General features: G+C 41.7%; 4 protein-coding genes, 1 long non-coding RNA gene and 1 other non-coding gene across 17 annotated transcripts; 2 read left to right on the top strand and 4 right to left on the bottom strand.

The window, feature by feature from the left end:
* Nucleotides 1–13,514: 13,514 nt before the first annotated feature.
* On the bottom strand, nucleotides 13,515–29,123 carry entpd4 (ectonucleoside triphosphate diphosphohydrolase 4). 3 transcript variants are annotated; one of them, XM_088624127.1, is made up of 14 exons: nucleotides 27,881–28,018; nucleotides 27,395–27,540; nucleotides 26,645–26,776; nucleotides 25,950–26,147; nucleotides 24,469–24,674; nucleotides 23,730–23,880; nucleotides 23,047–23,150; nucleotides 22,543–22,602; nucleotides 21,917–22,071; nucleotides 20,487–20,653; nucleotides 19,809–20,133; nucleotides 19,182–19,267; nucleotides 18,547–18,708; nucleotides 13,515–17,783 (listed from the first exon to the last, which is right to left on the bottom strand). In XM_088624127.1, the coding sequence occupies exons 3-14, from the start codon at nucleotides 26,650–26,652 to the stop codon at nucleotides 17,537–17,539; spliced, it is 1,869 nt and encodes a 622-aa protein (XP_088480253.1). In that variant the 5' UTR covers nucleotides 26,653–26,776; nucleotides 27,395–27,540; nucleotides 27,881–28,018; the 3' UTR covers nucleotides 13,515–17,536. The 3 variants fall into 3 exon arrangements, with proteins under 3 accessions (XP_088480253.1, XP_088480252.1, XP_088480254.1); XM_088624126.1 differs by having other exon boundaries at nucleotides 27,395–29,123; XM_088624128.1 differs by having other exon boundaries at nucleotides 21,941–22,071; nucleotides 27,395–29,123.
* A 138-nt stretch (nucleotides 29,124–29,261) lies between these two features.
* Nucleotides 29,262–36,437, bottom strand: chmp7 (charged multivesicular body protein 7). 5 transcript variants are annotated; one of them, XM_088624130.1, is made up of 11 exons: nucleotides 36,223–36,437; nucleotides 35,436–35,727; nucleotides 34,652–34,823; nucleotides 33,572–33,757; nucleotides 33,006–33,139; nucleotides 32,533–32,581; nucleotides 31,918–32,037; nucleotides 31,734–31,832; nucleotides 30,817–30,877; nucleotides 30,402–30,638; nucleotides 29,262–29,869 (listed from the first exon to the last, which is right to left on the bottom strand). In XM_088624130.1, the coding sequence occupies exons 2-11, from the start codon at nucleotides 35,717–35,719 to the stop codon at nucleotides 29,814–29,816; spliced, it is 1,398 nt and encodes a 465-aa protein (XP_088480256.1). In that variant the 5' UTR covers nucleotides 35,720–35,727; nucleotides 36,223–36,437; the 3' UTR covers nucleotides 29,262–29,813. The 5 variants fall into 5 exon arrangements, with proteins under 5 accessions (XP_088480256.1, XP_088480258.1, XP_088480260.1 ...); XM_088624132.1 differs by having other exon boundaries at nucleotides 30,426–30,638; XM_088624134.1 differs by having other exon boundaries at nucleotides 30,528–30,638; nucleotides 36,223–36,436.
* LOC148674201 (uncharacterized) lies at nucleotides 34,820–37,022 on the top strand. Its single transcript, XR_015935272.1, has 2 exons — nucleotides 34,820–34,967; nucleotides 35,370–37,022. It is a non-coding gene; the product is annotated as an uncharacterized LOC148674201 (long non-coding RNA).
* Nucleotides 37,023–37,392: 370 nt separating this feature from the next.
* lgi3 (leucine-rich repeat LGI family, member 3) lies at nucleotides 37,393–53,523 on the bottom strand. The gene is made up of 10 exons (XM_088624129.1): nucleotides 53,396–53,523; nucleotides 52,833–53,187; nucleotides 51,303–51,374; nucleotides 46,740–46,811; nucleotides 45,627–45,698; nucleotides 45,034–45,105; nucleotides 44,330–44,499; nucleotides 43,687–43,851; nucleotides 41,988–42,078; nucleotides 37,393–41,161 (listed from the first exon to the last, which is right to left on the bottom strand). The coding sequence occupies exons 2-10, from the start codon at nucleotides 53,024–53,026 to the stop codon at nucleotides 40,432–40,434; spliced, it is 1,638 nt and encodes a 545-aa protein (XP_088480255.1). The 5' UTR covers nucleotides 53,027–53,187; nucleotides 53,396–53,523; the 3' UTR covers nucleotides 37,393–40,431.
* A 6,731-nt stretch (nucleotides 53,524–60,254) lies between these two features.
* Nucleotides 60,255–60,326, top strand: trnae-cuc (transfer RNA glutamic acid (anticodon CUC)). Its single transcript has one exon. It is a non-coding gene; the product is annotated as a tRNA-Glu (tRNA).
* Nucleotides 60,327–72,084: 11,758 nt separating this feature from the next.
* fgfr1a (fibroblast growth factor receptor 1a) lies at nucleotides 72,085–130,629 on the bottom strand. Of its 6 annotated transcripts, XM_088624122.1 has the most exons (19): nucleotides 130,020–130,629; nucleotides 129,848–129,911; nucleotides 110,256–110,437; nucleotides 97,451–97,708; nucleotides 95,330–95,416; nucleotides 93,636–93,808; nucleotides 89,549–89,672; nucleotides 87,370–87,560; nucleotides 85,329–85,479; nucleotides 80,789–80,985; nucleotides 79,009–79,154; nucleotides 78,502–78,623; nucleotides 77,631–77,741; nucleotides 75,673–75,863; nucleotides 74,991–75,113; nucleotides 74,314–74,384; nucleotides 73,916–74,053; nucleotides 73,627–73,732; nucleotides 72,085–73,102 (listed from the first exon to the last, which is right to left on the bottom strand). In XM_088624122.1, the coding sequence occupies exons 3-19, from the start codon at nucleotides 110,338–110,340 to the stop codon at nucleotides 72,926–72,928; spliced, it is 2,451 nt and encodes an 816-aa protein (XP_088480248.1). In that variant the 5' UTR covers nucleotides 110,341–110,437; nucleotides 129,848–129,911; nucleotides 130,020–130,629; the 3' UTR covers nucleotides 72,085–72,925. The 6 variants fall into 6 exon arrangements, with proteins under 6 accessions (XP_088480248.1, XP_088480246.1, XP_088480245.1 ...); XM_088624120.1 differs by lacking the exon at nucleotides 130,020–130,629 and having other exon boundaries at nucleotides 80,795–80,985; XM_088624119.1 differs by lacking the exons at nucleotides 85,329–85,479; nucleotides 130,020–130,629 and adding an exon at nucleotides 83,623–83,767.
* Between the last annotated feature and the right edge of the window lie 2,519 nt (nucleotides 130,630–133,148).

The raw sequence follows: 133,148 nt of genomic DNA, 5'->3' as shown, positions 1-133,148 counted from the left end.
CTTCGAACGCAATCTGAAAAAGACATTTCCAAAAGTTTGAGTTTTTTGTTTTTTTAAACTGGAATAAGTAATGCTCTTAAGGTTCTAAAATCAGCTGTCGCAGCTAACTTCAGGCATCTACCGCCCTCGGACAGATGGGCGTGACTCTGAGCAATAAAACACTCTTATGTTCTAATAAAACATTGTTGAGTGTAATTCGTGGGCTTACAGTCACTTAAAAAAAACTTCTAAGATATATCCTCATCGGTAATATAAAAATTAATGTGGAAAAATACCCGTTTTTTAATGACCCCTTTTTGTTAAATGTCCTCTTTGTAAAATGGTTTGAAGGATATAAGGTTGGATTTTAATTTTGTTTTAAATTGAAGTTCTACATTTATCTGAGAATGACATTCCATCTATAATGTCTGAAAAGGATGTTTTGGATTGTCTCCGTGACAGGGCTTGTGATTTCAAGTTGCATTCCTGATGAACGCCTACAGCATTTTTGGCATTTGATTACCAACCACAGAATTCTCATTTTAGCTTAAAACACCTTTGCTCTAGGTTTTGATTTGACTATTTGGATTATCTAAGGTATTTGCAGTTTAACATATATGTAAAAATTACGTTTATCTAGAATGGACACAATATCAAAACAAGAATGCTCTCAAGAATCAACAAGATTAGATCAGTTGTACATTTAAAAGTGTAATGTTAATACTGCCATGTGCTAAATGGTTGTTTACTGTAGAAACGCCTCACCTAGGCCATTATTGCTTTTTAATTTTATTGATTTTCCTTCAACAAAATTCATTTTATCTTGAAAAGAAAAGTGACAATTCATTAAACCAATTAAGGTCAAAGAGCAAAATCTGAAGACCCAGGTGCAGATTTTCTGTGAGAAATTACAATACTATAATATGAAAATCAGAGCCTTAAGGGGGGAAAAGCCTGAATCTGTTCCCCTGTGTGTAATTTATTTTGTTCTGATTAGTATGGTCCAATTTTGTGGAGATAGGTTGCTGTCAACCATCGCTCTTGTTCAGTGATGACTTCAGTCTTGTTCTTTCACAGAAGCAGAAACAGATCTAGCTGGCTGGCCTTACTGTGCCTAAAATTCTGCTGGTGCTTTCTTTAGTAACCTCTGCATTCCCTGTGGCTTGGCCTTTTGTGGTATTAACTATAAAGAGCTTTCTGTCTTGTCGATTCATGGTGTTGCAGAGAGACGTCCGGAGACTGTTGCTGTCTTAGGTTTTGGGTCTCAGATTTGATTCTGGCCTGGGATGCATTGTGTGTGGAGTTTGCATGTGCTCCTTGTGGTTGCATGGGTTTTTTGCTATGTGTTCCAGTGTCCTCCAGTCATCCAAAGACATGCTGTCTGCTGTTAGCGAGACGTGTGCCCTAAAAGGTTTCTACAGACATGATGTGACTGGGAAACAGAAAAATACAACATTTAACATCCACAATGATTTGATCCTGTTGTCGTACAGGAATTGTTTCGGACTCCTACATCTCTCAAGTGGCATACAAAACGAATTTATCCTAATAAGGTTTTGGGCATGACAGCAGAACACCCAGCTGGTAGAACATTCAGTTTTGTATGCCTAAAGGCACTTTACAAGTCACATAACAATCTAAAACACGATTTTGTATTATACAGCACACTTCAATTCCTTTATCAGCTCACCAACATTTAAACAATTCCATGGAGGTTGAACATACTGAGGCTGTTGCTTTGCTCCATTGAGTAAGGCCCTAACCAGGTGGGTGGGGTGCTGGACCAGCACTTTGGGTGGATCTCGAAGATTAGCAGGGCTGTGGCCCTTCCTATCATGGGACATCTGCTGAAGAAGGGATGGGAAAGAGCGCTGAGAAAGAGGCAAGAGTACACAGATAATGGACAGACAATCTGCAGACTCATCCCCCGTCTCCCCAGTAACACCCCTTCAACCCCTGGAGCACCCCAGGGCTCAAGGCAGCAAGACCGAAACCAGCTGGGGGACTGACTAATCCAAATGTGCTGTTCAGACACGACCGGCTCTGCCAAAACCAGACCCCTCTAAGGTTCATTCTCGAGATTGTTTTTTTTTTATTTGCTTGCTGGTTTTCAAAATCTCTCAGATGAATACCGGTAAACATTCAGACAGATCAGGTTCCAATATCTGGAATAGCTATAAAGATAAAAAAAACACGAAAGTGTGTGGCTCCCCTATCTCGCAAACAAATCTGGTGCCAGGCTCTGTTCTCGCTGTCTGACACCCTGTGGTGAGGAACAGTTGTAAAACATTGTATAGATGTCTGAAAAGAACTAAAATTAGGAGAAGTTGTTTAAACAAGTTGGAAGCCTGAGCTGAAAGCATCCTAAGCACGTTTCAGCTACTGAAGAGTGATCTCATTGCTGATGCGGTTTGTACCCAAGCTCATTGTGCCCTGTTGGAAGGCTGTGAAGGTGCCCAGGTAGCTGATTTCCTGTTCTCAGTGGATATCTTCCTCACCATGCTGAATGCCAGGCAGCATTCTTGCTGGGCAGGTTTGGAGCACACGCATGCTCCCTGAGCCACTGAAATTCGAGACAACTGCCACATACATTGCAGGAAGTGCTAGCTAACTGTGTGGCAGGTGCACAGCAGCCAATTTATGCATTCACAGCATGTCTACTTGGAAGAAGAGGGGGCTCTAAACGTACAGTGGCATAGTATTCTAAACACCTTGCAATGATTTTAGCAAACTGGATATCCAAGTATTAAATGTGATCACTAAAATAAGGGTGAGGAACAAAATAAAGGAATTATCCCTTAGTGCATTTTGAACAATACAAAATTGGCTTTTTGCTCTGAATGCTCAAAGACAAAACCCATGAAACACCCTGATCAAACTTTTTCGTCAAGACAGACTCTCCCTGTTGCTGTACAAAAGTCTTATTTCCTTAAAATCCCTAAAATCAGAAAAATCCCTTCGGTCTCACATGCCTCCTGATGCAACAGTGGGACTCAGAGGAAACAGATTGTGAAGTACATTCCGGGAGCTGGATTACTTTAACTTAAAAGCCAGGATCATAGTCTTCCACACTGGACACAATCGTTCAACACAAGTCATGTGAAACACAGTCATATGGAGAGGCCTGAGGGGGATATGGGCTCTTAGCAGTATACAGAGGGTCTTTCAGTAACTACACTGGGAACAGCAAAGCCTCTTAACTGTGCTACTCTGTACAGCTGTGGACATGGGAATGACATGGATAAAGCTCTAAAGGATGAAGACTTTTTATGACTATTTTTTAATTTCATGACAGTTTACCTTCTTTTAAAGTGATAATCAACCGGCATTAGCCATTCCTAACAGAATGTTGTCTGTCAAGGCATCTGAGCTGTTCCTAAAGATGCAGCTTTAGCAGGATCTGTTTTTGTCATTGCGTAGAACACGTTTTCATAAAATAAAAACACACTGCACAGAAACTCCCCCATGTCTTACTATAATAAAAATAAATAATACATTAAAATGTCTTTGTCTAAAACATGAACAGATGCCTTATTAAGACCTAAATTCGACATTTTCACAGGTTTACCACAGGTTTTTCCCAGGACGCTCAATTAGAAAATACTGAAGTAATGTCCTTCTCTTACATTTTAATCAAGAAATAGTGTAAAACCTATGTACGTCCGACTAAAAGTCAGATAACAATAAAAACTACAACCACAAAGTTTGAAGGATACAATTTCATCAAAAGAAATGCTCCTGGAAACACCAAAGTGAGCTGAACATTTAAACAGGACACACGAACAAGTGCTCTGGTTTCCTCCTACACTTACAGTGTTTGTGTGCTCTGCAGTGGACTAGATAGATAGATACTTTATTGATCCCGTGAGGGAAATTGCAGTGCAACAGCAGCTTAACACAGAATTATATAATAATAGTACAATACCATACAAGAGTTACTCACAGTTTGGACACACAAAGAACAAACTAGAACAGAACAGTACACAGAAAAATCGTATCACACATATGAATATAAATATAGATGTAAATATAGATATAGATATAAATATAAATGTATACTAGCATCCCATTCAGACTCTACCCTGCCTTATGCCCATTGCTTGCAGGGATAGGCTCCTGCTGCCCCAGATCTGAATTTGAGGAACGGATAGGAAATGGATAATAATTCCTTACACTTATATAGCGCTTTTCTGGACACTCCACTCAAAGCGCTTTACAGGTAAAGGGGACTCCCCTCCACCACCACCAGTGTGTAGCCCCCACCTAGACAGCAGCCAAAGTGCACCACAACACTCTGCCATACACCAGCTATCAGTGGGGAGGAGAACAGAGTGATGAAGCCAGTTCATAGATGGGGATTATTAGGAGGGATTTTTAATGACCACAGAGAGTCAATACCTCAGTTTAATGTCTCATCCTAAAAATGGCACCTCATTTACAGTATAGATTCCCCATTAGGACCCCCACACAGACCACAGGGTGAGTGTCCCCTGCTGGCCCCACTAACACCTCTTCCAGCAGCAACCTTAACTTTCCCAGGAGGTCTCCCATCCAAGTACTAACCAGGCTCACACCTGCTGAGCTTCAGTGGGTTGCCAGTTGTGAGTTGCTGGGTGATCTAGCTGCTGGATACAGACATGTGTTAAGTTACAAATGAAATGGAACATATCTGTCCTTACTGTAGCTCAAGTGGTTTCTGGTTGCTGATTGACAGCAGGACTTCATCTGGCCAGAACAGCGACTTCAACAACATGGCTTGGTTCCAAGGTTCCACGATTCCAAGCTCATGCGACTGTTTGTGTAAAGAAGCACCTCCTGTTTTCAGCTGCATTTCCCTGTAGTTTCCACTTGTGACCTCTGCTGATTCTCATACAGGTCCTCCAGGTTGACTCTCAGTCCCCTTGAGGATTGTGAATCCTTGACTCAGATATCCTCCAATGTCTTTGCCGTTCAAAAATAAAAACTAAAATGAAATGACTGAGGCCAGAGTCAAAACATGAAAATGGATCTGATGGGCATTTTTTACATTCATTGTACATACCCTCTGAATAATTCACCCACTGACCCACTTGTGGCTGTCATGGGCTCTCATTGGAGCCCAGAAGGTTGAATTATATCGCCACCCCCAGTGCCAGCATTTTCCCCTCACTTCAGAATACTTTAGCACCAGCACTGACTGGATGCTGTCAAAATGTAAGGACAGTCCAGACACAAAACACCAGACACCACACTATTAATGTTCAGAAAAACAGTGCCCAAACGAGAGGGATTCACAGATTCTAGAACCTCACTACTGCTTTACACCTGTTTTTTCCAAGACCCTGGGACAAATCATCAGTACCCACAGCATATGATTGGTCAGTCATTCGTCCCACACTGTGATTTTTGTAAAAGTGCTTCTCCCCACCAGTCTCCTGCATCTTACTCATGAAACTCCTGATGACTGACTAAGACTTATGCAGGACTTGGCAATAAAATGAATATGGTTTCTTTCAGTAATATGGAGTTTCAGCACAATGCTTTTTTAAAAACATATATAAGAATTTTATTTATATCACCACAACCAGGGCAAGGGGACACAAGGGGGATGGATATTTCTATTATTTCTGACAAGACTCAGCTGTTCTTAATTGGGCTTCGTTCAAGCCCATGAATGGAAAAAATATTACAGACTTCCCTGCAGTGTGGCAGAGCTGCTGCTGAGAGCGATTAGAAGATATTGGTACAAGTACAAGTACATTTGTTCGACTGTCTAAATCTCTCCAAAAACTCCCCATGTTGCACAGCGTTTGCCTGTGTCATTAATTTATTCAGGTTTTATCTGCCCCTATGGGTGCTCCTCACTTTATATGCATTTGAGCAATTCTGCCTTTCCAGATTCCTTCAGTTAGGGAATGACTTAGTTCCAGCAGGCCACATGTCTTGGTATACATTCCCACACACCCTCACTTCCACATGTCCTATCACACTGCGTGTGCTCTGCTGAAACTCAAGCCCACTATCACAGCTGGCTGCACTTTTTCAGAGAGCTACAACAAAGGTGTTCCTTGACTACAGCCCAGAGTTCACAACATACCAACATGGATTCCCTCCTGCTGTTTTTTATGCAGCGGGCAGCGCAACTATCTTTCTGTTGACCACAAGCATTATCAAGGGCCAACCAGGATGAGATACTCAGATGCCTACAAGGACACAGTTCAACGCAGCCTCCAGCAGTTGAGTTACTGTAACAGACAGTAGAAGCACCCTAAAAATAAACAAAACTACTGGGACAGCTGGCTGGAATTGGGGGCATGCCTGTTATTAAAATACTAATTGTAATAAACTACCTAAAGCTCTGTTACCCAGACCTGGTTCTGGTGTAACACAGTTGTCTGTTTTGTGTTGTAACAGAGATCTTAATTAAGCTAATTTAACCAACTGTTCCTGAGCTCCTTTCTTCACTTAGGATCTTGGTTTCACACATAATCTACCTTATGTGCATTATTTCCAAGAAATGTTGTGGCTAAACCCAGTTCCACTTTGATCTAAAATTGATTGCTGGTCTGCTATAACTTTCAAACAGTCAATATAAATTAATAATCTTCATACACAGGTGGCTCTGTGTCAAATGCAAATTATAAGCATTCTTGGTGAGCTATAGGCCAATTGTTTACACTTTAAGCAAACAACCTAAATGTCAGGAATTCTGAAACCCAGCCTCAGGGTTTCAGTTTCAGGCTAAATGTTATTTCTGACCTTCTTTAACCATTCAAGAGGTGAAACTGATTTTAAAAAAGCAAATAGTTCAATTAACTGTTGCATAAGCTTAATTAATCAAGAGCTCAGCTAGAAGGAAAAAAAAACACAGAAGGCACAGTGATACTCCAGGACAGGAAAACAGGCCCACAGGGGCACCTAAATCACTACCCTGAAAGGGTTATGTGGCACTTCGTCTATTTATGACTTTAGGCACACAAGCAGTTCATTAAAAACCCAGTAATAGAAAAGAAAATGTTGTCACAAACAGCACAGTGCATGGAATTGCTCAAATGACATTTTGTTTGGGGCATTTTTCTAAACAGATGGAGTTATAACTTACTAACAGCATATTACCCTTATACATTGGAAGAAGCGCTACGACAATATTATAGATCATATTTCAGACCTAAATTAAATTAGCATTGCTATTCGTTTGCTGAGCAGATGCTTATATCGAGGGCGACGTAGTTATAGAAAAAGAAAACAATCATTTCTCAACGAACACATTAAAAATTAATGACAATAAGGCTATCACGAGCTGGAATTGCAACGCACATTTTTTAACTTAGCAAAACAAAAATAAGAATTAAAACACTATGCCTGTAGCATGAGTACAAAACAGGAATGTAAAAGTCTCTCCGACATACTGTACTTCTGTGCTCTTCCAAGAAAGGTTGAACTGTTTTACAAAGTTCGAGTAGGTGTTTTACACGTGTGCTCAAAACCCAATGAGTGACTTGTTCTTACTGTACATTGAAACGTCAGCCTGCAGTAGGTGGCGGGCTACCTCGTCTCCCCCTCACGCTGACAGTGAGCTACTGGCTACTGGATGTAGCCAGCAGCTGTGCTAACACGGCTATTACACGCTCTTCGCAAGCTAATGGAACCAGAGAGCCCCCCGGAGAGACGCGCCGACAGTCGGCAAAAGACCTAGGGCACAGGCGCACACGCTTGTATCCCCGCATCGCCGACGACTTATTGTCTCCCTTTCTGTTTGCATGTACTTGCCCTTATTCCATAGAAAGAAAACTCCATGTGGCGCAAAATAGACCGTAAACATACTGTATTAAGCATGTATGTATTTGGAATAGCATGCCATTTTATTTAAGGAAACAAAAATGTTCGTAACATTTGCCTGGAATTCCGTGAGGACAAACTCTTGTATTTTATCCCTCACACTGAGAATAATAATTGATGGGCCTTTATATACATTCCCACAAAAACGCTTGTATGACAGACTGCACTCCCAGGAATTTGACTAAGCATGCTAGTATGAATTTTGGGATATCAGGTTAATCACTAATTATCAGAAAGAAAATAATATTCGGTTTCTTGTCTTCATCCGTTGACGTCACTTTGTATAAAGAATGATAAAAACGCTTAAGAATGAATAAACGTTTGAACAATTTCAGGTCAGAAAATGTTGGACACGGAGGTGTCAGTATTTTCCTGGTAGCCTAGAGTTATACCATAGCGCTCTCTAAAGGGGAAAATGGGAAATGCCGCCAGCTAGCGCTTCAGTTGTCAATACTGGCTGAACAATGCGATTGTCAAACAACGAGGTTAGCAGTATTTATCAAGAGTTTTTGAAATACCCTCAGTATATTTTAATTGTTGACAACGTTTTTCTCTGTAACAGCATACATTCATCTTAAAATGTGCCTTAACGTGACGCGACAATGAAAAGATTAGAAATCGGTTTGGAACACATTGTCCCTAATGAAATACAGTAACTAGAGATCTCGTCATGTAAACGGACCTTATTGTGCGGGGCTCTCCCTGGCACAGAGACGTCATTGCTGGGGTTACACAGTCACTAGTGCCTGCTTTCTGGGACACTCTTGACCAGTCCAGAGAATTTTAGTGGTAGCTGGTACCTGCAATAAATATTCCGGGATCCAGATCAGATCTTTGAAGGGAATTGTTTAATTGTGCCATTTCAGTCTACAAAAGAAAGAAAAAAATAAAAACAATTAATGGATACAAGGAAAAGCAGACTGCTAGTACTGTTATCCCTGCGTAAGTAGGAGCCTTATGATGAACTGAAGGACTGTGACTGAACACTGGCTGATCTCAGGCCAGGTGTGTTCAGGGAGGTCAGGGGCTGGCAGGCCCGCCTCTGACAGCCCCTCGTCTCCAGTCCCTCAACGTGCTCGATTAATGACCTCCACTGAGGCCCTGGCTCTGCCTGTCTGCTTGGCAGTCGGCCTGTTGAACTAATTGCTGTTGTTTATTTTAAACATGATTAGCACTGGGAAGCGTGACAAAGCCCCAGCCTTCAATCTGTCTACTTCATCCGACCTACAGACTGAGTTCGAAGGCTTTCTTGGCCTAGAAACTTTGCTCCACCATTTTCTAGGACCAATTGTATAGTTTAAGACTACGTATCTTGAAAGAAACGACATAGATATCCGTCCTTTTTCTAACCTGCTTACCCAGGACACACCTGGATGGGATGCCTGGCTATCGCAGGGCACACAAACACATACAGACACAAAAACTCACGCCAGAGCCATTTTTCCCAGAAGCCAATTAACTACAAGCTTGTCTTTGGTCTGTGGGAGGAAACCGGAGCACCAGTAGGAAACCCACATAAGCACAGGGAGAACCATACAGACTCCTCACAGACAGCACCCCAGGTCTGGAAGTGAACCCAGGACCCCAGCGCTATGAGGCAGCAATGCTCACCACTGTACCACTGTGCTACCCCAACACAGATATGTACAATTAAATGAAATTCATATCTACTTTTTAATGATCTGTAAAGATAAAGATAAAAAAATAAGCTGTATTTTACAGTATACAGTATATACATAGAAAAGGCAGAGGAAGGTTAACAACAAAGCAATCATATCTGGTAAGTTCCTTGATGTTTGCCACAGCCTCTCTCTTCGTGTTGGTTAATACAACAACTTATAAAATCAAAATAAAATGGGGAAAAAAAATCCTTCAGATCAACATAACAGAAACATACACAAATCCACCAGGTTAAGGTGTGTGTAAATTCTAAACAATGGTAAAGCAAAGCACTATACCCAAGAAGAAAAAAAAAAGAACAAGAAAGCTCACTCCGGATGAAAAACACAATTTCACCAAGTGACCTGAGAAACGCTTGTGAAGACTAGAGCACATAGCTGTGGAGAAAGTGGCCTGTCATTGTGTTCCCCACACCCATTGCAATCAGGGCCCTGATCGTTGCCTTGGCGACGGGGTCTGGGAGGGGCTGGGCTCATTCCTGTTGAGACCATCACTCATCAGGCTCATCACCGCTGTGGTGGAATTTGAGACAAGGGGTCGGGCAGCAAGACTGCAAACAAAACACCCAGAGATGATGGGGAACGAGGCCACCCATCAACTGAGACAGGCCCGGCTACCAAAACAAAGCCTTTTTTACTACTGTGGAGAACCCTTTTAATGGCGTGACTGATGAAGACAAACGGCCAGCTACTTGTGCTGAGGGTGAGGTGGGCATTGTGTCCGTCTGCGATGAAGTATTCCCGATTGCTTCCTTCCACAGCGCTCTGACTGGGACTCATTAACTGCCAGGCCGGAAGGGCTTGTACTATTAGTGCACAGCTAAAAATATGTCTGTTGATTTAAAATAAATATGTCTGTTGATTTAAAACTTCAATGGACCCAGAAGAACACAGCCCTGTGAAATGGATTGTCTATGTGAATTCAGGAAGTGGTGAAAGTGAAAAATGTGTTTTTTTGTTTCTTCCTTGACGTCTGACTGAAGTTGCCAAGTATCTTCTGACCTAACCGCAAGAGCTGAGAGCAGGCAAACTTGCAGCTTCCATTCTATTCTATTGTAGGACTTTAGTCCGACCACGGATTCATACATTCAACCACTGAATGTCACCCTTTAACAGTGGAGTAGCTGGGAAAAGTAAAACATCTGTAACAGAATGGAAACAGCAGTAAAGCTGTGCTGAAATCCTGAACTGGCCAATGAGAACAGTGTGAAAGAGTCAGGGGGACAGATGGTTTTTGTGTTACCTCAGTACAGGGGGGGATATAAATGAGCAAACTGGATTCAAGCAACCTTTAACCTTTTGCAACTAAGTCAGAGACCCTTGGTCCTACAACGGGCACCGTGGGATATGCAAATTCCATATTTAACGCTGCAAACCTTGCAACTCTTGGTGTGAGTTTTTGGTATCTAATTTCAATGTGTCAGTGTCACAGCTGAAAGCCAACAAATATTTCTGTAAGATTTCTCTCCCAACCACTGACCTGCCAATGGTACATTCAGCCTGGTGAACACGAGCATCTTAATTTGCACCAAAAACTAATTTGTGCCATCTCAAAACATTGAGATAAAAAAATGCCTAGAAACATCTTTCACCTAACATTATTCTCATTATCGTCTCTCAGGTGAACATTGAATATTGAGCTCCCAGTATAGTAATAAAGTACAGTTGTGAAACTCACAACTGGCAATGCACTGAAGCTCAGCAGGTGTGAGCCTGGCCAGTACCTGAATGGGTGACCTCCTGGCAAAGCTAAGGTTGCTACTGGAAAAGGTGTTATGGGACCAGTAGTGGCCACTTACCCTGTTGTCTGTGTGGGTCCTAGTGCCCCAGTATAGTGGTGGGGAAACTATACTGTAAAAAGGCACCGTCCTTCAGATGAGACATAAAAACAAGGTCCTGACTCTACATGGTCATTAAAAATCACAGGGCATTTCTCGAAAACAGTAGGGCTGTTCCTCTAGTGTCTTTGCCAAATTTCCCCCTGGCATTTACCCATCATGGCCTCCTAATAATCCCTGTCTATGAAATGGCTTCATCACTCTGTTCTCCTCCCCACTGATAGCTGGTGGGCGGTGAGCGTACTGTGTGCACTATGGCTGCCGTCGCATCACCCAGGTGGGGGCTACACATTGGTGGTGGAGGAGAGTTAATTACAGTGATTCTGCTATGATGGGTTTCCATAACCTGAATTGGCTACAATGTGATTAATTTATAAGTGAGCACTTTTCCACAACGCATGACGGCTATTCAAACGCTGTTTCTTCTGCCTTTCAGCCTGGAATTGATCTCTACTTGTTCCTTTGTAGCCAAAGCACACTGAAATCATTTTCCACTCAAAGTCTGCTGCTCCACTTTTAGGTGAGTTCACATCCATTGGTAATTACACTCTTTTTTATAATCATAAGGCGACAGTAAAAAGGCATTGTCTGTGGGTCCATCATGCACACAGCTCTGAAGCTGCAATACAGCCTTGGCTTGTTTGAGCAGTTTCTTGCCAAACGGATTCAAGAAACCTACTTGTTAACAGCTACAACACAAAGTGAAAACATGCTGCTGAGTGACAGAGGAAAGTGGCTGTAACCCACTGTTCACTGCACAGCTACAGAGAGGTCAAAGCCCCCAACTGCTGTCGTTACCCCACCCCTGTCTGCACGTCCTGTGGGTTTAGTGTCGACCTGAGTAAGAGGCCCTACCGGAAACATGCAAAACCACCACAAACAGACAAGTCGGGGCTTTGAAAGAAAGCCCACAGGTGAAAGCTTGGGAATTTGGGAGCGCTTTAACTCAACAACAAAAAAATAGTCATCAACTGCCATCTATTGAAGCAGGTAATGTATACTTTTGGGCCCAAACCAGCTGAGGGCTCCTGTGAAAGAGATTGCTTTTTAAGCCCACCTTCAGCTTCCAGCTTCTCTCTCTCTGCCTGCAGAAAGGCGGCGAGATAGCAGGTTTCCCTTCCACTGCAAATATATATATTTTTTAAATAGGCTAAATATGAATCCTTTGATTTTAACTCCTACGATCTGCAAACTTATAAATACAGTACATAAAAGCCCCAGGCATTTGCTTGTTAACACTACTTCATAAAACAGGATTTTCCAGTCTGAAAACTGGCCAAACCTTAATGATTTCTTGTTCTCGATCACAGCCTGACTCGCTTAACCAAAAATCAACCCTACCAGGCTGGTAATGAAATAAAGATGGGCAAAGCCATTTTTTTCTACATTCCTGTCTTGAGTATCTTTGCAAGAAACCTAAAACAGGCAAAAACAAAAAGACAAACCATTCTTAAAGATGTTGCATCCTATTTTAAACACATCTAACTGGCCTCTTTCACCACTTACTGTACAATTCTGCATAAGATCGAGAAGTTCACTGTAGTTTTATTTTTGCCTTTTGTATCTTCCCAGTTTGGAAATATGAAAAGGCTCCTACATTGGTTACAGCAGCGATTCCTGCACTGCACAGGGAGGAGAAGGAAGGGCTGACAGGCCCCCTACCAACCATCTCAGCACGCCACAAGCGCCATGCTGCTTGACTGCTGGGGTTGCCTCTACCTGCGAATCGACTCACACCCATCCCCGAACGCTTGCAGGTGCCTTGCAGTGAAGAACAGAGGAGTCACTGAGAGAAGAGCCTGCCCTCAGCTGAAGAGCTTTCACCCTACAATAGTGGCGCACTGAATGTGGTGTGTTTCTGCTGCCCTGCTGGATTGTGGAATATCTGAGAATTCAATCTGCTCTTCTGGGCTGCAAAGCTCCATCCACACTAGAAGTAAACACTTTTAGATGTTGAGCCTCTCAGTTTTGCCAACCACCTTACAGCTGGTTGGTAGCCGTAGAAAATCATATGTATACCTAATTTTTTGTCCACGTCATATGAAATATTAGAGCCTAGGGCAATTAAGAATTTGGACTATTTACCAGCTTTGTTGCTGAACCAGTTATAGATTCCACTGTTTTATGGAATGCAATAAATGTGGTTGTTCCACTCTGCTACATGAGGGAGATTTCCAGATGTGAAAAGAAACACATGGTACACAGACAGATTCACTTTATTTTTTTACAGCAACACAAATGCTCAGTCTGAACAATGGCATCACTGTTCTTTGTGAAAACTATTTTAAATTAAGATGTACAATTTCTTATAAATATGGCATCTATTTAAAAAAAGAAATATGTGCATCATAAAAAGTACACCGGAGCTTCAGAAAACGAAGCCAAGTCCAGTTTAAAAAAAAAAGAAAAAAAGACCAGACTTATCTTACATCTGCATTAGAATACACAGAAGGCATTAAACCAAATCAGGGGTTGATAATGAGTTCAGGCTTAGGTGATGAATTAGCAACTTGATTTGCTATTTCATCAGAGAGAACCAGCTTACAAAAAACAAACAGTTACAGCTTCACTAGAAATAAGCACTAGAAAAGGGCAGGTCATTGGCAGTACATTCCCAGATAAACAAAGACTGCTATCACTGCACTACACCACTACACCTCAGGCCTGACCTCAAAGAAAGCAGCATATGTCAAAAGATACTGAATTATGGGGTGCTTATACCACATATGGAGAAAAAGACTGCTTGTGTGATACATCTCAGATAACCAGAAGTGCACAAAAACCCATGAAGAGCCATTGTTTTATCTTCTAAACGAAAGGTTAAATCCCGAAGCCTTTGAGGAACATAAGCCTGCAGGTATGCTGGTATTTTTAGATTGCCAATGGCTACAGATCAACTTAGCAAACTGGTTAAGTGACAGAGCCCTGATGAAACGAGTCCAGAAAGTCTCTGAAGACCTGCAGGATCACAGCTGACTCCCCGTGACCCACTCACATTCACCTCTGCTCCTTCTCTCTCCCCTTATTGCCCTGCTGCAAGGATAAGGCATCATGGCTGTCAGACTATTTTGACCCATAAGGAGACAGTGTTCGTTGTTTTTTATCATTTGATAAAAATGACCAACTCAAATCAGAACAGCTCTACCACATGAGAATACACTACTCTTACCGCTCTATAAGAATTTATATAAAGTTTTACAACATCTCAGATTACTGCAGCAGGACTTAATTGTCATCTCAGCTACATTTGCTGCTAACCAGTTCTAATGGACCTCAGATCCGAGTGACTGTGACACACCAGCTGCTTTCAACCATTCTTGTTGGTACAAAATGAAGACAGAGCAATCCTGGCACTTCTGATTTTCATGAAAAAAGACAGTGAAAAGTTGAAAGTTATATTATTTCACCAGTATTTATCAAAGTGGAAAAATACATCAATGACAAATTAATAGTAGAAAAACTGGATTTGAGTTGACAGCATGCCAACTTAAAATTAAGAATGACATGCGACACAGAGTTAGTCAAAGTGATCTGAAGTCAGACTACAGATGATCATTTTCTCACATGGCTTCACAGGTAGAGACCAATTACCTAGACAGACCAAACGGTCTCCTCTCATTTTCTTTGTGTTTCCAGTTAAATGGCTAACAAGAGCCTAGTTCCACAAAACACAAAAGCAACACTTTTCACAAGGGCACCAGTTAGCATGCTTGCATTATGGAAAAAAAAACAAACTAATCTGAACAAACTGCAGGCCATCCCGAAATTCCCCTCAATTTTTTTAAACCTAGTATCATATCGCACCATTTTAAAAACCACTGTCATACTGTGATGGAGCAAACTCCTGTATTTTGCAGCAGAGAAGCGGTCATGTAACACCTCTCTCCCATGGAGATCCTTATCACCTTTATTTACAGTAAGGTTTCAAGTCTTTGGCTACATCATTACCCCAGGGCGATTTGTAGTTCTTCAACTCTGCCCCAATTGCAACGCCTGTATGCTTTGTAAGCTACATTCTACGCTTCTGAAACCGTGACAAGCATCTTGAATTTTTATCGGTTGAAAGGCCACTGCAAAATCTTGAACTAAGGAATAAAAGAATCCGCATTTCAAAACCATAAGGTGACAGATGGAACATTTTCAAGAAAGCTTATGTTTCAAGAAAGTCTCAACTGAAGTACAGATCACAAGTTGTCGGCTCCAGGCAAATACATGAAAACCATGTGCCGCTAGTCATTTTAAAAATGAGGAATCTATTTCACTTTTCAACATACCTTTGTATTCAATTAAGCACTTAGCTAAAACTAGTGAACGGAAGAGGATTTTTGTGAGGAGATAAGCCTGATGGCAATTAAGGTTCAATCCTCTTATTTACAGATTTTAACAGTTAAACATCTCTTTAAAATCTTTTTTTTTCAAATTACACACTGAAACCCAAAATCAAGAAAAAGTATGATTAAAATAAATCATGAATGCCTCCAAACTTTAAATAATCATCATTGCGGTCTTTTAAAAATGTTCTCAGGAAGGCTAAACCAATCTGGTGTACCTTATTCTTAAAATAAAGTTGAAGTAAACGTTGTCAGAAATATTTGACCTTAAAAATAACGTAAAAGTCAAGTTTCAAATGTGACAGTGTATTATATTGTTCAGTGTTTTAAAATCAAGGTCAAATACATCCAATCCTGAAATGTGTAATTACATGCATGAAGCAGCATGTAATTACATAGATGCAGCATAAAGAGAAAATACTCAACATTTACATCAGGTATTGCCTGATGTAGCTATTTCAGCGGTCTAAATTCCTACTTTTTAAATACAGGTGTATGTCTCATATTTATATCTAAAAATATAATTATAAGCAGTGCATTTTTAAATGATGATGGGTGCATTAACTGCCTTCCTGTAACACAAACATATTTGCAATGAGAGAAACTGAAAATTTAAGAAGGTAGGTAAAAAATGTCCTGAACTGGCTGTGACAGTATATACATAAGTAGCATACATCTGCTTTCACCTGATTAACACTGATGACCTGCACAATGTTTGCTGTCTTTTATTAGTCTCTCTTATTTTCAAGTATCAAGAAAGTGAGTTGGTTTTCCTTGTATCCACCTAAAAAAAGAAATTATTGCACAATACAAACTGTCAACTCAAATCTGTCCCAGGCCATCAGAAATCCTATACTGTGTGTGATTTTTTTAAAGATTAATTTCAATTTACCCTTAAAGGATGAAATCTTCTCATTTTTAGTTTCATTTTTTGAGTTGTGGGTTTCAATCTCTTTTTAAAGGCTGATCTTCCAGAATTTAACCCCATGTGCTCTGATGTTCCCTCCATTAGCCAACTCTGAATGCTACAGGTGGATCACATTATCCCACACAAAAACGCTATTTAAAATGGGCTATGAACGTCAAATATTAAGGTGCAAATGACCAAATAAAAATGATAGTCTTGCAGCAATCTTGCTGCACAGATCTGGACTTTTTATTTCTGGCAGTCATAATGGGAACAAGGATAAAGTGCAGCAGTCCACTCTTACTGGTAATTGGTTAGCCATTCGCAAAAGCTTGGCTTAGCAGCAAAGATTTTAACATCAGGTTTAATACTCGCACAGCGCTTTTTGTTAGCATTCAAAACCTGTATTTAGTTAAGGACGGACACTACTGCTTTGCAACTATCTCGTGAAAATTACACAACTGAAGCCAACTCAAGGCTTATTCTGCTCGTTTACCAATCCTCCCAAGTCACTGCACTGCGTGCTCTCACATGGGCACACAGCCTGTCAGCACCCTCTTTATCTTTTGGATGGGGGGTGGGGAGTGCGTGCAGGGTGGCAGACAGTCGACTGCTGGAGTGTTGTTTGCTTTGCTTATGTATTGATGGAAAAGAAACAAAAGACTGACTTAATCTTCACAATATATAAATACATTTAAAAAAATTCACATTGCTTACTTTATCGAAAGAATGAAACACAACACTTAGTAGTAGTCCTGTTCCATCCCAGCAGTGTAGAGCTTGTTATTTATGCAGTCTTCAGCATTCCATGAGCCCAGGGCAGTGTTATCACATTAACTGGTGGTCTGCTCCAGGGAAACGGACCCTCGTGAGATCTCCGGTGTTGGGGGTCAATACTTTGAAAAGCAGCTGTTCTTTTCTTCTTGCGAAGGCTTGGATCTCTCAAGGCCACGCTGGCTGAACCCCTGTACCTGAGCGGGGGTCTTAGAGAGTGACGGGGATCGCGGAAGCACCCCGCCCTTCTTCTAGCCACAGCGTGGAAGATGAGGAAGAGGAGGAGAGCCCGTTGCGCAGCATGCGACGATGGATTCGCCGCAGGCGGAGCAGGTAGAGGAGGATGGACAGCAGCACTACTAGGAAACATGCCAGGAAGAGATAGTGATTGATGACGAAGGTGAAGCTTCCTCTCCAGTGAGAGTGCGCCCCCTTCAGGATCTCCTGCTGGATGTCCCTGCGAAAGACCATAATACAGACACACTATGGCAAATGCAACACAGCAAATGTGGCCTTTGGTGTCTGAGCGACTCTACAGTTCTTAAACCCAATAAGGGAAAAAGTAATGAGTCCACTTGTGAATTCTAGATACAGTCAGACAAGAAGGAAGCAGAAGTGGAAGCTTGTTAAACATAAACATTAATGCACAAGTTTAATTGCCAACCTGCTGTGCTTAATGCAGCGCTGTATAATCCTGGTAAAGGAGGACTTGTAGCTTTTCAAGGGGTATTTAGAACAGCACCAACTGAAGAGGTGGGAGAAGCTTTTAAATTGCAGTTAAGCCAGTAAATAGCTGGTTCAGTTCATTAAGAGGTATTTAGGGAATAAATGTAGGTTTAATATAGGTGTTTAGGGAATATCTGTATCACACCTGCCTTCCAGGAGCAGGACTGGACACTGTGTGCTTAATTCATAGCTTTCTTTTTTCCTTAACATTTAGGGAAAGAACATTCTATCATGCCGGAGATTTGGAAGGGGTCTATAAGTGGGACCTCCATATTCAGTCCACAAAGGACAATGTGTTGGAATGGCATGTTCCAACAGATGGCAGTAGAGCACTGCACATCAGTAAATCATTCAAGATGGTGCTTCAAAACACAGCCTCAGGGCATACTGAAGAAACCCACTTGCAAGAAAAAATATTAGCTTTTTGTTCTAAAATGTGGGCAAGAGAGAGATTGCATTTAGCCATAAAACCTTAACTGAGCAGTGCCCTTTACCTCAAGGGAAGGAACCGTGTTCTGTAGAGGATGGCACCCAGGGTCCACTGCACCTCCTTGTCATAGACCAGCAGGGCTGTCTTCATGTTTCTGTATTCCGTTGGGAAGGAAAACCCCAAGTGAAACACTGCGTACATCCAAGCTGACTTAAAACACTGGTACCTGAAGAAGGAAAGGGATGTCTTAAACAATCATTTTGAAAGGACTACCTTCCTGAAGGACGCGTGGTGCTGCATAACCTAAGAAATGCTTCTAAGAGCTATGTCAGTGGGGATCTTTAAAATCCTAAAGGATTTTTACAGGTAATGCAATTAAAACGACGAAACAAAACTCAAATCTCAGAATGAATGAATTTAATTTCGTTATTACCTTTCCTAAAGAAAGTGCCTAAACGAGTTTATTGTGAAACTGTTGTGCTAAAGGGTGGCTTTTAATCATAGCCTTATTATCTTTTTAAAAAATGCTCATTAAGAACAGGGGTCCCTACTGAAAAGAATTAATTAACCATAGAAAGTCGAACAACACCTGTGTTATAGAGTATTGTCTTCGTTTCAAAACCTTCACTTTGGGGGGGGCAACTGGTTTTACTTGAACATGATGTTTGTAAAAAGATTAACAGCCACTGGAAGACCTACTTAAGTCTGTGCAGGTCTGCATGAGAGGCGTACAGACCCCGATCAAACCTCTCCCTCAGGGTTTTCCACTTGGTGGTACAGTAACTCTACGGGGGAAAAAAAGAGAATGTCAAGTAAAACATTGCAGGCTGAAAAATATCAACAGCTTGACTCCACTTATTGGGATTAAATTAAACGTAACTCAATGTACTCTGAAGTCTTAATCAGAATGTGCTCATGTACAAACAGTACTTTTAGCTTTTGTCTCTTATTACATTCGTTTAATACTACACTGCCTTGCTACTTTCTTTGTGTGATGGCCAGATCTACATTTGAGTTTACATTTTTACACTCTTTTTCCAATTCATTCCTGAACAGACAAGCTATTCAAGCTGAATAACTATACCCTTTCAGTGATGCTGGGAGGATATGTTCTTCTGAATTCCTTGTAAATTCAAACTAGCAACAAAAAAAGCACTAAGCACTTAATACTCATATCAATGTGAAATAACTGAATTAATACATCTTCTGGGTCTCTACTCCTTGATCCTGTGACTCACTGCAGTGCAGGACTAGGGTTGCTGTCCACAGCTTTAGGACTGAACCCTTTCTCAGAAGTCACTATGGGACTATGACCAGGAGCTGTACCTTGGCAGCACGAGAGTACTTGGTGGCGTTATAATCGCCGCCCATGCGCAGCACATCCTCAGTGCAGTAGTAAAACTCAGAGAACCCGTAGAACTGGCTATTTTGGTAGTCAATGGGTGGCTGGTAGACACCGTTGAGAGAGGTCTGGGTCTCATTGGTCTTGTTCATGAAGGGCTGCAGGACCAGCTGGCAGCGGTCGAAGTCGCCGGTGCCCCGCAGGAACAGGCTCTGCCCTCCCTGCTCGATCTTGTCCTCCAGATCCAGCGGCAGGCACGGGTCCAAGAAAGGAGTCTCCGACGACTCGCCCACGTGCCTCCCCAGCAGCCTGACGGAGGAGGAGAAGGAGGACACCCAGAACACGATGTTAAAGACTGGACACTCCTAAAACTCCAGGAGGTGACATCTCTGTTCAAGGAAGCTGGGCACTGTTCACAGGAGGTCAAAGAACTTCACCATCTCAAGAATTAGGTTAAACATTCAGCTAGGAAACTGAAATAACTGCAGCAAGTAAAGTAAGACGTTATTTACCAGCATAATGCACTTCAAACTTGGCAAGTTTTTGTAGCAAATTCAGAGAATAAAATACTCTTGGGATTGAACTCCTTCAGGACAGGAAATGGAGCAGTTAGTGCCAAGTCTGCCAGCCCCTGGTAGAAAGCACTAATGATCTGTGCTTACCTGTTCTCCATTAAGGTCTTGCTCACGATGCTCTCCTCATATCTCTGCCTGGCTGCGTTACCCCCAAACCCCAGGAAGGTGGAGACGTACACACGGTACACATGCTCTGTGCGGTGGGCGTCGCAGCCCAGGTTAAACTCTGCCAGCAGGTTCTTGGCCACTTCCTCCTGCAAGAGGTTCAATATCAGCGCATGAATCCCCTCCCCCTTGCCCAACCTCCCATTAACGTGGGTGCCTTCAATCAAACCCAAAAACGACTATTAACCACGTATTAGTAGGTAAGCATCCTCTTCAATTATCCATTATTTACAAGATACATATAGAGAAAACTATTTTCAAGAAGTCAAAAAGATCTCATGGTACACAGGATCAAGATGCTGGCTTGTGCCTGGATAGAGGAGTCAGCATTAATTAATACAGATTTTAAGCCAGTTAGTTGTGTTCTAGTGTATAACTATGCATCTTTTTTCCGAATTTGTTGGGCTATGATGAGTTCACTATTAGACTGTTCCAATAGGACAATACTTCTGTAGCAACATGTCAATACAAAGTTGATTTAACCAGGTGGCTTTTCTCATGCTGCTGGGTTTAAAATAAAAGTTAGCCTACTGTTAAGTTGACAGAGAAATTTTTGATTCAAATCAACTTAAAAAAATAAATCATAACGGGTGAAACACTCCTCACTGCAAGCAATCTAAAAAGAGTGTAGATTCCATCACATCCCTCTATTGGGTTAATGCAATCTCAGGAAACACAGGCCAATATGCAAGTGGGGACTTCCGATGATACTTTCCGGTATTCTGCTTGAGATGGTGGCAACCTTAGCTAATGCTGCAAATTCAGAGAACAAATTCTCTTGACATCATCAATCTTAACCTGAGAAGTATAAGGTGTAATATGATGCCATTTTACAAAATCCATGCCACCATTTGCGTTAATAATTTACCTATGATGAAAAGAGAACACTAATATCATCACAAATTCTTTAGGATGCAGAGCCTCAGCTGTGCATTTTCTTCTTTTGTTTTGTGAAACTGCAGTGTCATTTTAGAATGACAGAAAGGTTCTGTATAGGCAAGGTCTTTAGTCATAAGGTAATCATGCTTCTATGTTAAAGTAAATCCACTTTGAGCATGGTTTCATACAACACCTCATTTTCAAACAGAATCAGATTAACCGTGACAGCCTTTTGTGTTCATCAGTGGCCAAACTGCAAGCCCAGTCATGCACTCTGCTTAGCGGACACTGCAGGCTGCGGTTAGCCCTTCCCTTGTCACCACTGTCAGGGGAAGATGGTGCTACACTCCAGAGCGAGGGAGGGAGGGGGGGAGAGATTCAGGAACGGGCTGGGACAAGGGTGGGGTAGGATAAAATGGAGTAAGCCAAACATAAAAAAACACAAAAGAAGGAAAAGTGGTGTGGATAATAACCTGCTGTGAAGAGGCAAAGCTTACAGTTTGGGGCACTTCGTACGCGATCTGCGTGGAGACACCTCCCATGTCCAGCACACCTGCTGTCCTCTTGCGGACTAGGGCCTCCTGGTGGTCACTGCCAGGGACCTGCACCTCCACTAGAGCCTCCTCTTCTGCAGTAGAGACAGAAAGAGGGAAGGGGGTCAAAAGGGGGTGGAACGTTAAAGATTTGTTAGCATGTAGAATGTTTTTAGTAAAAAAAAAAGCATTTGTGTCAATAGAGTTTAAATAAAATAGAACCATCTGTACCAAGAATGGCCAACTCTTGACTACAGCTCAGTGGTACGCAGTCACAGTCCTGTGGAACCCCAGTGTCTACTGGTTCTTTGGTTCAACTAGCTGAACTAGTAATTACTCATGCTGACTGATGCCTTGAATTCATCTGCCTGCTTTCTCAGACTTTTGCTTACCTTTTTCTGCATCTGAAACTAGAATTGAAAATACTCAACTTTAAGGATCAGAACATTAATAAGTCAATATTTAGCTCCACAGTTTATGTAGTCTCTCCTCAGCTTATTTCTGTATAAACAGCTCTAAAAAAAAATTAAATAAAAAATGTAAATAAAAATATTCCTGATACTTACCATCTTCTATGTGATCAAATCTTCCAAGAACAAAGTTGATGCCAATCCACGCATAGACACCTTTTAAAGACAGATGGATTAACGACATTTTAGGACTTACTCTTTTTTTTGGAAGGTAAAGTATTTCTTTTCCCTGATGCTTCATTCCATATTAAATATTAAACATGCTAAAATAATATTTGATATACGTGTTCCATTTCTAGCTTTTGTCTGAAAACATTTTGAATTCCATATTTTATTCTTCTCAGGATGGATTGAAATATGCATGCATTATTAAAAAAAATACACTTGTGGTGGGCTGCTCATTATGTGATCCTTCCAGTCCACCACCATTATCTTGTACAGGGGTCCTGATTATATTCTTTACATTGATATTGTTAAGAGAAAAAGCACAGCTATAGAGTGCACTCTCTTATTCTGTACCAGTGTACTAATAACCATTTACTCAGTTCCTACCACAATATTCTAGGCAATACCTGCAACACTACCAGACATCACACTCACCCTCTTGTTTCCCCGATATCACTTCCACATGGGAATCCGAGAACAGGAAGTTGAAATGCACGGGAATATCAGTCCGCAGATCTTCGAGCAGGGCTTCCTGTTGACTGCAAATCATGACACAGTATCAGTGTCCAGATCTCCATTCTTGGCAACTTATGAATAGAACCACGGAGCAAAATGCTTCTTAGGAAAAATAACATTTAGTGAATTTCCTACATGAGAAGTCTTCTTAGTACTATGTCTGTTAATCAAATACATTAAAAATGATCATTTAACCACTAGACCAAAGAAACAGTTGGATTTAAATGATGTGGAGACAGCTTTATACTTTACAGTGAATCTGGCTGAACACTTATCCTGATAATCATGTGACTGGTTATCAGGCGACACAAGAATCACTCACTCAGTAAGCTTTGCAAACTGGCAGAGACACCAGCCTGATGCTGAAAACATCATTTCTACTCTTGGATTCAAGGCAATACAGGACAGCAGCACCATTCCAGAGAGAAAAAATGACAGATAAGTCATTTTGAGACTTAAAATATACAGTAGTTCTCAAAAGAGGCTCATTAAGAGACAGAAAGGTGCAAGTATGACAATGTGAAATCAAGCAGCTAAAGCAGAAGATTAACAAAGGTGTTTGACATCTGACAGCTACAACACCAGTTAGTTTTTTGCAGTACCTCTCAGGCAGGACTCTCATTCCTGCAGTACAGAGGATATAAAGAGGGGTTTCCTGGTGCTTGCTCTTGGGAATGTGCTGTGCAGCAAAGCTCAGCAAGGGGTAAATATAATCACTGGCTTTTTCTGGAGCTGTGGCTAATTCAGAGATGCCTGCAAACAAACACAAAAAGAGACCACATTATTGAAATACCACTAAGACCAAAAGTAGTTAAGAAGGTACAATGCTAACCAAAGGCTCAGGTTGTAGAGGAGAAAGTCAAAAGAGCCCAAAGAAGGACATATCACATTACTGCTTTTTTCCTGTTTTTTTGTTGTTGTTTTTTTAATTGGTCACTTGCATGATGAAACTTGTTTCTAAAGCACTTCATTCCAGGTCTGGTAATCATATAACCTTCACAGACCTGGAGAAAAACTTAACTTATTTTTGTTTCAGTTGATCCACTGCGGTTGGGAGTGTCCCTGATTAATTACTATAATCCCTATTCAACTGGCCATTAAACAGTGAAGAGGCTCAAAATCAGCTTGACCTGGAAGTCTCTTAAAGATGTGCGCTTTTCTTTAAGCAGGGGAAAAAGTTGTAAGAAAAAGTTCCAAAACAAGTATTAATCCTACAGTATTTAAATAATGTTTATATGAATGTTGCCCCTCTTGAATGCTCTGAATTCCACTTTTGGAGACTGACTATTCTTTTTTCTCCCCCTCACAGGGCACAGGAGGGTCAGGGGAGGTCAGTCCCACCTGGCTTGATCTTCATCACGACGGGCTTCCTGTTCTGGTCTCTCATCTGGCGGATGTCCAGCAGGTCGTGAGGGTTGCCGTTGTGCCGGGGCCAGCAGTACACAAACACGCGGGAGCCACTGCTGCCACAGTCCACCACGATGCCGTAATTGAGGTTCGGGTTCCCAGTATCTGTGGCCTCCACATCGGTCACTCGGGCCAGATACCTGAGATGGACACACACAGCCAGAGATCAGGGGTGCTGGAAGGGGGAAGACCTTGTTGCAAAAAACCATAGCATCGCCCGCCTTCTGACTGCACTGCAAGTCATTCAAAACATACATTTCATTTTACTGCAATGGGTAATGGAATGAAGGTGACAAGACCGCCTAGCAAAGACAACTTTTTGTGAAAAAGATTAGATTACTTCAAGGGGAGAGGCAATGCTATTGTCTTATTTTGGGGCTAGAAAGAACCAGCATTGATAAGTACATTTCAAACAACAATAAAAGTCAAATGTGCACAGTAACTTGTAAGATGTCCAATTTATACCACAAAATAGAAAAAAATCCTAGATATGTGCAGAACCATGTTCTGCGATTCAGAACGAGGCAACAAAACTTTGGGTGATGTGAGTGGCCCTATGACACTGTAAACAAGCAGGGTGGTGAATACATCTCTTTTAATCCTATAGAAATAATGCCCTTGATTTTGCCCGCATATAGTCCTTGTTAACTCTGCATGCAGATCACGTTGGAACATTTCTGCAGTGAAAAGCCTGTTGCACAACCTGTTTTTATTCACTCATCCATCATATTACATTAGTCATTACTGAGACTAGTAAGCAGGAAGGACCGTATCATGTCGCTATTCTTGGTCACTCGAATGCGAGTTTGCAACAACCTGGCGACCTACAGTAATTTCAAAGTCCACGATTTATTAATTAGAAAAGAAATTACACATTTCTTTAACATCAACGAAGCTACCCGAGATTTAAAATCCAGTCTGAAAAATTTAAACTGCAGTCCCCCTTTAAAAAAAAAAAAGGTCAATAACAGGTGAAACAAAAGCACTACAATAGAATTAAGTTACTTGGTCCCGTTTCTGAAATTTCTTCCTGTTATACAAAGCTCACCTGCTAGGCAACGCAGCACTATCAGTGTCCTGTGTAACAGTGCGCTCTTTGTATTCCTACTCAGGAGAGCAGTAGGAAATATTTTAAAGCTGAGGTTGCAGGTATCTAAATCCACACCACTTTTAACTCTCACTTCTCCTGTTTTACTTCAAGTTGGGCTTAAAATTAGTTTTCTCCCTCAAGATCATTTAAAACTAGAAACTTACTCAAAACAGAAATATCCAATTCCTGGGACTGGGCTGTATACAAGAGCATGCCGTTTATTCAAGGACTTGAAATGTCTCATACAGCTTTTCACTGGGAGTCCATTGCTACCCCCGGGGGCCACTGAGTCCCCCTTCCCCTCTGCCAGCTGTAAGGCACCCACCTGTGGAACTGCTTGTCCCTGTGCAGCCAGCTGTGCTTGCCCTTGCCCAGGACCAGCAGCAGATACAGCACACACAGTGTGCCCACCAGCAGCACCAAGAACAGGAACTGCCTGAGAGAGAGGCAGGGCAGGCGAGGCAGGCCCACAGGGGAAAGGCTGAAGTGCCAGGAAGCAGGGAAGAGACAGGAGAAACTGATCCTGGAAAAGAGAGAGAGTGCACACCACTCACACATGTGCATTTAGGGCAGGACATAACTTCCTGTGCTTGGCACCCATCAGGCGTACAACCCGAGCACTCTCAACATCCATGGTAGATCCACTTTTTATTTCACTAGTGCCCTCACTTGAAGAATGAATTTGACTACAGCGACAAATTACAAGTCTGTTTCCGCTTCTGAATTCGGAACGCAGAATGATTTCTGCATTTGATTTTTAGCGAAGAGCTTGATAACTTGCCTTTGGAAACAATAATTTTGTCCATGCTGTCAAAACCCTAGATCTAACACTGATCCTGAACCAAAGGTAGCCACAAGAGCTGCTTATAAATTGTTATTTTTCCATTACTATACCCTGTTTTTAAGTACTTACATTTAATGTATTTTTAGATCTTATCCTGGATAAGACAAGTAAAATTATATATACACTAAATGTACTGTAGGCTGGTTATGCATAGACTCCAGGTGTATAACACTTACCTCCCCATGTTTGGGAGTCTCCTTAGTTCCAAGTTACCCACAATCCAAAGGCTTGGGTAGAGAAAATATCTCGGAGCATTCTTATAACTTGAACGTTGAACACACTGCCACCTGAAGGACACCGCTCTCAAACTGGGAAAGGAAAAAACACAATATAAAACTTAGAATCGTCACCTGCCTTTCATTTTTGACCATCAAACCTTTATTCCGTCAGCGAAAAGTAACCTACAGTGCGATTTGTGCTGAAACCAAGCGGTTTTAACAAGCTTTAGATCAAGTTTTCGAACTATGAGGATCCTATTGCCATAATAAAATCATTCACAAAGAGCTGATGACAATTGTTTTTAATTGCTTTCCCATATTTAATTTCAAAAAGAGAATACAAAACAACTGAGGCCCACACAGGGAGGTGAAGATAGCGAAGATCACCTTCATCCGCTATGTACCCTAAACTCCTCAACGAACACAACCAGATTGTCGGTTAGTCTCTGATATGCTCTTACCGCACACTTGAGCACACCCGAAATACAGGCAGCTAATCTGCGTACACCTGTATAGCTCTTATTACGTCACTAAGCGCTAAACTATATATTGCAACACTTTTTTTGTGTGTGTTTCGGCTGTAGTTAATACATTTTTCCATGTCTCGATAGCCTGGACCTTTATATACTACAATTGCGTTTACTGCCTCATTTAAAAAAACTGTATCAAGGAGAACTTCTTTACAAATTCACTATACTGTTTTCTTACCTGGTTTTATTTTCTGGACGCTGCTGATGTGTCGGACTGCCAGGTACGACTTCCCATCTGCTACGTCTCAGGTGCAGTTCCACTCATTGATGTCAAACTTCCTCTTACGCAATGCACTTTGAGACGTCTCAAATGTTTCTACGGATCTACGCAAAGTTGTCTCATACTTTAAGAAACTGCCACCATTTTGGCTCAAGAAACAACCCGGCATTAAGTACTGTACATTGAGCCTTTCAGAGCCAACATGAAGAACACAGATGGTCGTTTCCTAGTTAGTCGCTATAAATGCTGGATGATACCGGTGACATTCATTGCCAATGTTCAAGAACAGATAAAAAACTAAAATGAAAAAAAGCATTATCTGATTTCAAATTAAAATACAAAAAACTAAATAGTGAGTTACATAATATCCGCATATTATTCGTGCATTAACTAAAAATGTTGTAACCTTAACCAAATCAAATTTTATACGTAACTGACGTTTACCTGTTGGTGTACGCTGAAAACAACGAAGACTCAAAACATAACCTTTAAAATAAACCAAGGTAATCTTTTCAACTCGTTTTCAGAAAATCCATCAACGTATCATACGAATACTACAACATAATGCTCTACGCATGCGTCTTATATATTGAAAAACTTTATTGGTATGCTTTCGCCTATACTAATACACACGCTTCTGCCGATTGGGAAGGTAGATGCACGGAAGACAATCTCTGGTAGACGTGCTTACGTGGCAGTTCTCCCATTCGCCAAACTGTATAACTTAGACTTATTTATCAAAAGGAAATCTAGGATGGTTTGAGAGGGTTTAGTACTAGGTTATATGTACTAACTGTGCTGTATGTTCATTCAGGAAATGATAAAATAGCTTCAGAGGTAGCCATGTCACCTACACAGTACTTCAAATAAACTAACATGGAATACAGGATCATGGGAGAGCTGGACACCATTCGGCAAGCAATGGGGACCAAGCTGGATGTGCAGGACACAAACTCACATCAGGGACCATTTTCCCAAAAGCCAATTAACCTGCCAGTCTTTGGACTGTGAGAGGAAACCAGAGCACCTGGCAAAACCCATCTGAACAGGGAGAGAACATATAGACTCCACACAGATAGCACCCCCAGCCTAGCACTGAACCCAGGGTCACAGTGCTGCAAGGCAGCATTGCTAACAACTTTCCCCCCCCTTTTCACCATCAACAGGAGAAAATGAACGATAGAACACAAGTGCAAACTGCATTTAAACATGAGGACAGGAGGGGATTTATCAAGCACTGAATTGTGTCTGGAACAAGCTATCCATTCATCTCATCAATGCTGATACTGTGATTTCTTTCTACAAAAGGCTATATAAAGTCATCCAATTACTTGGCTGCTAGAAACCACACAAAATATGTGGGCTGAATGTCCTTTTCTTTGCAAACTTTCTCTGGTACATTTCAGGCAGCATCCAAATTTGGCTCACAGTTTTAGAAATTAATCATCAGTCATGAATGAAAAAGGGACATCAGAATAATCCAATATTACAAATAAAAAGAATAAAAATGGAAGTTAGGTTCAAAAACCATGGGAAAAAATTGTCATTAACTTATGTCCAATTCAGACTTCTTATTATCTACAATAAGTAAACTAGCTTCTGGGGATGGGGTGTTCAATGCTTTACATATTAAACATTAAACAAACATTAAAAACTGTTTTATATCCTGACAGTATTCAACAGTGAAGAATAAGCATGGTACGTCTTAAAGCCTGGAAGTCCATGTTCAGGTAGAAGGTCAACTCTACAGATTCTTAGTAATTCCAGTAAGTGAATTTTCTCACCTTGGAACATCTGACTATAGGAAAAAACCCACTAAAGGTAATTTAATTCTCATTTAATACATTTATTAAAATATAAAATGTATTTGTTTTTCTTGCATTTCAGAAAGTATGAAACGTGTTTTACAGGTGATAAGGTATAAAGTCTGCTGTCTAATTTGTTTTTCTTTTAACTCTACGAAAGCCTTGTCTAATAAGTGACAGAGTTGATCATGTTTTTTTTCATGTAGACTATGTGCCCATCTGTGTTGTAGAACCAGTCGAGACTCACAATTACAGCAAATAAACACAGAAAACAAACCAACAGGGTTACGCAGCAATCTGCACTCAGAATCTGAAGCAGACGAATCTGTTCTGTCACATAATAATGATATTTATACAGTATATATAAGATCATTACAGTCAAAACATCACGATTAAGGACTTTTAAAAATTGAAAAAAAAAGGACATTAATCATTACAAACAGAAACTGTTACAAAAGACAGAGTTTGTATTGATTGCTTTTCTGAGGACCCTTTGACATCCCCGCCAACACCATTCAGAGACTCTCTGTGCAGCGCCAACAGTGCTGGGATGAATATTGTGCTTCAGTTCTTCACTGGGCTGGCTCCAGCCTTTTCAAAGGAGAGATATGGTGTTCCTTAGCCACAGCTGTGAAAGACCACAAGCAAACGTTAACACTAGATAACGGGAACAGAATTACTAATGCATAAGCTACTGTACTGTAACAATGAATGGGACTCAAAGCAATTAATAATTAATGTATTTTTTTTTATTTCATGTTCTAACTGAGGCCTGTACATGATATATTTAATTATAAGTTCCCATTGTTTTTAAGCCTGAGTGGAAACATATTCTATTCCAAAATGACACATAACTTGTTTATTCTTTTAGAATTAAGCATATGTACTGTTTATACGTAATGAAGCCACTCAATCTATATATTCTGCTCTGCAAGGGGTAGGGATCATCTATCACAGAGTTCCTCCAGAGATCGCTGCAATCAGTTTTAAGAGAATCAACCAAGTTCAAAATGAACTGAATACTACCTATGGGACACCTTTCTGAAATTAGCTGATTCACCAAGACATTTTATAACCAATAATGGAAGAGAGAGAAAGTGAATCAGTTTAAAAGGATTTAAGAGAAAAAGGTGGGCAGAGGGATTAGGAAAGGGGTGAACCTGTGTCTGTGAGGGTAAGCCTACTCAGCTCTCTGTCCAGCTCCTCGTCAGTAATGCTCAGCCGGGAATCTGGCACATCCGGCAGGGAGGCCAGGAAGCTGTCTTCAGCAAAACCTGGAGCCCCACCTGAGCTAAGGGGTTTATTCGGAACCTCAGGAAGAGTAGGAGGAACGCATGGAGCACTGTCCTCTAACAGAGACTTCAGTTCCTTCTCAAGCTCTTCTGTTTCCTCATCTGCTGGCAGGAGAATGACAAAAAGGAGGGCTCGTTTATTATTTGAAGAACACCACAAATAACCAGCTTGATGTCCAGACTGGTATTAAACATTTCCAAAAGTAAGAATAGATATAAAAACTCATGGGGCTTTAAATAAGAGATGCCTTTTTAATAAAAACAAGGACATAACGAAACATACTTGTGCCATCAAGTGCTGCTCCTGACAAAGCCTGGTTAACTTCATCCTGAGTGTCACAGAGCTGAAACAGACAAGATGAAAAACATTAGATAATGCAAAAATATGTAAGCCTTGCAGACACATTTACTACTCATGGATGATTAATTCACCTCCCAGGCTTCAAAATTCAGTTCTGTGCCACAACGGGGAAGCACCCCACTACTCCTTCCTCCATTTGGCTCAGACATCATGTCAGAATAGTTTGCTGGAACAGCTGAGCAGCGTATACAGAAACAGGTGAATCACTTAGAATGTTACACAGACAGGCAGCAAGCACCAATGTGGACCAACTGCAGGGCTTGGACTTCCTAGCTGAAGGGAAATGGGTTCAGATCTCAGTTACTTAAGCAAGACACTTCATCAATATGACTCTAGCAAACCCAGCTGTATCAATCAAAATCTGTATGTAAAGAACGTTAACTAACCTCTGTAAGCAGCTTTGGATAAAGGAATCAGCAAAATAAATTCATACTAATGGATGTTTCATGCAATGCATCATTCAAGTGTATCTGCTATTGTAAAAGTAAAGAAAATTCATTCTATTTCAGAATGCTTTGAAATGATTCATTGGTGTTAATTAATTTAATCCTTTATTTAGCACTTCAAGTCAACTGAGAACAAAGTGGGTTATTTACAGCAAGACTACGTGAAATGCCTTACTCTAGAGTGCAACAGCAACAATACCATATCATAAAAGAATAGAGGAATTGTTATCTTAACGTGATTGATGTTTAAGCTGAAAGCTATTTTCAGATTTCAGCCTACTGCGCTCATGAAAACCTTCGTTACTTGTCTGTGATTTTCTCGTTTTTTCCCCCTAGTCAAGATTCAGCTGTATTTTCAGTGTGTGGTTCTCATCAGGAAGAGAAGAGCCTCACCTCCTGAATCTGGTCCACCAGACTCTCTGCCCTCTCCACTGTCACATCCTTCAGGGACAGTCTGAGAGCTGCCACCCCAGCCTGGTACGCCTGCATCACCTGCACACAAACACCACTTCCTCTTTTAATACATACAGTGGGAAATACTGTGCATTTCAATGGCGGGTACAGGTCCATAACTCACCAAGCGGTCAGTGCTGGAGTGTGCGATCCTGTCCAGGATGGCCTTCACCGTATCCAGCTGGGCATGCAGCCGGTCTGCTCGATTCTCCACTCGCTTTCGCCCCCTCAGACACCGCAGGGCCTGCGATCGAGACGCGACGCCACAGATTCAGCTGGGCTTTTTAATGGATCTCCTTAAGCTCACAAATGCAAGTTGCCACTTGTGCTCTTTATTCAACCTCAGTAAGGCTGAACATTTTGGCAGTAATTTACAGATCGGTATAAGTATTTTCATTGACATTTGAGCAGTTTTAGGTGACACTGTGCTACACTGTCTTGAATCTTCCCCCAAAAAGTGATCTTCACACCCTTTTCCCTTTCTTTGACAATGTACATATTTCATGATAGTAAACGGGTTAACACAAACCTCAACATATGTTAGGAAGTATATCCGGACAAATTTTTCTGCTCCCTTTTTTCATCTAAAAAGAAGTCTTTATACCAATTTTGACACCCCATAGGAAACATTTTGATTAAAAAAAAAACAGTAAAACGACCCCATCATTTACAAATACAGATTTCAGTTAAAACAGTCGGAGTGATTCAGGGATGCCGTAGTTTGAAATGCTCCCTGTACCTGTGTCTTCTTCCCCTCACGCAGCAGTGTCCTAGCTTCCTCTCTGCACCTGCACAGACACACTCACATCAGGATTAAAGCACTGGATCGTTTACACTCCTGGGCAACATTACAGTCTGTACTTGGGAAACAGTCATCCATTAGAGCTACTTGTAAAAAGTAACTTATTTTTTAAAAAGGCTTACTTTTTAAAAGTCAATCTGGGGGTGAGATAGTTTGAAAGACTCATTAGTTAAAGTGATCTATATAGTGCATGCATAGCTAATCTTTAAAATAACATCACCTCTTTGAAGTGCTTTCCCTTAGTTAAACTACTTGTAACTCAACAGACAAGATGGGTTTCTCGTTTCTAACTTTTCTTTTGATGTTAAGGAAATAAGGTTCTTGTAGGAAAAGGGGGTCAAAGTAACAGAAGGGAGGACTCTGGATGAAAAGCTCCTGCAAGGTGGCAGCTGCCAGCTGCGCGACCTCACCTCTCCGCCTCCTGCCCCAGAGCTTCCACTCTCTCGCCCAGCAGCCTCTCGCTCCGCTGCAGCTGGTAAATGCCAAGGTCCACATCGCTGACCGGAGACACCCGCCCCTGCCCAGGCTGAGAGAACTTCACAATCTGGACACAAACACAGCACGGGCACAGCAAGTCATCTGACTGAACCAGCCAAAGGTATGCTTCACCAGCTGATCCACATACCCCCTAAACAGGGATCTTAGTTAGGAACTTACTTATTGTACCATATTTGGCCAGGGCATGGGTAAGATTGGGGAAAAAACGCTGTACATCCATAGAACAAGTAAAATGGTTTTAGCAATCTTTGCCCCCACTATATCCTGTGAATCTATGTGGTTGAGTAGTTAAGGTTTATGGCTTGAGCTCTGCCAGCCCTGCCTCGCATTGTGTGCTGTCCAGATTCATTCTTGAACTTCCTTCTTTTCTGACCTTCTTTAAGGAAAGCTCTGTCAAGTGCAGAATTCACCTGCATATCAATAAATCACTCAAGACAAAGCTGTCTGCTAAATGACTAATGATAATTAGCATCATAACCTTGTCTCCTTCATGCAGTGACACTGTCACCTGCTTCTCCCTCTGGAGCTGCAGGAGTGCCAAGCACAGGGTGGTTTCATCAGGGCAGACATGAGCCGCCAGCGTCCGCATATCCTGGAAGGACAGCAGAGCGTGATCGGCCAATGGGGAGTTCCGGTACACCCGCAGTAGCTCTGCAGCTTTTTCCTGAAAGACACACAGAGATTTAGGATATACATGCTGCAAAACGTACCACCATTGCCAAGAGGTTTAACATTAAGTAGCTCTTTATCCAGGTGGATGCTGCACATTGGTGGTGGTGGTGGAGGGGAGTCCCCATTACCTGTAAAGCGCTTTGAGTGGAGTGTCCAGAAAAGCGCTATATAAGTGTAAGCAATTATTATTATTATTATTATTATTATACTTTTTTCAGACAAATTACAACACCTAGTGAAACCTAACCCATTCACTTATTACAAGCCAAAATTAACAAAACATTTAGAGTACATAGCAAGATTGAGAATTAAACATTTTAATGCTTCTCAGTTAAAAATCCAGAAATGGACTAGTTTATTATATTAACAGGAACTTTTTCAGTACTATCAATGTCACTGATGTGGTATTCGTGATCTTGTGTGTTGCTCCTAGAAATATATTGCAACATCCTACAACTACCCCTTGTTGAGAACTTACATTTTAAAACAAGTTTTAAAAAAGTATTAGTCTTACTTTATAAAAGTATGAGTCTTTGTTATTTTTCCATTGTACAAATATTATTTTGTTGCCTCTTACTATTCATCCAAGATGAAATGCAGCTGACCAAGACATAACTTACTGATGTTTATTTTTAAACAACAAGCACATTATATTTCCTACACCATGCAAATGCCTTGCTATCAATGTGACCTAACGATGGTTACAAATATAGTCACGGTTATTCTTAGTAAGTTGAGCTGTTTTTTTTAAAATGGCCATTTTATTTCTTCTCTTTGATTATGGTGCCCGTGTAGTCCTTCATTTTGTGGTGATGAGTTGTAACAGCTTACGAATGCTGAAAAGCACAGGCTTGAGAAATTGATACTGTCGGAGCCGATGACAAACCTTTACAAGCTCAATCACAACGTAGGATTCCTCCAGGGGCACACGGTTTGTGCCCAGCAGTGTGGAGAGCGTCCATTTGAGGGGCCGGACCAGAAGCAGCCCCACCCCCCAGGACAGCCAACCAGAGTCCACATTTGCGGCAAACTCCGACTCCTTCTGCAGCCTGCCACGCCTACAGGGAGAGTCACAACATCGATGAACACAGGAGGTCAGGGATCCACACAGCTCACACGCGTGCCGCCTATATCAGTGTCTGTTTTGCTTTTCAGTGCTCATTCTGCATGACCCAGAGGCCTCAAGTGGAAACAGTGCGAAGGTAAAAGCAAGAACAGGTGGCACTTTTTCACCCAGAGAAGTGAAACAGGCCACCCATGCATGATATTAAAACAGACACTGCAAATTCTGTCTAGAAATGGCGGGATAAGAGCCTTGGATTAATTCATCAACATGCTAAACAAGGCAAATGGCCTCCTCCATTCTTACGTCCTTATTTTCATAAGAGACACACAGCATTGGCATAGCAATAACTCTACTGCCAATGCTCAATTATTTCTGTAACAAACTTTAGGAATAAAAAAAATCACCTGACAACATCAGTTGGGCTACATGAATTAAATGTTTTTGCCTTGAGATGACAACTGAGGTTACCTTTATCTTTTAGATTCTGTATAGCGATGGAAATAGTTTTAAGTATATCCCTACTAACTGTATGTCTCAGTTAGACAGGTCCTGGGACACAGAGCCACACGGACGGAGGTAGCAGGGAGTGCAGAGAGGTGCGTACCTGACCATGTTCTGGATGACCATGCCCAGGCCCAGGGGCACACTACCCTTCCTCCGGAAGACCTGATGGAGCTCCTGCAAGGTGACACACACCGCGCCTCGTCGCCGGCAGGTGCTAATGATCAGCGGCGCCCAGAAGTCCATCTTACTGTCCCAGTCCGTGCAATTCACCTCCCGGTTTTGCTTGAACGCTGAAAACAAGAAGGCCATGCGTTCGTCGTCCGCCCACTCCGGGGGGAACTCGGAGGACACATCGCTGTGATCCTGTAGCTGGGGGACCGACATGTCGCCTCCTAATCACGACGACGGCATGAAAACAAAGAAAAAATAGTCTGTAAGTGAAGTATTGCACATAGCTGGTTTAAACCAATAAAGCATCTCAGTTTTAGATAACGAAATATCAAGGTTCGCTGTTTCGAAAGTATGTCCTCCAAATGTTGCTGGTAACACAGAACCACGCATTCCGTATTTTCTAAAACTATTCAGTGAAGTGCGTAAGGTTCTAATGGAGCTAGTGACTTAAAAATAGCACACTGTAAGGTGGGTACAAAGTTAGGAAGTAAATATCAAAAAGCGCCCAGTCATCAGCTGTAAACTAGACGGCATATCAGTCGTAATGAAACAGACTGAAGAAAATGAAATGAGTGTCCTTCTAGGTTAAGATTATTTAACAAGCAGGGCACAGTCTCCTTTTTCGTTGTCTGACAGCTGAAATCACCACAGCGAGCTTTGCGAAAATATGCAACATTGTTAAAATCGACAGATCCAACCAACCCCCACGCTCTTACCTTACAATGTTATTTCCGTGGATACGTTTAGTCACGCATTTTGAAATCAAGGCTTACAACGTAAACGTGCTCTTCATTTTCCTCCTCTGCGTCTTTAATTGGCCTTCTTTCAAACCAGAATGGAAATATTTAAAAATTAGTCACTGCATTTTGAGTTCAGGAGGCTGCTCCAAGCGGATAACCTACAGCAACCCGGTTGTGAAAAGTAAACGGATTACGCCCCTCTGTTTATCTGACAGGACTCTCAACCAATAGCGGCAAAGTGCTCCCTTAGGGGCCCTCGCGAGTTTACAGCTCACAGCCAATTAAAACGCGCTGAGAGGAGGGGGACTTTTCTCACGCGCTCCCACTGCGGCCTGTGCCTCGCGTGGACTTGTTATTGTCATGTGACAATTCTGACAGCAGGCTAATGAACTGCGGAGAAGCCCTCATAGGCAAGTAACGCATTGCGTGTCTTCAGGTGTAGCGCAATGGTTTGCGGCCCACCGAGGTTACAGTTCGTTTCAACAGTGGCTGCTGCGCAAACGCACTCGGGGCAGACGGTTCAGACGAGCTACAAAGCGAAAAGACCTGAGATATCTATTTAACTCGAGTTATTTATTGAAAAAATGTGACTTCGCGCCCACTTAGAATGCTGGATTTCGGAGTTAACACAACCGAGTACCGTCAGGCAAAGGTTTCCTGGATCAGACCCCTTACTGTGGGCCTGTGTGTGTTGATATGACTAAGAAACTCCCTTGTACTCCCTTGACATTTAAATGACATTTTGTTAAGAGCAATAAAGATGGTAAAAATATTCATATTTGATAAAGGTACGGATTCTAAGTTTATTAAACATTAATCTTAGCAAGTGGTCATTAAGAGCTGTAATGCTTATGAAGACATAAGGTTTGGAGTGTCAAATCTATAGTCCTGTTGTGTAAGAGAGGGAACAGGAAACAAACACGTCTCAATGTCACTGCCCAGTGCCTCTTTCCCATACTGAACCCAGTCAGAGGTTGATGCCTCAGCGCTGAGCCCTGTGGATCGTGTCTCCTCAGTCTACATTCTCAGCCTTGTCTACTAAGGCAGGAGGAAAAGCCAGAAGTAAGAAGGTGCCCACTGATGTTCCCCTGCCCGTCTACAGTAAAGGACCTCTCCGGGTAAAATTCAACACCAACAGCCAGCAGCTTAGTTAGGGCCTACGTTTATTAATCACTTACCATGGGAATATACAGGTACATTTCCATACCACATATTACATAACAGGAAGCAAGAGCTGTGGCAACAGGCTGCTTTGGCACAAACATTTATAACACACATGTTCCATTTCATTCCTTCTTCACCTCTGTGGAACAGTACATTCAGTAGGGAACATTCACTGTACAGCCCTTTTAAAGAATTACGAACACCGCATCACAGCTTGGTGGATTTGTAAGCAGTTTTAAAAGGGCCAGTAACTTTTTACTTTTCACAGTTAACACTTGGAAATCAGTATCTTCTCACACATGGAACAAGGGTAAAGGTCAGCCTTACACGTTGGCACTGAATAATTGCAAACTGCGACAAATGTGTAATTCTGGTCAAAATACCTTCTCTACCCCCATTTGAAACCCTTTATGGTTCAGAACACATCTTCATACAATCACCACCTGTCATCTACTGCAAGGTTACATACAATAAGTCACATTATTAGAAAAATTATATACTGTAGAGGCTTAGAAATCATAAACATGGCAGCATGATACTAAAGTTAACCTCAGGACTTGTACATTTAGAGCACATTTTCATGTTTAGAGTTTTTCTTTAGTGCGATTAGCTTATATTTACAGTATTTCATATTTTGCAAGGTTTGCAAACAACTAACAGTTAATATTCCTGACAGTAATGTAAAACTAATACATATTGCTATTCAACAAATACAAAGAAATGTAACGCGATTAAGAAAATTCATTGTTATTCATTAGGGCTCAGCAGAAGCCTCTTAGTTTAGTATTATTATGATAATTTATTGCACTTATTTGGTTACACATATAATAATTGGCAGTGAGTGAGAGAATGACTGAGGCAGAGTTTTCCTTAACTGTGAGACTGTAGGTTGCTGGTGAACAGTTTAAGAGCCTGGGGGAAAAACAATGTAAGTTACATGTGAACTGGAGAGCACTGCTGTTAAACCACATTTCACAAATTGAAAAAGTGAAAACTGTCACTTGTGGTTTTAGTTAGGTTAGCTGGGAAGTAATCTCAGATACAGAATATCATGGAACAAGTAATAGGTTTATTCCGTGCTGAAAAGAGAAGAAAGAAAACACAACATTTCGGCTGTGGAGCCTTCTTCGGGTGTAAGAAAGATAGGGCAGTCCTATCTTTCTTACACCCAAAGAAGGCTCCACAGTCGAAACGTTGTGTTTTCTTTCTTCTCTATTCAGCATAGAATAAACCTATTACTTGTTCCTTTGCAGCCTATGCATTCTGAGGCAGCTGCCCACCTGAACTACTACAGAATGTCATGATCACATCACTTAAGATGCAATATTTTAATTTCTGTTTTGTTCATAGAGGTGCTTTAACCAATTAGATGTTTAAATCTCATGAGTGCTAAAGTATTCTTTGTTGATGTAATAAATTGCTTTCCCATTCAAATACACTTTCCATCACATATACATTTTTTTCTCAAATAAGGATGTGTCACAGGGATGATAACCAATCACATTTCACAATGTATATAGAGTGTATACCGAGCATAACTAATTAAAATAATTGATTTTTTCACTCTTTGTCTATGCAAATGATAAGGTGTTCCTGATACTCCTGCTTATAACAGTCAATAAATAACAATTATAAATGAATGCTGACCTTGGCAATATTGTTTTTGCACAAATCTAAAAAGTGTTTTAAAGTTATTCTTCACAGTGACATATTTTTTCTTATCATTAGCTTCTTTAGTGTTCTGGCATTCTTTTCCAAAAATGAAACTAAAATATCTTTAAAAAGGTTAGTGTTTTAAATTAGCCCCACCTCTTCCTTAACACCTACTGTAAATTGGTGGTTTAAAAACTAACAGATACATGTTCAAGTCAATTTATGAAAGAAATGCCATTTAACTTGAATCTAATGTCTTCATGCAAGACATTTTGAAGAATGGCCTTCCAATAAACACTACAATTACAATAAATATTGTATTACAAAGTAACCATCATTCTGTGCATTTTAGAAAGATGTCAGTAATTTAAACAAACACCAACAGCTTTTAATAAAATAGTTAAAGGCCTTAAATATACAGTATATTACCACAGAAACATCCTTTTCAAAGCAATGATATAACAGGGTTATATTTGAGATGCAGCTACATGTGACATAGGATTTTTCCTTCATGTGAATCTCCGGCATCTTGCTCTATACTCAATGAAAGGCATACAAACACATTCAAAGTAAGGTATCACAAAAAGCAAAGGAGATAATGCTTAGAAACAGCTATACACTACACCTTCTTTCTTTCCTGACAATTGTGTACCTTGTCATAAAGTTAATTTGGCACATTGTAAGGTTTCTGTATGGTGTAACAGTACCTTTCTACACAATTTCTCTCTTCGGTGGGTTTCTTCTGCAACAAAATATCATTTTAATGAGCTTTGCACGTTGTGCAATTCAGTAGATTGCATGCAGCATTAGTTTGGTTGTTTAGTACAAACAAATAGGTTGTGTTTAATTTGTAAAGGCAATTTTTAAATGGTAATTCCATCAATACTGTATGTAAGATGAAAAAAGTGTGGATCGGAAAGGGACTATGAGCTTAAAACTGCCCGTTTCCTTAGTATTTCATTCTGATACTGGCAAAACTCTCAAAGCATTTCATCAAGAGAAATCCTGTGGTATCCAGTGGGCAAAGGCCTCTGTTAGTGTTTTGTAAAATTAACTCTCAGTGCAATGAGTCAATAACATTTTACCTTCTGATACAGTGCATCATTTAATAGTGTGTAGCATTTTTCCTTCTGGCATTCACATCATGAGGAGTGAAGCTTTTGCTCTGGATCAAAAACACTTAAATAAATAAAGGCCGCCCTGTAACCTGTAAACATGCATTGGAGCAGAACGGTATAACTAATTAACGCATGGGGTTGATTTGGGGATTGTTTGGATGGCGAATAAGACCCCCCTGCACTCCAGACTTGACCCATATCGTTCAAGCCCCCAACCTGTAGAAGTGGGATTATTCCTCCCTGGCACCTTCTACTTAGCGCTCAGATCCACCAGCAGGTGCTCGTAGGCCAAGGTGTTGCCCTTGAAGCTGGCAGCCAGGAGGATGTTCTTGTTGTCAATGGAGACCAAGCTGAAGGATCGGGGGGCCCGCACATTGAGCTCCTGGAAGGGCTGGAAACGCTGGGTCAGAGCATCCCACAGGTAGACGTGGGAGAAGGAGAAGTCGCTGCCCAGGACCATGTACTGGCGGGGGCCCACCGCGAAAGGGTAGGCCACCATCGAACCCCGAGAAGGCAGGGACTGGATCTCCACGAAGCGCTGGCCCTCCCAGCGCAGGATCTTGGAGTCCCCGATGAAGCGGGTGAGGCAGAGGTAAAGGTCTTTGAGCACCCGGAAGTGCTTGACCATCTGCACGTCCACAGCGTTGGGTATCTGGGAGTGGAAGGCGAACTGGCGCTGCCCCCGATTCCACTTGTACACCGCGGGCGGCTGGGAGCTGCTGGACAGGATGAGGTGGGGTTTGCCGTCTATCTCCAGGTACTCGACGTGGGTGTCCCGGTGCCAGGGGTGGAGGGACTGGTGGGAATAAAACCCATTACTGTTCCAGCGGTACAGACTGGTGGAACCCGCCTTAGAGCTGTCGGCCACAGCGAAAAACCAGTCTCCCTCCAGGAGGAAAGCTTCTACAGAGTTGGGTTTGCGGACGCGCGTGGTGTCAATATCCTGGATCTTCACAAACCTCAGAGGATCTTTCTCCCACCTGCCAGGTAATGGAATGGGAGGAGGATCAGGGAGTTCTGTTCTCAAAGATGTGGGGGTACAGCTCTATAAAACTGTCTGGAACAAGTTCACGATCAATCTCAATCCCTAGGAGAGCAACCAATTCCAAATACGCTCTGGTTTGCATTTAAAGCACACTCTGATTCTTTTAACCAACCTTTTTCATTAAACCAGACAAAGCTGTGCCACTTTGCTCTTGAGGACCTAGTATACTACCTTGACCAGGGCTCAATCTAAGGACCAATGGCTGGGAACACCTTTCCCTTTCATAAGAAAAGTAGCCCATTTTACAAACGGACGTTTTCCCTTTTTAAATCTTCTACAAAAAATAAATAAATAAAAATACTATTGCCATTTACAAAAAGCATTTGTCCTTTGAAGAAGTGCTGAATTTAAAATCTTGCGTCCCCCCCCCCCAGCAGTAATTTCACATTCCACCCCCAATCCCCAATCAACAGAGACATTACTTGCTGGACCCCAGATCAACCCTCACTGCTCCTGAAACTGTGTCTTTAATCAAGTTCTTCTGATTAATCATCGGATTACAAATGTCTTGCAAAACATCTTATTTATAGCCAAGGGAATTTCATTAGCTCAGAAGATTCTCTGAGGGCCAGAACATAAGAGAGATTGTTTTGCAAACTGCTGGGAAGCACTAAGTGCAAAGAAGAAGATTCTGGATTGCAGTACTGCTGTAGCACTAATTCAAGGCTTTTAATTAATAGACTCTTTGTCTAAAACCAGCAAGTCACTTCGGGAGGTTCACAGAACTCTTTACAAGATCAAGGCAATATTTTCACACTCACTTGAAGATGTGTGAGCCACCAAACAGCTGTGCCACCACCATGTACAGAGTGTTTTCAATCACCACAGGCTTGCAGTACACTGCCGAGCGAGCTGGGAGAGAGACACACACAGACACAGAGATCAGGGAGAACTCTCTGGAGCAATCAAAAAAAAGGAATCACATAAAAACAAGTCAGTGTAGGGCTGTGAAAGCTGAGCACCTCTACTGTAATTGTAAATTCCTACGCTGGATCCATTCTTTCACGTGACTCTAAAGGATTTACAACCAAATCATTTGGAGTTTAGCCCAATTCCTTAAAAATAAGGTATAATTTTAAGCACACTGTAGATATTTAAATAATATGCATGTATATACTGTCCTAGTGAGTTTTTATATTTTGAAATACTGGTAACAACAACTGCAGATATTTCTATGAAATGCCTATGGAATTCATGTCTCTGTTATGTGCATCTTTAGGATCAGAGATTTGTTTTCCTCTCAGAGGTTAATGCTCATGCTTCAGTAGGCTAAAAGGCTGCCTAAGCAGTGTAATCAACGCTACAGAAGGGCTCTTAAATCCACAGGGCTCTTCCATCTGTCTGCCACACAGCCTACCAAGACCCAGTCTGAAAACACAGCCTACCCTTCGAGTACCACTCACAGTCCATTATCCTGAAAGCAGCTACACCAGTTCAGGAAGAGAGTGCTCGCTGGTGCTTTTACCTGCACGAGTGGATGAGGGGAGGAAGGTGTTGGGGAGGCTTTTGCTTTCATTATGAGTAAAATTTGAAAACTTTAAGGAAAGTAAGCAGAATGGAAGCAGCTTATAACAATAATTACTATTTTATGAAACACCTTTCATAACCTGTACAATAAGATCAGAGGGAGAAGATAGAAATTATAAGCAAAAGAAGCAATACAAATTACATCATTATATAATAAACTATGTCCATCAAATAATCTATAGAAATAGGTCAAGGTTAATTTGAAGCTGGAAAGTAATGCATGAAAAAGTTCGGTGGCTGAAATGTAGTGTTTTGCATCTCTGCCTTTAGAAACACACTTTATTTTGTCCTTTGTAACCAATGCACGCCCTCCCAGCTCCCCACTCAGACTTAATCAATAGAAATGCCAGTTTCAAGGCAAATGAAAAGAAACAGAATTCCTGAATTCACCGGCCAGAGAGTTATACAGTCTAGGGGCAAAGCAGGAGAAGGTGCTATCATCTGCTTGTTTGTAGTCTTCATGAGGGGACAGTTAAGAGGGCGATATCAGAGGACTAGTGTGTGGCTAGAGATAAGGAGTAAGGGATACAGCATGGTTGTTGTACATCAGAAATTCAGGGGGTACGATTTAATTGTGATTTCATTATTTAAATTAGAAGTTATCACCAGAGAGGCTGGCCATGCAGTTCTGCTGACATAACTAAAGAGTCAAGATGGAGTCATTAAAGGCTAATGATCAGAACTGGGTTGCTGAAAAGACAGAGAGCAGCAGAAAGGATGTGGTTAGAGCCATGAGGAATCAGGAGAAATGGAGGCAGTGTATTTTTTCTGTTATTTGTTACAGCAGATGTCGTGATAGGTGGTGACAGGTGTTTGTTAAAGCAGACAAGACTGTGACACCTAAGGGGAAGATCATTTTAACTAAAAGATCTGGCTTTTCTTTATGCTTTTGCTTGTTGACTAAGTCTCCCCACTCTGAAAGTAAACCCTTACAGGTGATATTGTAGAATTTCCTGAAGACCATCTCCACATGGTCCCACTCGTACAAGGTGCAGTTCCCAGTGTCAGGCTGTGCAAAAACCACATAGAGGTCTCCAGCATACTCAAAGGACTCCACCGATACGGACTGGAATGGAAAGGTCTCATACACGGCAAAGTCTGGAGGATGATAAGAAACTATTGTTGGAAGACTGCATTTCAAAAAACGTATAAATCAACTGCTCACTATTGAACTACTTTCATTCTATTATAATTCATTTGGCTGATACTTTTATTAGAAGTACCTTACATTTGCACCCATTTATATACATGGGGATTCCACTCGAACAATTAAAGCACTTTACTCAAGGGTACCACAGAAGGGTCTCAGTTGGGATTGGAACCCACACCCTTCCATGTTAGGAGACCAGAACCTTAACCACCAATATGCAGTTTTGCATGTGTCAAAGGAGCTTTGAATAGTAAATGAGAAGTTCCTGCAAAAATAAGTAAATGACATATCCTTCTGAGCCATTTAGAGCTCGAAAACGAGTAAGCCCTTTAAATTGTCAACACTAGAATTCCAGATGCCTGTTCTTAAAGATTGGATTTTTTAAATCCGTTCACCAGCAGCTCCCACCACTTGTTGCCCACAGACCTGCGGTGATGCAGTTGAAGTCCCGGGGGGTGAGGTCAGAGATCCTGCGGCCCTGGAACTCTATAGGGCTGGCGCAGTAGATCGCTGGCACCGTGGTGTTCGTCTTCTCCAGCCAGTCCACCAGCCACTTGATCTTGCAGTCACACCGGAACGAGTTCCCTCTCAGGTCACTGACCAGGAGACAGAAAACGCATTGAACCATGTTCCACAAGCCGCAGATTCCCCTACAAATTGTGGAGCTGAAGTCCCAAATCAATCTGCTGTATGTAACATTAATTTAACTCCACTCCTGACTGAGCAAATCTTCTAAACATTTTTGACCTTCATGGTTCCAGGAAAACAGCTCCTGCTGTTTTATTTAATACTTGTTAAAATCATGTTATCCGTAGATGATTGTGTTTCCACAATTCAATCCCTTCAGCTCAAAAAACAATTATGATCTGCAGCAGAAACCATTCAAACCCATGCTAGGTAATTCACTGATTTTGCTATTCCTGTGAGAAATCATAGCGACTAAGAAAATAATAGAAAAGTGGTTACTACAGGCTTCTTGTGATGAAGAGTTTGCCTTTCATCCTAAACAGTATGGAAATATTGATTGTGACTGTGAATATTTAATCATAACTTTCTTCTGAGCTCTTCCTAGAGTCTTAAATCCAGAAAGAGCCCTTCAGTGACACAAAGGGGAAGGAGCCTGAACTTACAGGTCAGTCAGTATGTCAAGATGGCGGAAGAGGTCTCGAGGAAGGACCTGCAGGTTGTTGTTAGCCAGAGAACTGTGAAGTGAGCAGACCAGACCAGTTAGGTTTCTAAGGCATGCCTATACGATTCCCATTTATTAATCAAAGGATCTGTGAAGAGAGCAGACCAAGGTGAGAATTCTCAGGCATGCTTACACGATGACCGCTCAATAATCCTCAAAAATGCATTTTTGACATTCAAGAACTGCCGTGAAACCAACTGTCAGCGAGATGTTTGTGCAAAAACAACAGCAGAGAATTGCATGACAGAGCAAGCAATAGGAAAGAAATTGGAAGCATTCAAATGAACAATTCATGTTCCTGACTTTAACAAATGACCGCATTAAACAGTGATCAAATTGATCTCGGAAGTCTTGTTTCCATGGCAATGGAATATGGTTCATCTGCCTCAGCAGACAACTAGAGAATGGGAAGAATTCCAGTCTGATATAAATGCATTAAGATTTCTAAGTCAGCAAGCTCTTATGGCTTGGCCTAAAATGTTGCTAAAAATTGCTTCTGTACAACAGGAGTGTGGGTAGTGTGCTGAGACCTACAGATGAGTCAGTGCCTTCAGCCCCCGGAACGTGTTCTTGGACAGGGCCTGGATGTCATTGTTTTCAATGAACCTGTGAAAGACATGAACCAAGACGAATTTCAGCCAGAGGGGAACACAAGAGTAATAGACACAAAAAGAGGGTGTTGGACTCTTCTAGTCAATTTAAATTGGAATTAACACGACAACACCAACAACAAAAACTCTGCTCCCTCAAAATAAAGAGTGACAGAATTAGCTAAAAAGTCAATGAAAAATTTGAATAAAAACATCATCAGCAAAATTTTACATTTGAAATGTTAATTGTATTTGACAATGTAAAGCTAGACTGCAGTGGAAGGTGTAGGACTATACATTTGCTCTGCATTAATTAAAATTCACAGCAGAGACAGCCTAGCCGCTGTTGAGGACTGGAGCTGAGCTCAGGACAGCATTACCCAATCACTTAATGCAAGTAAAAGCATTGCTTCTGTGTACTCGTCTTCTTCACTGGCTTATAAAAAGGAGGTCACTGGCGATTTCATATTTCTACACATCCATTAATTAGCAAAAAGGCCTGGTCAGCTTTGCTGGGCAGTAGAATGAAATATGCTTCTTGTCTCACCTTTGAGAACTTATTCCATTAGAAGTTTTATACTGGTGTAATGAAGAAATAAAAAAGACCATAGCACAGAAAGAGTATTTTTTAATTCAGGACATGAGTTTGTTGCTTGTCTTGTGGTTGAGTCACTGGCTCAACATCACTGGGCTGAATCCTGTCTGTGCTGAACACACCACCTTGACTACTTATCTGTAATCCAACTAAAGAGCACTCTGCTAAACTGATATAGTTGCTTGTTGGCACAATTACCTATTTTGAATTTCACAATTTATGGCCACCTCAAAAAAAAATGTTATTCTTGAACCGAAGTAAAACTGTTGTCATGCTGCCTTTCAGAAACAAGATCAGTTTAACCAACATTTAAAATTCATTTAGCAATTCCATTCTTTCTGTTCAGGGAAACTTATACGTCCTGTCTTGAGTGACAGGAACATGTGGCAGTATTGCATCTTCAACTGCATGAGCCATGACAGGGATTGGATTAGTCTGGGCGGTTCTGGCGGTGACACTCACAGGTACTGGAGATGAGAAAGACCAGCAAAGGCATCATCAGCAATGATGGAGAAAGTGTTGGAGTTGAGTAGCCTGCAGGGAGGAACAGACACACAAACAATTCAGGAGAATACCATGTGTGTGTTATATACCCTTCTTGTGTCTGAGAAAAGTTTCCAGCTTTTTCTGCCATAAAATGGGTTACTTTTTTCATCTATTCTGTTGTAAAAAAAACATTTTGTCTGACAGGTGAACTAGGAAATAACAAAACTAATAAGACGACAGCTGTCTCTCTCATTTTCAGTACTGTTGGCTTCAATAATGGTGTGTTTTGCTATCACCAAGAGGAACTACATTAAAATACTATGGAACTCCCCATATTTATCTGCATGAGACATTAAATGGTTCAGCTGCTATCTGAAGGACCCTTACTTATCTCCCTGTAGAGATGTTTTGCAGGTTTAGATTTGCAGAGGCCAGGTTGAATTGAGAGAATCTGCAAAGTGGGGTATAAAAATAGGTAATAATTTAGAAATGTTCACTGAGGACTGCGTTATTCAGGAGAGCCAGGCTGACCTGGCAGAATGCTGTTAGCACCCATGGCATCTTAATGACATTGGTCACCCATCTGGGCTGTTGCTGCAGTGTTGGTACAGTATGGCATGCTCATTACATAAGTCACATGGGTTTGTTGAAGGCAGTGATCGTGTGCAGAATTTAGTGAGCAAGTCATGCCAATAAGAATAATAGAGAATGGTCGAAGTGCAAGGTAGATGTATATGTTTTTAATTACCAGTTTTCCTCCACCACACTCATGAGAGATTAATGAGATTAATGAGTGAGCCGAATCACACTAGCACCAGCAGCCCAAATATGACCAAAAGACATAGGTGCTCATTCTATTCTGCTTGTGCACTGCGCAATACACGGCACATAAATAGTTAAAGCTATTTTTGTGGTCTCATAAGATGTACCATTTAGATTCTTCAGATCATTTTTCACACAGGCCACTCAGAATGAGTTTAAAACTCATTCAATGTCAAAAACTATTTTTCATGGATACACATCTACTATATTGTGTGCTTTATTTTCAGACAGGAATCAAGACCTCTCTGTTATAATTAGATTTTTCTTCATGCTCCCTGTGGGTCAGGCAGCCTTTAGACTTTTCTTTTCAAAGCCTCCAGGGATGTCTGACAATATGAGGCACTTTCATGAGCTGATAAATCCATTTCAGAATAAGAGCATCAGACCATGGTAAGACAAGAAAGCAGAAAACACAGGACAAAGACAAACCCTTTGAGAAACAATATTGGATGGTTTTCTGGGCGATCAAAGCTGTAGCCTGTGTATAATGTGTAGATACCTTTGAATGTTGTGATTCTGAATATTTTTTGCCTTTAATTAATTTCTTTTTATTTTTCAGCTATAGCACATCTGAAGGTCATGTCCAATGTGAAGCTGTGAGGTACGTCTTGTAACCTGACCTTCTAAGGACGCTGAGTAATATGCAATATGCAACAGAGGAGGCCTGTCAGTTCATTCATTTGTTAGATATTCTTCTAGCATACAGAAGCTTGTAGAGACCACAAGCTGTGCACTGCATAGATAATCAGATAAAGCAGACATGCTGAGAATAATAAGTTGTGGCCATGCAAAATATATTGGAAAACGCACACATCTGGGGTACTGAGTGCACAGCTGTCCCTCTTCACTCAGACGGAGTGTTGCTGCTAGACGGAAGTCACACCAAGGAATGGAAGATATCAAAGGCTGTCCATGAGAGGACGATCAGTGTTTATTGGAAGGAAACGCTACATTAGCCAGTGCATTTCCCAGAGCGAACGCAATGTTTTAGTTGAACTAAACCCTGAATCCCACTCCCGACTCATGGAAATGGTAAATCATAGAAGGGGGCTAAAAACTAAACATGTACTTGAGGAAGGAAAGATACCTAAAGACATAGGACACGGAGTAGCTAATATTTCTATTTGCGTGACATTTCATTTGTGATCAGAGGCATAACGTCTTACACAATATTCCCTCTGCGTGAATGCCTAGTATATATTTTTTTGCTTATGTTTTTGTTTTACCAGTTTAAAACTATTCCAGCAACAGTAGGGGCAAAAAGACGTCTCTGACCTAACTGACAGGAAGGGCATGGTAAGAATAATGATTGAGCATCATACCCCACCTTGTGGCACACTGTTAACACAGTCACACAAGATCGGCCCCTGCTAGCCATTTCACCCTCATTCTGCTCTAAGATGTCCTTTTGTCCCAAAACAGCCACTCACAATACAATACAAGTACAGAACCAGTTAAAGAAAAGTCACATGGAGGTATTGTGTCATGAAAACACACACAGCATGAAAACAAGCCCTTAAATCAGCATGAACTAAGACATCCTCTTTAAATGCCATGCTTTGTGCTGAGACAGACAGTAATTCAGCTGGAAATCAGAGACAAAAGACGTGGTTGGCTCTCATTAAAAGCATGCGCAGGAATGTAATATTTTATCTTCACACAGACGTGACAATTCTGCTCCTAAGCACAGCACAGCAGGTTCATTAAAGGGAGTATCTGTGCATTGAATCGAAAAAACACAAATGCTTTAATGGCTGGCTTGCCATGGTTGCCCCTTGATCAGATACTCACTAGTCTAATCCATCGATCAGTCCTTGTTTCATACTGCATAGTTAATGTCAGCCAGTCTGTGTCCCTCCATCATTATTAAAGCACTAAAGCAATAAAGCACCTATCCCTTTTTCTCTTCTGCAACATTTACATGACACCCTCAATGTAAAATAAATACACTTCGAAAAGAAACAATAGTACGAACCACGCAACCATACATATGCACATACACACATCTCACCCTGCCCACACTATCATTAAGTTAATCTGATAGCTTCACACGGGAAACAGTCACTAAGCTGCATTTAACATACTGGTTGCAGAGGGAACAAATGAATTCTTGTGTTCATTTTTCTTTGCCACATGCATTCTAAAACTCCCCCCTGAAGGTAGCGGTTGAAAATGGGAATGAAGAAGGTGGAAGGGGTCATCAACGATAAGATGAGCTTTCCTTTGAACTACAACTCTTTAAGCTGTTTCTGTGGGCAACCAATTATTTACCACAATTTTTTGTTAGCAATTTCCCTTTACTCTTAATACACAGGCTACCATACCACACTGTGATACCAAAAATAAGGATGCTTTCTACTAACATTCTTTAAACCTTGTCTAAAATATTTTGACTCACCCCAAACACTCTCAACTTCCTGATCAAAAATATGCACAGTGTGCTTCTAAACCAGTGGTTTTCCAGTCCAGGAGGAACACTGAGTCTGTGGTTTCTGTTCCAGCTGACCTCTACATCTCTAGTTCTAATCGATTACTTTAATTGTTCCGCTCGTTTTGTTGAAAATGTTTCTGGATTCAGTCCTGAGTTTCCAAAATACACCACTTCAGGAGTGCTGTTTCTATCAATGTCAACATCCAGAATTTCCAGCAGCGGCTGAGAAGAAAGGAAACACAACCTTTCAGATGTGGAGTCTTCTTCTTGACACCAGAAGAAGGCTCCACAGCTGAAACATTGTTTCCTTTCTTCTCTTTTCATCATGGAATAAACCTATTACTTGTTCCTTTGCATCATTATAACAAAGCAATCTTGTGTTAATATTGCACAAACCTGGGAGTTCTGAAACTCAGAAACTGGTACAAGGTTTATATCAATTAATAAATTAAATTGCTAGCATTTTGTTGGCAAAATAAATATTGGGATATATACAGTATGTAATTAAAAGAGCAAAATTTAAATTTAAAAAAAAAGATTGAACCCATCCTCCTGCAACAGACAGAAATGGAACCTTTTTCAAAACGAAAGCAAATTGGTTTAAGTTAAGCCTAATTTGGAATATTAGGTCAAATTTTTTCACCATGTTATTCATTCCAGCACTTAATGGAATGTCCTGGCAGACTGAAGGAACTGAACCTTTTTAATCTTAAAGAAAATGATGAGAGGCTTGATACAAGTATTCAAACACATCAAGGGCAATGAGAAAGACCCAATGGATTTCTTCAGATTGAACAGAATCAATGAGCCAGAGAACACAAGCAGAAGCTACTGTATATGAACATGTATTTATAACTGAGAACAGAAGGAACATCTTTACCCAACGAGTTGTGAGAGATCTGAGCAAGCTGCCCAAAACATGCTGTTGAAGCCAATTCCTTGGCTTCATTGAGGAGACTTTCGTAGCTAAATATCAAACGGGCTAGATAGTCCAGATGTCTTCCTGCCATTTGTAACCCTGCTATGTTTTTATAATATACAGAAACATACAATGAATTGCATGTTTGTAGACTGATTCCAGTTAACGGAATCAGATCTTCCATTACTGTCCTCACACAGACAGTGTTTCAAACGTGTCTAGTAAGAAACAGGGCGAGCGTGGGTGATGTTCTGTACTCCACCCTTCTGAATGTGGGACCAGTGAAGCCTGTGCCCTCCAGCAGGCCAGGCCAGGAAGCTGTGCAGGTGGAGGAGGGGGTGAGGAAGACTGCGGGGGGCGTACTCACAGGAACTGCAGCAGGTGGAGATGGGAGAATGCACCCTCAGGAATCTCCGTGAAGGCCGCGTTCACTATTGTCCTGCACAGGGAGAAGCACAGAGGATATCAGAACTTCGGGCACAATGAACAACATGGGCTACTTTGTGACTGTGACTGTGAGCAATCTAAAACAGAACTTGAAAGACCAATATGCTAGTTTCCTATGATCGTTCCCCTCATATTAAGTTCCTGGGTTATTATTATTCACTAGGACAATTTCTCCAGTTTTTCAGCAGTAAAACTAGGCCAGCCAGCCCAGCCCTTAGCCTCCTCCCACCTCCACAGCTCCACTCGTGCCTTTATTATCAAGCTCTAACCACGGGAAGCAATTTCACCACAAGTCTCTAAACATTAAGCATGGAGGCCAAGTCCCTTAGCTCTGATCACTCGACCTCACTGTCGCCCGGGCCTCAACTCCATAAACTACTTGACCACAGAGTCCCAGGGCTCTTCTTTCATCTCCGTCATGGCATCACTGCCTTGCAGAATTCAATTCATAGTCTGGGGAGGCTGCAGTACAGAGCTAAGCAACCGAAGCCTGTTTTAACTTTCTTTTTTAACTTTCTTTTCCGTTTCAAAACACATCTAGCCTTCACAAATGATATTGATCACTTGTCAATATTAGGAAATCTTTGTACTTGAACATACTCATATACATGTACTGCATGTGTTGTCAATGCAGATTCGTACAATCTCTTACAAACACACAGGTTTGAAGTACGTCTGTGGTACCATAACAGGCCACTGAGGTCTTTTGATTCAGTCAGTGAAATATGGGGATTAAACCCCCACCACACTGCAACACGAAAATCAATTACTTCCTCCACCTCCACAGTCCAACTAATCTGAACCTCTGCTGTTCTCTTCCACTGTTATTAATCATTATCTTTGGCAGCTCAGAACTCACCGATCAGTGTCACCTGAAACAGAATGCTGCTTTCTTTGAGACGGAAATAGAATATCTCAGCATATCCATAAACGGATTGTTTTGCCCCTGCAGCACTGAACTAATTTATCCTGTAATCAGAGAGGTAAGGTTTTTCTGTATTATTATTTTCTTAAGACAGTGTGAGCAGAGATGCTTTATTCTGCACTGAATGTTTAAGTTCTGAAATGAACAGATCAAATACATAAATCCTTAAATTAATTCTGCTGTGAAGGAATCTTTCCAAACATAGTCTGTGGAGCTGGATTGCACTCTATCACCAAAAAAGAGCACACACATTTCACATTTCAGTTCCCAGACTGCACTGCCCTCTAGTCTGAAAATCATTATTCCAAAAAAAAAAGATTGAACCCATCCTCCTGCAACAGACAGAAATGGAACCTTTTTCAAAACGAAAGCAAATTGGTTTAATTAAAAGTGCTTTTCTTAAAACGAGGGGAAAATATAGTAAGAAAAACAAACAAGTGCAAAGTTTATCCACAGCATTAAGAGGAGTGTGCAGGGCTTGAGCCAGTCTGCTGACAGAGGGAGGTTGCGCGTCGGGGTACTTACAAGGAGATGATGCCCGGAGGGAAGCTCTTGGGAATAGCCTTTGTGTCCACGCAGAAGGCGCTGTCTTTGGTGCAAGAGCAGGTTGCGGGACAGCGGGGGACTTTGGGGGCTCTTCTGGCTCCGCTGCAGCCCGTCAGGTAGAGCAGGCAAAGTAAGGTGGCCCAGAGGGGCAGCCGCGACTCAGCTCTTGACATTCTGGCCGCCGAGGGACTGGGGGAGGAGGGGGGGGTGGAGTGCGGAGGCGCTCGCAGAGAGAGACCGAAGAGCTTGATCCTGCTGTTTCGCGCTTCCTGCGAGGAGAAAGAGATCCCAGTTCTTCCCTGGAAAGGACTACTTGCGTGTTGCTGCTGTGCTCCTGAGCAAGGGATGAGAGTAAGACGGAGACAGATAAAGAGACAGTGAGAGAGAGAGAGGGAGGGCAGTCCCAGGTGGCCTGTACAGTGTTTAGTATGCAGCCTCGCGAGCTCCCAGTAACAGTGCAGCTGTCAGAGCACAGTGCGACTGCACTCTGCGCTCAACAAGGAGATTTTATGCAACGCTACTGACACTGAATTATTAATCACCTCTTGGAGAAGCTTTGCAGAGACAGCTCAGCTGAACCGCGATGCTGCTAGAGGGAGGAGGTAGTGGGGTTGCAGTGTGTGTGTGTTGGTGGACGTTACTCTGAAATCTCCCAGACCTATTTTCTCAGGGTCCCCAGGTAATCACAGCTCTGCTGGGAAGAGAAATCTGCAGAGGGGAAGCCTGGGGGAAACACGGGTGATATTGGCAGAGCTCCAGCTTGGCTGTGCTCTCTGCATTCACAATGCAATGCACAGGGATGCCTGATCCTGCCGCATCGCAGACACTGAAACTGCTGGACATTATGACCTGAAATTAGGTTTGAAGAAAATATCTAAGCAGGGATACTCGCAAGGCGTCTCTAGTGAGCTCTGCCTGCCAGCAGCACAGATTTGTTCTGATGCAAAACTGTGCTCCTTCTATTTATTTCTTCACAAATTCAGCTAAAAACTCCAAGCTCTAATTTGTTGAAAAATAGTTTATTTTCTTCCATGTTTCGTGTTCTCTTGACAGGTTTGGCACCTTTAAAGTTTTACAAGTCCTTTAAAAAAATGGAAGTGGAAGCAAATTCAGCTTTGGAACAAACAAGCATTGAAAGCCATCCTGAAGACAGACAAATCTTTCTTTGTATCCTCACATTAATAAATGACTATCTTCTTATCGTTCATACTGTAAATTTGGGTAAATAGAAACTCTCCACCATGCTCAGCTAAGCTTAAATACAGGTAACAATCACCTCCTTCCCAGCACCCCCACTTCTACCCATTCTGCACTCTTGCTGCATCGTCTTGATTCACTCCTCCTAGTTGGAGTTTCCAATGGTCTTGTCCTTGTATGGTATGTTCGGCCTTGTCCACATAGGTTAAAGTCAATTCAGTATCTCAATTGCTCCTAGTAAACCGCTCAATAATAACATTAGGCAAAATGCTCACAATTGAAAGATATGTGAACATTTGTCCTGTTCTTTCGGTTCTCTTTACGTGAAGGAAAAGAAGAAATATTGCAAACGACAGGAAGAAATTAAGCTCACCTAGACCCATTTGGTAGTTAGTAATTAAATGATCACATGATATCATCCAGGCATTGACACATTTTCCTTTGAAATCCAGGATTTAGGCTTGAAAATTATTTCTGGTTAGGTTCCTTGAATAGGTGTTGAATGCTCTTTGCATGAACTACAGTATACTAGTATCTATATCATAATGTATAGCACAAGGGTGTAGATGAAGTCGTGGATACTTTAATGAGTTTGAAGTTTAAACTAGGTTGGATATAGTCTCTCAGATTTAGGGTATTTAAAAAAAAACACATAAGGAACACTGGAAATGCACAGAACAAGGCACACAGGCCCGTGTGTGACCTAAGAGAAACCCCCTGCATGCATTGACATTGCTAACAAATCAGCCTTATCCTCTGAAAAGGTTTGTAAGGTACTGTTTAGTTTTTAGAAACCTTAGTCATTTATGTAGTGACCTAAAGATTGTAAAAGGAACTACAACAGAGATTTTCAATCATTATCTGATCCCAGCACAATGACTGAGCCAAGACAAGCACTACATGAGACAGTGAGCCCACACATGTTATATTATGCAAGTAATAACCTACAATTATTTTTAAATTTTACATAAAGCAATAAACAGGCAACTGGCCAGCTCATTGAGGCTGTTATCTCAATGAACTGCAGAGGACATTGTGTTACCAGTTCAAGCACCTAAGATATAGAACCCCCTCTAACCTGCTATAAAGGGCATTATAAATGAAGAAACTGATTGATCTTCCTGTTCCAGCCCTTCTGGGCTTTTTCCTTAAAGTAATCACCTTATGGCTTGTGGACAAGAAAGTGAGCAGAGCTCCCTCTTCTAATGCAATAATATCCTGAAACACACTTATACAAAACCTCTGACCGTATATTCATCTAGAATTAGTGTGAAGTTGTTGAGTTCTCACAAAATAACCCATTTCTTTTGTGGGTGAATCAATGTTTTGTGTATGTAAAACAACAACAGATCTTCTGTTATTTTAAATAAATATCTTCATTCGTTTCCAGTCCCATGGCAGATGGTAAAAGGGAAACTTATGCCCATTTGTAGTCTTGCCCAGTTCAGGCTACCTGTGTGGCTGGCTGAGTGGGCACCGCGGTGCCAGGCACAGACAGCTGCCCTGTACAAGCGCACTGTTGATTCTCCACGGGCACTCACTGCCCGACACACTGACAGCTCAACTAAAAAAAAGGCTACAGTTTCATGGTCTCTGTATTCTCAGCCTTTTCATGCATCATCTTACTCACTTTGGTGTGTGTGCTGACACTTTAAGCACTACAAGATGGTACATTTAGTAAACAATAAGCAAACACAGAACAGGTAGAATCATTTACCGCACTTTTGTAAGAAAGTCATTAAAGATGTGTCATTTTTGCGCCTCGCTGTTGTAAGCAGATCTGTTCAGAAAATGCAGGCGAGGATCCACACCCACTGTGAACACAAGACTGTTTCTTCTGGAAGGATTTCAAGGCCTGGACTTTCAGTCTGTAATGCACAAGTGCACCACCAGGAGGAGACCTATGATAACTTTTCATCCTTGTCGATGTCTGACACTTTCCCTCAAGCTAAGGCCACATAAGAAAGTTTACAAATGAGAAGAGACATTTCTGCTCATCTACCTTCTTAAGTTCCTTGTAGCTAATTAATCTAAGGATCTCACCCACCAATTTCCTGAAAGAAGTCAGGGAATCAGCCTCAACAACAAGGCTAGGTAGCTTGTTCCAGACTCCCATAACAATTTGTGTAAAAAAAGTCCCTACTGTTCTGTCCTACGCTGCTTAACACTTCTGTGTAGTTTCTACTTGTATTCTCTGTTTCAGGATTCTTTTACCAGAAGACGTTATTTGGATTGACATTGTCAATGTCTATGTGGATTTTCAATCAGGTCTTGTGTTCAGGGTTAAAAAGATTGCTTTCTTTAAAAGCCTGTCAGTGTAAGACATTCCTGTAGGTCTGGGAATGTACCAGCTTGCTCTTCTTTGAACTGATTCCAGAGCAGCATTTTCTTTCATCACCTGATGACCAACATTGTACACAATATTCTAAATGAGGTCTTATTAGTACATCATACAACTTTAACATGACATACCTTGATTTAAATTCGATACTTTTCTATACTTTAGTACTAAACCCGACTATTTTAACATTCTCATTTGCTATTATTCTTGCTTGCAGACATTGCCAAGAGGAGGAGAATTGTGTCAACATACATGACTCAGTCTGGTACATAGGTGTCTTCTGTCAGACCACTGTTTTCCATTTTCTATTAGAGAGCACTTGTCTACAGGTGTTTGCCCAGTCTTGAATTCGATCCAAATCTTTTATATGACTAATACAACATCCCCTAATACATCACATTTCTTTTATCCAGAGTCATCCTTGTGGTTTGGCGAAACCAAGAAGTTCAAAATTAAATATGAAGAAATGTGAAAAGATCTTAAGATCCCTGAACTGTGGGCACATCAGAGGAGTTGACGCATCAGCAGCCCTGTGGATGAGTTGATCGAAAACCATCTTCTACCGTCTGAAAAGCAGAGCACTGGAGCTCCAGTCGTAAAACGAGTAATAGTACAGGCCAGCTCGAGCTAGCGTGAAGGTAGCATGAGCCAAGCTGGCCTGCCCCGAAACCACTTCACCCCTGCGTGCCCACTTGGCTCCTGCAGTCATCACATGAGGCGTTTGGGGTAGAATTAAATGTTCTGAGTCACGAGTTTTCCCAAATGATGTTTCTTCCAAAACAAACCTGGGGATAAACAGGAACACTGTGCTCAGTCGTGCAGAGACGGATGCAGGTCACCACATGGGCACAGCTGGCTGTTTCTTTTTCCAGACCAGAACTGGATTTCTTTTCCCCATGTGGGTGTTCGAAACTTGGCCCCCTCCCACCGGGCAGCGACCAGGCTCAATGTCAGCTTTCATGGTGGTGGTGTAAATGGTCCCGGTTGTACCTACTAAGGGTGTGGGAGGTCAAGTACATCAGTCTTCCAGTAAAAACGCACGCCCGCTACAGTCAAGGGTTTCTTTGTTTGGTGAGAAAAGGAAAGACTAGAAGTCTTTAGCAAACAAAGTTTTGATCAGGGGCTTAGGAACAGTTATAGACACTTATGGGGGATCTAAGATGAAGATAAGAAAAACAGAGTAGAGCTGCCATGCCAAAAGCAACATTAAGCTCTGGCAAACAATACTGAGATGGCAGAGAATGGCTGCAAATCTGCGTTCTCCAGCTTCGCCACCATAATGCCTGACCATTTGAATAATTTCATGTATTGTTTTTCTGAACCACTAAATCAGTGTCGGTAATTATTATATAAATTGAGGATGAGCATTTTGTTAAATTCAGGTGATTTGTAATGCCCCAGCCCTCCAGAGACCATTTAGCTCTGGGACAGATGTGCCCTTACGTAGCTTGTCCTGGAAAGTCTAGACAGTACAGGCCTGGCTCTGGGCTTGAGTTCAAGATTGGGGGAGAATTTGATGAAAAGACCAAAGACCTCCATAAAAATCTTGACTTGGGTCAAACTGTATACACAGATACAGCCCATTAAATAGGGCTGTTCAGAGAAGTGTAAGACTGTTTGATCAGCGAAAGTCATAACCTTAACTAAGTTGTTCAATTATTGGAGTGAAGCCCTAAGGGAGTAAAAGTGAAAACAGTGGGTTTTAGAGCGATTGACAAAGATTTTCTGAGTCATAAGCATTGCTCACACACAGACTAATTTGGCTCTTCTGTACACAGCCTCAAGCGCAGTTTCTATATTGTCACCTCTCTGTTCCCTGGCTTGCTTCGCACCTCCAGCTCAGCCTGCTGAAGGACAGGGCTGCTTGTTTACAGTGGCTTTCAGGGAAATGAATGAACCAGCTCGCTGGGATGCCTGCACTGGCCTTGGGGAACCACAGAGATTCCATTACTATTGAGCACACAAACTACGTGTGATCGATAACTCCCCATATGAACGTGTATATTGAAAAAAATGGCTCAGATCTTTTCATTTGCATTACAGTGATTATAGTAATTAGACTCTGAGTAGGAACAGCATGTCAATCCAGAGATGGGCTTCTTAAACCCCCTCTTGAGAATACAGCGCTGTCTCTTTACAAACAGCCTGAGGCTTTGTATGCTATCATATACCAAGTACTCTTGAGAGGAGAGATTAAGAGACTTTGCATTGTAAAATGATACTGTACTGAGTGCATTTCTGTATTTTATCAAATGGTCTTTCTATGTCCATAAAGTGATAAATCAAAAGATTTTTATAATAAATGCTCAAAATTGTTTCAAATTGAAAACTGAACTGGTTCTTAACTTTACAGATTTTCCTTTCCAAACAAAAACAACAACTTTTCAGACAGATTCTGTATAAAAATAAAATCTGTAATATCCAGTATGCTGCATAAAGGGAATTCCTCTGATACTGTAGGTCTACCATGACACAGCTTCAAAGGGACACATTTACAAGATCTTTTTGGCGATGGTCTTGCTTTTACCAATCAACAGCAAGAGCTTTGCTCTGAATGCTCTGAAAGTTTCCATTGTAAATTCATCAAATTAAATTCAATGCTAAACAAGTGAAAAAAACAGACAATGGAGAAAAACAATCACAATTAATTCTTCTAATCAGCTTACTTTGTAAAAAACAAACACCTTATTACACAGGGCTACTCAACATATGAAGAACATGGGCATCAACACCAGCATGCAGCTCGACTGGAATAATGATCTTATTATCAACAGAATTCCAAAGAACCTGAAATTGATCTGAAAAATATAAAATCTGCCAGTCTATGATCCCTGAGCACCACAGCATATACTTTGAAAGACATGGTTCTTTAAAAAATAGTCTATGTTAAAAAGAACATACACACAGATATGGCTTTATATCAATATTTTCTCTCTCCCTTGAGCACAATAGCTTCTCATAAAACACTCATAAATCTATCTTCTGCTCCTCTGTCAGTCAGTGTAGATGCCTATATTCGTTTAGCATGTATAGTCATTTTATGGGCATGCAGTTTTTTTTTATTTTGAACAAAGACACCTTTAAGTTAAGGCTTTCTCTGCCACTAAAACCCCAGATGTTTTTTTTTCTAGAAAAAAGCAAAAAGGTTCCCCTCCAGCAAAACAGCACAACAAAAAAAGGACTCCAAAAGGAAGTGAATGTACTTTCTTGAAATATGAAAGCGGAGGATCTCTTTTTCATTTCCTCACGCCCCGCAGGGGTGAAAGCCAGGCCTGGCTGGGCTGTGAGCGCTGTGTGATGAAAGGGCTTACAGCCTGGATTAGGTGGCCCTGCCTGGCAAGGGACTAGAGACGTGTCTGTGTCTGATCCACCTGCAGCAGAAAGGGGATCCGAGAGGGAAAAGGGAGGTGGGTTGCCCACAGGGGCTGGCTGCATTGTGGAATCACAGCCCTCAGACATTACAGGAAACTGCTGCTTCACTATCACTTTACACCCAGAACAAAAACTCTTCCCTCTTCACTTCCACACACTTAATTTTGACCTTCCCTTTAAAGGTATACATTACTCCTCCACCTTTAATTAGCTCCTTTTCTGACATACTGAGCATATTTCGTTACCTTTGAACCACCTTGTGAAGATACACAGTAATGTAATGCGTTGAGGCTGTCCACAGGTATAGGAGTGCGCTCAGCTTTCTCTTACTGGGGCAAAGAATATGAAAGGCAAGGGGCATCCACAGTGCCCCCAGGAGAAATGGGACAGTCAGGTTCAAATCCATCTGCTGTCTGTGATTAGACGTCTCTTAAAACTGTTGGTTGGTTGATAGGATTTTCCATTGTAGAGCAGTTACCTGTCATCGCTCTTCCCTGGTGGTCTAGTGGTTAGGATTCAGTACTCTCACTGCTGTAGCTCGGGTTCGATTCCTGGTCAGGGAATACAATTTAGGGCAGTGCGGTGGCTCTGTGGCTAAGGATCTGTGCCTGTGGCTGAAAGGTTGCTGGTTTGTATCCCGCGGCCGGCAGAGGAATCCTACTCCATTGGACCTCTGAATAAGGCCCTTCACCCCAACTGCTCTAGGGGTGCTGTATAAATGGCTGACCCTGCGCTCTGACCCCAAGCTTCTCTCCCTGTCTGTGTCTCTCATGGAGAGCAAGTTGGGGTATGTGAAAAGACAAACCTCGTAAAACAAGAAATTGTATATGGCGAGTAAAGTGATCTTGTAATGCAGCCCTGTCACCGGAATCCTACAGACACTTAAAAGGGCCAGTCACCTAACCACAAAAAATACAATTATATTTGTTGCTTTTGCCCGTTTCCAAGTTTTGTGCTGATTACATCTGACATTACTCTTCCAAAATTGTGGAGGTATGTGTTACCTGATTTCTAAGTTTTGCAGTTGCATCTACCGTAAGATTCATATTATGAAAAGCATCACCACTCGGTCACACCCAGGTTGCCTCCAAGTGCTTTAGAAATGTCATCTCTTCTCAGCCATTCACAAGCAGACAAGGCAGGACACAGCAGACGTGTTTTTTTAATGACAACAGTCTATATTTTAATATAGGGATCCCAACATCTTAAGATCCAGAAATGAAATTAAATTGGACTAATGGGGTGGAGTGAAAAATTCAATCAATAAATTAAGAGCTCCCTGTGACTTTTGGGGACCCATTATGTGCAGCTGGAACAGCTAAGAATCACTTAATTTTAATGGTACTTTGGAATAGTCTTCTGATAAGAGCCAACTCTAAATATCATTTAATGCAAACAATATTTCAACCAGTGGCCGCTCCAAGGTCAAGGATAGTGGTATTCTGCCATGGTCCTGGAGGGTGGGGGTGTCTGTAGAGTTTCTAGGCCTATTTAAGGCACCTGAAGGTCCACCAACGAGCTGATTTATATTCAGAGCTAAATTGTAACAAAAACCAACTGATACACCGGTACCCTGGAACCAGGACTGGACAGCCCTTTTCAAGGAGGGATCTGCAACAGAATCTGGCGTGTCATCACAGAACACAATACTGGGATTTAACATTTGACTAGCAGGGTATGATTCATCCGAGATTCTCTTGCTGTCATGAAAGCAGCAACGAACTTTCATAAAAGTGCAACACCAATTAAAGGGCATGAAAATGCTTTTTTTGGGCATCATATTAGCATCTGTGTAATGTCATTAATGAGGCATTAACAGGGCTGAGGATTTCCAGACAAATAGGAGATAAAATCTAAGCTATGCATTCTTTAACTGCACAAACCGAGAGAAAAGTGAGATTTAAGATACATTCTCGATATCAGCATGTACAGTAGAGGGCAGCACAGCGGTTACCACTGCTGACTCCCAGCACTGGGGTCTTGGGTTCAATTCCTGGGGTGTTATATGGGTGATGTTTGTGTGGGTTTCCCCTTACAGTCCAAAAACATACTGGTAGGTTAATCGGTTTCTGGGAAAAATTGGCCCGGATGTGATGCTGGTTTGTCTTTCTGTGTGCCCTGTAATGGACTGGGATCCCATTTAGCAAAGGTGTGTATTCCACCTTGCACCCATTGCTTGCTGCAATTCCAATGTCCCCTGCAACTCTGTAGTAGACAAAGCGGTTCGAAAATAGACAGATGGATCACCAAGCATATTAGATTCCAATAATAAAATAAATCAAGATTAAATACATTTTGAATTGAATTTTAGCAAGGTTATACTCTGCTACTGAATAAAGGAAGAAATATATAAAAATGTCAGAAAAACTATGAGTGACTGATCTTGGGCAACAATATATCATTTTATAGGCTAAATCGTAAAGTCTCAAACAATGACAAAAAACAGAGCTACATAGCTCCATGGTTCAATGGTTTGGATTAGGACTGTAGGGATGAGTCAGTGTAGTTATGAGACAGAAGTTCTACATCTGAAAAAATGTAGAACAGATGTTTGTGTTTGTATTACCTTCTGGAAAAAAGAAATAAGCCTGCTTACCTGCCTTGAAACCCACAAATATTTTTTCAAAAAAGCATTTTGAGACTATTTCCAAATGCTATTGGTCTCTTGATCAAGTTTAAGGTAACTTTCCCCATGAAACAAGATAAATTCTCATTGTTATAGAAAAAATAAAATATACTTTTTCCTTTCATATCAGTTAATTTGCAAAAGACAGAATTATGGAGGAGTTCCATGCAGGCTAGAGAGTACAATCTCATGACAACTGTTCTTCATCTGCAGAGCTACCCCATTCCCAAATCCACTTCAATCCTAATAATCTAAGAAAATGCCAAAATGCAGTTCTGCAAGTATCTGTAATAAAACCCAGAAACCTTCATACATGTTAGACTTGTCTTCTTATCATGATATCTCCAACTGGTAGGCTGTATCTAACAATCTTGTACATGAAAGCACTTATGTCCTCACGTGATTTTTTATGCTGAATTGGAGAAAACTGAACTGAAGGAAAATGAAAGCATGTTGACAATGCCCTTCGAAATCACAATTTCTATTCAAAGTTTAAATTTATGTTTGGTTTTATTTGTTAATTTTTGGTGCACAATGAGGCCTACAAAAACTAAAGAGCAATCTGGAGAATTGGGATTTAACTGCTTCGGTATGCTCAACACAGGTTGCAAGGAGGTGAAAACACCATTCATTTGTTTCCTTTTACATTAATGCTGAAAACTGTTTAAAATATCACCATATTCATGATTAAAAGGTTAGTTTCAAACTTATTATGCTGACATACACAACAAAAAGGAAATCAAAATCTGTGATTTTATTTTCCCTGTTGACATCATGGAGTGTGATGCTGGACTGCTGAACATGTTCTATTAGGTTGAGACCTGCGTCAATTATTTACACTGTTTGTAAAACAGAGAGATGGAACTAGCTGTCTTAATTTGTCTGTGGCTAATTTCTTGTCAGATAGTTAATTAGGCTTGTCAAATGTGTACAAATTTCGTTCCTGTAATCTGTCATGCAGCTGCTGTAATCTGACCAACATTAAGGCCCCAGCTGACTCAATCCATTAGGTATACTAATGTACTCAGTGGTGGGTATCTAATGGTATATGCTTATCTTGTTTATTGATTGCAACCTTAATGCACAACAGCAGGCTAGATGTTAGTGCACTAAAACCTTTCTTCTGAACTCTTGAAAGATAGCTCTGTAGAATTTCCCCCACATACACAAATATCACAGACACTCCTCACTCTGCTAATGAGCCTTGTGTCTTAACAAACAGACAGGGCCTAGCCCAGACTCTGATGCCTAGGGGTTTCCTGATGGTTCCATCTGATTGATGATTATTCTCACGGGGGAATGAAACACCTGCAGAAGGCAGAGAGAAGTCATCGTGTTGGTCACCATCAGCGCAGCAGATCTGCTGTGATTTATAGCTGAGAGTTCATTCCGAGGGCTGTCCTGGTACTGGAGCTCTGGAGTGGTTTTGAAAAAGAAGAAAAATCTTTGATATTTTAATTGGGAGTTTGGTACATAAAAGTGTAGTATTGGAAGTCCAATCCACACAAACCAATCATTCTCTCATTCAATCAGTCAAAAATGATCAATTCTACAAACGTCACAAAACAAGATACCTTTTTTTTTCTAATCATGGCACCTTTTAAAAGCCCAATTAAAAGCAGGGAAGCATTATAAGAGTCACTCACACACAGTATCCACTGAGGAGCTCATGTGAGGAATCTGCAGGCAATGTGTCATGACAAGGTGTGAGATACAACCAAATAATACTGTCATTCCAGACAAGCCCAACACAGTTTCAGACTTGTTTCTTAGGTCTGGAATGGCCAATTTTGAAGCAGTTTGGCTTCCCATGACAACCCTTGTAACAGCATAACAGTAACGTAGACAAGCCATACACAAAACCCATATTAAAGCTCTTAGATCTTATCTTATCAGCTTGATTAGCAAATAAAATACGATGTTATACATTAATACACTAGTACAAAACACCAGGAAACATGGTACGTACAAGACACGCTGTATGAAGGACTGTGGGAAGGGAAGGGAAGGGAAGCTGTGTTCCCTTTTATAAATGCATAGAATTACTCTAAAAAGAAAAAAAACCTGCTTTGAAAATAAAATAGAACGCAGCTTGTTTTAATTTCTTTATGTACACTTCTTTAGAAATATCTAAAGAATGAGGTTGCAGTTTGTGTCGGGTGATTTTTCAATAGTTACACATTTATCGCAAACATTTTTTTAAATCAAACCTTCGGTACAATTCATAAAGCAGATATTTCTTTAAAAAAAAGTATACCCTCAGACAAATCACAGGCTAGACATGAAAAAACTCTTTCCAAACTGTTAATTACAACATTTCTACGCAGACTTGACCTACCACAGGCAAGAAACTCATTCGACAGAGAGAAACTAAGATCAAGCCCCTCAGTTAATCTTTTGCGATTTAAAGATGTGAAGCTAAAGACATGAAAAGACACGAATGAAGAAGAGAATGAGTTAACTAAATGAAAAGCCAGAAGAAAGCTGTTCTATGAATGTAAGTAAGTACAGTATTTACTGTGCAGTTTTCCCTTTGCCTTTTATAAATCAGAGCCACCTACGATATCCCCCTCTCTGCTTTCTAATCAATTACTGCTTTCATTTATTGATGGCCTATAAAAGACAAACAAAAAATCTTTTTTATGAGCCCTCCTGGCCAGATTATTGCATTATCGTGTATCTGATTCAGTTTGTCTTTATGAAACCTTGATTTATGGTATACGAGCTACTGTGCCCGTAGGATAACTACAATAGTGCAGCATTAGCACAATTCAAAGCACATGAGGTGAAAGAGGTAATTTGTGATGGCTTTAAAATCTCTATCGCATTTAAATTTATACTCAAAAAAGCCAAATGAGAAAAATTAAAAGAAGAGGGTGTCTTTACTGTTAGCTATTTTTTTTATCCTCTAATGTGCTTCCAATATATTTTTGAGGACTGTGTTAACACTTAGGGGGGTCTTGGCCTACTGTCTATTATACACAGATGTAATGTACAGAAGTTTCTCTTTTACATGAATGAAGTATACATTTTTTACCTAGCAGAAATTTCAATACGTGATTGAATGGTATACTGAAGCCAAGGATCTGATTGTTCTGTAGTTTTCTACAGTACTGTATTTACAACATTTTGGAACCTGTGACAGGACTGTGACTGATGGCCCCCGCCCCACACTGACACCCCACAATGACACCCCCTGTCAGTCACACCTCACTGAGCACATTCCCAATGTGGGCATCTGTCAGAGCTGCGTGTCTGCATGGCTTCCATATCTTAGACATGGGCACCTGGGAGAAGAAGGGTTGATTTCAATAAGATTTCAATCAAATTTAAAGGGGCAACATATGTTGTTTTAGCAAGTCAGCTGTTGAGGGCTGTCTAACAACAGTACTGCTAAATCTTTCATTTTTTTGTATCAGTAGATTACTTTGTTAAATCATTTAAGAAATGTAACTTTCCAAGGTGATCACCAGAATTGTAGTCTGTGTGAATGCACAGCTGATGCTTCAGCTCAAAGGCTCAATGCTTTTCCTGAGTAACACTGACATCCTTCCTCACAGACACAATGGGGGAACCATTTCAAGAGCATTCTTTTTCATTGTTGCTGGAGAAAGCATAAGAACAAGCAAAAGATCAGCAAAATAACTGCACAGGTATTAAAATATACTGTATATTCACCTCCACTCAATCCTGAAAATAGGGGAGAGAGACATCAGAGACATGGTTTATAGGGTAGGGTAAGGATGAGAACCTGGGATCAGATCATGGATGGACAATTTAAAGTAGCCAACCAATCTTGCTTTCCAAGTCTTTAAAAGGTAGGAGGAAACTAGAGCACATGGCAGAATCCTATACAACCGTAAGGACAGCGTGAAAACTCCAAACGGGCTGGCTCAGAGGATCAGAACGAAACCCAGTGGCTGTGAGGCATCGCCAGTAGCCAAGCTGTTATGTTGCCAAGATACATTTGAACACTGTAAAAATACAATTAAAAGGACAGGTAATCTTGCCATACTCTCTATTTTAACTGCTTCTTGTACATTTTAATCTCATGTCTAGATGATTTGTCTTTTTTCATCACAGGGAAAGATGTAGTTTTAGTAATAAAACCAAAAATAAAAACAAAATCCTGTTTTAATCAGAATGATAATGAAATAATAAAACCTGAACGCATGAGTTGGAGACTTTTTTCCTATTCACGCCAGGAGAGTTTAAATATGTTTTTGCTCCATTATTTCCTGTAGTGTGAATTCATCCATAATTGTTCTCCTTAAATTGATGCATTTAACCTAATTTAAAGTGTTCAACACAACCATCTCACACCGATTCTACTCATGGGGCAGAGACACTCAAACTACGGCCTTTCCAATACACTCCATTGCAACGTTTTGCATCAGCCAGCTCCCTATTTCTTTAATTGATAACCAACAGGATTGATGTAACAATTAAGGTGCTGGTTACACCTGAATACTATAGCAGAAGACAGGAAGGGCAAAAAACTAATTTAAAGCAAGTGGCCGACTAGAAAGCCCGACCATTCCTGCTATAAAGGTTGTGGCAAATTTTAAGCTTTTAAGACTAGGCAGTTCCCCACCAGATGGGAACTCAATTGATTGTTATTCATGAGTTCATTCATCCTCCTGCTTCTTTGTTCCCATGTACTCCCTGAGTGCCTTGGCAGCCTTTTTCATACTCAAGGCTGGGGCACTGTTCCCTCATTCATTCCCATAAATAACCTATTCAATTGCTAAATGACAGACAGGACGCACAACAAACAGGCTGATGTCACTGCTCTTTTCTTCGTCCGCTTTAATCAGCAGGCGTCCCCCCTTTCCCTGGTGTAGAATAATAATTCAGGAATATCGGAGTGACAATGCGTCACCTTTTTCCAAAGTAAGAAGCCATGTGAAGGGCAGGTCATCTGTCAGCGCTGACGACAGCCAAAATACAGCGTGGTGTGCGAGAGCTCACCGAGACGGCGGAAGCCACTTTCTGTCCTTCATGTTGGAGTAGCTTACAACTCACTCCATGAAAGGTGACCACACTCTCTTAAAGAAAGTCTAGAGATTTATTTAATCATTTTCGCTTAAAACAGCAAGGCACAGTGAAGATCCTACTGTCAGAAACTCAAAAGGCTGTTTTGTTTAAAGGTGAATTAATACAAGTCTTTGTTCCCAGCAATTGTGTTTCTTTTTTCAAAATAAAGGTCTGGTTTGCCACAGACATCACCAAACTTGACAAGCAAAATGCCCAATTGACAACGAAAAGAACCAGCTACCGAAGGACGTAATGGCATAGGTTTGTAGAGACCAAACCAGCATCGAATTTTAGTGGGGACAGATGTAAGGGCTTTAAAAGAAAGGAAGGCATCTGATCGAGGATCAGTAGTTTTGATGGAGATAACTGTAAAATGTATTTACTGCAAATATTTTATAAACTTATTAAATTCACATTCTAGTGACTAATAAGTCCCAATATAAACTGTAGATTTTAGGCTCTAGGTATGTATAATCTAGTATTGTCTAGTTAAATGAAGAGATGCAAAATGACTGACTTGAAAAGTGCTTAAGAATATGGTCACACACCGTCAAATATGTTGGGAATTATTTTCCATGCAACCGCCCAGATACAATTGTAATAAAATTTGAGCAACTGTTTTTGTTTGTAGCTCTCAGGTCCCTGTTTTGTTGTCTCACGGTGAAGCCAAGAAACCCAACGGAAAACAAGTAAGTTGTCCTTGAAGGCGCTGGAATAAATGTAGAAACTTTTCTGAAGATGTTGGAGTAGGGAGCTGCAGCAGGATGATTAAGCATCCAATGAACAAGTAAGGGTTCAGGCCATGCCAAGGCAAAAGGCAAAGCAAAGAAACAGTACATTTCAGCTGTATTGTCTTCTTCAGTCACACCTGGAGAAGGCTCCACAGCTGAAACCTACTTTCTTTACCTTTCAGTGTGGAATTAATGTTTGCTTGTTCCTTGTAGGAAATTGCTCTCTATCTACCACTTAGCCTGCAAGATGTTTGTTTGCTTCCAGAATATTAATTGCTGATACAGATTTCCACTCTTTGAAACATCCGGGCAATCTAATGCTTATCAGGAAATTGTACCCCTGGATAGAAGCCTGATTTGAAGAAGAGTGATTGGGGATATCGGGACTGAGGGTACTGTACACATCTCCATCGGGCCTGAGGATTCAATTGGCTCAATGGAGGCGTCTTGAGCAATAGTATTAAAATGCAGGTAAGGCATGTGCTCTAATTCAAGGGTTCCTAAGGGTTGTCTAATCCTGGAGGAGCACACAGTTGCTGGTTTTCATTCCAGATTACCTAACTGAAGCCAATTACGGTTTCAATTGTAGAACTTGAGAGCCCAGCTGCAACACAAACCATCAGCTGTGTTGCTCTCTAGAAGGTGTGGGAACCCCAGACTTCACTCACTCATCACCCAAAAGCATGTGGAAATCCCCACATCATGACCTCAGGCTTCGGATGTTAAAACCAAGGTAAAAAAGTCAAAGCACTGCTTAATGAAAGGTACATTGACCAGCAATACTAACAAATATATAGCTATTTGATCTCTCAAAAAACAGATCCTTGGATAAGTTAGGTGCTGCTTAAGTAACCAAGTGAGCAAGACAAGCTAAAAAGGCTCCTGCTTCCACAACCTTTGTTTTTTAGCAATTCAGTCCTTACAAAACTAAGACCCAGTGAATCTCAATTTCATCTTATAGTTGGAACCCTCTGCCTGGTCACTAAATATACAAGCATATTTCTTTTAGCACAGACCGCTATCCAAAGCCCCCTGCCTCTCGCAATCCCAGCCTGGCCATCTGTCGAGGGTAATAATACGGACTGCTTAATTGTGCCACCCAGTTCACAACACACACCATTAACTGGTAATAAAATAGGGTCTCTCTGGTTCATTGATTGTTTATATGGGCCCATTAATGGCAGGGGGAATCAGGCAGATGTCACATCTATCAATTTGTTTGTCGTATAAATAACATTTTACTGTAAAAAAAAACAGAAGCAGAACATGCTCATCGAAATGGCCCAAAACAAGTCATTGATTAAACTCCCACTTTCCAGTTCATTGATTGATATCCTAAGTATTGTACTTTTTGTTCAAGTGCTTCTCTATAAAACACCTTTTGACATTTTTGTCATTTTTTTGGGGGGAGGGTGTATTTTCTCTCTGTAAACCCTTTGACTGTCTTTCTGCATCTAACATTAGGCCCTTTATTCACAATGCCCTATATTACAGAGATTCCCCTAGGTTGTACTTGGTTGTATTCCTTTGCAGAAAGTCTTCTTATGGAAGACTAGGTCATGTTGCCTGGATGATCAAATGCTATTTTACATTAACATAAATGTTAACCAGTTTACTTAGCTTGTTTCCTTTTTGTGTATGAACCTTCACTTTTTCCAACTTCTGTCTTTGTGAAATCATGGAAACGTCTTCTGTTCATTTTCTGGTCTAACTAAAACAACAGACGTTCAATAACAGAAGCAACACTTAATGCTTAGGAGCTGATGAAAACTAATCCGTTAGTGTATACAAACTTTAGTTTACATGACATTAGTAACAAATTGCCTTAACGAAACTACAGCAAAACAAACAGTCCATAATTTTGTTTTCTGGAGCACCATCATGATTTTGGAATAATAAATTCTGTTCTGTGAATGTCTGTCCAAATGCAATATACTGAAATCTTGAAACTGTCAGATTGATCACAGTTTTCATCTACTCGATGAAGGGGAAAACAAATACACTAAACCAGTGGTTCTCAAAGTGTGGTCCGTGGACCACTGGTGGTCCGCAAGCATGCGCCAGGTGGTCAGGGGGCTGACCTAGTCAACTTTCTTAAAGCAAGTCTAAGCAGCTCCATTCTTCACATTAACTTTTTAAGTAATAAAAACATTTGCAAAATATGCAATTGTGTTTGTAAAAATATCAGTACTTTCATAAAAAATTGAATTCAATATTAATATTATTACATTAACAGGTGATGCTTTTTACAGGGTAAGAAGTGGACGTAGGCATAGGCGGCCCACCACATCTGTGACTTGGTGTAAGTGGTCCGCGGACCATAGAACTTAAGAGAACCACTGCACTAAACCATTTGTGGTTGCTTTTCTCTTATGGATTTACAGATATGCATACAAAAACTCATCTCGGGTAAAGCTTTATCCAAGCACTGTCAACCATAGTACCTGTTCTTCTGTATTCCTAAGGAATGTTGTCCTATATTCCGAGTGATGAAGCACTTGACAGCAGGAAGGCAATCAGGTATGGGGAGCAGATTGATTGGCTGATGCCAGTGCAAAGCCACACCCCCCAACTATAAATTACCTGCCTGTTTGCAGGCACAGATATTTCTTCTGATGTCAGCCCTACATTATCATATTTAATCGCCCCCTGTAACCTGCGCTAAATGGAGAAGGGATTGAAACTGCCACCAGTTGTTCTCTGTAAACCATGATTTACACTGCAAACAAGTGGCAAGGCAAGAATTGATGGCCCTGTTTATTAAGTGCTTACATAGTGCAGGCTTTTGTTTTATTAAATAAAACGTTATTTATTGTAATCCGTAAAGATGCCAGGTGTGTGCATATAGGTTGTGTGAGTAAAAGGTATATCTTGATGACAAACTGTCTTTGGTCATTTGCATTTATGCTAGGATATAAATTAATTTTGACATTAACCTAAAAGTTTAAGACCTCCAGACATGTGGTTAAAAATAAACCTGGCCATTGAGATTTTGTATATATAGACACACTTAAAATCGATGCTTCTCCAACATTTTTCAGTTTTAATTTGAAATGAACAAATAACAGTAAGCTTGGTCCCCATTTAACAGTTTCTTCTTGTTGAGCTCACACCTTCCTTCACATGGTCTTCCATGGCAAAGGCAACACCCAATTCCAGTAGGAAGGAGGGGGTGGGGGGTGGGGGGGTAATTATATACTCTGGGGGTCTAGGAAGTGGCTGCTACAGCTGGTTATTTCTACATTGAAAAGCGTTTTCTTTTTAAGTTCTCCTGATCACAACGTTTCAAGTTTCAAAGCAGGCCTGTCCAATCCTGGTCCTGGAGAGCTGGTGCAACCGCAGGTTTAGGAGATCCCTTCAGAGCACATGAAGATCTGGGAGAAGTGAAGATGGTCACAGTAAGCCAGTTTTAAGCAGGAGTGAAAACCTAAAGAAGACACAATCGCTCTCCAGGCCCAGGAATGCACACCCCTGGTTTAAAGGAACTACACACAGTCCCATATCAATGGTCTCATTACTATTCCCATTTCAGCTGACCCTTGCAGCCACCCAACCTGCCTTTAAATATTTTATTGTGACAAAAGAAGAGCAGAATAAAACGCCTATTTATTAGATCATGGGTTTTCCTGCTGTTCCTCCTTGCACCTTGTATATGTATGTGGGGGGGATTCCCTCGAAGTCCACAGCAGTATTGAGCTTCAAAACTTCAATTCTACCAGCTGAGAAATCTTTTCACCTTAACCAGAGAATAACCACTTGCCTGGATCCCAGCCAGCCACAATACAATGGGCTGAAAACTACCTCCATTTAGTCTCCAGTGGACTGTTCTGTGCACTATGTGAGAAGACATGACCCCAGGAAACCTAATGCAAACAACAGTACAAAATGTCCTTTGGTTACCAGTCAGCAAACAAAGAGAGGCAAAAAGAAATTAAAGACATTTGTATTTGAGCTGTGGTTCGTGCAGGGCAAAAGCAGAGCCCCAAACAACTGGCCAGTTCATCATTATAATTCATCAATATAAGATTAGCAGTTTTATCACATGACAACTCAGTCACCATTCCTCCCAGCTCCCCTCTCCCACCCAGACAATATTCCAAAACAGGTTAAAAGCATTACCAACCTTGTACAAAATGAATAATAAACAGGGTACAGTGTAAATATATATTCATATTTATACATTTCTAACTATATTTACAAAATGGCATGTCTCTGGAATGCACTGATCATCTGCAAAAGCAAAAAAAAAAAGTTTGGCCATTTCCTTGCAGATAGATTACATTACAGATTTGGTTTGCAAAGCCAAACTTATCTCTTTATTAGAAAAACACAGCATTGGAAAAAAAAATCAATCTTTTCTCCGCACCTTGCTGAGATCCGCAAGTATCTTGCATTTTATTTTCAGTCCAAAAGGTGCTCCCCCCTTCTCCCTCAAATCTCCCAGAAAAAGAAAGCGCACAGCTGAGGGACAGCGGTGTGAATGAGCCTTTCAAATCCACCAGGGCAGTCCTTCAGCTCTGAACAGTCCGCACCAAGCCCCAGAGACGCGCTGACCCCAACTGCAGATTTTGAAACGGTTCACGATCCTGTACCTCTGTGTTCAAACATGTAAAACGTTAAAATCCAAAAATCATGTCCCTCCCACTTCAGTACCTACAAGAGGAAGCCCAGGACAGGGCGAGATAAAAGCTGAGCTCTTTTTGTCTCTCAGTCTGTCAGACAGCACAGCCGGACAGGAGATGGGAAGGAGAGGGAGATTGTAGGAAGGTCAGCGTTTCTTGAAGGCCACTCCATTGGGGTGGGGGGGGAATTTGGGCAGGCAGGGCTCCTCAGCCCCACCCTCGTGGGAGAAGACTGAATCCTCACCGGAGGAGCAGGTGGAGCTGCGGGTGTCTGGGTAGCTGGGGGAGTACTGGTCCAGAGGCACCGAGAGATCCAGGTACTCCTGTCAGAGAGAAGGGGCAGACAGGTGAGACAGTGCATCTCCATCTTTAAATCCCACATGTCTTTACATTGCACAAATTACAGCACTGTGCTAAAACATGAGATTGGTTTGCAATGGGTTCATGTAAAAACACGGGCCGGTGGTATTCAATTGTGCTACACAGCAAGCCAACCACACAACCAAAACTGGGGAAATCTGTTAAAGGGATCCATTAATTTAAATCAGTGGAACTGGACAGGTAAGACATAAGCTATAGGCCCTGCAGAACCAGGAGTTGACAGCCCCTAGTGTAGATTGTTTTGTTACAGGCTTGTACAGTATGGTACTATGTGTTGTCACTTTTAGAATTTAATTACAATCCAGTGGAGACCTTTCAGCTAATCTTCCTTATTATTGCTAAATGAACAATTTCTGACTAGTTTGCTCCTTGTTATCCAACATCTCATTATTGTGCACCAGCCTTCTGTGCATGGGGAGCTGTGTTCTGGCACATGGTTGGTGGCTGGGGCAAGGTCTTCACTCACCTGGTTGGAAGTCATGGCTAGGGTGCGATCCAGGTCCTCAACCAGCTGTTTGAAGGTGGGCCTCTGGGAGGGCACAGCATGCCAGCAGTCCCTCATCATCATGTACCTGTGCACACAGCATTGACAGGCAGGGCTCTTATCCATTTTTATACCAGATCTACGTGCAGTAATACTTTCACTGTCTGATTATGATCATAATGCAGAAAAGTTTGTCAGCTACATAATACTATCCTTCTCATTTTTAGAGGGGAAGATAATTGTAATAAACAGTCGCCTAGCCAGGGCTTACAATTCATGGGTACAGGTGGAGGGTTTATCCATGCGGTGCCCCTCCTTTAACAGCTTAAAGAGCTCCTCCACTGGAACCCCAGGGTACGGTGAGCCTCCCAAGGTGAAGATCTCCCAGAGAAGTACGCCAAAGGACCACCTGCAAAATAGACCCACTCTTACTATTGGACTAAGCCACACCATCTGCAATCTGGTACACGATTCCTTTTAATTACCCAGATCATTAACCTGTATGCACAGCTGCACAGTTACATTGTCCACAACCAGCCCAAATCTCAAGTCAACTTCTCAGAGAGGTGAACAACCCCCTTTTACTGCAGAGGGGGGGGTGTTGGTGGTGAGGGGAGCTGCTAAATTGTGAACGAGAAATGAAACAAAGACCGTTGGTACCATACTCACACGTCACTCTGGTGTGTGTATATCCTGTCAAATAAGGCTTCTGGAGCCATCCACTTCACTGGCAAGCGACCCTACAGGGAAAGAGAGCTCGTCCATTACTCAGTGAAGCAGCCAAATCTATTGTTTTATATTTTAAAAAGTGTTTTACATTCGAACAGGGTTTGTCATCTCCTGTCCTCTGCGTCTGATGTGCTCTTATCCAGCTAACAGTTAAGCATTCTGTCTGCCAGGATGTGAAGATGGAGAAAGCCTGCTTTGAAATCACACCCATCCAACGCACGGGTTAGCTTGGGTCACACTAACGCTTCTCAAAATAACCGTTTGATTAGACCTTTATCAACAATGGGATGAGTTTGACAGATGTCTTATACAGGACAACTGAGCAAAGGGGTAACAGGAGAATGAAGTCTTGCCCTTGAAGGACATGACCCAGCATAATTAATAAGAATTTTTAAATGTTTAATACCATAGAACCTGGGAAAATAAAGGGCTTAGGTGTTTCAATTAAGTTGTTAAAGGATGCCAATCATATAATAAAGAGCTAATTTGCAAAGAACACAAGATAACTCCATTGACCTAGTTACCCTTGAAATCCAGAGCCAAGGAGTTATGATGTGGAGGATTCCTTTCTTTAACAGAAGCTTTCAAAGCAATTGGCATGGTCTAGCAGTACTCACATTAGTGGTCTTCTTGTAGTAGTCAATGTGGTGGATATCTCGTGCCAGGCCAAAGTCCGCAATCTTCATTACGTTGTCTTCTGTGACCAGGACGTTTCGGGCTGCCAGGTCCCTGTGAATACACTGGAAGACACCACTTGGATCAGCTCTACTGCTCGCACAGGGCATGCCTGCAGTGTACTACAGTACATTTACATGATCTGCAAGGTCACTTCACATTTCTGTTAAGTCACTCTAACAGGACTCAAACACTTTTTTTAATATAATACTATAATATTATTACTAATAATATTTACTATATTTTCTAAGTTCTCTGCCACTCTTAACTCTAGGAAGTTTAAGCTGAGTCATGATCTTAGTAGGGAGCCACTCTGTGACACTTCTTACCCCTTTAAGAAGCACACGTTTAAGAATGCCCTGTGCTGGTCTCCAGGGCCTGTTTGCATGAAACCCTGTATGTTTTAAACCCCTGAAACATAAAGATGAACCTGGACACTAGATGTTGAACTGAATGTGTTGACCCACCATGAACAGTAGATGTGGTACGCAACACAGCTTAAGGACAAAATTAGAGGTTCAGGCGCTCCATGACTTTAGGATCATCCTTTGCTGATAAGATATACAAGAGGGGAAAACCAGTTGTAACACAAGCAGGAGCGTGGGTGGGGTTAAAATGTCTCACCTTCTTGGAAGAAAGGTACTCCATGCCCCGGGCCACCTGGTAGGCACATGAGACCAGATCCTTGATGGACATGTGCTCCACAGGTACCTGGTCTGGGTTATAGCAATACTCCATGCCAGGGGGGCGTCGTGCCCGCAGGTACTCGCGCAGATTGCCCTTGGAGGCGTACTCCACGATGACATACAGAGGACCTGGACAGGAGGGCGGAAAGAGATGCAGAGTACCAACGTTACAACGTGGTAAAAGATAGCTTTACGTTGGTTTTCCACTGCCATTTCAATTCTCAGGGTTGCATTCTCCTGCACTTTTATCATTCTACAGTTCTTTACAAGAGGAACACCAGCCTCTTAAGTTAAAGACTGTAAAAGGATTGTATAACATCAACCACAGACAGCATGGAGGTGAACGGTTTACAGAGGAGAAAAAGGGCCCAGCTTTATGAAAATCGGTCTCAAAGGGACACGGTGCTTTTGTTGATCCTCGGCTCTGCTAGATTAGTGGCAATTGCAGCACCAGTAATAAATGAATAGGAATTTGTTATTCTAAAAGCAGGTGACACAGTTAACATAAAAGTTAACAGGAAATGTTTTAACTTTGCGCTGAGGACAAAAACACCTCCCCCTCCCTCCAACAGTACCCCAGGGCGATTTCTTATTTCACCTTTTGAGGCAGTCAATCGTTAAATCCAATTACAGAAGCCTTGTACCAGGCAGAAGTGCGATCAGCAGGTTCAGACTAGAGAAACCAGTGCTTTAAATTAAATGTTTAAAAGAAAAGGGCCCTTTCTGAGGAACTCGATGAGTTCAACAGGCAGTAAGGTGCATAACCATTAGGAAACAGCTGAAGCAATAACCCAGCTTTCACGTCTTTCAGCAGATCTAATACACACAACCAAGGGAGAGCGGCACTGCCAGAAGCTAATGTTTTTACAAGACATACAGCACTGCCAATGACTGTCAATGAACGTTTGAAAGATAGTGCAACTTTTGTAACAGCTGCAGCCATCTCAGACTACGAGTTCCAAGACCCATATTAGCACACCAATTCAGATAAAATATTTCACTGTTTTCTAAAGTTCCATTTGCTTGTTTTCAACTCCTGTTCTAGACCACTTTATCTTTCATGGTGCCCCTTTTCTGTCTCCTGTCACTTCTTCTTGGTGTCTTTGTATGGAACTGAGAGGGTTTGCTGAAAACTGATGTTCCCGTTTTCAAATGTCTAGCAAGCTATTGTTCCCAATTAAAAAATTACACTAAAGAGAATGAGAGTGACACTTAGACTGGCAAATAACATCTAGAGGTGCTGTCCAAAAGCCTTGCTGTTCCTTCACAGGGGAACCCCCCTAACCCCCACAATAACTTCTCCACACACCGCTTCCAATCTGCTTGTCAGCTATATACAGCTCAAGCTCTGCTTCTTCTGCTTTAAAGGAACAGGTAAAGGTTTATTCCATGCTGAAAAGAAAATGAATGTTTTAGCTATGGAGCCTTCAGGTAGTCTCCACAGCCTATGCATTGTATCTTTTCTTTTCAGCATGGAATAAATCTTTACTTGTTCCTTTGCAACCTACACATGCTAACGCAGCTACCTCCTTGAACGTCTGCTTTATCCTCTCTATCTTCATTTTTCTTCCCAACTCTTTGGTTTCTGTCACATCCCTCTTTCCATTTCCTCCTCCTGTCTTCTCTCCTACCTGTACCTCTAGCCCATTTCTGCTCATGCGTCTCAATTTTGCAGTCGCTCTCTTAGATATGGTTTCATCCCTCTATAGCAGGAATCTGGAACACGATTCCAGGAGGGCTGACTATTTTTCCACCTGAGATCCCAGTTAAATAGCTGGCACAGATATGTAACTTGTTTTAGAATAAAAAGCAAAAGATCAGGAACTGATCATATCATTGCACTCCCTGAAAGCTGGTCTATTTTTCCATTTCTATTTCCCTCCCACACCCTCTCACCATCTTGTGTGCAGGCACCCAGCAGGTTGATGATGTTCTTGTGCTTGCCAATTATCTTCATCATCTCCATCTCTGAGATCAGGTCTGACAGATCCTTCTCAGTTGCATCGGCTAGAAGGAAAGAGACGGCCAATGTGAGCTACCATTTCTGGGACTTTGAATGAAAATACAATGCAGACAAAAGGCCTTTATTACAGAAATTATATTTTCAGTGTTAGAAGAAGAAAGGTTATTAATCAGAGGGGCCACTTCAGCATATCTAGTCAATTTTGTTTTTAGTAGCTAATTTATCCAAGGATCTCATCCAGAAGCCTTTTGTTGTCAGGTTTAAATGCATTTCCCCTTGACGTGTGTCCATTAACTCACATTTTACTGTTCATTCTAAAGAAGTCCATAGGGTTGACCTTGTCAATGCCTGGGATGGGATCTGATTCAAGTATTCAGATACATCGGAGTAGATGGGGCTATATTATGCAAAATTAGATGCATTCCTAGAAGGCTATTCTAAACTTAGAATTTCTTGGAAGAAAGTGTTTCGGATACTTTTTCCCCTAGAGATTGGAAACTTTACCCCATCAACTTCTCATATGCAGTACATATCTCATATGAAATACTGCAGTTTCATATGCCAATACAATCGATGAGTTCTGTAAAGACCAATGCCAACAATCTTTCAAAAAATGCAATGCATTTTAATCCCCATGGCTTTACTTTTGCAATTGACCATTTTCAATGTATTGAAATGATGATGAAAATGTCAAGCCAACTGGATAGAAATCACTGTAATTCACAATCCTCAAAAGCATAGGTCTGAGTTCATATACTTAAGAGAAGGACACACCCCCCAGTCCCAGCCCCTCCCCTCACTCACACTTTAACATCTTCACAGCCACTTTGGTCACTCTGTTGGGCTTCTCCTTGTCCAAGCCCAGTGCCTCACCCATCACCACCTGGCCAAAACAGCCCTCGCCTAAGGGCTTGCCCAGGACCAGCCTGCAGGACAGAAAGGTCAGAAAGTGTGAACAGAAATCACCAGAAGTTGGAGACGTAGCATGAGAGAGTCATTCTTTCACAGAGCCTAATGCTTTTTGCTTGCAAGCAGTTTGGCTGCAAGCAGCTGGGAGTCTGCATCCAACCATCTAGCATATTTCACATTAAAAAAAGAGGATTCCTGTACATTCCTTGTACTGGAAGCATGTCCGTGCATTCTTATTAGTATTGATGTGGTCACTTCGCACTGCAGAACATTTGAGTGTTTTATCAATCTCCATATCTACATGTCCACGTGCCACCATTCACTCTGCCTCTTTGTATGTCACTCCTAAGACACTTCTAAGTGCGCAGCTGTGGTGCGCAAACCCAGGTTGGTCGGGAGTACCTGTCACGGGACAGCTCCCAGCGAGGGTCCTGGGGCAGTTCATACTCCGAAACCCCCGACAGCATGGGCGTCCCACTCGAGGACAAGCGAGAGGGGCGCACCAACATCACCCCTGAGTGGAAGGAGGAGCTGGAGTCCACTGACACCTGCAGAGAGAGAGCACGGTTACTGTCTGACAGAGGGGGACGAGAGCGAGAGAACGGGTGACAAAAGGACTGGAAGTGAAAGACAGAACAAAGTAAATCTGATAGATGAAACAGCCATCTTCTGTTCTTCTTACTAGGAAGGAGAGGAAAAGGACCAACTGAGGGATGAGTAGGTACCTTTTGATTACAGACGGCTCTTTCACCACAACAAAAAGGGAGCATAACTCTGTATTATATTTCAGTCATGGTTTGAAGACTTTCGGTTACTGAGGGTTTAGGTTCGTGGCACCTCCAATTTACCTCAATGGGACGGGTTTAGTGGAGGTCAGTGTACAGTTTAGGTCACACCCATGAAACGCATGGGGAATATCAATGAGGGATAAGCGACCGTTGGGACACTGGGATACATTAGCGATCTTGACTGAGATGCACAGAGAAAGGGATACCCTGCCTGACTGACATTATCCGCTAAGAGCAAGAGTCCATCTGCCAGGATCAGGGCATCACTGCATTGATTTTAAGTGCAAAAAAGACAACAGCAAATTTCAATCTGAGGTTTAAACATCCATTTTTATCTTCAGTTGATAACGCCACAGAGTGGGATACCATAGTCAAGCTACAGTACACCAACTGCTCATTACTTTTGGCAATGCACATTTGTGAACCAAGTGGTCCAAAGAGCATAGTAGAAACGTGATATTTCAGATAAATCATCCAATACCATGTTCTTGACAAGTGGCACCAACCTAAAGAACTCAACAGCACTGAATGCTTGGTTGCAACAGTGAAGGGGTCTGGTGGATCTGAAATAATGTGGGGCTGATTTTCCAGGTATTAAATAGGTGCACTAACTCCCTTACAAGGGAAAGTCAATGTTAATTGCTACTTAAAGGTACTAAGTGATCATTTTCAACCAATGTAGCAGCATTACTTTCCTGCTGAGATGGGTGTCTTCAAGATGACTACGTCCCCACACAGAACACATGGGGTTACCCAAAGGTATGAAGAACATGACACTGTTATCCATATGTCATGGCCTTCTCAGTCACCAGATCAAGTGCTGGCTGAGTACTAACAGGACATTCTGAAACAATGCCAGAGACAGCATGTTGCACTCTATCAACTAGGAATAAATTAACTGACTTCCTCATGAAGAATGGTGCTGCATCTCTCCTTTGGCGTTTTAGACACTGGTCGACTCGACGCCACAGTGCCTACGGACTCTATTGGCTACTGCAACTTTTCACTGACATTTTTTTGTACATTATTTTGTTCACCACCTATACATAAAGCACAAGCTGCACCTTTTTGTGAGGTGTTCACTTCCGATTAATTGGAAATTTAAGTTTAGATATCAATAGGTCTAAATGCCAGGAACATTTGATCTACCTAGTTAGGCAATCCCTGCTTGCTTTTGGTTTGTGCTTTGAGGGAAACCAGCAATGAATTCCCATCACTTATGAAAGGGAAACCAATTTGAATGCAGAAGAGAGTAGTAGCACATCATTTTGGTGAGTTGCAGTATACTGTGTATTGGAGAAGAGCCAGGTGGCAGAAGGCAGGGAGGCACTGAGGGGAGAGAGGAAAGGTATGAGGGGAGAGATGTAATTGTGCCAAACCCCCTATCTACTTTCTGTTACCTGTCTGCGCAGTGGGATGCTCTTAGCCAGCTTGTGCACAGCCAGCTGGCTATTGAAGTCACTCTTCTTGGCTGTGCTCTTCATCTTGAAGATGATGGCGATGACCACCATGATGCAGATGAGGAAGAAACCCACGCAGTAGATGAGCACCTCCAGGTAGGTCTGGCTGGGCACCGGAGAGGGGGGCATGGCTGGGCACAGGGGCAAGGGTCAGTGATCACAGCGATGGCACATGAGGAGCGCACTCATGAGCGCTCGGCTGAACTACAAGTTCTCAATCACACACTCCAACACGCCTGGCCATTCTGACAAATGCAGTGGAGAAGCCCTTGCAAACTGTATTTCAGATGCTTGGGATCATTACACGAGTGAACGAAAACACAGGCATCCTTTCCATATTTCCAAGTTAAATCAATTCAACTACTAACTCTAAAGATGATTTTACATGAGGAGCCAGGACTGTAGATTCACACTGAAATTCACACTGTCAGCCTCTCACAGAGACAAGCACACAATTAACTCATCCACAAACTTAGGTGTACTGAAGGGAAGACGTGGCAAATCAGACAAAAGAAAGACCTCATGCGCACACACACACACAAAGATAAGACTATTTTGACTTGGAATATGCACTTCTAAAAGTCATTTTATTCACAATTAAACAGTTTCTTAATCTACACATAATTTGCCTACACAACTTTCTTGAAGTATTTTAAAGTTTTTAAAGTTGATAAGCTCACAGACATTCACTTAAATATCTTATTCTAGACTGCCCAAGATTTTATTTTTAGTTGAAGAGAAACCCTTTTACCTTAGTGATCATTAGATCTGGATTGTGGATTAAAAATAAACCACGTGTCAAATTGTGTGTCAGTTTATATATGACTAAACTCCAAATACTGACAGTAACCCCACTTCCTAAACCACACCCTTCCACTTCCTTCCCATGATCTCCCAGCTCTCCGAAAAATGGAACACTGTATCCAGTTATTTCCTGTCAAACCATTTTCTAGCTACATTTCAAGAGAGCTCCCAGAGTACTGAAAATGCCCTTAGATTCTGCAGCAATGTTAGTACTGATCATGGTAAAGAGATCTTTAAGCAGAACTCTCATAAATTGTATCATAACCAACAAATAAGCCATTAAACATGAACTTTTAATGTTGGTTTTCACATGTAAATAACTGGACATCATTCCCAAATGAGGAGTAGCAATTAACCAAAAATGTCCAATTTCAGCCTTCCTCCTTTGCAGAGAGAACCAGAAGAGACCCTCAATAACACCCATTAACACAAGATAGCACCCTCTTGTGTCTGGAGGCTCAATGACAAGCAGCTGATAATTTAGGAAATGAGGAAATGGTATTTCCCACCAAGAAGTTAGAGTTCATTTCCTGACTGCAAATTATCAGCACCAAACCTGAAGAGTAACTGAGTGCCTCTTCAAAATAGTGAAGTGGCATCAGCTGGGCAGAGATGCCAGCATACAGGAAGAGCAGGAAAGAAAGAGACTGTATGGGTTCTTCAGGGTTTGTCAAAAATAGCCACCCAAATGAACTTTTTAAAACCAGATCAACACTTTGAAGAAATGTTTCATTTTTAATGAAACCAGCACATAAAATATCAAACACTCAGTTGTAAAAGATAACGTCTCTGGTGTGCAGTTCTCCTTCTGGAAACAACGATCCATTTCCAGGTTTGTAACAAATTTCATTGGAGATTTCAGTTCTCGTAACTGAAGGTAAATTCCTACAAAACGATAATAGTAAACTGTTCTTAGGCAGTTATTCCCCATTCTGCTCCCTGCTATGCCCACACCTGCTGGGCTTTGCTCCACATCAACAAGTGGAAAGTGAAAGATTATCTGAACTAATATGATTCATTTGAATTGTTGAGTTATTTTAAACTCTTAAATGTGCCGAGAGGTTTCCTTTTAACATAACATTTTAGTGGTGCAACTTGAAATCTCCCAACTTTCTGGCAGCTAAAAGCCTGGATATTGTTCCAATTAAGCCACTTATACTTTCAGTTAGAGTCAATTAAGTCCACGAGACCTTAGCTTAAACGAAAAGCAGCAGGCATGTGGGATCCAAAGGGCTGGAATTGGGAAATCTTTCTCTTAAAAGATGCAAATCTTGCCGGTAGCCCGTAGCATCCTCCAGATTCAAGCACTACTGCAGGATGAGTGTTTGATTTTGCAGTGTTTTCATTAAATCATACCCAGAGGGAAAAAGAGCCTTGTCTCTGCATGGTTCCCATCCACGGAGACCCATCCAGGACAGATGGGCTGGGAACAGCATGGCAGGAAAGCAGAGGGAGAGGGGAAGGCCGGTTAATGCCAGCTAATCTGGTCTGCCTTCCTTGCCCATCACTACTGAACATGGAGGAGATCAGGTTCCAAAAATGACTTATATTCACTGTTTTCTTAATGCTTAAAAAATGTTTCCCCTTTTTCTACACTCAGCCTTGCAATGCTGAGAATTGCAACTGAGTTCCTCAACAATCTACCTGCTTGTTAGAGAGCAGTGAAAGGTACATCCTAGTATGCCGTCTATGGATTTGCTGTAGCATACAACTGCTGCTCTTTGTAATGCAGAGAGGCAATGAAGCTTGTCTTAAAGTCAATGGATGTCTATGAAGTTGAATTGAAAATAACAGTTAATTTAGAATGATGTAATATCTTTTAATTAACTCAACCTCCCATATCTTCACAGTCTTAAAGCAATGGGCAGCCCACTCCTCTGCAGAAGGAAGCAAAGTGGAAGAGACCAGGAAAGAGGGAAAAGCTGTAGAGTAGAAGGGGGCACAGGGAAAAGAACCATTTATACCTTTAAGAACGGTCAACCATGCAGTATGATGAGAGAACCCGATAGAATTGCCCGCCAAGCAGGTATACTCCCCAGCGTCATCAAAAGAGACATTTTTCAGTTGGAGGACTTCCATTTCCTTGTCCGTTGTGTTAAGGCCAGCCGTCTACAAAGAAAACAATGGCAGCAGACCGACAAAAAAAAAAAACACCACAAGAGCAGGCGCTGAAAGTTCAGAGGTTTCCTGGCTGGGGGGAGGGGGCAGTATTCCCCCCCCCACTCCCACCCCGGAGATGGGACCTCCAGTAGCACCCTTCCGCACCCTGCCAGAAGAGGAGCGGGACAGAGGATCAGGAGGAGGAGAACGGACAGTTTGCCCTACGCTGACACCCGTCACCACTGAAGGGACCACTCGCCCCCGGTCCCAGTCCCATCTTGACATGCACAAGATGGGCTACATGGAAAATCCACCCGCAGAAGGTACACAGGCCCGCACGGAAAACCAGGGTTTGAGGACAGAGTGAAGGCAGTAAGAAAGAAAAGTTAAAGGCATGGGGGACGCCACTGGCTACACCTCTGAAAGAATATGCTCATCCATCATGGTCTTAACATAAGTGGTTTTCAAGGCAGGACTGGGAACACTGTTAGATGAATTTAGAGGCACGAGGTCTTGGCAACTTCAAAGATCACAGGTATTTTGTGTGTTTATCATTTTGATGTCTTACACATGCACTCTGGTCATGCCGTGTTTTGTCTTTATATATTTGGATGGGCTTACAAAATCCATTGCCAAGAAATCTAAGACAAATGGAACACAGATTATACTCCTAAACAAAAAAAAAAGTAATCACTGGGGCTACACACATTCATAGGTTTGCTCTACATGGTATAGGTATAGACATTATGCTGACAATAGTATGCAGCTGGTCATTCAAGGTGAAAAACTATGGTAGATTACACAAATGATGAACATGTTGGGGCTATGGACTTGAAACTGCAACAGTGAGGGTTCAAATCTTGGGTCACAAAATTCCCGGTTAAAATTTGGTCTCAATTTACATTTCTGTCTAAAGAAAGGAATAATTAAAACATCTACAAAGTCTAAACAATTAAAAGACTGCAAGAATCTGAAGTGACAAGACCACCAAGGGACTACAGACACTTCTCTAGGAGAGAGATGCCACTGACAGCTAATGTTTAAGGGTACTGAGCCTATGGGACAAGAGCAGAAGTTTAGCTAAACATTTTCAAAATACCAGTAAAGCTCATTAGAAGTCACTGGATGTTTTAAGTCCCCTTCAATGCAAATTCTAGCCTTGGAGACCTCTGGTGGAATTCCGGATCAGAAAATTGAACCCAAATGACAAAGAAAGAGACCTGTGCAACATAAATCAATAGAAGTTTTCACCAGAAAAATAAAACAGGTTTGTGAGCGAGAGAGATGAAGTACAAAGGAGAAAAGGACAAAGCCCTTCTAGAAAGAGAAGGCAAAAAAAACAGCAGGAATTAAAGGCTTCAAACCCACATGTGCGTTTGTTGTTCTGCAGGGGATTTTCCATGGTATAGCAAGAAACACCAAGGCAGAAGGGAATGAGGGAGGAGAGAAACACACAGGCTGTTTCTGGATTGTTTCAGCCTGGCTGTCCGGGCTGTCTCTGCCTGCCTGCCTGACTATTTAAGCCTGTGATATGGGGAGGACTGGGCCAAGATGCTTCCTGGGGTGTTACCTTGTGCCTCATGTCTGATGACTGTCAGCCAGGCCGACTGACTGGCCTCTCCTATATAATTGGACACTTTACAAACATACTCTCCGCTCTCCTCCTCCGTCACATTGTAGAGAGTCAGCACCTGAGTGTCCGAGCTATTGACCCCCGAGGACTGGAAACAACAATAACAAAAAAAACCAAGGAGAGAAACAAATGTGAAACAGGCTGCCAGCACTATATGACCTGTTTAAAGGAGCAGTTTGATTTGATTGGTCGTGTTATTTTAGCTATCGCCTACTGCTATTTTAATCCATTAATATTCCTTAGTGATTTTCTTGTTGCTTCCCCCTAAAGATAGCTACATTTTTTCATGCCAAAGCGGTAATGATGTCTAATTGTAAAAAAAGTGGCAAAGGAAGAGGACAAACTTGTGGAAGTATATCTTTGAGGGACCACTTTTGATTTGTGAACATCACAGACAAGCAAGGACCAGAAGGGAATTACATTTTGTTGCACTTATACTGCCTAGGCAATATGGCTGCCTTATTTACATACAGCTTCTAGATACACAGACAGGCAACATTGGCACCCATCCTTGGGAACCTTACTACCCAAAGGTACAGCACTATGCAAAGTGGATGAGCAGTCACTCATCAGCATGACTTTGTTCCCATCTGGTCATTCCATGTCTATATGTTAACGTGTCCCTGGTAGGGTGATACAGTATTTTATGCCTGCACACGTCCACCTCAGTATGTCAAAAGACCCAAAAGATACCAAAGGTGAAGATGATATAACCTCTCCTTTTAAGACTGGAATAAACGATACGGGTGGATTAAAATAACTAAGGAAAACCTGCATTTGATATTATCATCACAAATAAAGGCAACACTATCTTAATTTAGAATACCAGCTTAATGCAGGCATTCCAGTTTTGGCCACATTTGCCAAACACCAAACTTTAAATCCTGAATAAGTCAATGGTGTTGTGTACTTCGCCTCATTCTATGACATGTGATTTTGTTGCATTCTTTGAATTGTAATGCATCATTCAGTATTAAACAAAACTCTCTTCCATATCAAATTTACTAAATTTGAATAACTAAGAATTCCTTCTAATAGATTACGAAATGTTTAACGATACATTGGCATCACAATCTCTTGATAATTTGAGGGTTCCAGACTGATGGGAAACAGTTCTTTAGCCTCAACCTGAATGTAATCTATGCTTTCAGATTTCACTTGGCAGTTCCAAGGGTCTATTTTATATAACAGGATTCAGGAGGAATTAGACATCTACAGGTATTAAAAAGAAAGGACTTCCTGTACATTTCTAAAGAGGTCTATACAAAAAAATTCCTGTTTGGTACAGCCATGGAAAATTAAGCAATTTGGATATCAACATTAAACAAGGTTAGTCAAATGCCAAATTGAGTAGCCCGTAAACTGCTGACCTGGGACATTTTTAATCCTAACAATTATAATGTTGGTTAGGATGCTTTTCTTAGTACCACCATCCACTGTCTCCTCTATATATTGTAATTGTGTTTTATCTTGTGTATTCTTATTTATTGTTGTCATCCTGTAAAGCGCTTTGAGAAGCCACCTTTAAAGGCGCTATACAAAATAAAGTTTATTACATTATTATTATAATGCTTCAGATCAGCTTGTTGCATGGATGGCAGGTAACCATATGCATACATAAATGAAGAGACAATTTACAGTGTATCTAAGGAATAATTTGTTCATAATAAAATTAGCTGGTTTAGCAATTGATCCTGCTGTATTACAGCTGTGGAATCTTGGGTTTGATTGGCATCTTTAAATTAAATACAAGGGGGCTTGTATAATTGGTAACACTACAGTATCACAGCCCATGCTGCTACAATACAACTTTACTCTGTGAAAGTAACAGACTCCAAACACACTTGCCGGAAACGCCGGGCTGGATTTGCAGGCTTGCGTAAGGCAAATTAAAATCCTGAGGTGCATACGTGTTGCTTTGGCCATGGGCCCCCGTGAAAGAAAATCAGCTGGGCGTGGGCCGTGGCCCGGTCGTTACCTTGAGCACTCTCACGTAGGGCAGGCCATCCGGCCCCACGCGGCTGCCGTTCACCTCGATGTGCTTCAGCCACTGGATGTGGGGCTGGGGATCGCTGAACACCTTGCAGACGAACTCCACGTCGCTGCCCACCACCACCGTGCGATTGGCCGGGAGCCCCGCCTGCAGGATGGGCCTGTGGGGGGAGCGCTCTGGACCCCGGACAGAGAGAGAAGGAGACTGTGAGAGGAAGCTCAGGGTCCAATGTTCCCTCTGATTTTTAGTGGCCCGTGTGCGCAACAATTTCAAGTTGTGCAATTTTTTTCCCCCCCTTGTGACAGAAACTTGTGCACACTAAACTTGAGTGCAAAATTTAAACCTGAAAACTGCTCCGGGGTGCCGTATAAATGGCAGACCTTGCGCCCTGACCCCAAGCTTCTCTCCGTGTATCTCATGGAGAGCAAGTTGGGGTATGCGAAAAAAGAAATTCCTAATACAAGAAATTGTATATGGCCAATAACATGATCTTCTCTTATTTGGTGGTAGGAAATTATTTAGGGAAGCTGTTCTGCAGCCGTCTACATTAACATGAAAAACACAGCCTGCGCAGCTGGAGGCAGAACACTACTACAGTAGATTAGCATTCCTCTTGAAGATGCAAAAACCAGAGGGAGAGGACGAGGGTAAAGAAAAGCGAGAGTCAGGAAGAAAATGGGAAAAGACGTGAGTGGAAAAAAGTCCAGAAGGAAAGAGCAGAGGAGAGTGAAGGAGGGATGAGGAGGTGGAGGTAGCTGGGAGAGGTGGTGAGGGAATGAAAATGGGGGCTGGGCCTTTGTGCATGCCTGGATGAGATCATGGCCTGTAGTCTTGCTGAGCCTGGTTCATTTCACTCCTGGTCTCAGTCTGGGCACACAGAAAGGGCGTAATCAGGCAGGGTAATAGCTATTTTCCAGAGGAGCTATGCAGTCTCCCTAATTGCTGCTCTGTTGTCTAACCTACTAGAAAACAAGCTTGTGGCAGACAGCACAGAATACTCTTACTGCTGGTGATAAAATCTTTGAGGCTTCAAGAGAACTGACACTACCAACACATGGAACAATAGCAACCTGTTTGTTCCCTACTAGAACATCATCTACAACATGGAGCAGTGGCAGAGAATTTTGTTAAAAGACTGGATCTCAACTTTCTCAATTAAGAAAAACGTTTAAAATATAATTCAGAGTGCTTGGGATTGTATAAATGTACAACAATGTGGTGTAGGGTTGCAAAAAGTCTCATTATGATCAGCCAATCTTTTGACATTCTGATTTTGCAAGAATAACTGCATTTAGCCTTGTTTTGTGCTATTAGAGGCTCTAATAAGTTCAAACCATCTGTTCAGATCAGTTGATGAATCCAGAGAATCCCCAAGCTTCTGTGCACACTTGTCAAACTGGGCTTCAAATCAAGAATGACCTCATTAAGAAGGCCAATAATGGTTTGGGGATGAAGTCATTCCCAGGCTTGAGCAATTCTAAACCACATTGCCCATGCAAACCCCCAGAGTATGAGCCAGGTCAGAGATGTGACTGGAAGAAAGTACAGAAAGGGGGGTACTGTGTCCCCATTACTTTATGCTGAGTTTCCTGTTCTAGTCCCCATTCCTTGCTGACCTCAACTTTTTTGTGCTGGCCCCTCAGATTCAGTGAACATCTCATTTCGAGTATCGAGAAACATTAGGGCCACACTGCCTCAGAGTCACCTTATGAGAGTCTCTCGTCCATTGTTAAGGACCAGAGCCACACCTATTTCATTTTAGATCGGGGAATAAAACATGTCTCATGCAAAAGAGAGATTCATTTTTGGAGATTTGGTAAAAGTATTTCCAGGGCCAGCCAGAAGGAATCCTCAGAAAGCTCGCCAATAACTTTAGATCCCGCAATTCTTTTGTAGGAAGAGGCTCGGCTGAAAAAACAAATGGAAAGCAGTTGGAAAAACAACAAGAGGCTAACCCAATGACATTCAGTCCTGGTTTGAGAGGATCGCCATTTCCTGTGGTTTTCCCTCCATCCTGGACTCCTGATGACTTGATTTAATTTAATTGCTCTTTATTACCACCGGTTCCAGGTCTTCACTCAGCGACAAGTATTAATGACCTAAAAAAACTGTTGAACTGCACCCTGAACTAGGAGTGAGTATCAGTGGAAGGAGACAAACTCACCAACGACATCGAGCTGGTAAGTGTGGTTGATGCTGCCGTATTTGTTTTCCACCACACAGGTGTAATTGCCCTTGTCTGAGGGCACCACCGATTCCATGATGATGGTCCACATGTGCTCCCGGACCTGGCAGAGAGGGGGCGTAGGTCAGCTTGGCACAGCACACACTTGACACACCACACGATAGGACACATCCAACATCATGGTTACTGCCAGCTTCCACCAGCTTCACCTGAACAAGCAGGTGAGGGTTACAAAGCTATTTCAAAATGGCCAAATATAAACAATGTATAGAAGAGCCTATAGTTCATTAACACCTACAAAAAGATAAAACTGCTACGGAAATATCTCAGGGATATCTTCTTCAATATCTGAACTGAGTTAATGGACTAACATTGCTACACACAGGTTAAACTGCGATTCCTTAGAGGACATCCTTTTAAAAACAACGTAATATAAGCAAATGCTAAGTCGCCCACAGATCATGAAGGCCAACTCTCCCTCAAGCTGCTGCCTGTTGCCGTCTCATGGATTTTCCCCCGTCAAGATACTCTTCTTTGTTCTGTGCCGAAACTCGTGTACAGAACATAAAACCGTCTTCAAGTCTGGTAAAACATTTCCTTCTCTTTTCACTGCACCATTTAACATGGCTATCTGGCAGAGCTGCTCATCCCACTATATTTCATTCTGTTCAGTGGCCCCTGTATCTAAATGCCAGACAGCCTGTTATACTAATGCAAAAACATGTTGAAACAGAGAACTCCAGAAAAATCTCAAGCCAGCTGCAAACGGTGTTCTACTTCTCACAGAGGGGGGAAAAGAGCACCATATATATAGAAAACGGCATTAAAACATTTTCACTCACACAGGTCCTGGCAGAAGCAAGTGGAAGGTAAGAGGAGATTGGGCTTACCTTTAACTAATTCAAAGGTTCAGCTGACCAAGCGTAAGAGTTTGGAACAGAATCAGACAGCAAATCAACACATACACAAACTAAAATTCCCACAAAGTGATCGTGATTGGATAATACAGCAGACATCTGAACAGTTCTGTTTCCTCAAGACTGAACCACACATTTTTAAAAGTCTCGCGTTCTTTTCCAAAGTAACGAAAGGGAAAGATGTTCAATAACAGATAATACTGTGCTGCAGTAAAGGAAGCAGGCTTTGAGATTTTTGTAAATTGTATACATCCCAATTTTGCTTTTTTCGCTTGTTAGGAAAACACAAGCAGCCGATCGGCGACCCTGATGAAAAAACTCCCTTCACAGCACTCCCTAGCCACCACTGCCGACATGTCCACCTTGACTGTAAAGAATAGGTCCAGATGGTAAAGCACACTACACAGAGAGATTCTGCCAGTAGAGAGGAAACGTCTTAATGTCTCCCAGCTGGACCGCTTACAGCAGACAGGCCTCGATAGGAAAAACAGACGCCAGCTTGTTCCGTGTGTTTGCTCAAGTGGTTTTTGTGTGAGGCATGGCTTTTGCCATGCAGAGTGAACCCACCACCTCAATACCCTGCATCTGGCTCACAGACTACTATTGCTCGTCAATCTACAGTGGCACCTTGTCTTTACCAGTGTGCCCTGCCTCATTAAAAGTCCTCGCAATGCACACACAACGCCACATGCATGACAGGAACTGCTGACTGATGTATGTGGTACACATATGGCGATTTGGGGGAATTGCACAAAGTAACAAAGTTAAAAATACCCAAATCAAAGCAGCTTCGCCTCCTTTTTTGAAGCCAAAGCACACATTTTGCAATTTTAATTTTAAAATTGGGGGGGGAAAAAACACGAGTTTCTTCCCAAGTGTGTTTGCCATGGCTGGTTGTCTCTTAACGTCGCAGCACAAACATCAAGCCCGTCTTTTCTGCAGCCGGTTTTCCCTTTCATCTCCCCACTTTTGGAAAGTGTCAGGGCTGCGGGGAATGCTGTCTGGGACGGGCTGCCCAGCAGTTCCTCGCGGTCACGTCGAGCCAGGCCCCCCCCCCGGGGGCTTTCTGCTGGAGCGGCAGTTTTGTGCTCTGCTGCAGATGAGATCCTGGCCGCCATCCCAAACCGCAGTGGCCAGACTAGCCTGATTCATGATGAACGAGTGCGCACCAGGACCTCATCCATCAATGGGACAAGTGCAAGCCTGTGAGCCTTCTGGAGAGAAGGCCAAGGTGTCTCCCCCCAGTCCAGCACCTGCCTGCAGTCAGCCAGGGCCAGAGAAGGTCAAAACCTAAGAGCATCCCTGACTCATACATCACTGGTTAAGAAATGGCCAAATCGAACCTCTAGAGTATTCAAGAGGAGGACAGAGCATCACGAAGTGGAGAGAGTCATGCTGGCAGAGATGACAACTGAAACTGAAGCCCTTTGCTAACCAGTTCCAAGTCCTAGTGTCCAATCATAACGGCATGCAAAAAAGTGTTGTTTTTTTGTGTTAAATCTGCTTCTCTACAATGTCTACACAAAAGCCTTGTTCAGGGGTCAGAAGCCTTTCTGGGGCAGGAATGATCGATGTCCAGGGTGAAAGAAACCTCTGAATAAGGGAAACTATTTTCTGTGGAACTGCTGGTTCCCAGGAGCAAACAAACATTGGACAACAGCTGATTTTCAGTCAGCTGCAGCAGTTTACACCTGAAGGAATCTCATTCGCCCATCGCCAGAAAGTGAAAATGGTCTGGAGGGAAGATACCCCTATGGAATTCTTTGTCTATAAGTAGCCTTAAAAAAATATTCTATCTTGCTCGGAATTTTGCTGACTCCTGGCCTTATTTGAAAAGGAAGCCTTTTATTTGTAAAGTAACCTGTAGGCTGGATTTGTAACCCTGGGCATTTTTAAAGAGATTCTCAGCAAAGCAGCTGGAAAGCACTGTTGCAGAAGGGACAGTTTCCTCATCCTTCACATGCAGGTGAAATCTCAAATGACAACAGCCCCCACCTCCCCCCCACGAGAGGCCCGTGAAGCCAGTGTTAAGAGTTGAGGGATGCAGTGGCTCTGCTGCAGGCTCTCCTATTGTGGGACTACATAATCAGCTCTTTGAAGGATCAGGTTTCACCTCGCATTCTTTCACCTACAGTGACGTACAGCTCTCCCAGCTCAGGTGTGAAAACAGGGCTGCTCCCAGGCCCAACTCGGACTCTGGTGCTGCCAAGCACTTACTCTCTCACACTCCCTTCTTGTCCCTCTTCTCCAGTTCACATACAAACAGCTTTACTGGCTCGGCTGATGCTACTGCTTTGGCAGCACTGCAATTCAATTAGCAAAAAAACATTTACTGACATTTATAGAAAAGGTATTTGAGAGGCTCACTCTGCTGCTCGGGCTGTGACCGGAGATCACACGCTGGGGTGCCAGTTCTATTCGTTTTCCTTACTCACTCACTCGCTCTGTCCAACTTTTTCACGTGCTGCTCTCTCAGGTACGCAGGAGTTAGGCAGTGAGGCCAGGGGGAAGACACCTGCACTCCTTATACACTCCCCCTCTCCTATTAGGCTTGGATTTGCAGCATTATCTCTCTTTTCCTCTTATTTTTCTGTTTTTACTACTCTTAATAAAACATTTGTTGTTTGTCTGGTGATTTTCATTCAGACACGTGTTTATGAGTAAACTGACCAACCTTCCAGCTCTAATTCCCAAAACCACTAGTCTTAAAGATATTTTTTTCTACAGTTTAAAGTTGACAGATTCATGAAATATATTTAATGGTATTAAAAGTGCCTGACTTAATAGGAACACAACTGATGTCCTCACAGTGTAACTACTGTATTTTATAACCCACAACTTTGCAGCTTAGAGCTCAGAGGTCCTAAGGACCACTCCACATGACAAACATGTTGTTACAACAGGTTTGATGGAAGATTTCCTTGATTCTGTTCTAGATCTTATGCCGAGTGCCATGTGCCTCCTGGCTAGGTTGCCACTGCAAATGTCAATTAGCTAAACGAATAATGGTTTGGGATTAATTAGATACTGGAGTGTATGGACAGCACATGTGCAGTAGAGCCCATGTATTGGTCTGAGACTGGTGCTGGGGGTGCTGGGATTGAGCAGATGTGACAGCTGTGAGGGGGGATCGGGACTGAGGCAGATACCTTGAAGCCCCCGATGCGTTGCTCCCTCTTGAACTCCTTGCCGTTTTTGTACCACTTCAGCGTGGGGACAGGGTTGCCACTGGCCTGGCAGCGGAACTTGACAGTCTTGCTGGCCGGCACGGCATGGAGCTTCTTCTCCATCTTCTCCGGCTGAGCCCACTGTGGAGCCATGGCTGTGGGGGAAGGAGAGGGTGAGGTCATGTGCATACATGGACTGTCCACAAGAGCTAGATGAGCTGCCACCGTAGTGACACAAACAGGGAAAACAAGCTACCCCTCTCCCACCGGGATAGGGAGGGAACCCTTAAAAATCCTAAAATATTCCCTCAGATTTCCACATGGTGGGATTCTTGTTGGCATCCCTGCATGGATGGGTCCTTCACCGGGGTACGGTGGGAGCTGGGAGTTTCCAAATAAGCTCTAGCATAAAGGGAAAAAAAACAAGGAACTCTTCTTCAAGCAGAGATGAGCTTTACAATTGCAACCTTTCTCACAAAACACTGGGCGTCAATTAAAAAAACTTGCACGCCATCCGTAGTACTCACAGGCACTGTTGTGTCATGGTTTGGCCTTTACAATCTCAGACCTTTTTTTGGTTAAAATGCATAGGAATTGTAGGAGAACCATATTTGGGAATCTTTGAAAAACAAATTGTAAAACTGAGAAAAGAGTGTAGTGTGTGAGAGCAGGGCAGGCCTCTGGTTTGTTGTGGGTGCCCGTCAGGGTTGAGGAATGCCCGCTATGCTCCCCTGCCCAGAAAACCACAAGATATCAGCACGTGGAACAGGCTGACCAAGCACATCTCCACACCTGGATGGTTTCAGGATGCCCTGCAGGCTGAAAAACTAATAAGAGCCATGTTGGAATTCTGAATGACTACTTAAAAAAAAAAATCTTAACGCTCTGATTAATATCTCCCTCCTCGTGACAGTGTGCAGAAGTTGTTCCCAAGACAGCAAATCACACCGGCCTGGGGTAGGTCTGTCAGGAACTGCCTTGCTCAGCCACTGAAGTGTAAAGGTGGCTGATCCCCTACCCCCTCCTACTCCTATCTTAAGGAAATATCAATGTGCCGTTTTCTTAATATTTCACCTAGCACATAAGCCTAATTCTGTCTTACTTAGACACCCAGCACTTAGCTTCTTCTATTTCCATTTTGAGTAGTAACAGTCATAGTGATAACAACCCTGCCCCACACCCCTTGCCAGACAGGAATATCAAATGAGGCTTAAAAATAAAGAAAATCAAGGTCTTTAAACAAAAATATATAATCTTGTATCTCACACAACTCTCCATGTACTGTTAAATCTACATGAAGAAAACATCCATGTCTCTTTCACATGGGGTGATAAATATATTCAAATTCCTCAGAAAAGAATTAAAACAATGCATTTCCTTACTAAGAATAAAAAAAGAATGATTCTAGACCTGTGGCTCCCATTAGAGCAGAAGACAAATGAAGAAACCAGTAATCATATACACATTCTGTAACAAACGGGTTTACTGCTTTGAAATGGTATCAGAGAAAGCACCAACTGATCCTGCTTGGAGAAATATGGAGAATCAAGTTCTAAGTTATAAATAAAAATCAGCTCACAGGAGCTCTGGGGGGAATGAGGACACGAGAATTGAACTCTTTGCTCCAGTCCTCACTCCAAATTGCCTCCAGAGTGGTTACTACAGTCTCAACTTACGCAGGAGTTTCTGACTGCTGGACAGCTTGGTCTCCTCCGAGGAAGACTCGTCATCATCTTCATCTTCAGAGGATGCCAGGGTATCAGCTGGAAAACAAATAGTCAGCCCCTCAATACCTGTGACCCAAGGAACCAGCACTAGGCAACATTACAGAGTTTCCAACAAGACTTTCATGAGAATGAAAGACAGATCTACAGAACTTGGACGCAATTGCTGGTTGCAAACTCTTGAAATGTGTCCTGTTCCCGCGAAAAAAGAAGGCACAGCTTTTCAATATGGAAACCTCAAATACTAGATAAAGGTGTGGTTTGCTCAAGCTGGACATGAGCCTGGAGATGACTGTTACAGATGACAGAGTTTGCGAGTATAAAGACATTAAAAGGTAATTGTCTGCTTTAATAGTCAAAAACAAAGCTGAAGTAGTATTTGTTCAATACTTTAATTCTAAAAACTGCACAAGACTTAACACTTTTCATTTCACTGCCTACCTTATTCTTGTGCTCTACACATGAGTCTCTATTGTCTCGGTTTAGAAGATTGCTTGCTTAGAGTTCTGGACTGGCAACTAGAAGGTTGTGGATTCAAATCCTGGGTGAGACACTGTTGTTGTACCCTCGAGCAAGGTACTTCACTTAGACAGCTCCAGTAGAATAACGTAGGGTATAAATGGGAACAACTTTAAATCTCTGGATAAAAGAATCTACCTAATAAATTAAGAAACCATATATATAAAAAAAACATACATCTAAAAATTCACACATAACAAATTGCCTTTGGAAAGTCTTCTTTACAGGGGGGTGCTGTGGAGGTATTGTTACTGTGATTTCCATTCAAATAGCTGGGTTCAGAGAGCTCTGCAATGTAAATTTCTCATCACACGTACTCACAGTCACTATTTAAGAAGTCATACCTCGGGAAATAGTGAGCACAGCAAATACTTTTCAAAAACCACGCAAGAAAAATAAGTTAAAAACAAATCAGAAAATACTAAAGATTCTTTCGGATCTGTATATCACATCTGAAGAGGACAAGGCAAAAGAAAAAGTAATATGAAATATCTAGTCCACAAGTTACAAAACTCCAAGCCAAAGCAGATCCACATAATGGTTTACAAGCTGCTTAGTGTATCGCAAATTGAGAAATAAACAAGGCATCCTCTTCACAGTAAATCAAACATCTCAAAACCAATTTCACCCACAACATTTGCTCAAACGAATGGACTAATGGCTCCATAGCTTGTCTACTGCAGATATTCTTAGTACATCAGAGCAGGCAGTCAGGAAAGGGCTGTTAGTCACAGCAGTAAACTAATCAAGGAAAAGGAACCACATCACAGTGCAGTCATGTAATGAAGAATCATAAAAATGGTACTTTGTTCACCACTAACCCAATGACATGAAACCAATGCAAATACATCAATCTATGTTTGACGTGAGTGGCTCATTGAGAATAATTCAGTCTCTGAATGGTACGTTGCACACTCGGTTTGAAGAAAACGTTGATCTTTAGTCTTGAACAGAAGACACTAGGCAAGGATTTAATTAAGATATGGAAAATCCTGAAAGGCACTGATGAAGTATCAAAAATCCAACAACAAATGCAAGCTCCATGTTCAAGACATCACAGGTGCACCCAGTGACACAAGCTGGGTGTGGGCTTGGACACAAGAAATTAAGTGCTTGTACACTTAAGTCAGAGAACAGGGGACACTTCTTCAATCAGAAAGTTGAATGGAGTCAACATCTCAGATGTGCTGTTGAAGCAAAGTTCCTTCGATCCTTCAAAATAAAGATGAGATGAGTCTTGTATCAACAACTTACTAGCAAAGAAGCAAGCACAGGCGAGACACATGACCTTCTCATTTTCATAAACATTGATGTCCTTACAATTAAAAGACCTAGGATAAGCCCTGTAGCTTTGAGACTGCAGGATGGAGTCCAAGCCCGGTTTCTCCCCAGCCATGGTGAGGAGAAATGATATCCGTGTTGGAAAGCCAGGACAGGGACAGGGTCACCTTGAGAAGACCGTGATCAGCGTATTGCCCGAGAAGCCTGAGAGCGGGTGGGGTAGTTCTTGACCGATCTTGGGGAGGTCCTGATCCTCGGAGGGTCCCTACGTACCTGTGACGTTCACGGAGAAATAGATGCTGTGGTTGCTGAAAGGACCTTGGCTCACACAGGCATAGAGGCCCGAATCGGCCGTCTCCACGCCCTCAATCTCGAGCAAGGCCTCTCGCAGGCGTGTGTGCTCCCCGTCTTGCAGAGTCACATGGTCCTTGGTCCAGACGAGTGCCTGGCCCTCCTCCTTGGCTCCGCAGCGCAGCTCTAAGCGCTCCCCGGGGTATAACGTATACGGCTCCGCTTGCGTTTCGGGAGGGACTATGGGTGCACAAAACAAAACAAAAAAAAAAAGGCCACACAATGCGTGGAGGGGGTCTGCTTTTTTCTCTTAGGCTCAATAAAAAAGACGCAACAAAAAAGTGAATCCATCACCCAAAGAGGGGAAAAAGCCTCCAGAACCAACACCAACACCAAAGAACAGCTGCCAGCAAATGAAGAATATTGAAAAGGACAAAAAGCAATGGCCACACAAGATTGCACCACCACCAAAATGAGCTTTATACATTAGTGACTTCATGTCCCTAAAACATCTCTGGTACACTACATTTCTACAGTCACTTGCTTCTAATTTGCAGACTGTTGCAAGAATATATTTATCATTGAAGAAGAGAGCTTCAATTTTACTGCTAGCAAAAAATTTATATGTTCCAAATGTCCTCCTTGTTTTTTATGGGGCAGGATTGGTTGATACACAGCTGCTGTCATTCTCTATGTTCTTGCTAAAGTTGGACAATGTCAGTGTTTTGATCCTGGTCGACGTGAATCGAATAAATCAGATTACCATAGAAATCCTGCAATGTTGTGAGGTAGGAGGTCATAAACGCTTCAAGCTACAGAAACCAGCCTGACTAAAAGCCTGCACTTTGTATGGGATTGGAAGTCTGGAGCTGATAGGGCCTGGAAAGACTGGACGATGTTTACAAACTAGACTCGCCTCACCCCATTCCTTTCAGCCATTTTGTTTTTGGGGCTCATAAGATCCCAGCCTTGTTTACCAGGCCCAATAAAGCCATCGTTTCCTTTTCTCTCCAGTCTTCTGGAAATTAAATTGCTGCTACAACTTAGTCATGGTCTGTTTGTCAGTCTGGGCTGCAATAATGGCAATTCTGTGTGTGGCAAAACAAATCGGATTTACAGGGGAAAGAGGCCTTTCAGCTAAGACACCCAAGTCCCCTGGTCTTCCATAACCCTAGTCAGAGGGGGGAGGGGCTGGGAAACCCAATTACCCTGACACCTCATCAATCATAGCACTGGTGCTCTTCTGCTCAGCACAGCAAGCTTCTGCCTTCTTCCCTTGGGACTCATTCAGCCCTTCTAAGGAGTCATTTGTTTTGGTTACATCCATCACCTAGTGTTCCACTAAATCACCTTGTTGTCAGACATTTCAGACCTGGTACGGTTTTGAAACAGAAATCAAAGAAAAGGTCCATCCCTCTCAAACCTCCATCTGCCACTTCACCACCAGGTCAAACACTTTTGGATACTATGAACCTCCCAATTAACTGGGATGGTGATGAAAACAGATGCAAAGCATTTCCCCTTCATCAATTCTGTTTTGAGCTATTCCCTTGATTAATCTTTCCAGAGACAAGAAAGCAGTCCGCAGTTGAGACTGCCAGAGTTATCAATGTGAGAGTTTGGAACTGCCTGTACTTTAAGAAGCTCACACTCATTTGTTCAGTGGCATTTTCAAATCGCCTATCTTTAACATCTTCAATGACTGAGGATGCCCTGTTTCTCTTGTATCACAGCTACACTTTCTTAATTCCATGAAACCTACGGAAACTCCTGGATGTGCTACACTTCTACCCGAGGATGAGGTTGCTGGTAATATGATGAGACAATGTACTGGGGTTAAGATGCCACTCAATACGCTGTCTGTCAGATCACTGACTAAACAGGGTGTGAGAGGTAATGGAAACCACCCTGCTTTGCATGGAATTGAAACCCAAGCTAGTACCCACCTGAACAAGGTATGAAGATTTCATTATTAAACGACACCCCCTTGAACACAGACCAAAACCTTGTGTACTCCTTTCAGTAATCACATGAGATATCAGTCTTCTAGCATTTCAACAAAGTAGACCAGAAAACAGCACTGGTATTTTTAAAGTACTTAAAGAAAGTACTTTAAAAAACGGAGAAACACAATTTAATCAATAAACGCGGTTGTTTGTAAGACACCGAAAGCCCAGAAAGACTGCGGAAGAAAAGAAATGAGGTACAGTGCTCGCCTTGTGCAACTTGAATAAATTCCCTCCTACACACACAGCTTTGTCTCCTAGTGAGACTTAAGGCCTTCAAGATCCAATACTTTCCAACTAAGCGAAAAGCTTGGATTGTCTATCCCATCTTTTTCTAACCCTCTATAGAAACTGAAGGCTTTCTGCCAATCTGCCTTTGATGATGATGAGCTTCACCTCATGTGAGGTGGCAGTAGGGCACCGGAGGAATTAGAAGATCAGTATATTTCGGCCTTCTGACTTCCTGGCTCCTTGAGCAGATTTGTGTAAATTTCCAAAGTGCCCAATTACACTGTCACAGGTCCACAACAGCTTTCTCGGACTATTTTAAGAAAAAATAGTACCACTGACAGGACCACTTTCAAAGTATTTTAAAAGCATCAATTTTACCATCTAAAATTAAACTTGAGTGAAAAAATATGTAAGCTCTGGAAACTTCTTGTATATAAGCAAAAATAGAGGGTAATTGATAGCACCAAAACATCCATTTGGAAAACAAAAATGAAACTGCCCTTGTACTTTTTATTAATATTTGTAAGTGCTGTGGTCATGGATTTCACGTCAGCTACAGCTATTCTATTTATTTCTGTACCTGACAACACAGTAATATATGTTGCACAAAAGAAGGTGAAATAAAACTGTGTGATGCAATCTAATCAGATATTCTAAAGATGACCCATCACGCAGATGACAGATGTGTGTAATTGAGTAGTTTTTTGCCTTTTGAAGCCCTGGCCAGAAAGAACAGTCTAATGTATGCACAATCTCACTTTGTGCAAAAAGTTTAAACACTAATGTGGTGAAAAATGTTATTGATATAAAGTTTGTAGAATAAGTCAATTTCCAAAATCAAGTGGATTCTGGGACTCTGGTCTCTGCTGAGTAGCAGAGTTTTTGATGGATCAACACATTTAAGCAAATTCTTCAAAACAAAATGTTGGAACAATTTTACAGCCCTCAGAATGTGCACACAGTTTCAGGACTGCTGGGGATCCAAACTGTTGAAATGGAAGGAACGCCAACAGGTTTTCAGAAAAAGAATGAATAAAAGGCAAGGATTTAGGCAGAAAACAAGAACGATGCAATTAAAATAAAAAATGGAGGGACAATGTGGTGGTGGGGTCCACAGAGAAAGGAGGAATGGTTTAAAGATTAACCTTAAGACCCTGCCATTCACTGCTGGTTCCTGGCAGCATGACCCTTTTAACTTCCCTCCCTTTACAAATCACACAAAACATGGCCCCATGCCAAACAACAACACCAACTACCGCCTACACCCCCCACCCAACACACATACACACACCCTTTAGATCAAAATTTGTAGACCTGCACACACTCAGCCCGGACTTCTTCCCTATCTGTTGCTCTGTTTCTTTTTCAATTTGCGCTGTACAACTATCCCAACAAAGGGCTCACAACAACAATGAATGGGGGGAGAGGGGAGAGTGAGGCCTGTAGCAGCAGGTTCCACTGCCGGTTGTCATGGTGACTGCATTTAGGCCTAGTAAAGGTATTTCCTGGATCACATATGCCTGACAGGCCTCCTAATCCCAGCAGGAAAGGGGGCCAAGGGGGTAGGATCAACTTTCTCCTCAAAAAAAAAATGAAAAAGAGGCAGAGAGAGTGGGGGATATGGGGGGTGTCCCTGTCTCCTACATGTTTTAATTTGGGCTGTGATTTTTTTTGTAAAGTCTAATGCATCCCGTATGAGGTCTAGTTTTGTTTTGTGTTACTCTTTATTGCTGATAAGCTTCAGTCAACATTCCAGCTATTAATCAGAGCACAAACACACCATAAAAAAGCCATAAAAGCTGTAAAAAGTACTTGTCGCTTTGATGTCAAGTAAACCATGGTCTCAATGTCTATGTCCCAGACCTTGGTTTCCCTTCCGAAATAATTCTCAACAGTAATGGGTTTTTCTCCATTTAATCTTTTGTTGAAATTTTATCAAACTCAGACAGCTGCACTCTTATTTAAAATTACTTTGAAGCCCATATAAATGTTTAGATTTTTAAAAATAATAATGCTGCATCAGCAAGTGGTTTAATATAACAGATAAAAAAAAACCAAAACCTGAAAAACTATTTTGTAGGAGTTTCTTTTCAATGATACATGTCAAACCAGACACTTCAGCTTACTTAGTAAGCCTACTTACCAAGTGAAATAGAGAAAGGCCTTAATGTAATCCAATTAATAGAAATATTTACTACTGAAAACTCCCCTTCTATTTCATGGTTCCTACTGTTCTACCTTTCATTTCTACAATTATTAACCATGAATCCAGGTGTCCATAAAAATGGAGGTGAAAGTTAAATAATTAAACTGACCATCCTACTTGGTGCCAAACCTATTACCTTCATGCACTGCAGTACCATCCTGTATGAAGGAAGTGCCTTTTATATACATGGTGACATCATATCTGAACCTGTAATGAAGAGCCAATCTAAAACTACATTTTCAAGCTGAGCCGAGTTATACTAGGATATGAGTCCCAACTTTACCACATATAAACTGAAATGTTTTACCACGTTTTTCAAATATTCTCTAGTCACAATTTAAATTGTAATCGCCACCACACGCTCTCATTCGCTAAAAACATTGAGGAAAAAAACCAAAAGACCATAATTAGACCTATATGCAGTCATGCTGTCCTCATTTTCCTGGGTAGTCGCAAATACAGTCTCTTTATAAGAACCATAATGACATGGTTGCAAGGCTGGATATTTAAGTATGAGGATGCTGTATGGGAAGGATAATCCAAACCTTCCCCTCTGCTAAATTAGAACCAGTTGAAAACAGACCATTATGCATTGCTTTGAAACTGCAGATCCACACTAAGGGGAAAAGGAGTCGCTCCGCTTCTTAAAACAAAAATAAATGGCTCAAACTTATGTAAAATGGGAAACAGATTTTGGTCTTGGAATCAAGCACAGCCTGGTTTTTGCTGAACCCTTCAACCCAAAGGTATCAAGCCTCTGCATTTTGATTGAATAAGGACATGAACATTTCAAGTTTCCAAAAGCCACAATCTGACCTGTTCTTTACATTTTCCCCAAGCGGCACTTCATAATTCTTTATGGGACTCCAAAATTAATGACATGAAAGATTCTGATGTCAATTAACACAGGTGGCACATTATCATCGTTGCTTCAACTTGCAGGCCATTTTACAGTCAGTCTTGGTAACCCAAATGTTGCACTAATTTTGCAGGCAAATATTACATCACCTTTTCCATAGCTTTTTTTATACTCACTCAAATTGTAATATGTTTTGAAAGGGAGCCCTGAATGTGCTCTGTGAAAGGCATGGGTTTGTCTCAAAGGATGAAAGCCCTTTAAATAACGGTCATCACGCCAAGGTGGCTGCAAAACACACTGGCCCACAGGATGAAAAAGACACGATGCTACATGTAGTTTTAATTTTTTTTAAATCACCGATATTGGCTTTCACACCCACCAATGCAAAATGTTCAGGTTGTACATAGCCTTGATTCAGATCTCCTCTCCCATCACCCACCTGTGTGCATGCCAATTACAAGCAAAAAGGCAAACACAGGACCCGCTAAATCAAAGCCGTTCTAAAGAAGAAGGTTTTGAGTCTTGATCTGAAAGAGCTCAGGATAGGTGACTCTCTCATACCCTTAGGGATAGAATTCCAGAGTTTGGGCCATAGCAGGAGAAGGCAGTGTAGACAGGTTTGGGGAACATTCAGGAGACCAGAATTAGACAAATGAAGGTTTCGAGGTGGGGAGTAGAATGATAGAACTCAGAAAGGTTTTGAGTTGCCCGTCTAATAGTAGCTACTGATAAAGCTTTAGCCAAACAGGGCGTCACAAACCACTCTATGTTTCTCTATGCAAACTTCAGATTCTCACACCAGACTTTCACCTGGCTGGGGTTCAACATAGGAAGCAATAGGCTGGCTTGATTGCTGCTGGGATTTCCTGGAGCGATTGCAGAGGACAAACCCCGGCGTCTAACAGCGTGCGGGGACGGATCTTTCCCTGTTCAGAGTGCTCAGCCCCCTGGAAGGCTTGGGCCGGCAGAGGAAGAGGCTGTGATGAGGGACAGGAATGCCAGGAAGTGCCAAGACTGCTGGAGACCTTTCAACAACCTCCAAGGAGGAATTCAGAGCCCCTGAAACCCGAGATGAACCAGGGAAAGAGGCAACAGCATGGGGGGGGGTTGACATATCATCAGCTCTAGCTTGTGCTATCCTTTCATAGATGACAACCACTCCCAACTGCTCTGACACTCTGACTACGTCAAGTCTCATCTCAAGCCACTGAAAAGTGACCACTGAACTGTCCAACACAGAATCTTATGTCTCAAATTAACTCTGCCATCTCCGACTGCTTCCAGTACTAGATTCAAGACTCTCAACAATGTCAACAGAGTTGACTGGGTCTTGCTCCAGCACAGCCCCATAAAAACAAATTATACACTCACACAGTACTATGTACATATACATGGATTATGCTTCTACCACTGAGCATAATAAGAATTGCCCACCATAATTTTGATTAAATAACTCCCTCATTCGTTGAGGGTCTCTCCTCCATACCATAGAAAGGACATGTGAAGCCAAAGCTGGCAGCAAAAAAGTAATGAAGTGATCCACACAAGACTCCCACTTCAACCTCATCGGGCCAAGCTCGCCACAGCACGGTAATGTCAGTGAGGAACTGACATGGCCTCACATTATATGTGCACACATTAAGCGATACACTTTTCCTGCTACTGCTCAGTGCTAGGAGACACAATTAATTGGCACCCTTCACCATCACCCGAGCCCCTCCCCCTCCAAAAAACCTTCAATCCCAGTAATGAAATAAACTAATCCGGGTCTAGATGAAAACCAAAGGAATTTATTCCCTTCCTCACAGCATCTTCATTAATCAGGAACAGAGGAGGGCAGAGGCCCTTACTACCTGTAGTCCATCTCAGATAGCAATGAATCAAGAAGCAACAGAAATTTCTAGGCCCTGACAGACTTTGACTGCTTCAACTAATTACTCAATAATGCAGTGTGACTAACCTGGGAATGCCAGATACATTTCCACTAAATTTTCCCTTAGTAAAATATCCATCCAACTACTAGGAATTCACTGTTGACTAAGGATGGCCAGTCCCTCAGCTTAAAAAAAAACTAATTGGGTCCTAAAAATAGCAATTATTTTTCAGAGTGCTGCTTCATTGCAATACTCATCTCAAGCATTTAACTAGTGAGTCAGCTTACAGCACGACTTCATGGAATAACAGCAGCAGAAAAAAAGAGCACAACCATCTTTTAGAAAAGTTTCCAAACCACAGACACCACAGTAACACTTGTGTTTTGTTTAAAAAAAAAACAGCTGTTACTTTAAGAAAACAAGCATTTAAACCAGCTGAGGAGATTCTGATGATAATAATTCCATACACTTATATAGCGTTTTACTGGACACTCCACTCAAAGCGCTTTACAGGTAGTGGGGATCCCCTCCACCACCACCAGTGTGTAGCCCCACCTGGATGATGCGAATGCAGCCAAACTGCACCAGTAGGCTCCCCACACATCATCTCTCAGTGGCGGGGAGAAGAGTAATGAAGCCAATTCATACAGGAGGATTATTAGTTGGCCATGGCTGCTTAAGGCCAGGGGGAAATTTAGCCGGACACCAGGGTAACATCCCTACTCATTTCAGAGAAGAACCCTGGGATTTATAATGAGCACAGAGAGACAGGACCTTGGACCTGCATCTCATCTGAAGGATGGCGCCATTTCATAGTATAGTGCCGCCATCACCTACATTCCTGATGGAGGTGCCATTTCATGAGAAGGTAGCAGAAAGCCTGAAGGATGACTCCAGGACTGACCCAGCACAGTAAATCCCAGCTGTGACATGCTCTCCTCTCACCCCCTCAGCCTCCCAACCTGTCTCACTGCCTCTTTCTTTCAGCCCCTCCTCCCCTGACCTGACAGCGCTGTTTTTTCCCCCGTGCCCACAGACACATCTGTGTTGAGTGGCAGCACCCTAGGGCTACAGACAGGAAGTGCACACTTGAGTCAAAGGAAGCTACTGGGAAGACATTTTCCCCAAAGTGCCGCCTACCCTCCTGTCCTTACCCTCTTTCCCCAATGCCGTCGAGAGGCCAGTCTGCCTGCCTGCAGCTCATTCACTTGGATAGACCAGTGTGGAGACCTCAAACTATAAGACCCCTCTCTCTACAGGTTATAGGTTTTTAAATACAGTATGCAGTAATAGCCCAATAAGCAAAATTAAGACCTATGTTTAGTAAAACATTTGCTCCATGGGACTGTCTTCAAAACATACAGTCCTGACCTACGAATATCATGAAAAATTGGTTGGATACTATGACTTAGCATACCAGGCACCCAAGTTTCTAATTCCTCTGCACACACTTACTCATTTACAACCATGTCAAACAGAAATGGGATCAAGGGGATTTCAAGGGGATATTCATCATACACATCACAATACTTTACAAATGAGGCATCTCAGTTCTACTTGTAGTTCTACAGTGGCTATCCAGGAAGCCAATCGAGGATCTCTTTAGTCCCATAGTGCTACTTTTAACATAATAAATTCATGTTTATTACAATGAATTTTAATGAGCATGTGCAGGCTCTGAAGAAGGTGTAAAGAGTTTAAAGCAGTGACTATTTTTGTTTGCAAAGGAATTAACTCCGGTTTTCCTCAATGTTGCCAGAAAAAAGGTAGCCATTTCTTTTCCATTCCGTTGTGCCCAATGAGTCTATATTCTAGCTTGGACCTGCCTCACCAAACAATATAAACTGGCAGTCACTATAATGGAAAGACAACAGAAAAATTGATGTTCTGACAATTTACGACCGGAGCTCGTGTGGGGGAGATCCCATACTGTAAATAACCATTTGGTGGATGAGGAGGGCAGGGAAAATATAAAATCAACCCTCACCCACCTCTTTTTCTGTAAAAAAAACCCAAAGCCGTTCCCAGAAACCCGATCTCCAAAGTGTAACGTAGCCCGAGGGTGGAGTTCTAGCAGTTTTTCAAAGCACCTAATTTATAGCTTCCCCAGCCGTTAACTCTTCCCTAGTGACACCAAATACCTTTTCATTACAAAGAAATGTAGGCAGGAGCAGGGGCTGCTGGGTATTCAGGCTGCCTGGGGCTGCAGATGGAATCCATTTTGTCCATCTCCCCCCCTGCTCCTCAGATAAACAAAGCTCTGCCTAGTTTATTTATAGGCCTTATTGATAAGGGAGACCCCTCTGTGGTAATTAGCCTAATTATAATGCTGTGCTTTACGATGCTCTCACACTGCACTTCCGATTCAAGAATGTAAACATTTTAAACTGATGCTCCTACAGGCTCACAGTAGGCAGTAGGCCGAGGTGGCTAGAGATAAACATTTGGCACACCCAATGGGTACATTTTTGGGTATTCGGTTCCAATTTTATTTGAGTTTCTCTTTTTAGAGAAAATGACTGCTGTTCCACTCTTCTGAGTGATCCCTTTTAACAGTAAAAAGTTAATTTAATGTGCACCATAATTGGGTTGTATTAAGAGAAAAAAAATCTTAATTAAAAAAAAGAAAAACTCTATAACTTTCACTAAACCTAGAATTTCATAAATACATTTGCCTGCATTGTCAGGAGAGTTGTTTCTAAATTAAAATATTTTAGGTGTGAAAAAGACTGAAAACACCCTTTAAAAACAGATTACATATTTGTTACTAATATACATTTTGTTCATCCAGTAGATTTTATTCAGAACATGGCCACTTCATTCTCTGTTTTTTTTGTTTTGTTTTATAGCTCAAATTAATTATTTGAACAGCATTATAAAACCCAAAATATAACTTTCATACTGTCCCTCTTCAGTATAACAGTACCTAATAACAGTATTAATGGTACTATAAGATGTGGAGGACAGATCTCTGACAAAGCAAAAGTGACTTCTGAATCCCAGAAACTGACTGCACACATCTTGCTTTTAACCTCACAAAATCAAATAAAAACCCAGCAGCTAGAACAATCCACACTGATGCTCTCATCATTTAACAATGGTCCTCACTAGTCTTAAACCATTGTCTTCCCGTGTGAGATAGAAGCTCCTTTGTGTGGAATGGCTAAGGTGTGGGAATGTTCTCAGTGAAGAAAGACAGCTTCTCAGTTCAAGAATGATAAGAAAATGGGAATCATTACCTTAACAATTGTGGGTTTTTTTTTTTTTTGTGTTTCAGAAAATAGAGATTTGACATTTTGTAAGCTAAGAATGCAAAACACTGCTCACATACCACAGATCCAAGAGAAACTTGCAGTCTGGCCAGGCACAAAGTTAAACTAAGTTATTTCTAAGTATTAAATTAATGAAACACTAAACCTCCAGTGTATTGCCATTAAAATGGATATAATGCACACACAATACAAAAAACAGCTCAAACACAATAAGGAAGAAACAGAACCCTTGAACGTACAAGGAAACCGACGATTTTAAATGAAAAACTAAATTTAAATTCCTCTGACAGTTTAAATGGAATCCAACCTGATCTGTTGACAGTATCAAGTTGGAAAGACTCAGGCAGATGGCAGTCAGTCAAGTGTTCACACATCTTCCTTTTCAAAACGAGCTTCACAGTACAAGTGGGTTTTTGGGGAAGGGGATTTGCAAGGGATGAGAGGGTCTTAACTGCATCAGATTCCACCACGGGATAATCTGAACATTATGAGAATGTGAGCCTAGGTCTTTTTTTCATGCGCACTGGAGTATCAGTGCAAGAGCCTTAATGAGTTCCAGCACAAGCTTATTAAACTCTCATTACAGGGAAGAGAGGTACAGTGGAGAATGTGCATACATATGGGGGCTGTTGGATGGGGCTGCTCTGGTTATGTATGAGCAGATTATGTTTACAGAATTAGTGCAGACCTTACTTTTATACAGTCTTCTGCATAGTACCTCGAGAACAGACTCCAACACACTGTGAAAGTGAAAAAAGGCCATCTAAAGGATACAGTAGCAAGCATTAATGGAAATAGGGAGGGAATTTCTTATGTATGGATCCATTTGAATGTTACCTCTGCTTAGAGCATCACAAGGCTCATATTAAAGGATTAGTTAGATCATGTTTGAATGCCCTTTTGTACTTAAGAAAGGCAACCTGGCCAACACAACCCATTTAAAATGCTTCAGAGCTGTTCTGTTTGTCAACCGCATGCCCAAAACCTGCACTGAGGTGGCCTTCAACATATGCAGGACTTCTGAAGATCGGAGTTTGTTTTTGATGAGCCTAAATTCCAACGACCAGAGCTCACCTGCACTGTATTACTGGCCTATTTCCACTCTGGGCCTGCACAACCTAGCCTGCCTCAGTGTTTCATGTCAACCAATAAAGCCACTGCCCATTTCATCCCCTGATCTGCTGTGCAGGGGGATGCTGGTACATAATGGCTGCTACACGTCACCCATGTGGGGGCTGCACTTCAGTGGTAGATGAAACATGGCCCTTTTCATATGCACAACACCTTTGGGGGAGGAAAAACCTGAACAAATGCAAAGTACAAGTGAATGTTAAAACCCAAATTTGAACAAGTGCCACTATTTCACACCCTTCTCATACACGATAGAAGGGAGAGGATGCTCACTGAAGCTACAGTTGCATGCAAAAATATTGTCTGGACATTAACCCACTTTCAAATCCGTTTCAAAATAACTTTGAAAATGTAGTTTTACTGTATTTAAAGCTAAAGATGTTTTGTTAGGTTCACTATACCTTGTCTGGAACTAAAATTACATCTGTGTCTGTATCCTGCTAAATGGCTTTGAGCCAAACACCCGCCACCTTTTGTTACACAGTTCAAAGTGTTCACTTTGCAAAAAACCTCCTTCATATTATAACATTTCACCACTTTACACCCCTTCCAGCAAAGAAGTGGGTTAGTAAAGGATAGGTTTTACACCAAGAAGAGCAGGGGGAGCGATACTGAGGAGTGAGGCCAGAGATGCACGAGTGATTCGTAGTCTTGGCTCTGGTGTGTTCCCTCAGCGACGTGGAGAGTAAGTAAGGAGCTTTCCTTTAAATTGAATCACATCACTCTGCCCAGACACAATCCTTACACTGAGAAAAGCCCAAAAATAGACAGCAAAACGGATTTCTAAAGTTTGCCAATTTCTGAGCAAAACAATTCTTAATTAATTAACAATTCAAGTTAGACTGAGGCACAAAGCCTGCACAGTACACTCCAATATCTCCAGCCTCACTCCCCCAGGCGACAAAGACAGCCAGCATTCACAGTTTACTCCTCTCCTCCACATCAGTCTTTAAAGATGCAGTGAAAACTCTTGAACCGTCTCTATTTCTTAATTAAATTTCGGTTGCTCAGTGGTGTAAGCTTATTTTATAGCGACACATAAATCTCACTGCGGTTTTCCCAAGATGGCAGCTTGACAGTGAATTGGTTTGCTTTGTGGGCACAAGAGATGAGTATGGTCGAATTTTGGAAGGAATAAACGCTGAAAGCTGGCAGCCTTATGCATGAAGACACTTGAACTGGCCTGACTAAGCAGATGGATGTATTACCTTGGTCAGTGATGGTGGTGCGGCCCTCGGAGAAAGAGACCTGGGCAAGTACAGCCCACAGAAACACCAGGGTCCAGGGCAACATCCTCCTGAGACCTCTACGACTGGTCAGGAGCGCACAGCATGGCAACCACAGGTCATCAGCGCTGGGCCGTCTACTCTGCCAACGTGAGATCGCCAGCCTGGCAGACAGAGAGAAAGAGTTCAGGACCTTCATCTAAAATCCACTCAAGTTTGAGCACTGTGCATCATGCGCGCTAGCTTTCAATGAAAAATGGAAACACATTGAAGACGGTAGCTCACAGGTGGACCAAAGACTTAATTTCTGCAGCACAGTCTTGAGCCATTTTGCATTTTAGGAGCTGCTACACAAAGTTTAACACTGTACTCAAAATCAAAGCAGCATAAAATCCTGCACCCAATATTACATTCAAGAGCATACATCTTATAAAGCCATGAAGGGGTTCAGACTGCTGCATCAAGGAGGACATATTTCCATGCTCTAACTACAGCTTTATGGACAGGCAAAGCTATCAGAAGACAAATGTTTTTCAAACCATAAAATCATTGCCAGACTGCTGCGTGGAAGTCAATGCAGAATTGCAAACATAACGAAAAATCATATTTCCAGCTGTTTTTTCAGGGGGAAAAGCAGAGCAACTTTGATTTATTGTCCTTCTATTGTTCCCCCCCTCACACACTAAATATCCCGAAAAGAATCATCACAAATAGAAAGATGCAAGGAGTACAAGCGATTTTACCAGTTGTAACTGCTCTAGATCAGCCTTTCTACACCTTTTGCCTACTGAAGCACATTTACAGAAACGTGTGGTGGCACACAGACGTCACTGGCCTACGCACACCATTACAATATAATAAACTAAACATTTCAGTCTGAAAGGTCATAGTGCATAATCACCTCATCCTGGCAGAACATGATGACAGTGAAACAAGAAGCTCTTGCTCAGCGGCAGTAGTTTTTGTGTCTTGTTTCATATCCGTCAAATGAGGAAAAACTCAACTCCACGGCACAGGCAATTTCCACTTGAACAGTCGTAGAAGCGTGGCCTCTGTCTCACGTGTATATAAATCATTCAGTTTTGATTTCTCATTAGTGACTTCTACAAATTTCCACCTGTTAATGCCTGAGGACGCAAAGCTGTATCACAGAGCAAGCGGCTGAGAAACTGTGCTGTAGAGCAGGGATCACCAGGGCCTTGTGGGCCAGTCCAGTACATGTCACACATCTCCTTACATCATCAGCAACTTTACATTTCTACAGCAGGGTCAAATCAGTCCATTTAAGCCTTATGGGAGCTAATTTATCATTGTTCCCAAGATATTGTTTGTAAGGAGACAAACAACACCTACTGGACTGTAAGCATCAAGGACCAAACTTGAGGAGTCCCATTCTGAAGTGTCCTCACTTTTCTGACCTCTCCACTTCAAACAGCCATCAAAAGAGGCCCTGTGTGTTTAAGAACCTAACCAAGAATATTTCCAGAAGCCAAAGACCCAAGTCACACAGGGTGCTTCTGAAAGCCAGCAATTGTCAGAACGCCTATTTGCCATTTTTTTGTGCCAGTATCATCTGGAGGGGAAAAACCCACAATTTCCTCTGTCAAAACCCCAGCAGCGCACAGCTCAGAGCGTCCTGGCACACCTTGACTCATTACTGAGCACAGAGAGCCCACCACAGCAGACTCATAAAAGCTCATAAAGGACAGAGGCTTTCTGATCTCATTTGCTAAACCCATACATACGGTCATAAACTTCCATCTGGAAGGAGCTCCCAGGCATTTGATCAGAAGGACCTCATTAATGATTTCAATCCCACCACCCCCCCCCATCAGGTCCACTTGTTTTCTAAAATATTGTAGAAAGGTATACTGGATGGGCTTGCCATGCGTTTTATCCATGTGGCCGAGTGGTACGGTGTGCCTCATCATTCCTCACTGTGCACTGTCCTTTGGAAACGCAACACTAATGAAATCTACAACAGCAGCAGTTGCCAATGTGTAAGTTAATCACTTTGTTTCTACAAGCAGCTGTAGACACAACCCATTTCCAACTGTAGATCAATTAAGGTGTTAAGGCCGAGGTTGTAGGCAAACATTATCCTTTCTCAAGAATAGAATCACCCCGTTTGGCTCAGCACAGAGCCTGGGTTGATCATTATCTGCCTGACTAGATCCTAATAGTTAGGGTCACTTTCAACGGTCTAAAAAAAAAAATCAACATTTCTCTTCAGGATACACAGCAGACATGGGGTGAGCAGGTTACACAGCAGAAAAAAAGATTTTGCTTTGATTTTCAAAATTGTCTAATACCTATAGAAGCAAGAGATGGAGAAATTGGGAAAGGGGACTTCTTTCAAGTAACTTCCTAGCTCTCTCTCAAATGGTGCCAGCCAAGTGAGCCTGAGGGGGCAGGTTTTATGGCTCCATTTTATTGCCATTTCCATGGTTCAGGTACAGACACCACTTGCAAGGACTACTGTTCTGTGGCTGGAGGATGGTTTTATGCATAAAATGTGTAGGCCGACATCAGGCCCAAGCAAGTGAATTTTTCACTGACAATATTCAATCCATGATTGAATATTAACTCATCTGAAATCTGCAGTGATTATATTTTCTTGCTTCTTGTTGCAGAATCTCATCATGAGCCTACATGTCAAACACATCAGGATGGGCACAGCCAGCTGAGGCACACTCATGTGGAATGAACCTAATCAAGTCTTTTATACTTCTTAATTCCCTTATAAAACAAAGTTACAAGAAGTTCAGAATGCTGAAAGGATAATAGTCCTTCAGCTTGTAAGGTGAGAAACTATCACAATCCTGGCAACAGTGATACACAGACATAATCAAGTACCTGACAGACTGCTGCAGCTTGTCCTATGAAACTGCAAGTTTCCCCACAATGAAATTGGCAAGTTGGTGTCCACAGATGTTTTAGTGGACTAAGATCAGGAGACAACGCTGGCCATAGCAAGGCCTCAATATTATTAACCAAGTCATGCCATGGTAACCCCAGCATTGTGTGGTCTTGCATTGTCCTACTGGAAGAGTAGCACTTCCTGACTGGCTTCCAGGAACAGAAAAGGTGTTGGGATCAAGAACTTCAATGTATTGCTAAGGAGCAACGTTGCCTTCAGCCGGTGCCAAAGGCATGCTTACGTTAAAAAGAGATTCTTCTCCCTGCCAACACACTCCCAGCACCTCAAAAGTTAGCGTGAGCAATGCAATTGTCCCAGAAATATCTACACACAGCGTCTTCCTAAGGTTAGTCAAGGAAAGGGACATTCACCAATGAATACAATTCTCCTCCACCCACCATGCTGCCATTTCAGATGACAGTGATTTCATCACTCAGCATTCAGCACTGGCCCTGAGCAGGCGCCACGCATACAAATTTCGCTGTCTGTTGCACTGTAGCTGGCTGAAAATGATTACACAGGTCAAACAGATCTGACAGTTCTGGGCCAGCATGGTGACCCTCTGTCTGGCAGGACATGGCCTGTGCTTCACACTGCTAGCTTCTTGGCTCCTCCGCATTAATCTGCCAATTGTTAAAACTAAACCTCCTTCTTCAAGCACCTTCCCCCACAAATCAGCTGCTGCATTGAATCACCAGTAACACCAACCTGGTGGTTTTGTAGGGCAACACGTTTCTTGCGTTAATTAAAATTGTTTAAACTGCAGTTACACCAATTCGTAATCAACACATTTGAACTCATAAAGAACTGAGCATCCCACATTTCTGAGCTCAGTATGTCGTAATTCAAAGGAACAACACCACTGCAGCAATCAGTGAATGTGCCTGCTCACTGTTTAAAATGGGAGTAACATTATATTCCCAATGAGATTCTAATGCAACACTTAAGACTGACATATTTTCAGCGTACACCAACACATTTCAACATCTGTCCATGTGCAAAATAAAAATGGTGGCATTCAACAGCCACAGTGGGCTGTTACAACCTTGCAGCTCAGAAACATGAAATGGTTCAAATTGCTCTTGAATGGGTGGCATACACGGCCACTTCTGACCGAAGCTGTTTCTACTTACTAAACACTCCAAAAATAAAACTACTTCTAAAATTACTTCAAGTGTAGAGTGAAGAGTTAGGGATTAGGTGCTGGAGAAAACCAGTGGTGCACACTGCACTCAAAGTCTGTCTGTGAAATGGAAGGTGCACACTGGACCAATTCTCACACCATTCATTTTTGTTTTAAGAATGACACCCTCTGCAGGTATCATTTTTAAAACTTACACCTGCTTCATGTTTAAAAGGTAATGCTGTCCAGCATAAACATATATAATCTGTTTAGGATATTGTTCCTGTCATCTATAAAAAAATACTTTGCAAGAATGGTGCAACAATAAATACGAAACTTCTATTCACGATTCATCAACAGTTTCACTATCGGAAAATGTTGAACTTGTCAAGAACTTGTCATTCTTTAAATAAGCGATAGTAAATTCACTAATGTGAGGTAACTGCATATAGCAATTGGAGGATTGTTACAGTTAATTTTTCCCATTTGTATTCTAATCAAAGGCCAAAAGAGATTTTTGCCAAGCAGATATTTGATCCATTCCTGAAATTGCTGAATGGTGGCGTGTATGTCAGGGTGTTTTCACAAGATACTGTTACAGAGGGCTGCCCCAAGCAAAGGAATTTGACACAGCTATAAAACTAACAATGAATGCTTTAAACAATAACTAGCAATTAAAAAAGTTTATAGGTTCTTTCAAAATTGTTGAAGGTTCCCAAAGCATTTTAAAAAATGTAGTACTTTTCTAACACTAATGCTAACATCTTGGCAAGGACATCACTAAGTTTCTTGTCTTACAGACAAGGAATCATGCAAAAACAGTTTCTGAATAGGCTGTCTGGGTTTATGAGAAAATAAAGGGGCACATCAACACACATTGCTTCAAAAACTGGGCTACATAGTAGCCAAACAGTGCAAAACTAATGTGAAACGTTGAACAAATTAAAATAAACATTTAATTTTTTATTCAAAAAGAGCTGGAAAATGCTTATTGTGCTCAAAAAAGCAGTAAACATGAAACAAGCTCACTACAGACAACTGCACAATATGAAGCACAAGCAGACAGCATAGACTGCTGTTTTTAAAAACACGTGTGCAACACATCCCCACTGAAGCAACACTCAACAGTGGCCATCGCCCTGGGCGACTGAGATAGAACTTCTAGTAAGACATCTTGCCCGCTCTTCCAGCAGAGCCACAGAGCTAGGCAGGGAAGAGAAAGGAAAAACACCAAGTTAAAACTACAAAGAACAGGAATAAGATATCCCCACGGACAGGTTTGTTTGAAATGGCCCACATATCAGAGCACTTCTCGGGAGCACTGATTTACATTCCTGTTGTGCTACCCGGAGCTCCACCTCCACATCTGCAAATCCCATTACCCACAGCACCTGGCTAAGGGATTAACACTTCCCCCCCTGGAATCCATGTGAAAGAAACCTGACCAATGGCTTTAAGGGTCTTTGAAGCCCTCCCAGCCCTTAACTGCAGCCATACCTCCACCTTACTATTGGCTTGCAATGTACCCTTAAAGCTCCAGCTTTTTCTGCTGCTTCTTCTGCTTGACTTTTACCAGTAAACAGATTAACCTCTGCTCTGAATTCTCTTTAAGAGCAACAGGAGGTGGTGGACTGGGGAGAGAATTTCACAATGGCACAGCGTTGTGGACAATGACCACACCAATATCACTCCCTCAGCCTCCAGAGATCTTAGCAACAGCCCTCCCCTTCTGGAAATCAATTCAGAAGACTGGGGATCTGTACCAACACACATCATGGGATACCTGCATAACCCATGTTGCACAGGCACAGAGCAGCATCTGTGCAGCTGCATATTCCCTTTCGAAACAGATGCTTAATCCGAATTTGTCACGTTTCCCTTCCTGGGCATCATCTCGTGCTCGGATGATGAGTCAACCCCAACAGAGGGCCAGGTCACCAGCACATCACAGCTGGCAGTCCACAGCGATGTGAGGGATGAGTCATAACAATGAGTCAGGCTCTTAGAATGTGAGTCCACATCCAAAAAACATAAACCCACTCCACCAGGGACTGAGGCTAATCTTCAGGTCATGCATAACTAAGATACCCAACTCGACCCTCACAAAAATGCTGTCCAAAAACTGCGGTAGCAGGTGTAACAGGGCTCAGTGCACCAAGCATGTTACAGACGTGACATCACCCCCTTGAAACCCAGATGGTGTTGAATACTCCAGAGGAAGAAGACCTGATCTTCTGGCACAGTAGAGAATGCAGGTGTCCAGGGAGCAGTATGGCGGGAGCATATTGAACCCGTGAGCAACCATGATCCAACCCCTGCACTTTGGTCTTCCAAAAAAAACAAATCTGCCACCCAGGTTTGGTCTTCGAGTTGGACCGGAAGATGCGAAAGCTCAGCTCTCAAACAAGATTCAATAAGGTTGGATGAACCAACCTATTTTCAAAATCCAATAGTGCTACACAGTTCGAAATTTAGAAAGATAAAGCGACACTTTATTGGTCTTGGTTTATAGTGTACTGAAGTATACAGGCATTGCACTAATATAATGCACCAAATCACTTTCACTGAAAGCACTGTCATCAAGGAAGTGGTGTCTATAGCCATGCAATACAGCTCTATAGAACACTAATGAATTTCAGGTTCTGGTCAAGGACAGTGATCCACCTAATTCAAACACTGTTCTTTAGGCTGTTCCATTTTTTCCCCTTCATGCAACTACAAAGTAGAGATGCTGAAGTTTCTTGTGACCACAAATAACAGCATTAAGCACTAGCACGTGGTAGGTTTATTAAGAGCTCATGAATGCAGTTCATTTACATCCGTAATGGCCATCGTAATTCAGAGTGATAAAATTTTAAATCTCGTAAATAAAGGGCTGAGCAAAGCCCCCGCCCCCCCAACATACTTCAAAGATTTATAGATTAGTTCTTGCTAAACATTTTATATACTGCGGGTGCCTGTGTCTTTGTCTGACCTCAATATATTAGCAAAGAAGACCAGTAGACAGGCGTGGTGGGCTGAGAATGACTAAAAACCAAATCCGTCGCCAACAGAGCACCTCAAAAACTTCAATAAGACTGTAACAAGAACAGCATTAGACACGACTTGGACTGCTTTTCTGCAAGCAGGGTGCAGGGTTTCAGTTTAGTAGAAGTACGATGCACACCGACTGTGTGACTGCAGTGATCAGTTATATTTTGTGAACTCATCTTGGATCGATTCAATGTTCCTGAATCCAACAGCTTTTACTGCAAGTGGAATAGTTTGATCTCCTTCAGCATCTGTAACCATTTGGCAGCAATTGACCAGCTCAACTATGTGCTTTCTCAAAATCCCAGCTGCAATATGATTCCACTGCTTTGGAAACCACAGTGGCTTTTTGATCCATCATTGCTTTGAATCACTTAATCCGGACCTCTAACAGAATGACCTTTGACTGTTACGATATCGTGAGGTAATTGCAAAGGGACATTCTGTGTGGAACTAAACCTATTTTCAAGTATGTGGGGTAATCTAGATCACAGTTTGGAACAAAAGACAGCAGACAGACAGACTTGGGTTCCCCCAGGGTCAGGACTGAGAGCTGACCCTTGGCCAGCGAAACAGCAATCTCGAGTACTGAAGGAAGAAAACTGCACATTCTAGAGCTGGGGGGTATAATCCTGGCCCTGGAGGGCTGGTCTTGTGTGTGGGTGTGCATTTCAAATCAACTCTGGTTACTGGCTTAACTGGGACAATTAACAGCTTCTCCAAGCTCTTGGGGTGCTGCCACTGCTTTTAAGAGACCTTTTAAACCGAGAGACACAGCAGCCATGCAGGACTGAGACCGCCTTCCCCTGTTCCGAACCGAAAATGACATGACTAGGCTGTCTGAGCAAAGCACAGCCAACTAAGGAACTGGGAGTAGACATCTTCTTTCCACCTCACACATCTCTGCCTTTTATGGAGTTCGTCAGTCAACATGCTATGAGCACTCACTTATTATCCACCCAAGATAATTCGGCAGTGACCCCTGTTTAACCCCTGGTGCCTTTCGGAAGAAAACAGACAATCCCATTTCCTGAGCGGTGGTCACAAAGACAGCAGTGCCACAGGCCTCCCCCCACTGTAAACAACAAGCAAAGTTTATTCAAGCATAATCCAAAGATTCAATCACTCTGCTTACATGTTCCATTCAATTGCAGATCAGATATTTTTCGTTTTTATTGTGGATTGATGCTTTTGCAAAAAGGGAATAAAAAAGAAAATTGGCTTCTGTGCACAGGCAACTTATCACTGTGCCTTCAAACGTGATCAAACTGTAGTTGCTGGTTTTCAGTTTTCCCTTTTTCTTCCCCCCTTAAGAATAAGGTCTGTTTTTTTCTTGGCTTCTGTGGAGCAGTGGAGCCAGACAGCAAAAAGCAATTAAACCTGCAGTTGAGGGGAGCTTGCTGCCTTTCATTAGTGCGTCCGGGACAAGTAATTAACAGCCACTCTTCGTAACAGCAAGAAGAAAGTAAAGAGGTAGGGCTGTCTTCGTTCACATCTGAAAGATTACAGGCAGGGGCAATAGAGAGGGAGATGGATTCTTGCTCTAAAGACGGAACTAATCCCTTCTACCCAAAATGGGCCTCTTATTATAGAAAGATAGAAACTCCTTTCCTCTCTCTCCCCATCTCTTCCCTTGGCAAAGAAAAGTACCGCTTCCTAAGCATACGGTAATGTATAACCACAGAGCATGCCGTACATATGATACTGCTGTTAAGCACGTTAAGTTTTTGGAATGCCTTGAACTGAAAAAGAAAACACCCCTCGTTTCAGTTTATCAGCACATCTGAATGGCAACATAGTACTTCTGGGTTTCAATATCTGAACATTATTATAGTCTGCTTGATAGCTTTAACAGGCCAAATTGCCATCTGCTACAGAACATTAAAAAAATGATAATTCAGTGCTCTTGTACTATGTTTTGCCTGACCTGCCCAAATGTAGACAAGTGCAGGGTTTTCCATACTGGTATCAAGAACAGACAATACAAAACGGTAAAAACTAAGGTGTTTATGACACATCATTTATTACACATCTGGACAATGGTGAAAGCAATTAAGAAAGTAAAGTTAGGAATGTGCTGTGCATTTTATGCATTGAAAATTCTATGCATTTCACATTTAGTGCACTGTATAGTGCACTCATAAGGCCTCATTTACAATATTGTGTACAATTTTGGTCATCATGTTATAGAAAAGATATTGCCTTTTTGGATTAAGGCCAGAAAAGAGATACCTGGTGCAGTAATGGGTTTAACTTTAAGGGAATGTTCTACACTGTCAGGCTGAAGGACTGAATGCTTCAAAGAAAATGACCTATAGGACTTTGTAAAAAAAAACGTAAACCACATAATTGTGCATCGGATCTATAAAATCCTTTCATAAAATAAACACTGACTTTTCTAGACACGCAAGCATACTGGAAAACAAATCCTTCATTAAAAAAAAACAGCTTCACTTGACTGAAAGTCGCAATGGTTAATACTTAATAAGAGTCGCTGTTTCCTTGAACTTAATCATTTCCTCCTCTATGTTCCATGTTTATTCTAAAACAAGCAAAATAAAGCATTATTCACCCATTCCTTACACATGCACAGGTCTGGCAATGCACTTAAAACAGCAGGGAATGAAGAATGATACAGCATTGAACTAATGTTTCGAAGAGATGACCTACTAGCTTTGAGTCTTGTTAGTTTTGGCAAAATGTACCTGAAAAGGACCACACAACCCTGACTGCCACGTGTTTGCACAGAAAGCTGCTGGTATTGCAAAAGGAGAACAACAATACTGTGGGAAGCCCAATATAAAAACCAACTAATAAAGGTGTTTACCAGAAGCTGCTACTTGTCAGTGGCCTTAATTCGTTCTGTTCCTAAAGTCCTGCCAAATGTGTGTAGAAAACTCAAGAGAAACAGGTTGTGAATCAGTAACATACGTCAGTGTTCTGGAGACAGAAGCTAACATGTGCCTGTAACAGCAAGATTTGCACAGATTTTGACTGATTGTTTAACCTTACAAATGAATGTGACAAATTGTAATCATACAGGAGTGCGACACACAAGAATACCAGTAATTAAATAGCGAGGTGATTGAAAGAGTCTGAATTGATAATAAACAGAGCATTTATGTTCTAAAGGTCACTACAGGACAACAAGTTTGTGTACAGTACTGTCAGAGCTTCAGGGAACTTGAATGAAAATCTAAGTGCTAAGAAGAACCTATCAAAGGCAACATGCATTCAAAATGTTACAAATATACACATTTCGACATGCTTGACACACAAAGAAGTTCACTGTTGAGTTAAACTGTGTGCATACAAACAAAACAAAGAACTAGACTCCAGCTTCTGGAAACAATCAAATTTGCTTGGGGAAAAAAATTGGTCTAAATTGCTGATAATGATATAAAGAAAAACAGCAGTAAAGAAAAAAATAAAGATTAAGAGCAATTACCATAATGAAGCTGTTTTGAGTTCCTAGTGGTCTCGTGACATTCTCAACAGAATGGGTTATGGATTTATGGAAACAGAAAAAAATTCAATCTCCTTTTCCAAGCAACCATGAACTGGCAGCTACCTATTATCAACAGCCCAGGATATGAAAAGTTCTGAATTGTAATTAAAGGTTGCATTTTGTTATTTTTTCCCCTGCACTCAGACATAAAGACCCTTTCCAGCCCAGCCTGGCCCCTAATTACTGTTCGCCTGCACCCATGCATAAAATTCCTCAGCTCTGTTTGTTCCTGAGACGGGGAACCTGCCTAAACTCATTGCTCAGCTCCACAGAGTCGTCTGCTACATCAGCAGTGGCTCCAACTCACCAGGACTAGAATCCCAGATGACTCCTCAGTTCCAGTCTGCACCTTTTTTTTTTACTTAAGCTTTAGGCTCAAGAAAATACACATCCTAGACGTTTAAAGCAAAGAAGGACTCCTGCTGCCCCTAAACAAGATTTCAATGTTTACAAAACGTTCCACACCTTTATATTTCAGGCTTAATCCAACGATTATTTCAGGAATGTCCCAGTCCCTGATGCTTCATTGTGAAAATGTGAAAACTGGAACAGCCAATAACTAATTCATCTTAGCCTAGTTTTGCCTAATGCCTGACGTCTAGTTTACTGTTGCTGTTTTGTGCCAAAGTTAGAAATGGTAATGCACGACTGATAAGCAATACACTAAAAGCAATTTAAACAGTTACAGGACATTTCGTCTCAGACTTGCACCTCTAAGTTCCCCTCCAATGATTCCAAGTAATTTGCTGTTGGAATAAAGTGACTGAGGGGGCCATTTCAGCAATCTGCCACATAAATAAAGGCAACTTTCACCTTTGTGTGTGGACTTGTATTAGGTCATCAATCAAGCTAATTAAAATTTGTAGACATGAGATACATTTTTAGAAGTGCTGTGATTCAGTCTAGCCACAATCAGGTGCAAAAATAGTAGAACAGTCAATCCCTTTGGGAATATATTAGTCATTGAGGACTGGCTCCCACTTACAGAAAACGGACCCTTCCCTCACCAGCTCTACTGTACATTGCCCACCCCTCCTTTGGGGATATGGGGAATTTTCCCTTTTGCTATAACTGACCCACGAAGACACTCATTATAGAACTATTTGATCCAAGTACTGCAGTCAAGTGTAAACTTGCTGAGTCACTGAAAGACATTCCTAACCCCAGCTACTGCCTGTAAAACAGGCTGCGATGGAACAGGTCCCAGAGAGGGTTCAACATCACCAACATCCTGCAGACCTCACACATCATTCTGAATCCCCTAACGTTTAGGACGGATGCCAAGTCAGGGATCTGCATGAGTATTTCAACATCAGACAAGGAAATAGTGCTAACAGTGTCAGATCCAGTGAGGACTCCCCACGATTTCAAATCCCACTCATTAGAATATTTTCATGAAACTCTATTGTCCTTGGGGCTCCTGACATTTTCAAATAGAGAACAAAAGCTGGCGGAGTATAACATTTTCAGAAGACGTTCTCCAGCAGAAGTCTTGATCTAATAGTGGCAAAATAATTTTTGGGACAGGAGAAAGAGCATCCCTAGGAATATTGGAGAAAATGTGAAAATGGCACTGGCACCATCACATGACACCTGAGTCTGACTGCCATTCTAAGAGCAGATATGGACTACTGCAACCATCAAGGACAGTCTTGGATGCTTTGGTTGCATCTTTCAATTAGAAACTGATTATGACCTACCTAGGTAAATAGGTAAAAACCTACCGTAAATTAGGGGAATTTACAACCTATTCAAATTATTAGTTGACTTTCATAATGTTGGGGTGGAAGGTATGTAGGAGGTTTTGAGGCCTTCTCCCTTTTGTTCCACCCAAGCTGTCAGTTATACAACTGTAATTAACTGCATAGCGATAATACTTGTAACTAGGCTCTGGGGCTGCTGGAAAGATAGACCTTAGAGACTTTAACAAAGAAAATATTTGAGCAAACAGTTATAAAACCGTTTCTGCACACTGTACTTTGGACTTTTTACACAAAGATAAGCAAAGTATGATTAATTGATTAATAAAGTATTACATTAATAAAAATAAAATTCAAATAAGATAGAGATTCTTGAGCACTGTGCATTAGGATGGTCATAGATTGTTTATAATTGTTTGTAAAACTCACGGTTCTCAAACTGTTCCTGGTTGTCTTTCTATTGCCTTTTTTATGCTGTAAAAGGTATTGGTTATTGTTACCATTTTTAAACATTTAAGTAGAATAAGAGACTATGTATTTAAGTAGAATATGAAGGAATGATTTTTCATACAATAGGAACTGTAAGGTATGAAGTGTTTATAACATGAAATAGCAAAACACACATTGTACAGTACTAATGATAAGTGATTCCACTGAAGTGGAGAAATGCAACAGGGTCAAGTGAATCACCCTCCACCATTTTCTCAACCAAGGGACAAGTGCACACGTGGCACCCTATCCTAACGAACTCTGTAGCCCTGAGTGCTCGGTTCCAGCAGTGTAGGGTTCTGCAGCTTCCATGATGTTGTGGGGTGCTCCCATTCCCTTAGAAGGCAAGGTCCAAGATAATGACCCGTGACCATCTTCACCTGACCTTACAGCATCTCATCCACGTACAGGGGGTGGACAACATAATGGAAACACCACGTGAAAAAGGAGTTTAACTTCGAAGTAACTAAATCACCATTACAAATGCAGCTGCAAAGGCAAGTCATATTACTTTGATTGCCATTTAACAGTATCTGTCAGCCAACATGAGGCAACTAACAGAGTTCCAAAGAGGCCGAATAGTTGGTGCCCGAATTGCAGGTGCATCGGTCACAAAAAGTGCAAAATGATTTAATGCGTCAAGGGGAACAGTCTCAAAAATAATGACGGCGTATGCCAAACATGGACAAACTGCATCGGCAAAGAGCAACAGTGGTCTCAAGTCGAAGCTCACCGACGGGGATAGACGGACACTTCACAGGATAGTTGCTAAATGCCACAAAAGTACAGCCTCAAAAATGACCACAGAATTGAATCAGCACCTCTGTGACTCAGCCTCAACAAAAACTGTCCTGAGCTTCACAAAGCTGGAATTCATGGCAGGGCTGCCATTTGGAAACTGCTTGTATCCAAGGCCAACGCACCCTATTTCCTACATCTGGACAGGTTTATGTTTGGAGAAAGCCCAAAGGATGCCTTCAACCCACAATGTCTGTTGCCAATTGCTAAACAATCCGTAATGGTATGAGTAGCCATCTTGTGGGAGTCATTAGGTCCGATGACAGCCAAGGTATATGAGGCCATTTTACAGGACCAAGTGCACCCTATGGTGCAAACACTGTTCCCTCGTGATGTTCCCATATTCCAGAATGATGATGCCCCCATACACACTGCTAGACAAATTCAAGAGTGGTTTCATGAACACCAGGATGAAGTCAAAAGCCTTCCATGGCCTCCCCAATCACCAGATCTAAACATCATTGAACCTTTATGGGGAGTTCTGGAGTGCAGAGTGTGAAGTAGATTTCCATCTCCTTCATCCCTCAGAGAACTGGAGGCTTTCCTTCTTGAAGAATGGCACAATATCACACTATACACAGTTCAGGACTTGTATGACAGTATTCCAAGAAGTACTGAAGCTGTTCTGAAGGCAAAGGGTGGCCCTACTCATAATTAGATTATTGATATTAATATATTTTAGGTGTTTCCATTATTTTGTCCACCCCCTTTATAGGTACATGTGGCCCCCCAGTGGTCAGATAAGCATGACTGATGTTTTCCATATGCCATGGCCTTCTCAGTCACCAGATCTGAACCGAATCGTGCTTTTCTGGGATATCCTGGACACCTGAGATAGTGTTTCCCGCCTCACCAAACCGGGCCTAAGATAATTGACTACCCCCATGTAAGGACAGTGCGGCATCCCACGAACTGCAGAAGCTGGTAGAGCACGTATGTGGGCTTTGCATCCCACCCAGAGCCATGTAGCTCAGATGGCAAGGGCGTCTAGCTCCTGACCGGAAGGTCCCAGGTTCAATCCCAGGTAGGGGCAAGCGATGGATCTTGCTCTAATTCCTTCCCGACGGCTCCCAGGTTCACTCAGCCTGCTTTCCAAATGAGTACCAGGGGTTAATGCCTCCGGGGGTAATAGGCCGGCCAGAGTGTGATGCTGACCACATCACCTCCCCCTCCCGTGTCGGACGGTCAAGGAAAATGGTGGCCCTTGCCCCCCCATTCCCCCATGAGCCTTTATGGCCCGAAAAGGGACTGACCTACCTACTTTCCCACCCAATATCTATTGAAAAGACTTTTAAATAGGTGTTTGCATTTTTTTTTTATCAACTACCTACAGCTTTCACATTTTTTTCCAGCAACTTTTCTGATTTATCAAACAAGCATATAAACAGACGATCCTGTGGGGACCAACAACATCACTGCACAGGGTCCAGCTTGTATTGTGCCACCAAAACTGTCATTGCACAACAACACTTGCTCTCCTCTCCAGACTTTCTCCTGGCTACACTTGGGGAAATAAAACCTTCCCAGTAACTTCACCAGGTCAAACTGTTAGCAAAGCTAATGATCTAAACTTAAATCTAAAGGCTCTCCAGCCCTGGCTTGCTTTCTAATGGCTTCAAAATTTTTTAGACCTAGGAAAACAATTTGGGCCAGGTAAGTGACTCATTTCTTGAATCACCTGAGTGAGGATTCCACAGGACTAAAATCAAGATCTTGCGGCCCTCAAGGATGATACCAAGGAAGGCTTCAGGATTGTGGTTTTACAAGCACAAGGCCAACTACCAGGTGTTAAAACTTGCAATAGGTTGCAACAGGCCTAGGTATACACAAAACACAAGTACTCTGCAAAACCAAACCACCACTCTCACCTGCAGTAACAGAAAAGTCTTGCTACAAGCAGCAGTGTGGAGTAGCAGGTTGTGGGTTCAAATCCCAGTTGGAACACTGCTGCTGCTGCTGCTGTGCCCTTGAGGAAGGTGCTTCACTCAGATTGCCCCAGTAAAATGCCCTACTGTATAAATGGGTCCAAATGTAAATCACTTTGGATAACAGAGGCAGCCAAATTACTGTTAATTCCTGGATGGCCTATTCACACAAAGCCAAGACAGAGCAACTGGGCAGTTGGGGGGGGACTTATTCCCCTGGAAAAAGTCAAGACCAACTGTCAAAAGCCAGCTGCAGAATAATCATACATAAAGCATTCCAGGAACATAGCACTTCATCAGTGCTCATTTATGGCAGCAGGACTGAGTGATGGAGATTTTGATATACACAAAGATATAATGTGCATTATACACATTATATGTTATGTCTTGTAAAATCATAGGAAAAAAAACTTCTGAAGACTTATCACTGCAATCTAAGGTAAATACTGGCAACAACAAATTACATTTCAATAGCCCTATGCGAGAAAAGAAATGTGAAAATTATGATTCAGTTTTGAAACCATCGTACTTTTGCCAGAATACCGTTGAATATTTTTGTGAAAAGTTTCAACTTTGAGACAATCTATAGATCTATTTTACCTATAAGACTAAAGCAGACAAAAAAAAACTTTGGCTTACTAGAAATCGTGTTTTTACGTGCTTAGAAAACAAGCAAGGTTAAGTGTGAAGAGTCTCTTTCCCCTCTGGCCAGGTGAATCGGCTTCTTTGATGCCTGGAAATTCAAAACAAACGCCCTGCAGCTGGTTTTCAAGAACCTTTCGCAACGCAACAAATCGCTTAGAAGCGATTCTGAATTCTGTTCATACATAAAAAAAATGTCTGTCGTCAACAGGTATTTGCTGTCTAGTAAGTTCTTCTCAGAATTATTTGTAAACCGTGTGCAGCGTGCAAGGTCTTGCGCTATCTGCCTCACAGATCGGCCGGGCGCGTTGACGACAAAGTCGCTCGCCAAACAAACTGAACGGACGCAATAATCCAAAGAGCTAAAAGATGTCCGAAGAGGAAAGAAAAACGCGTTACACATTCCCTTCCACAGCTCTATTACCCGGAGACGGGATCGAAGAACGTCACACACATTGTGCACTTCAGTCAAGTGCGCTTGTTAAAAATAAATTTCACCCGACAAACACGGCAAAATACTTCAAAATGTAACTCAGCCGTGGCTATCTAGTCATTAGGTTGCTCACTTTGAAATAATTACAAACGTCGCCCTCTTCACCTGAAATTCAGCTTAGACAAAAGCACGTGGTTGTTACTTATAAGTAATTTTGTGAGGTTATTACCGTCAAATTGTATCCTGCATTCCAAAAAGAAACGCTCAGCTACAATATCTATAAAAGGAGGAACAATAACTTGGACTCTTTAGTTTTAAAACACCAAAATCTGTCATCTCTGCATAAACCTTTTCCCCTAAAAGCCTAGCTTTAGGCGAGTTGCTGCGTGTGCGGACGTGCCCTTACAAATAAAAGTAACGTGAGGCAGTACAGTTGTTAAAATGCCTCTATCTCAAGCTAAAACCTATGTCGACTGTCATTAAAACAAGTCCTTGTCCTGTGCTTACTGGAAAACTGAGAAACATGATGGTAAAAAAATCCTCAGAAACCTGTCCAGGTCATTAAGTGCCGCCAAGCCAAAGGACTTTTCCAGGCAGATCTCTCCTGCACAGAACAGTACCGCAAAAAGGAACTGATAGGCACAGAAATGATTCTTCTTCAAAAAGACTTCAGTTAAAAAAGGAAACGGAAAAAAAACTGCATGTGAAGACTTTTATAAAACTCTTCGCGGTAACTTTTCTTGAAGGTTTCCTTTAAAGCTTTACATCATTGGTTGTGAGCATGACAACAGATTATTCAATTTAAGTTGTGTGTGAATGCTGTGTCTCACTAAGACATGGAAAACATTTTGAAAACTGATACAGTTAGTGATTCCAATGGACATATGAACACAAATGGAAAAGACTTGAAGTTAAAATATAACATAGGCTCTCTTCTGGTAAGGTATCAGGTACATCCGTGCTCAGATCATCAACACTGTAAACGTCTAGTTTTAAAAATAATAAAGGTGTCATTCCGGTGCGTCATTCAGTTTCAAACCCCGGTCCCCTCCCCCACGAAATCTACTGAAAACCACCAGAAAGTTCGTCAGAAACCTGGTAAAAGACGCGCTACTTGTCACGTCAGACTCACGACGCGTTGATATAATACCGTACAAAACAAAACAGATAAGGTCATCATTGACAGTATTAGGGATTTCAATATCTTAACAGTAAACGCTTAAGAATTACACCTTGATACTGCTCTTACACTTAAAAGGGATCGAAATCCGTGTAATGGACCAGGCTTTGCTTGCGATTTCAACATATCATAAATTGATATGCAGTGTTTACACAACAAGGGTACATCAAGAGTGTTTTGGTCATCTGTTTGTAATACAGGCCCTGTCGGCGTTGGTCACTCATATTTAGCTCACTCGGGTCAAAGCGTCTTTTCACTGTTTTCTTCAGGGCACGTTTTGGTCATTGCCCCCGTAGAGTTACGTTAGTAAGCTCTTTTTACAACATTTCCTCCCCGTTTAATCCTTATAGAAAGAAAAAAAAACTAAGAGATAAAACATTAGTAGGTAAACAGACCCTCCGGCGATAGTTTTCAGTTTTAACAGTAGAAGCGTTACAGTGCTGACGCGCTTCTGTAAAATCCATCTTCTACTACTCGTTAAATGTGGAGGGAAACGGCCCGCTGTAATAGTCATTCGTGAGGGCTGAGGCGCTGTTAGAATTAACATACTAACAAAAATTAAATTAAATGACTTACTAGCCCAGTACTGCCTTCATAACCCCCACCCCCCACTTCTGCTAGAGCCCTGTGCCTTCAAGTGACCAAACGCAACAAGTGTTGGGACTCCTCAGGCGAGCGACTGACACCACGCTGGTCCACAAGGCAACGTGTGAAATGCCTGTGATCCGCCTGGAACAAATGGATACAAAAGCCAAAAGGCCAGGCGCTTCACTCAGCGTCACGGGGGATATCGAGAGAAACGCAGTTCTGAGATCAAGCTAGGGGAAAAAAAAAAGTTTCCAATTCAATCCCTTCTTTAGTTAACCGTCCCGCGAGCCAAAAACCTGACTGCTATTTTCCATGATTCTTTCTGGCTCTGAAACGTCTTAGGCATCCCCCTCCCTCCCCCAAAAAAGACTTTCCCGTTAAATTGGCCTTTAAAAAACTCATTCGTTGCCGGCGATACCTCGATATGCCAGATCATTTCAACGAAAGTTAAACACGGCACAATGAACCCCCTGCTCGCAATAAAAATTAAACGGGTTGTCCAAACGCGCTTAGTCGACACTCGTTTTGAACCAAATGAGTTCCAATTCCCAGTATTTTGTCTTCCGTACCAACAAATCGCGATATATCACTAGAAGGTAACAGCGTTTGGTTTTTAAATTGCATTTACTTTAAACAAGGCTATTGACGGGCATTCGTTTTTCGAATTTAACGTGTTAAGTATCTCTCACCTCAGGGAATACCAACAGTCCGATCACCCGCTAACACTTTTCCTGTGTTAACCAAGATTAATTCTTAGGCTGGATGTCATGACTACATTTCTTTTACGGGTTTAACTAAATAGGTACTGTGGAGTCCAGAATTTCTTTCTAAAACCATTTATACCACTTAAATAAGCAGTGCACGTTCTGTTTCATTACGCGTTCTACATCTGGCATTGATGGACATTAGCCAAAACACAAGAACTCATTTTTTTTTCCAAGAATATTAGCTTCAGGCTACAAAGCATACGAAAACCACTGAGACTCAAAAAATTCCGTGCATTTTACGGGAATATTTACGACACATTATATTCGCACTATTTCTTAAAACGTGTGAAATTGCAGAATTACATCGAAATCATATATTGGACCGGGGCAGAAATATCCTTTGTATTTTGAGTTTGTGTTTAAAAATTGCTCATAAAATTATGAAAACTTACGGATTTTGTCAAATTCTTGACATCAGAATTAGAATTAGATATTTTCTCACTCAGTTATAGTTCCAAAAATAATTGTTACCTTTTTTGCCAAGTAGTTCCAAGACGATGCGCCGCCGGGATTCTCACGGAGAAGAAACTGAATCCTTATAAGACGTTAGAAAGTTTGCATTATTGTAGATCCAGTACCAAACAACTGACTTGGTATGTACCAAAAAAAGCAAATGCCTTCCGCAAAGTTAATTAGCAAATACCGGGGAAGGAGAACCAGACGAATCGACAAATAGCTTTCTTCTCCTGAAAATCAGAGCTCAGATCATAGGTTAAAAAAAAAACTTCTTGAGATTAGATCACAGCAAAGCCGCGGAACAGCCAAACTACGAGTTTCTGTTAACAGGAGAAAATATCGTATTTCCCCCCTATAAATCAGCTGGTAAATACGCAAAGTTTGGAGAGGGAAAAGTAATCTTCGCAGAAGCTCATGAAACGCCGTGCACCTTTTTTTGTGGTGATAACGTGAATGAGAAAAAAAAACTGCGCTCCACTTCTTTATTGTTTGAAAGAAGCCAGATTCCCACAAAGATAACCGTCTTCCAGATAACTTTTTAAGACAGCGTCTGAGATAGGCTCCTATCAGCTCCTGACCTACTCAGGCTGAAAGTCAAATGAATTTTGATACATAAAAGCTTGATGATTCAGCCCCGTGTCTAAATACGCTGTATCTCCTTATTTCGTTCGCTCCTCCGAACTCATTCACATCGCAGATTGTCTGCGACCTCCCCCCTACTGTTCAAACGCTCCAGAAACAACAAGAGCCGAACTAATGGAAACCTGCCCCCTACCATCATACGGAGAATACATAATCACATCGACTGAGCTAACCTGCCTCCGAGCCATCCTCCAACACCTCCATGCCCAAGTGAGACTCAGCCCCCTCTGCTTGGCATTCTGGGATATGTAGTTTTTAGCGGAAAAGTAAACCAACATGTCAATACTGCCGAACTATTCGGCATATATACTCAGTATATGACCCAAACCCTGCGCATGGTGATTCGTTCAGCGACGAACTGCGAAGTATCCACGTTTTTCGTTTTCCATAATACTTTTCTCACGTCCATAATATGAAGAAGTAGGCTCACAAATGTTGTTTACATCTTAATTATAGTGAGTTTTGTTACCTGTGTTCTCACAGACCTCTGTAATTTAGATTGAAGTTATCTTCTTGATTTTTCTTCTTATCACATGTCCAACTAGATGTATGAACACGGGGAAAATACGCAAACCCCACACAGACAATACCGCACGTCTGGAAATGAACCCAGGGCCCCAGCGGGGAAATGCAGCCATGCTAACCCACTGCGCCACCGTGGAGTTTGTTTGAAATGTCATTAATAATCTTAAATATTATAGAAACTAACTTATCGGATGTGGTTGTATGAAACTGCTCTTCGTGAAATACAGTACTGTAATGCTGATACAGACAGCATAATCTCGTGCATCTTGACATCAAAGGAATTAGACTGCATTTTAAGTATTGTATAAAAAGACGTTCTATAAAAGATTGACCATTTTTTATCAACATCTCTCTGAAAATGTTGTTCTATTTGGCATTGCTGAAGCTCCACCCTTTTCAAAAATGTGTATGAATGTAGTTAAAAATGTAGTTAAAGCAACATAAGGGTCAAATACGGGATGGCAACGCCACCGTGTTAAATATACAGAGGGTAAGGAACTGTATATATTCTTACTAAAAATTGTATGTACTTTCTCACTGAATACGGTATGTTCTGTCACTAAAAACTACTTCGGCGCAAACAACAGAATAATAGAACAGAATAAAACTCCATTCACGCGCGCGGAAGATACTTTTGTGTTAAAACCAGAAACGTCTTAAAAAAGCAGCTGAGCATCGGTCGGTTTTGCAAACAACACAGCTGAGGCCGAGGGCGACAGGTTCAACGAATTTGTTGATCGAAACTTAATTTACTTGATAACTTGATTAAACAAAAACCGTTACAGGAAGCCAGTTCCGTTCAGTAACCCAGGCTACTCAGATAAAATTAGCATTATATGAAACAAGGTTGAATGAACACATTCATTTCGTATTATTCGAATCTTACAATTATGTCAGGCATCTCGGGTGCCTAATCTTTGATGAACCACAAAGATAAACATATCAAGTATGCTATATTTATACCACCTGACGATGTTTAATAATTATAATACCACCCGGCGATGTTTAATAATTGTATTAACAGAGGTAAACCTTTTTTCAGTTATTAACCACGCTAAACGGCTCCGTAATAGTTTGTGTCAGTGGCTCTGTAAAATTAATTACTTGCCTCATCGAGTTCATTATTTTTAAACGGTACAAGGCTGTTTTGCACAGTTAATAAGAGGTCGACTGCAACAGTCGTACATCAAGATGAGATGATGCACACGTACAATTCAATTCAATTTAATATACAGTGACTTAGCGATACCAGGCCTATGTATAAGTACAATTTTCACTTTGAAAATTCAGACCAAGTCTAAAGTACAGATAAAAAAAGCCTAAACTGAGGTAAACTGAGGTTTACATTTAGATAAGAACCTTAATCTGTGGATTAAGTTTTTTAACCCGTTCCCTTCGATCGTACTAGCATTGCTATTATGAAGCACCATACCTCTGTGGTATACGTTGTATTTGACGTGAATTTCTTCTCCGTTTCGGAACAGGTAGTGGCACGCATTGTCCGCATGCTTTAAAGTATTTATTATAAATTGAAACGTGAAACTCCAGACACTACCACATGCCTTTTAAAATATGACTAAATCCAGATAATAACCCCAAATGCAGTCTTCCTGTGCTCTCAATACGTTTTGATGTATGTGCGCCTCTGCCAGATGTTTTATTAGAGTGACTGATACTAGACAGGACTCGTTTTACAGACCTTCATCACAGCCAGATGTAGCCAAGTTATTTTATCCTTCAAGAGCACTTATATATTTAAACATATCTTTTATATTGAAGGATATATTATGTGTGTAATTCTATAATTTAAATATTTTATGACATGTTATATATAGCATATTTTAAAGTCACACCTATATAATAGGAAAATTACAGTTTTATTACGCATGGTAAAATTATTTCTCATTAAGTGTATTATACTGTGCATAAAATATACTAAATAAAATAATCAACAAAAGAGTGTCAAGGAGAGGAATGTCACCAAACTGCAGGATGAAATACTGTACATGTGAAGGGGAAAGAGGTTGCATAAGAAAGGACAGCAAATTCTTTTTTTTTTTGCTTATTAGAAGTTGGAAACTATCCTGAGCTATAAACTATCCTGGCCTTAAGTAGTTCAATTAGTTCACACCTAAAATAGAGTCCACAG

Source organism: Lepisosteus platostomus, chromosome 3 (assembly GCF_059453375.1).
Source record: "Lepisosteus platostomus isolate fLepPlt1 chromosome 3, fLepPlt1.hap1, whole genome shotgun sequence".
Lineage (NCBI taxonomy): Eukaryota > Metazoa > Chordata > Actinopteri > Semionotiformes > Lepisosteidae > Lepisosteus > Lepisosteus platostomus.
Note: the sequence above shows the minus strand (reverse complement) of the source record. Positions and strands in the feature narration are given on the sequence as shown.

Coding starts and splice junctions, on each gene's coding strand:
- entpd4 (XM_088624126.1), bottom strand. Junction 22,072..22,542: donor ATTTGATCACATAGAAGATG/GTAAGTATCAGG, acceptor TCTCTACTGCAG/AAGAGGAGGCTCTAGTGGAG. Junction 20,654..21,916: donor GCTTTGCCTCTTCACAGCAG/GTTATTATCCAC, acceptor AACCTCTTGCAG/GAGGAAGTGGCCAAGAACCT.
- chmp7 (XM_088624130.1), bottom strand. CDS start 35,719: ATGTCGGTCCCCCAGCTACAGGATCACAGCGATGTGTCCTCCGAGTTC. Junction 31,833..31,917: donor ACTCCAGCACTGACCGCTTG/GTGAGTTATGGA, acceptor GTTTGTGTGCAG/GTGATGCAGGCGTACCAGGC. Junction 29,870..30,401: donor GCTTACCCTCACAGACACAG/GTTCACCCCTTT, acceptor GGTCTTTCACAG/CTGTGGCTAAGGAACACCAT.
- lgi3 (XM_088624129.1), bottom strand. CDS start 53,026: ATGTCAAGAGCTGAGTCGCGGCTGCCCCTCTGGGCCACCTTACTTTGC. Junction 43,852..44,329: donor CTTCAACTGCATCACCGCAG/GTCTGTGGGCAA, acceptor ATCATCCTCCAG/ACTTTGCCGTGTATGAGACC. Junction 42,079..43,686: donor GAAATTCTACAATATCACCT/GTAAGGGTTTAC, acceptor TCTCTCTCCCAG/CTCGCTCGGCAGTGTACTGC.
- fgfr1a (XM_088624122.1), bottom strand. CDS start 110,340: ATGTTGCCCTGGACCCTGGTGTTTCTGTGGGCTGTACTTGCCCAGGTC. Junction 80,986..85,328: donor CATCAGACATGAGGCACAAG/GTAACACCCCAG, acceptor CCCTGTGCCCAG/CCATGCCCCCCTCTCCGGTG. Junction 73,733..73,915: donor TCCACCTGTACCCATGAATT/GTAAGCCCTGGC, acceptor CTGTGTGCACAG/GTACATGATGATGAGGGACT.